The sequence below is a fragment of the Glycine soja genome, chromosome 8 (assembly GCF_004193775.1).
Source record: "Glycine soja cultivar W05 chromosome 8, ASM419377v2, whole genome shotgun sequence".
Taxonomy (NCBI): domain Eukaryota; kingdom Viridiplantae; phylum Streptophyta; class Magnoliopsida; order Fabales; family Fabaceae; genus Glycine; species Glycine soja.
In genome coordinates, this window is record NC_041009.1 from 16,920,532 (window position 1) to 17,031,774 (window position 111,243).

General features: G+C 32.8%; 11 protein-coding genes, 1 long non-coding RNA gene and 2 pseudogenes across 12 annotated transcripts; 7 read left to right on the forward strand and 7 right to left on the reverse strand.

Moving 5' to 3' along the window:
- The first annotated feature begins 5,494 nt into the window (after positions 1-5,494).
- On the forward strand, positions 5,495-9,645 carry LOC114422424 (katanin p60 ATPase-containing subunit A1-like). Its single transcript, XM_028388766.1, has 7 exons — positions 5,495-5,679; positions 5,756-6,263; positions 7,233-7,430; positions 7,875-8,119; positions 8,324-8,482; positions 8,626-8,713; positions 9,061-9,645. Exons 1-7 carry the CDS (start codon positions 5,558-5,560, stop codon positions 9,340-9,342), a joined length of 1,602 nt encoding a protein of 533 aa, XP_028244567.1. The 5' UTR covers positions 5,495-5,557; the 3' UTR covers positions 9,343-9,645.
- Positions 9,646-10,767: 1,122 nt separating this feature from the next.
- Positions 10,768-14,439, forward strand: LOC114421823 (neurogenic locus notch homolog protein 3-like). Its single transcript, XM_028387909.1, has 6 exons — positions 10,768-10,937; positions 11,041-11,196; positions 12,037-12,105; positions 12,197-12,319; positions 13,366-13,464; positions 14,074-14,439. The coding sequence occupies exons 1-6, from the start codon at positions 10,829-10,831 to the stop codon at positions 14,157-14,159; spliced, it is 642 nt and encodes a 213-aa protein (XP_028243710.1). The 5' UTR covers positions 10,768-10,828; the 3' UTR covers positions 14,160-14,439.
- A 12,361-nt stretch (positions 14,440-26,800) lies between these two features.
- On the forward strand, positions 26,801-28,966 carry LOC114424399 (gibberellin 3-beta-dioxygenase 1-like). The gene is made up of 2 exons (XM_028391238.1): positions 26,801-27,477; positions 28,225-28,966. Exons 1-2 carry the CDS (start codon positions 26,987-26,989, stop codon positions 28,859-28,861), a joined length of 1,128 nt encoding a protein of 375 aa, XP_028247039.1. The 5' UTR covers positions 26,801-26,986; the 3' UTR covers positions 28,862-28,966.
- Positions 28,967-34,573: 5,607 nt separating this feature from the next.
- On the reverse strand, positions 34,574-36,055 carry LOC114424513 (annotated as a pseudogene).
- A 3,807-nt stretch (positions 36,056-39,862) lies between these two features.
- On the forward strand, positions 39,863-42,084 carry LOC114424673 (probable 2-oxoglutarate-dependent dioxygenase AOP1). The gene is made up of 3 exons (XM_028391533.1): positions 39,863-40,440; positions 40,673-40,997; positions 41,580-42,084. The coding sequence occupies exons 1-3, from the start codon at positions 40,067-40,069 to the stop codon at positions 41,838-41,840; spliced, it is 960 nt and encodes a 319-aa protein (XP_028247334.1). The 5' UTR covers positions 39,863-40,066; the 3' UTR covers positions 41,841-42,084.
- A 10,706-nt stretch (positions 42,085-52,790) lies between these two features.
- LOC114422210 lies at positions 52,791-53,545 on the forward strand. Its single transcript, XR_003668644.1, has 2 exons — positions 52,791-53,266; positions 53,360-53,545. It is a non-coding gene; the product is annotated as an uncharacterized LOC114422210 (long non-coding RNA).
- A 1,140-nt stretch (positions 53,546-54,685) lies between these two features.
- On the reverse strand, positions 54,686-58,500 carry LOC114422426. The gene is made up of 2 exons (XM_028388767.1): positions 58,242-58,500; positions 54,686-58,108 (listed from the first exon to the last, which is right to left on the reverse strand). The coding sequence occupies exon 2, from the start codon at positions 57,992-57,994 to the stop codon at positions 54,827-54,829; it is 3,168 nt and encodes a 1,055-aa protein (XP_028244568.1). The 5' UTR covers positions 57,995-58,108; positions 58,242-58,500; the 3' UTR covers positions 54,686-54,826.
- A 328-nt stretch (positions 58,501-58,828) lies between these two features.
- On the reverse strand, positions 58,829-60,798 carry LOC114422427 (molybdate transporter 2). Its single transcript, XM_028388768.1, has one exon. The coding sequence runs from the start codon at positions 60,679-60,681 to the stop codon at positions 59,272-59,274; it is 1,410 nt and encodes a 469-aa protein (XP_028244569.1). The 5' UTR covers positions 60,682-60,798; the 3' UTR covers positions 58,829-59,271.
- Positions 60,799-61,768: 970 nt separating this feature from the next.
- Positions 61,769-62,790, reverse strand: LOC114421154 (protein ALP1-like). Its single transcript, XM_028386965.1, has 2 exons — positions 62,640-62,790; positions 61,769-62,549 (listed from the first exon to the last, which is right to left on the reverse strand). Exons 1-2 carry the CDS (start codon positions 62,706-62,708, stop codon positions 61,851-61,853), a joined length of 768 nt encoding a protein of 255 aa, XP_028242766.1. The 5' UTR covers positions 62,709-62,790; the 3' UTR covers positions 61,769-61,850.
- Positions 62,791-67,251: 4,461 nt separating this feature from the next.
- On the reverse strand, positions 67,252-70,604 carry LOC114423959 (annotated as a pseudogene).
- A 1,466-nt stretch (positions 70,605-72,070) lies between these two features.
- Positions 72,071-74,714, reverse strand: LOC114423086 (coleoptile phototropism protein 1). The gene is made up of 3 exons (XM_028389702.1): positions 74,321-74,714; positions 73,628-74,151; positions 72,071-72,876 (listed from the first exon to the last, which is right to left on the reverse strand). Exons 1-3 carry the CDS (start codon positions 74,604-74,606, stop codon positions 72,349-72,351), a joined length of 1,338 nt encoding a protein of 445 aa, XP_028245503.1. The 5' UTR covers positions 74,607-74,714; the 3' UTR covers positions 72,071-72,348.
- Positions 74,715-76,748: 2,034 nt separating this feature from the next.
- Positions 76,749-80,789, reverse strand: LOC114422429 (ADP,ATP carrier protein 1, chloroplastic-like). The gene is made up of 5 exons (XM_028388770.1): positions 79,831-80,789; positions 78,535-78,789; positions 78,121-78,264; positions 77,677-78,024; positions 76,749-77,493 (listed from the first exon to the last, which is right to left on the reverse strand). The coding sequence occupies exons 1-5, from the start codon at positions 80,590-80,592 to the stop codon at positions 77,128-77,130; spliced, it is 1,875 nt and encodes a 624-aa protein (XP_028244571.1). The 5' UTR covers positions 80,593-80,789; the 3' UTR covers positions 76,749-77,127.
- A 16,567-nt stretch (positions 80,790-97,356) lies between these two features.
- LOC114422430 lies at positions 97,357-102,461 on the forward strand. Its single transcript, XM_028388771.1, has 7 exons — positions 97,357-98,061; positions 98,401-98,708; positions 99,266-99,991; positions 100,447-100,575; positions 100,873-101,076; positions 101,516-101,716; positions 101,969-102,461. Exons 1-7 carry the CDS (start codon positions 97,794-97,796, stop codon positions 102,089-102,091), a joined length of 1,959 nt encoding a protein of 652 aa, XP_028244572.1. The 5' UTR covers positions 97,357-97,793; the 3' UTR covers positions 102,092-102,461.
- A 5,817-nt stretch (positions 102,462-108,278) lies between these two features.
- On the forward strand, positions 108,279-108,905 carry LOC114423128. The gene has a single exon (XM_028389754.1). It carries the CDS (start codon positions 108,368-108,370, stop codon positions 108,728-108,730), a length of 363 nt encoding a protein of 120 aa, XP_028245555.1. The 5' UTR covers positions 108,279-108,367; the 3' UTR covers positions 108,731-108,905.
- The last annotated feature ends 2,338 nt before the right edge of the window (positions 108,906-111,243 follow it).

Sequence of the window (111,243 nt, forward strand, 5' to 3'; positions counted from 1 at the left end):
TGTGTTTAGATCAAGTTATGGAAAAAAAATGTTAAGATCGAAACAGAAGGGTTTTATTCTATTTCTATGTTTACTCTTGATCAAGTCATCGTAAAATAATCTTATATTATTATTTTATCATGTATCGTGGCATTTCAACAAGTCATTGTAAAATAATATTGGTTCATTTGTACTTTTCAAGTTTTATTTATAACTTTATATTTATAAAACAGTCCTCAACAATTTTTTCACTTTAATTTTGAGATGAACAGTGTTAGATAGTACGAAAATTTTCGCATAATGTTTTATTGGATAAAATATTATGTTGCATTACGGGAAAAAAAATTGAGGTGTGTGCCGGAAATCATGGATTCATGGTACGCTTTTTTTTTTTTACATAATTAATTTATAATTTCGTGTGAGAGATTGGTAATGAACAGCACTTTCGTTTTGAGATATTATCCATCCAAGGTAGGTAGTTAGTGAATTAGGAGATGGAATTAGGTATATGCAATGTTATGTGTTGTTTAACTTGCGATTCGAACAGATCGCAGACCTTAATTTAAATATGTGACTTATTTCAATGTGGACTTTTTAAATCTAGTCAACGTACTTAACATGCAATTTTAATGCAGTAAAAATAAAAACAATGCAGTTTTAATGAGTTTGGTTTGTAGGCTAATAGGTTGGCATGCGGTATTTTTTTTTATAATAATTATTTTATATTCTACTTAGTATTTTGTTGTATTATAAAATTTAATTAATTATTAATAAATAACAACACAAAAAGGAAATTAAAAAAACATAGCTATTTTTATCTTTTTATTTTAACTTTCATCCTTAGTTTAGTCTGTAGGTTAGCCCATTTAACTGTGGGCGGTTTGAAACAAACACAAATAAAGAAAATAAAGACTATTTACAACTTAGTTAAACATTTATTGAACAAATGTTTTTTAGGCCTAAGAAAATTTAACTCTTAATTTTAATGATGACAAATAATATTGCATTGAAGACTGATATTTTTTATGTATCATGGAACACATATGTTTTGTTTGTCCATAATTGTTTGATTATAGTCTTTCATGTATTGACATTTTCATCATTCAGTTTGATTTAGTATAATTATCATTTCTTAAAAAAAATATTATGAAACGTCTGACTACTTCTTTTGAGTAGAAGACCCTTAGAATGTGTTTAGATAGAGTAATTTAACTAGGTAATGTATTTTTTTATAGGGAATTAAATTCTTTTTTATTAAAAGTATCTGTTTGGATATTTTAGTGAAAGAAATTCAAAATTTTAGAATTTTAAAAGAGATTTTAGTTAGTTGAAAGAATAGAATTTCAAATTTCATCTTCAAGGGAGTGAATTTGGAAATTTCTCTCTCCATCGTTTCGCAATGGGATCTCTAGCATGGCGGCTGCATTGTCCTCCGAATCATCGATGATCCTGCAGCACCGTCGCCAATGTTTGACTCAGACTTTCTCCTGTCGCTGCCGAACTGCAGCCAACACGGGACATGCAGACGTCGAAGGTGATTCCAAATCCATACGATTCGTTAGGTAAGCGGCCGATGACTCAAGATATTTCATCCGCGTCAAATAAAAAGGTTGAGGAGAAATTGGAAGAGTCACGCTCAAAGATTGTGACATTGAGCTTGAAGGCGCATAAATATTGGACTCATCGTTTTCCTATGGAAGCGAACTTGGACGAGACCGTTCTGAAGCTGAAGAAGTACATTCTTGCAGATCTGAGAATTCTTGCAGGCTTTGAGATGGACAATGTGCCAGTAGAGAGCATGGTGCTGCACTCGCATTCAACGGGTGTGGAACTGCTTGACCATCAGCTTCTTCGAGATTGTGCAGTTTCAGATAATCATGAGATCGACCTCTCCGTCAAGGAACCCTAGATGGATTCGTTTCTGCTTAATAAAAAAAACTAGCTTTTGATTCATTTCTTTTTCTTTTTCTTTTTGTGATTGTTGAAGAGAAAGGTTGTATCCAAACACAAAATTTTAAAAATAAAGGAATTTAAATTAAAGAATTTGAAATTCTCAGAATTTGAAATTCTTTAGAATTTTAAATTGCCTCATCCAACCAGACTCTTAATGTGTTTCATCCAGTTTTGTCTATCTTATAACTTCAAGCATCGCTTTTTACATGTTTCATTGGATAAGAAGACCATTAAAACTTTAAGGCATTTTAAGCACGAAGAGCTACTTAGTGAAACTAACAAGCTTGCAAGTCATCATCTTATCCACAAAAAAAGGTAGAGTTTATCAATTTTCATATCTTAAAGAACGTGACTAACACAAGATAAGTTGACAATATGGTGTTGCAATGAAAGTCATAGGATACATGTAAGTATGAAAACTTTCATCTATTAAAATATTACTCAAACAAAGTGCCAAAAGGAATATAAAGACTTTATTAAGAGTGATCGATGCCTATAATGATTCTCATACAATTGTCTCTGAAACTTATTATTTATACTTCAAATTTATATATTAGTAGCTTCTTACAACATGACAACATGATAAATTGTTATTTGATTGTATTTTCATCTCATTTTATCTTTTTTTTTTTACTTTATTTTGTTGGTAGAATTCATGAGTATGTATTAACTATGAATAGTTGAACAAGAAAGCAAATAAAGAGACAAGATCACCAAAGGAGATAAGAAAAAAAGAATTATGAATATTTTTTCACTGAGCACCACCCATGTTGATCTAGCATGACCCATATTGAACCTGTAGGTCATGTTGAATCAACGCCCCCAAATTCTTGTAGAAGACCATGCTGATCTGGCCCGTGATGGATTTCACGTTGCAACTTATTTTAAACTTTATAAATAGAAGTGTAGGAGGTCTTTTAGGTTATACTTTATTTTATATTACGAACAACAAGTGCTTTAGAGAGGAGAATTGTACCCAGAATAATTGAGATCTAAATTTGTAAGAGTTTTCGATCTCTTTTATTTTTAATGCAATATTGTATGTTGTTCGACTATTCTATAACCATGTTTGGCTAAATCCCTTAGAATTTAGATTGTGATGTAGTTGTACCCATGTATTCTAATTTCTCTTTTTAATAAAGTTCTTCTAGGTTATTCAATTGATTGCATCTTTCTACTGCTTTCACTTCTATATTGAAATTAATAACTTTGATTATTAGTTAATTATGTATTAGTGACCATTTTCTTGTAATTAGCCGACCTATAGAATGATAGAGTTCATAAAGCTTATATGATCAAATTGGTTACATGAATTTCCTTTTTACAAATCTCTTTGTCATTCATCCTTAATCCTAAATTAAATTCCAAATGACCAATGCAAGATTGATTTAGGGGAAAGAATATTCTTAGACCTACAATTGGTTTACGTACTAATGGGGATCTTTATACTGGAGTTCTTTTTCTATTATTTCTTTCTACTATATCTTTAATAGCGGGTTGGTTACACTTGCAACCAAAATGGAAACCAAGCGTTTTGTGGTTTAAAAATGCCGAATCCCGCCTTAATCATCATTTTTCAGGATTATTCGGAGTCAATTCCTTGACTTGGACAGGACATTTAGTCCATGTCGCTATTCCGGGATGACCGTAGGCTGATAATTAAAATAAGAGGTATTAGGCGATTAATTGGTAATTGAGAATCCTTAATTAAAATAAGAATTAAGGAAAAGAAGTATATACGAAATCATAATCGGAATCACTTCTATTCATACACATATCTTCTTGAAAGTATTGTTTGTCTTTAGTTTTATTTTCTTAAACACAAACACAAGCAATCTTTAATTCAAAATAAAAATAACCCAAAATTATTTAGTTTATACAATTTAAATTATTTGGGAACACAACTAATCCCTAAGATATGATATCTAAACTTTTAAATCCATTTATAAGATACACTTTTCATTTACAAGTACATATTTTACACATCAGAACACTCTGACCCTATACTTGATTTGTAATAGTTATATATTTGGCCTGTGTTCGTCACTTTTGGTTTCCACTCATTTTTGCTTAAGGGGTAAATATGTTTGATATGAAGATGAATTAATTAGACAACATTGTTGCATTCTTCACTTTTCCCGGCACTTCCTCATTTATAGACCATGTATGTATTTGAGGATCTCTTGCCTATGTACATGTTTGCAGCGCAGGTATCTTATGTGTGGTGGGCTGAAACACTCGTGTGTGGAAGAAAATCACATTGTTAACATTTTCTGTTTCTCAAAAGCATATGGAATGATGAGATTACTCGTGCTTATACATATAAAGTAGAAAGAAGACTAAATCATTAGCAAAAACCTAAAAAGACAAAAGGATGAAATTCATGTGTAACAAAATTAAGAAGTTGCAAGTCCAAGTTTTTTCAATTTGGCCATCAAGATCCACCATCACGTGGGTACCAAGAATTGAATGCCTGAAGCAGATGTAATGGTCCTCGAACATGATAAAGCACAGTAACCTTGTTTAGTTGAGAATGAGAGGAAATAAAAGTGAATAAAGAGAAATTTTTAAAATTTGAATTAAATTAAATAAAAAACGAAAGAAAATTTTGGAAATTTGCTTTTAAAAGATACTTTTTGTCTCCTTTTTCCGTTATTTTTTCTTCAGCCAAACTAAATAAAATGTATTATTATTGTACTTTCTCATCTTTCTATTTTATTTTCTTTTATCCAAAATAAATCATAAATGAGTAATTCAACTTTTACGATTTATTATTATTGTTTTGGATGTTTTTAACCTTTCACTAATTTTTCATTTTTGAGATAACCAATCAACTTTGTTCACCAAATAAACCCTTAATTAACTAAGAGGTCATTGTTCCTCGTTGCACTAATTATTTTTAAGCACATGCAGCGCTAGGCTAGCTCAATTCTTGAAAATATCTATGATGAAATCAATTAACATGATTAACCGAAGGTCCACCCATAGAATTCAAATCAAAAGGAAGACCAAACGAATCAAAGGATGATAAAGAGTTGGGTTTTCAAATCAAAAGGTAAAACAAAAACATTAACATTGGCTAGATAATTTTTTTGCTTGAAATTGAAGTGACATCTAGATGTATCAATTTACCCAAAATGAACTGAGTTGGTGGAAGGAGGATAAGTTAGATTGTCAAATAAAAAACTTAGATACCTTCCAGTTATACAAAAAAAAATTTATACACCAAGTGAGTTAGGCAAAATGACAACACACTCAAAATTCCTGGGAGAAGACTTGTGTCTGATTTTCACATAATACATTATTAACTAAATTATTGAGCAAAGAGTAAATTGACCAATGTGATTGTCGATTGAAAAGATGAAAGTTTATAGGTGTATTTTGGAATTCTAACGAAAACATGAGATTGAAAAGAAAAAGCAAAAGCAAAAAAACGGATAGTTAGTTAGGAGGAAACGGGCCAGTTCATAATTTAGGAAAGGAAAAGTGGTTGTGGGCTGGTGGGCCCCCATCCATCGGACTGAAATTGAAAACAGGAAAGCCCATGTAATGAAAAAGTGAGTGAAGTAATTTGATTTTTGATTTCAATCGTTTGTGTTTGGTGGGTGTGGAGAAGAGAAGAAGAATGGTTGGAGGTTCGTTAGCAGGGTTGCAAGAGCACCTCAAGTTAGCCCGTGACTACGCTCTCGAAGGGCTCTATGACACCTCCATCATCTTCTTCGACGGCGCACTCGCCCAGATCAACAAGTACCCTCTTCTCTCTCTATTCTCAATTTGCTCTAAATTCTGTCATTTTCACTCATTCCTTAATTTGCTCAATTAGGCACCTAAGCACTGTAGAGGACCCTTTAATCCGCGCGAAATGGATGAACGTAAAGAAAGCACTTTCGGAAGAAACAGAAGTTGTAAAACAGCTAGATGCAGAGAGAAGGGCTTTCAAAGACAACCCCATTGGAAGACGCCCTTCTTCGCCTCCCATTTCGGTCAAGTCATCATCGTCTTTCGTTTTCCAGCCGTTGGATGAGTACCCTACTTCATCCAGCGGTCCTGGTCCCGTTGATGATCCCGATGTGTGGCGGCCGCCCAGCAGGGACACCACGAGCCGCAGACCGGCGCGTCCCGGCCAAGTCGGTGCTCGGAAATCGGCTCAAGACGGGGCTTGGGCGCGTGGCGCTACAGCCAGAACTGGTGCCGCTGGGCGTGGTGCTAAGGCTGGCGCTACCGGTAGGGTTAACTCCGGGACGCGAGCGTCGACGACTACCGGGAAGAAGGGTGGTGCTGCTTCTTCTGGAAAGGCTAGCAAGACAGATACTGCTGCTGCAGCTGTAACTGTAAGTTTCAGCTTTGATGAGACAGTCTGGTTGTTTCTAAGGATGGTTTATTGATTTAGTTCGTGGAATCAACCGAATTTTATCAACTTGTTTGCTTAGTCTTATAATTCCTTAATTGTATAGGTTGGTCTTAGCATACTTAGAGTGTCTTTGGTTGAGCATTTGCAAAATTGTTTTTCAAGTGACAGTTTATGTTTTGATGCTTTTATTCTAAAAGCAAGTCAGTTGTAAAACTCCATATAAAACTTTTGGTTCAATACCTGAAGTTGCTTTAACTCAAACCCAGAATTAGTGGAACTAAACTTGTGAACATTTACCTAAAATCCGTTAACTAGTACTTCAATGCGATTCAAATCACTCTAGGTGAATCGAAACGCACACTTAGAATGTGCGTGTTTGGCTATGCATTTGTAGAATTGATTTTGAATTGACGAGATTTTGTAGAATCGATTCGAAATGAAAGTGAGTTTATAGTAAAGTGATTTTTGTTTGGATAACAGATATTGGGTTATTGATTTTGACTCACAATGTTGTTTGGAAACTTGCAATCAAAGTTGATTTTGGGTATGTAGTTACCAAATTGACTTGAGTCTAACTAAGAGTATAAATGGAACAAATAACATGACTCAAGTTAGTGTTGATGCAAAATCTACTTCTAATAACTTCAATGAGACTTAGTGTAAAACTTTGAATCATGTTTTCAACACAATGCCAAACATCATGTTTGACTCATCCTAGACTCAAGTTAAGGCATGTCAATCTTGGATCCAAGCCCACCCCCAGCCAATTGCATCCAGGTGTTGGTTTTGTATTAGATCCATGGTCAAGTGTTTCTTCTTCATGTTGTGTAGTATCTCTGATTATCAATTTTCCCTTTGCTTATTGCATCCCTTATTCTAGATTGTTTGAGAAACATTTAACTTCATAGATATGTGGTTGTGTCCTTACAATTGCTCATGGAATGGACAGAATGGTGATGCTGAAGATGGTAAGTCAAAGAAGCTTCAATATGAAGGTCCTGATCCTGAATTGGCTGCAATGCTTGAAAGGGACGTGTTAGAAACCTCTCCTGGAGTCAGATGGGATGATGTTGCAGGGCTTACTGAAGCAAAAAGGCTTCTAGAAGAAGCTGTTGTTCTTCCCTTGTGGATGCCTGAATATTTCCAGGTTATCTTGAACTTATTTTTCTCTGAATTCTCTTAAAACTAGCTTACCTAATGTTTTCAATCCAGTTATATATCTTTAATAATAATCATGGTTTATTTTATAACTAATAATTTGGAATTGTGATTTGTATATGATACTCTCTAATTGTTATCGTGGTAGTTGATTTTAGACCCTTGTTTGACACTATGACGAACTACTTTTTCATACAGTTCTATTTAATTTGCAACTAAGCCTTGTTTATGAAATTATTGTTGCAAAATAAGTCATGCTTCTCCTTTTTCATCAAAGCTCATATGACTTTTTGAATTTTTTATTAGAAAATTGCTTGTTTGATTAGCCTATTCTTTTAATAAAGCTCGTATCATATACACACATTTGAATCTCAGTGAATTAGATGTCTTGGTGAATATTGAAATTTGGAGCTCATTATTTCTGTTCTTGCAGGGAATCAGGAGACCGTGGAAAGGTGTCCTCATGTTTGGACCTCCAGGAACTGGGAAGACACTTCTTGCTAAAGCAGTTGCTACTGAATGTGGGACCACTTTCTTTAATGTATCTTCTGCTACTTTAGCTTCTAAATGGCGTGGGGAGAGTGAGCGCATGGTGAGGTGTTTGTTTGATCTTGCAAGAGCATATGCACCAAGCACAATATTCATTGATGAAATTGATTCTCTATGCAATTCTAGGGGGTAAGCCTTTGTTGTTCTTTCAGTCGTCCATTGTATGTAGTAGATTTTGAAACATGCTTATATTTACCCAAAATAATCTTCTTCATTTAATTCTTTGTTTATATTGCTTGTACATGTTCCTTGATTCTGTTGGGTTCACTTTTAATTTGTATTATCTCTTGTAGTTATGTTGAGATCTGATTGAATTCACTTTTACTTAATCAGGGCTTCTGGTGAGCATGAATCGTCCAGAAGGGTGAAGTCTGAACTTCTAGTTCAGGTTGATGGTGTAAGCAATAGTGCCACAAATGAGGATGGTAGCCGTAAAATAGTAATGGTTTTGGCCGCTACTAACTTCCCTTGGGATATAGATGAGGCACTAAGGTTTGTATTTGTTTTTCTGCAATCTTTTATCTACAGTTTAAGTTGTAAGTGATAAAAATGTATGATTAGCTATCTGTGTTTTAGATCTCTTTTAATGTACTAGATTACATATTCTGATTTGATTTGATGTTAATGCAACACAGGAGAAGGCTGGAAAAGCGTATATATATCCCTCTTCCAAATTTTGAGAGTCGTAAAGAACTGATCCGGATCAATTTGAAGACTGTTGAGGCAAGTTGTGTTGTTAATTTGGCCATATAGGATTTTGACCCTTACAAATTTTGTTATGTGAAAGCTGTAATTAATTTATAATGTGAAATTGTGAATAACATTAATTATGTTGACTTGAGCTTTATTTATTACTATTTAGTATTTAAGGATTTATATTACCAATAAAAAAAGAAAAATGAATTTGAGCATTTGTCAAGACAGATAATATTATTTTGTGATGTGAATGTCATTTATACTGGAGTGTTTATCAGTCACTAAACTTACTGTGAGAACAGTTTATGGAAAGGGCAGCAGAATCATGATGCTAAAACTTATTATTATTGCTGATTGTACTTGTCTTTCACCAGGTGGCACCTGATGTCAATATAGACGAAGTGGCTCGCCGGACAGAGGGATATAGTGGAGATGATTTGACAAATGTCTGTCGCGATGCTTCCTTGAATGGTATGAGGCGCAAGATAGCAGGAAAGACTCGTGATGAAATCAAGAACATGTCCAAGGATGATATTTCAAAGGATCCTGTTGCCAAGTGTGATTTTGAAGAAGCTTTGAGAAAGGTCCAACGAAGTGTTTCTCAGGCTGACATTGAACGCCATGAGAAGTGGTTTACCGAATTTGGATCAGCATAAAGACTGGGACACATCAACAACGGTAGTTCTGTTTTTGTGTTTGTGCTACTACTTTATTTCTTTTCTCCAATGGGTGGGTGGTTTGTATCTGTTGTTTGTTGATATTTCATTCGTTTGCTGATGCGATTCATTGTAGTTTTATGATGTTGGAGGGATCTTCAATTGTTAATTTGTATCTGCAACCATTGAATATTGATGTAATTTAGTCTGACATGATTTCAAAGCTGTTATCATCTCTTAATATACTTTGTCATATTTGTAGCCAATGCCAGTGAACACTTGAATGTGCAATTGTGCTTGCAACTTCTGCTGTTGTTATATAAACCCAGTCTCCAAGCATAGAAAACATTGAATACTTGCAATATTTAAACTAATGCGGGTTATATTTTGCCAAAAGCATGCATTATGAAAATAGTATCAGAATGTACCTCCGTTTTGCTTCTAATGACTTGCATTGACAAATACTAGTAATGTTTTTTTGCATAGTCTAGTGCTCTAAACTTGTGATATTTGTATCAAACATTCCGTAAAAAATCGTGATATTTGGATCAAACCTGGTGTATCTCAAGTACTACAAGACTACAAGCCAGAAGAATTTTATTAGATGAGCTGAGGAGAGTAATAATATGCCTTGAATCGTGTTTTGTCTTTTCTTTCAAGTCTACCAATGATGCTTGATTGTGTCCGGCATGTAACGGAAATCTCAACACGTCTTCAATGGGAAAATCGAAGTGACAGGGTTATATGATTGTCTTATTTTCTTGGCAAAAAGCCGAAAGCCGAAAGCCGAAATTCATGCTCTTTTGATAGAATGGAATTAGAACAGAGACACAACTAATAGGAATTCAAAAAAATATCTACATAAAAAAAAGGAATTCAAAAAAATAAAATAAAAAGAGACAAACTAATAGGAAGGTAAATTTTAAGTCACAATCTTTATACTTTTAATTGTATTTGCATTGCATTTTTTTTATTATGTCTGTTACAATGGTAAGATTTTTTTTTTTCGTATCACATGATGATAACGAAATTTTCGACTTGGAATCTTATGTAAATTACCTGAACCGTACATTACTTCCCCAATCTCTTGCTTTTGATATGTTATTGAGATAAATTTTTTAGTTTGAATTATATATCACATTTTTTTCATTGTTACTGTATATATTTTTGCGAAACAAAATAATTGAATATAAATGGTCAATGTGTTGAAATTAAGGTTGAATTGTTTGGATACTATCCAAATTCGATATTTGACAGAAATAATTATTGAATCGATTTTACTCACCTTCCTGTTGAACTCAAAGTTAATCAAAATCCCTTTCCTCTAATGACTAGGAAGGTTAAGACAAAAAAAAAATATTTTTGTCAATTTTCATTGAGGCAAGTTAGGCTATATGTATACCTTTTAATTCAAGAAGTTTTTCATAGGTTATACTGGTTATAAATTATTTCACCCAGACTAGTTTCTCTCTTTAGTTTCTTCCCAATGGAAATGTTGACATGGACAATTTTTGCCCTTGTTTCTTTGTATCCCCTCTTCACTTGTGATGTCTCTGCTACTATTTCCACACAGTTAATGTCCAACCAAACACAAGGTATAGTTAATCCTTTATCTATTTATTTAATTGGAAATTGGATTGGTTTTCATTTAGTAATATTTTGTAGCTGATAGGTTATATCGTGATGTGTTTTGTGCAGATGATTTATCAAATATATGTGGTTTAGTATATTGTGGGAAAGGAACATGCCGACCTTCTTCCTCTGAATTGCTCGGTTTTACATGCGATTGTGAATCTGGTTGGAAGAAGCCTAAAATTGGTTCTGTCGAATTACCGCCATGCATTTTTCCTAACTGTGAGTAAAGTAATCGATCATCTTATTCTTACCCTTTATATTTATATATACGATATAAATTAAAAAGAAAAGTGCCTTCATTATATACTATATCCATTCTCTACCTTGAAGAATGAAAGAATGGATGTAGATTAAAGGAGAAAGTTAGGACATAAGTTATACTTTATATAAAAATTTCTTCTCTTACAAATCAATCAAACTCAAGTAAATAGTTAGAATTTACCACAAACTTGGGTAAATAGTAGAAGAATAATCTATTTAATGAAATAGTTTATTCGATTTTTTATATATGTAAATTTTTCTAAACCAACAACAATCGTGTACTGCTAACGAGATTTACTGAATGAGTTAAAAAACATTCTTCATCTTTGACTAAAAAAAATAGTTAGAATTTACATTTGAGTTTTGAAAAGAGGTTTTTGAAACTTTATTTATTTAAACAGGATAAATTTGAAATTTGAGTTTAATTTGATCAATCAATATATAAAACATGATTTTTTTTGTGTGTTTGGTTTCATAAAACGATTGTTTCTTGTTTCTTGTTGGTTGAACTGGCCTCTGAATAACTTTTTTTATTAATTTAGTATCTAAAATACACTTATATGCTAGAAGTGGAGTAACATAATATTAAAACACAATTTTATATTCATAATAAAAATGATTTAAGATACACGGGTGATTTTCTTTAAATGAAGGATTTGAATTCAAAGTGTTGTGTATGAAAGCCTTGTTGAAACTTGAAAGACTAGTTAACTTCTACCAATGTAATTTATGTAACGAAATTAAAAAGTTTCCATTGATTCAAACAAAAAGATGGTGAACTTTGGATGAAAGGTGCAGGTACTGTTAATTTAAATTGTGGTAATGGATCTCCGGCAACCCCTTCTCCACCTACAGAAGTGAATGACCGTAAGCTCACAATTCATTATTAATTGCCTTTTAATTTGTTCACTAGCTGCCAATTGTTTAACGCTTTAATTTCCTATTTTTGTATACACAGCTTGCTTGTTGAATTTCTGCGGGGATGGAACCTGTGTGAGTCATGGCTTTGATTTTAAGTGTCAATGCAATGAAGGCTCAGACAATCTACTTAATGATCCAAAGTTGTTTTGCTTTCAGAAATGTAAACTGCTTTTTTCTCATCCTCTTTTAATTTGCCTGATACGAGTATTGGATACGATAATACGCCATTTTAAAAAAAATATAAGATACTATACATATTAAAAAAATCAAAATCAATAACATATTCATTAAACATTAATAAAAATAAGATAGAAATTGCAAATAACTATGATCCAAAAATCCAAAATACTGGAATGACATTACTAAAAATAAAAAATTATAAATAACTTCTTATTGCCTAGCTACGAATAGGAATAGTATCAATTAATTTCCTCCCAATTAAAGAAAGAAGATGGAGCAGCTTTAGAATTTAAATAAATCTGAACTTCTGAATTTTTTTCTTTCTTTCTAATCTCCTATTCTCTGCTGGTTTGATACTTTGATTTATATAAATAAATTACACTTGATGAGGTTTGTTATCCCAATCTTTACATTTTTTAAGGAAGGATTTTTTGAAATAGACTTTTCTTAATGAAAGATTATACCTTAATCTTATCAAATATATAAACAATATGGTTTTATATATCTTTATTTTGGTGTTATCCGTTTTAAGAAGATTTGATTTATTTTAAATTTGAGTATTATGCTGGAACGATTTTTTCCTTTTTTGAATTGATCTGAGACTGGATACGTGCAGGATACGTATCCAGGGCGTATCCGATACTGGTATGTTGGCCAAAGCAGCATATCCGTGCTTCAGATTCATCCAATGCCTTTGAATTTTACTAGTATATTTCTTGGTAGAGCTAAATGCATGTTTGATATATGAATGCTTACTAGTTAATTTTTATTGACAAATGCTATAAATCCTTTTTTTTTATCAAGTTCAATATTAATAGGATTAATAAATATTTATTTGTTTCGATGCAACAATAAATTTCTATTTTTGATAAATAATTTTATTGGTTGGATAATAGGTCAAACTAGTTCGATTAAATCTAACGTACTCATTCAATCAAATAAGTATATTATATTAGAATTTAGAAATTCTATAGTTTGTTAGTTTACTAGTTAATTATGTTGAGCTTTAGGGGAATATTATTGCAGGCACTTTGGGAGGAGATTGCAATGGGCTTGATCTTGGGTTCGGCTCCGAAACTCCGCCACCGCCAGCAACACATGGGTCTGCCTCTCCTGGAACTGCAGGTTCAAAAATTTCCCATAATTCATAATCATCATGTTCAGTTTTATTCAGGAAGTTTACCTCAATTAGTTAGATATTTGATATAAAATCAAATTATAATATATTTTCTTTCTGAGAAGAGAAAACTTATGTCATTTCATTCAAAATAAGATATACGCCCAAGCTAGGGAATGGAAGACAAAATTTATTTTTCTCTAACTGAGTTTTGAAAAAAAGAAAGTATTAAAAATAACATGTAAATTAGAGAACCCGAAAGTTGAATGATTGAGACCATCGACCACAGTCTTACAGTCGATCTCGAATTCTATGTTGCTGGGATATTATTATTATTATTATTAAATCTTGAAGAATGTGAGTGTAATTTCGGGTAATATTAAGTGTAGTTTATTAAACATATATTTTGAATTTGAAACTTCTAAAATATAGTGCCTGCATGTAAGTCTTTTTTCATCTGTGACCAAATTATCAGAGTTACATGCCATTTCAAATTGTGAATAGATATGTTCTTTTAGATTTATCAACCAATCAGCTAATTTTATTAATCTTAATGGTGATAAACATTTGCACGCATAATTGCATTTATTTTTGTCATTTTGTTTACATGACAACAGGTTCAGGTGAAACGCTGAGTTGCACAAGGGAGCTTCATATGCTAGCTATGACGATATTAGCATTGATATTTCAAATCTGGACTTAAAAGGGAACATGATGAAGTGCGTTAACTTTTCTCATGGAACACAATCAATCAACACATGACATTTCCAAAAAACAGAGCTGGCTGGATTTTTATTGCACTTTTCGCTGACCATATCAGCCTACTTTTTCATTTACATAGCTTGTTCTTGCAGAGCAGAAAAATTATTAGTTGAGAGAGCTCATTCTCTTAAATAAATTTCATTTAATGTTTTCTCTATTGTCACTTATTTATGTTTTTCAACCATCTTTGAATATTAATAAAGCTAGTGAGGTGTTATGTGATAATATTTTTTCATTTTCATGTTGAAATTAATTTTGTTATTTACCTACATTTTTTAAATTTAAGTGAAACATCTAATAATATATTTTTTGCTATTAATTTTTACTGAATGCCTTGATCCGAAGTAATTTTGTTCTAGCCATATTCTATTTAATTAGGCCCAATCTTATTTTGACTCATATTATTTGTTTTCTTAAAATTTGAAGAGGGGTGCAAGACTAAAAAATTGACTAATCAAAATTTAGGATTGTATGGGGGACAAGTATGCTCTTCCATGAAAATTTAGTAAATGTATACCAATATTATAGTCTCTGAAGAAGTTATTAGTGACCTAAATTAATCCCTGAAAACGTTAACTGAAATGAATAAAAGATGAAAATGTTTTAAAATAATAATTGATAATTTTTTCTTTAAAAATTAAATTCGTTTGAGTAATTCTTTTTAACTATGGGATTGGATTTTATATTTTTAAAATGAGAGTTTTTGATAGTCGTGAAGAATGGTTCTGTTTAAAATACTGAATGCATGATGATGGAATATTACAAGAGGACTAAGCAAAATGGCCACCAAAAGCACTAAGATGACCAACTCTGCCATCTTCTTAAGCTTTCCACTGTTATGAATGATCTGTTCCTTTCTTAGCGATTTCCATTGAAATACAGAATCTGTTGTGATTGGTCGAACATGCATATGTGAATTAATGAAGAAGAAATAAAATCATGTGCAGCAAACTATACACAACACGTAGCAAATAAAACCAAGAGGTCTCTTTGTTTACTATCGATTAAAAAAGCAAAAGAGAAAATGTTTTTATTGAAATACGTAAAAGTACGCTTTCTTGTAATTTCTAAGTGTTTTTTTTTTTTTTAGATTTTTAATAAAATCTTTTTTCTTTTTATTTTTTAGTCAATAGTACACTTAGGAGACTCCCTCCTTAGCAACGCCAACACCCGTTGATTAATTATTAAAATTTTCAAAAGTTTAATTATCAATGCTACATTAATTATTTTAAATGAGATTTTGTAATCAACAATAAGGATTGACAGAGTATATGTATGATATATGATGTGCTGTTGCATCCTATGTATGAGAATTATGTTGTAATTTTATATTATCTGATATTTTTATCAAACATCTTTAATTCAATCAATTAGTTTATAACTTTTCAGTTTATAACTTATAACTCACTTTGAATTGTGTTTTTGCTATTATGTTGGTGTTTCCCATCATTTTCTAGTTAAATAAAACAAGAGGAAAACTGTCCTAATCCATGTTTTCTTTTCAAAATTATAATTTGTGGCATTACCTCTAGTACCTAATTATGTTTAATTTGTTGAATTCCATGTGATCACTTTATGGAAGTGGAAATCTAGCAAGCATTAGCGTAGATCGATCTGTTTGTTTCTTTAAAATAAGAGGGCCGACGGGCTTCTATTCAACTTAATTTGTTGGCTTTGCAAATCAGGGAGCCTTGACTTTATCATATTTAGGAATTTTTGGTTTTGTTAGCTACGCACTCATTAATCATGAACAACAATTTTTATTAATCCATTTTAAGTGTGAATGATTGAATAACGCTTTTTATGATTTTTAAAAAACATTTTTTTATCAAAAAAGTTTAAAAAATATTTTTTTCGTCCCAAAATAAGTGTCTCGTTAGAAAACAAAATTATTTCACAATAAGGATTATATTAGTTTTTAATGTGATATTAATTATTATTTTTAATAATACCCCTAATAAATATTATTTTAGTTTTTTAATGTAGTATTTATACTAAAGTTTTTTTTACTGGATAATACTAATACTAAAGTTAATTTTGTAATTTTTTTATCTATTAATTAGCTTTTTTAGTTTTTTTTATGTGTCTAAAATAACTTAGGACTACAAGTCTACAACATCAGTTAATTTTAACATGTAGTAATAAATTTTTAATACAAGTAGCTAATAAATAGTATTTTACACTACAATAATTTTATTTCGACGTGTGAGTCGAATGAGAGAGAAAAGAACAAGGAAAAGTTTTTTAAGTTTGATATTAACATATTAGAAGTTATTATTATTTTTAACAGAAACATATGAGAATAAAACTATAATGTTGTCATGCACTTCTTAAACTAAATTTATGTTACTATTTATTCTATGTGTATGCCCAGCCACAGTATTCTAGCACACTTTGTGGTCAGGTAGTCAGATCATATATTAAAAAAGAAAAAAGGAAAATAGTTTTGTCCACTATTTTTGCACCTCACCGTGGCAAAAGTCTTTCACGGCCATATGTTAATTTGAAAATCACTAAAGTGATAGTTTAGTGACTTTAGTCACCATAAATCTTTATGCGACAAAACTTATAGGCCTATGATTTTGTTTTACAAAAATTATATATAATTTTCAAAAACGTGATCTGACAATGTTATATTATGTATTTTTTATAATAATATCTGACAATATTTTGAATATGATTTGTCTTTCAAAAAATGACACTAACAAAAAAAGAAGATATAATTCTTAAAATAACTAATAAAGAGTCTCTACATGTAATAAAATATTTACTCTTGTGCTGTTAATATAGGAAAATGATAAAGATGCGACACAACAAGGAGACAGGAAGAAAAGCATCTTGCATATTTCGAAATCATTAGCTGCAAATAAGAAAAGTTTAAACAAAGTGGGTTCTCTATAGTCAGACAGTACGACTAAACATTTATTGCGCTTTCTCTGTACAGTACAAACGGAATTGCCTCCCACGTATAAGTTCAAAATCTATTTTTTTCTAAACCTAAAAACGAAATTGGGGTGATCATTACTTAATTTGACCATTTAATTAAATTCGTCACCAAGTATATTACCTCACAATTTCAAATAAAAAACAACCACAAGATAGCTTTATATACATCAATTTGATTTAGAAATATATATATTATGTACCCTTTATTTTTTTATTTTATTATTATAACCAATATGTTGTAAAAAAAAGCACACCCTATGTTTAATGTTATACATAGGAGTGCTTCTGATGTGATTTTGGTATAATTTTGATTTAAAATTAGTTTGAATTAAAAAAAAAATTAAGTGTGGTGTGATTTGATTCAATTTAAAATATTTATAAAATCCGAACCAAACTAAACCAAACTATTATTTTGAGGTTTGGTTTGGTTTAATTTTTGCGATTTGAAAATTCTACTAGTAAATATTAAAAAATATTTTTAAAATTTGTTATTAATCAGATAAAAATTGAATAAGAATTAGTTCAACAATCAATTATATAAAAATGGACAACAATTGAGCTTAAAGTAAAATAATAATTATTTTAAAATTAAATAATACTTAAATAATAATCATTCAACTTAAAAAATAAAAATAAAACATAATATTTGCTTTCAAGTTCAAACGAGTGAACTTAAAAAAACTAAAATAATATTCATAATATTTATTTTCAACCATGAAAACTTAGATAGTATATATTCAACAACATAACACTAATTGCAATAATAGTTTCTAGGAATGTAAAACTACAAATTGAATCAAACGGTGCCATTTGAAGAGTAAAAAACCAAATCAAACCAATGACCATTAGTTTTTATGTGATTTTTATTTTTTGGGTTAGCTTTCGATTTAATACTCGGTTTGATACACACACATTAACGTTTAAACTTCAAATTATATATATTTTGTTAACGTTTAAACTTCAAATCAACTCAGTCTAAATTAATCATTCATATGATCACGACTAAACACAATATTAGATTTATTAAAATATTAGACCAAAAGATATAAGGTTAGTTGAATGAATGGTTATGACTTGAGAGAGAAGAAGAGATGAGTTCAATCATTTTTTGTTAACAAAAATTAATAACAACAATAATAGTTAAGATTTACTGATAAAAAAATATTAAGCTGAAATTAGGCCAAAGTTAAATCCATTCAATTCAACCTAAATCATGAATACAACTTACAATAATAATAAATTATATTATACTAAATAATCTATATAATTTTTTTCCATTGTCAATCAATTTTCATGCAATTGTAGAGCTTCACGTATTTCGTGTAGTGGATCTTAGTTATTGTGTGGAGCTGCATGCTATACCGTGTGTGGATATATGCATGTAGAGGGGAGATTTTGTATTATGGGTTAAGAGTTGTATGCAGTTTTTATAATTCGTGTTTTGTTCAGGTTGTATCTATTTACTATTTTTATTATCCAGCCTGTAACACATGTTGGTCTTGTTTTTATCAATAAAATTCTTTCTGTCTATATATTAAAAAAAATCCTAAACATCACCCTTAAAAAATAATTATTATAAAAACTAACAATTTTAATTTTTATAATAATCTATGATTGAATGAGATTTCATTTTTCATTCCGAGTTTATTTAAATTTTAATCTTAATATAAAGTCTATATTATTTGTGAAGTTTATCTATAATAATGTGGTTACTTTTATATCTAATAATAGTATAAAGAGTTTCAAAATGAAAGCAACTATTAAATATAAAATCAGTTTGAAAAAGTAAATAGTAATTAAAATAGCACTTTTACCAACAAGATGAAATTTTATGAAAATATTGCTCCTAAAATATAAAATGAACAACAATTGTTTTAACCATTGTTTCACCTTGGAATATCGGTTATATAATCGTAAATCCTTGTGTTTTTTTAAAATTATTATTTTTATTTATTCAATTGGAAAAATTTATATCAAAAAATAAGAAAGAAAGAAAAAGGGCAAGTAAAAGAGATGTATATATTTCAATTAAAGTATTACTTTTCAAATATAAAGACAAAAGAAATGATAAGTAAAATGAATTGGAAAATTTAAATGTAATATACTTCATACCTACTTATTTTCCACCAAGAGTTAATTTTTGATATTGAAGACAGGTTTTAATGTAAAAATTTGTCGATAAAATTAAGTTGAACAAATATTTTAAATAAGTTTAACTGTTTATAACCAAATTTATTTAACTTAAAAATAAAGATTGATTTGCTCTGACATTTTGGAGTTTAATTAGGAAAACATTCTTCATCTTGTAGCATTAGCAAACTAGGTAAAAGGCACCATATTTTGTCGCCATGTACATTTGAAATTTCTTCTGTTCAATTATACCCTTGGGCATGCCGACTTTCTTTTTGTTCCCCTTCCAAAATCAAAGTTGATGCACACCAATCATCATCTTAATTCATATGCACGCGCACGATTAAATTAATAAAATAAATAGGATAATTTTTATACATTTTAAGTAATATATATAGAGAGAGGGAGAGGTAGGATAATTTTAATGTATATTCAGGAAAAAGATGTATATAGAATATACAGGGAGAGGATCCATTTCCGAGGAAACAAGATAATAAAGTGGCGGATCACACTTTATTTTGAAAAATTAAATTAAGTGTATATTTTATCTCCCTTAATTTTATATATTTAAATCTTCTATCCTTAATTTTTTCCTCCATGATAATAATATTAATTTTTATTTTTAAAATAAATTATCCCCTAACTCAAGACTCTAAATCTGCGACGAAAAAGTAATTATATATTCACAATAAAAATGCTTCTTACTTAATATTTTTCAGACGCATTTATATTATCGAGTATATATCAACATATTTCTCATCTCTAAAATTAAAAGGTTAATTCTTTCAAATTACAAAAGTCATTCTTCTAACAAAGTGTTTATAGCATATAAACTAATGATATTTAGACAACCTCATATATCAAATATCTTATCAGTATTTATTATTATTTTTATCTTTTTTTTTTATTATCACCTATTATACCAACATTTCTCTCTATCTTTTTCGTGATACCAGATAACATAAGGTATTTTAGAGCATTTTTAGTGGTAGATCCCAAATTAAGATTTTAGACCACTTTTTGATAAACCCTATAATGACACATAAGATTGAAGATCTGATAAGATCTTATTTATTTTTTTTTCTTTTAACGGTATATCTCATCTTGGAATTTTAGGTAATTTTGTGTAAGTTTCACTTTTAAATATTTTATTTAATTATTTGTTAAATTAATATAATTAAGTAATTAATTTTTTTTGTAAATGTCAGATAACACGAGGTGTCTTAGAGCATTTTTAGTGGTAGATCCCAAATTGAGATTTTAGACCACTTTTTGGTGGATCATATAGCGACACATAGGATTGAAGATCTGATCAGATCTGTTTCATTTTTTCTTTTAGCGGTATATCTCATTTTGGGATCTTAGACAATTTTGTGTAAGTTTCACTTTTAAATATTTTATTTAATTATTTGTTAAATTAAATATAATTAATTTTAAAATAATTAAGTAATTAATTTATTCCCCAACATTCCACTTTTTCATCCTCACTTTCTCCTCCCACTTCATCTTTCCCCACTCAGCCTTTTTATTTTCACTTTTTTCCGCTTCCCCTCTTACTTCTCTCCCCTTTTTCTTTCTTGTGCAACATCGCAACCTTCCCTCCCCCCCTCCCCCTTCTTCCTCTCTCCCGCGACGCCTAACGTCCGCTAAAGGAAGGAATTTTTTTCCTTTCTCTTCTGCTCTTGCATTTTTGTTCTTATTTTTTTTCCTTCTTCCATTATTTTTTTTTCTTATTCTTGGGATGGTTGTTGGTTTGTTGGTTTTGTTTGTAATTTTTTTAACATTGTGCAAAGATCTTGAGGGTTCTTCTACAAAAACCTATTCTCCACCCTGGATATCTCTACACTATCTTTATTGTAAGATCTCTACAAAATCATATCTTGAACATAAGATCCTTCCTCAAGATCTGACATTAAAGATGCTCTTATGATTTAATTTCCCCCTATTGTATACGTACACGACTAAAAGTTGACATCTTATTTGCATATTTAAAAGACTTCATATAAATTATTTTCTCATTATATCATTTTTTCCTTTACAAAGTATCTACTAATTTTATTATGATCTATCTTATAATTATTTTTATAATAACATAATAAAAAAGTTAAATCAATTCATGTATATCAAATAAGAAAACTTCTCATTGTGAGAAATGAGAACTATAAATATATCATTAGATCTTATTTAAATAGACAAACTAAAATAAAAATGCACATAATTTTTTTAATGCGGTAGATTTCTAAATAACTTTAATCTTGACCTTATAAAATGGTTGTATGACTCTGATTTAAAGTTATCATATTATTAAAAGGGAAATATTTTTACTTATACTCTCTATCTCTCTCAATATATATACTTTTTCTCAAAGTTTTTAGAAAGAATTTTTTAACAAATATACCTTAAAAATGTTTTAGAAAGAATATACTCTAGCTCTAAGGAGTATAATTTGTTAAAATATATTTCTAAATAAAAAAGTATATAGATAGATAAAGATAGAGATATATTGAGAGAGTTGTACAATGTAGTTGTAAATTACGATTTTGATGTTGAAAGGTCATAGATCCAAGTTGTCAAAATAGTTATCCTGTATTTACAGTAACAATCCCAATATATGGCCCGAATTAACTCCTTCTGCCTACAAAGAGTGAGCAATTTGATATGAATTTCATGTGTGATGTTGCGAACAGACCGAGTTCATGTCTCATGAATTATAGTCATGTACGTACGAGCAATTACAAATTACAAGAGTGCCATCAATGTATTCATTATCAGTATCAAATTAGTAATACATTACATATACGTAACCCGTGGAAACATAAAGTAATCAAGGAGGTTTATGTAATTTAATTTTTTGAAGCAAAGTAATTTAATTTTTAAACTTTATCATTCATTATTACTCTCTTTTTTGATATATATTTTGTCATCATAATATTAATGGGTGAAATATCCATCAATTTTATCATAATTGGACTGATCACTTTTAATAATTTTTTCTTTCTAATTACATTTTTTTAATCTCAAACCAAAACCTTACTTAAAAGATTTAAATTGAGTATTAATCGGATCATCAACATGTTATAGTACTCTCTCTTCGTATACGGTGCCACAAATACTACAGCACAGAGAGGGAAATTAGAGCAACCTAATACCTTGTATAAAGGAATAAAAGGAAGAAAGTAAACGAGTACCGTTACTGTACAGAAGCATTGTGTTTGGTGATATTATATATGGGAACAACCCACAAAATTGTTGTACTGTTATCAAACCATTGCTGATGCCGAATATCAATAGGCCAACTAAAGGGACATGGGACAGGGAAAACAAAAATCCAACCGCAAAATACGAAAATAAATTTCACTGCTTTTCTTGGGAGTGATCATATGTACAATTAATACAAGTGGAAGTTAAAGCATATAGAACAGAAATCTCATCCAGTCCCATTTTGTATTTTTTATTTTCCATAATTTATTTATGACATAAATAAGGGACAATTTGTTACATATTCGATAAAAGTGATTTTTATATAAAATAGTTTAGTGATGATTTTTTCTTATAGATCAAGAAAAACCAGAAATTAACTTATATTTGTTTTTTCAGGTATAATTTATGTTTGTTTGGTATCATAAAGTAACCTATTTTTTTTTAAAAAAAAAACTGGTTTTATAAGAAGCTATATAAAATAATTTTTTTATCAGCTTTTGATTAATCTGAATACCTGAAACAAAAATGGATTTTTTTTATAGTGATTGTTATTTTTTCTAAAAGTGATTTTTTATTAAAAAAAACTGTAACAAATGAGTTCTAATTCGATTTTATTAAAATCAGCTCTTAGAGTGTAAATGAGCAAATGACTTTTACATATATATGTTGCTCAATTATGTGCTATATATTCTTTTCTTCTGTCTAAATATACGGAACTCTTAAAAAATTAGTTCATTTTACTTAAAAATAAGTTGAAGAGTGCTTATGCTGCATTATTTCACTCCAATGCATGGTGTAATAAAAAAAAAAAATTGTGTGTAAAATATTAGGTGCTATTTTTTTTTATAAACTACAAATATTTACTGAAAACAAAAAAAAAAGTTGAGACATAAATTATTAAAATAGATTTTTTTTTTCTTAATTAACAAAGCCTTTCTCATATGTTCACAAAATAATCACTATAAAAAATACTTAACAATAATCACAAAGCAATTTACATGTAAATTTTAAAAAATCGTTGGTAAAATTTTAGTGACAAAAAGTTTGTCAGTAATATTTTAATTTCGTGTAGTGAATAAATAAGTTTCACCACTCAACCAAGTTGATTGGTTGACATATAAATAACAAATTTAATATATATAATTAGTGATGGATGATACTACTATATCGATTTGTGCAGTTTAATTTTTGACTCATCGGTCTGACTAATCACCCAATGATTTTTTTTTTTTTTGGAAGGCAATAACCCAATGATCTTACTATGTTAGTCACCCGTTTGAGTTGTAAGATATTGATAGAGAGGAGGGATAGAGATTCTAACTCCGTCATTTACGTAGGATTATAGAATTGTGACAAAACGATACTAAATGGTCTTGTGTTGGGATTTTTTTATTATAAATAAGGGGTTACAAAAATAGATAAATTGAGTTTTAAAACATAAATTTCATTTTATATATATATATATATATATATATATATATATATATATATATATATATATATATATATATATATATTGTAATCATTTTAAATAAATTGATTTTCAAATTTAAAAAAATAAAAAACTAGACACAAGGAAATTGTGAATTGAATCACGACTTTAGGATAACGAAATTTAAAAAAGAATCATGTTTATTAGTGAGATGACTTTAACAAAAAGTAAAATAAAAAATTAGAATCAAATTAAATTTAATAATATATATATATATAAAAGTTGTGTTTTGAAATTTGACTTTCTCATCACAAAGTCATATTTCATAACAGGATTTATTCGTTTTTATAATTTTTTAAATTTTTTTTAAAAATTACCCAAAATGTAAAAAACCTTGTGGAGAAAAAATGAAATGAGATTAGTTATTACTTTTTTAAAGATAATTATATTTAAATTAAAATGAAATTATACGTGTATACACGTGTATTGATAATATGTTATATATATACACAGGATTACCGAATTGTGATAAAAAAAGGTATAATATATCACATTGATAAACGAGGTTTTGTGTTGAGCACTTGACTTGAGTGTATATTACTGTTGATTGTGTATGTAAGATTACTCTGAAGTCATGATGCTGACTACTCAAATGGCCTATATATATTGTCCTATGGTGATTCGGAAGGATATGAGAACCAAGCTGGAAGAGTTTGATTTAAATATTTCAGATTTTCTATATTTGAAGACAGAGGCACATGTTGGGGAAGGGCCCCTAGCTGCCCTAGCACCTTTTCGCGTAAGGAAAATAATGGATGGATAATTTATGCTAATAGACATATTATAATGTGATAAATAATAATGGGATAAAAGGAAAGAAATTTTAAAAAAATTAAATATATAAACTAAATGTTTATATATATCGTTGGAATGCCAAAAAAAATAGTACTCTATTATTAATGAATTGAGAGGTTGCAATGGCTATCCTTTCAGCTTTTCATACTCCAGCAATATTGTTCGCAAAGGATATGTTGAACCTTTCCTTTGCCTTTTCTTTTGTTCTTTCTCTTGTCCATGTATTTAACTGTTTTTCTTTTCTTCGTTTCCCTTGTCTCTTTTAATTTTGTTATATATTGTTATGAGTCTGAGAGTCTCATGATGGATAAATTATATTAGAGAATGTTGCTAGCTAGCATTAATACTACTCTTTAATAATACTGACATACCATTTTATACCATTAAAGTATATAAATTATGTATTACTTGCTATTTACTATTATTTTCTAGAGTAAATTATACTAATACTGATATTCTCTGAAGTTTCACGAGATTATATAAAATTAGTTAAGTTGGTTAAACAATATTCCTGAGTTTCTTACAACAGATTTGATTGTTCTTGTTTTTTTAACATCAAAATTGATTTTCAAAAAGAAATTAAAAACCAAATCAAATCATAATTTTTTTTTCATAATCAGTTTTCAATTTTTTAAAACTAATTTTTCATTTTATAACCAGTTGATTTAATTTTCAACACTCCTACTTGTTAGAAACTTTTGCTAACATAGAAGGATAAATCTTTGGACACTGATATATCTTATTAGACACCTTTAGTGAAAAAGAGAAAGAAGAAAAAAAATGTAGGTGTGATAAGTAACACAATTTGATAGGAAGAAAAAGATTAAAAAAAAGATAGGATATCAAAATAAGTGTTTATAATATAGAAAAAATATTTAGTAGACATATGATATGTTATTTAATACCTAATACTTAGCGATTAAAAAAAAGAAGAAAAATATATGCAAGGTAGAATTTATAATGTGATAGGAATAAAAAGATAAAGAAAAATAAGAGAGGTTAATGAGATGTTTAAAATTATGAGTGATTAATGTATTATTACTTTATAATATATGAATGTTCATATTTCATTACTCAAATAACCTAAAGAACAATGATATTTAGACACTCATTTTTTTAAACACATATTCAACATATCCATTATTTTTTTTCTCTTTTTATTACATATCACCTATAATTTATATATATATATTATTTCTTTTATCTTTTTTTCACTAGGTGTTTAAGATGAATCACACTAAAAAGAGAGTGATCTAGAGGCTGTACAATTAAAGATGACCTAAAAGAATTAATTGGTACTACCTATACAAACAAAATGTATATACTTTTATGGTAGTCTTTTCTTTAAAAACTCCATAGTTAAGCATGCTTAGATTAAAGCAATTATGAGATGAGTGACATTATAGAAATTTTTTTGAAAAAATATATGAGTGAGGATAAAACACATTGAAAAATTTTATATTAGAGTCATTGATCTTAGAAGCACCTGAAACAGATTGTCGAGGTCTAAGAAATAATTATATATGAAGGGTTCTGAGCAATGGAGGGTTACGATCAACAAAGGGTTACGATCAACAAAAATATTCAATGAAGTGTTATGATGTTAAGTATTATAAAAGACGTTACATTTAATATCATATTCTACAATTAGAAATGTTACATTTAATATCATGTTAGGTATTGAAAGATTATTAATTTTGGTATAATATAAGATTTTTTTTATAGAAGGTAACATATAAGATTCCTCTCACTCCATTTAATCATTTATACCTTAATTGTATTTGAAAGATATGAAGTGGAATGAAAAAGAGAAAGAAAAAAAAATGGGATACAGAGGCGTTATGAGTGGCAAAAACAAGTGTCAAAATCCAAAATAGAATTACTCCCCCACCTCTCTTCTGTCTCCCTCTCATTTGGTTTGGTTGGTTTGGGTTAAGTGTAAGCATTGTCGGCTTCTTCCGCACCATCCTCTATATATACTGACATCCCACAACAATGTTTCTCAATCTCAACTCATCTTTCAGTAACATATTCCGTAGCATCTACCCAGTCAGTACTCACCAATGGCAATAGGCCAATAGCTATAATTGCCCAAACCCAACTCATAATTTCAAATTTTGCTCAATACTTTATCTACAGGTGTAACATTGATTAAACACAAACACAAATCACCTCTTGTTGGTTCTTAATTTCTTTCTTCCACTATGCCTTCTCTCTCGGAAGCCTTTAGAGGTCACCCCGTGTACCTTCATCAGAAACACCACGACTTCAACTCACTTCAAGAACTCCCTGACTCTTACGCTTGGACACAACCTGATGATGATGATCACCGTCTCACAAATTACCCTTCCAACAATAAGACTAAGACCGTTGTCCCCATCATCGATTTGAACGACCCAAATGCTCCAAACCTCATAGGCCATGCATGCAAAACATGGGGTGTGTTCCAAGTGGTGAACCATGGCATCCCCACGAGCCTCTTCAGTGACATTCAGAGGGCTAGTCTTGCTCTATTCTCCCTTCCTCTTCACCAGAAGCTCAAAGCAGCTCGCTCCCCCGACGGCGTCTCCGGCTACGGCCGCGCTCGCATTTCCTCCTTCTTCCCCAAGCTCATGTGGTCTGAGTGCTTCACAATTCTCGATTCCCCTCTTGATCTTTTCCTCAAACTCTGGCCACAAGACTATGCTAAATACTGGTACGTACGTGCTATATATGCTACCAAATAGTTCTTTTTTTTTACACGAGGGACAGACAATTCTCAAATCAATAGTAACAAATACTTAACACCCTCACTCACCACTTTCTCAAATCTTAATAGTAACACTTAAAATAATATGCTGCCTAGCTAGATATTATTCCTTCTGTTCTGCTTTTCTTTATGTTCTTCTTCTAATTCTGGTAAGAAGTGAAGGAAGGGAAGAGAGACACTTTTGCTTCTGATTTTGTGATGAAGGTTCCACTAGGCAAAGTTAGAAGCCGATTTTTTCATCCTAATGCAAATAGCAAAGATCACTATAATGACATTGAAGGACCCACCCTTATGAGAATCTACTAAACTAAATCCACTTGCTTGCCACTGTCATTTTCCAACCCCAATAGTTCAACGTGGTGCTGATTTTATTAAAATAGTAAAACATTCACACGTTAAAAAACAGGTGGTGCCTTTTTTACAACTTTTTTTTTCTTTCAGGAAAACAAAAGGTGAAAAGAGAAGCTGAGTGGTGTAACATATACTTGATTTATGTCTTTTTAAAGCGAAATGTTTTTCTTACATTAACTTTTATGTAATATTTTATAGAAAAAGAGAGAGATTTGGAGAAAAGAGACAAGTATATAATATAATAAATAAGTGATACAGAGAGAAATAGAAAGAAATGTATTATATGAATAATATGATTCTTTTCTAAACATTCCTCTTTGTGGTCTATTCTATAATTTGCAGTGATATTGTCGTGGAATATGAAGCAGCCATGAAAAAGCTAGCAGCGAAGTTAATGTGCCTTATGTTGGCTTCCCTTGGTATTCCCAAGGAAGACATTAAATGGGCTGGGCCGAAAGGAGAATTCAACGGGGCTTGTGCGGCTTTGCATTGGAATTCTTACCCGAGTTGCCCGGATCCGGATCGGGCCATGGGTCTGGCCGCGCACACGGACTCCACTCTCCTCACAATCCTGCACCAAAACAATGTCAATGGGCTTCAGGTTCTCAAGGAAGGGGAAGGGTGGGTGGCGGTGCCTCCGCTTCCCGGAGGGCTCGTGATCAACGTCGGCGATCTGCTCCACATTTTGTCAAACGGGTTGTACCCGAGTGTGCTGCATCGAGTTCGGGTGAACCGAACCCGGCAGAGGTTCTCGGTTGCTTATCTATATGGGCCCCCAACAAACGTCCAAATCAGTCCACAAGTAAAATTGGTAGGCCCAACAAGGCCCGTTCTTTATCGATCAGTGACTTGGAACGAGTACCTTGGCACCAAAGCAAAGCTTTTTAATAAGGCTCTTTCAGCTGTTAGGCTTTCTTCATCTATTAACGGTTTGTTTGATGTAAACGAGGATAAGAGTAACGACTTTCAAGTGGGCTAGAATCTAGATAGCCATAGGCTTGAACTTTTTTTACCCTTCTCGGTCAAATCTTGTACCAGCCATAAAAGGCAAAAATGAAAATAATAAAATAAAATTTCAAAGACACATGATTTGCTTAAATGGAATTAATCTGGTTTTGGGGTGGGGGGGTTCAAACAGCAAGTCGTTGGAGAGGGGTAGAGAAGACAAATATCGTTTGGCACCAAACTATAGAGAGTAAAACCATTCTCAATGTGTTGAAAGGGTTAGATAGAATAGCAGAAATTGAATACTCAATTCTGGTACATGATGCACGACCCATATTTTCTATCAGAGCATATGGTATTTGCTCACAAAATTTACATATTAAACTTTACATAATTTTAATATTAACTTTAAATTCTATACCGGTAGTATAAAAAAGTTACATAGTTAATTAATTAAAAATTATTGTTGATATGATTTTTAAGATTAAGAAACTTGTTTGTGCATAACTTGATAATATAAATTTTTTTATATTGCTAGTGCATATATTATTTATTTTTAATATTTTGTAAAAATTGTATAATTTATACATTCATGAAAAGGCCTATTTACTAAAAAACATGTTTTCTATTTTGTTTCTTTTAATCATAAATCTGATATCTTATTTTCTGCTTTCAAATATTAGTATGCAGTAAAAACAATTCCTTTTGTGTTCTATATCATTTCTCAAAAACAAGAACAAAATAAAAAATAACATAACGATTTTATAATTAAATAATAATAAAAAAAACTTCCTTATAAAATCACGAGGGTGTGAACGCAGAAGGCCGTTCGACCATTTGTGGTTGTCTCATCGATCGATGACATGAACATTTGTAACAGCTTTTTTTGTTTTGTTTTGGATCGGGTGAATAAGAGATTGGCGTTGTTGATGAGAAAGCGAAGAACTTCAAATCAGAGCACATGTTTGGGTTTCTCACTTCAAAATAATGCAAAAGTGAGGAAATTAATAACTAATGTCAATCATATCGGCTTATGAAATAATAATTGTCTGAAGGCGATGATGTTCTTGTCTCTCTGCAAGACTGCAACCACGTGTTGGTTTCTAGCCTTCCTGTCGTGGGAACCATATATGGCAGGTTCCAGTGGAGTGGGGTAGAGACTACTTCTACAGTTCTACCAGTATTATATTTTATTTGTTTCAATCTCATAAAAAAAAGAGTTTTTTTTGCCTTAAAGAAATTTTTTAACCGATAATTAGAAATAAATCATTTAGAGATGAAAAATCACTGGAAAATATAGTTTATACTAGTAGTATGTCTTCTTCATATATGTTCAAATTATTTAAGATAAAATTCTCTCATATTTTCTTTTATCACAAGTGTTATCTTAACTTTTTCCTCTAACGCATACAGTAACCAACCTTTACTTTATATACATTTATATACTACCTCAATTTAAAGAATAAATAATGCATATATATATATATATATATGTGTGGTTAAATGATAAATTTGTTAACTTTTTTATAATAATTATATTAAGAATTATTTTTATTTGATTGATAGTTTAAATTTTTTAATAATAACAAAAAATGTCAATTAAATTCTAATGTAAATTAGGGACTTTAAATAAATGTAATGTAATTTTTTTTCAAACAACATGAATGAAATTTAATTTGTCTAACAAAAACTACATTAAGAAATTATTTTTTTATACTAGAACATAAATACTAGTGTTTAGTGAAAATTAACTCTATGTTCAGCAAAATTATTTGATAAACTAGCTGAAAGTTGAAAATTGAAAAATTAATTTATTAAATTGTGAGTGTTTAATAAAATTAGTTATTAAAATAATTAAATAATATAAAATGAAACAAAAATAATAAATTTATAATTTATTTTGAAAGGATAATAAAAAAATTTAATAAATTTATTAAGGATAAAAAAGAAAGAAATATAGAAATATTGAAGCTAACGTTTCAAAAAATACTTAAAACTATTAAAAAAAATTATTTATCATATAATTAAATAAATTTTTTAACTAATAAAAAGAAAATTAAAAACTAACTTAAATATCTTGCTAGATATGGTCGATCGAAGTTAAATATTAAGCTAATTTCTTACAATGATTCCTAAAATAATCAGAAATTTGTGCCAAGAAGGTGACTTTGCTCAACTATGAGTTTCTATCTTTGCTATTTCAAAGAGCACTTGGTGTTGAATGATCGAACAAGAATTGGATTTGTGCGAAAGTAAAATGAAAAGCAATGAAAGGAAGTAAAGGCAGAAAAATATATTAGTAAAAATATTTATGTTTGATTGATCTGTTGTGTTTGTAAAATTAACGGTACAAGACCTATTTAAATTGCTAAGGATTCAATTACCACATTTTTCTACTTAACAACCGCTAAAAACATGGCATGGACCCTGTTTAGCTATTTTTACCATGATTCAACTTTAATTTGTGGTTACATTTAGCTAATTTATTATACATAATAGGCTATTTATACATAATAAGAAAAATTATCTTAGAGAACTCGTATAATACTTATAAAAAATTAAGGTGCTTGCGCAAATTTAAAGCATGAATCTATATCTAATTTTTCTTATAACTGCCACGGATATAATTTGTGCATTGCGCGACAAGATGTCATTACCAGTATTAATTAGTTATTGGGATGGTGATAAAAGAAAAAGTAGTGAAAGATATATAGATAGGACCGACAAAAAAGAGGCACTAACCAATATGAAAGAGGCATTGCTTGCTTGCACTATCATGCTCCTTAATTATATCCCTTCTATTATAAGGTACAAGCTTGTTAAAGTGGTTGAGAAATTTGAGGTGAATATGGTGATCTAGAAACAAAAGGAAGTGTTTACTAGTACAGATATTCAACAATGTTATAACTCTCGTGTTATGTTATGTATGTCAGTATGTGGGTTACAAAGGGTTGTTGATGAATATGGTGATCTAGAAACAAAATGAAGTTTCAAGTACAGAGACAACGGTAGTTATTATGTTGAGTACTTAGGGTGTGCGAGTTTAGGAAGAGCCCATTTGATTAATCTTTACTTCAGTGTCAGCATATATATGTTCTAAAGCAATTTTGTCAGACAAATTTTTATCCGTATCGAAACTGAGTTTGCAACCTTACCCACATTATGGGATTTTAGTGGTAAATAAGAATCTGAAAGTAGCAGGCAAAACTCAATTATACATTTTGATCAATCATAAAATATTCAATAATAGAGTCTCCCCCTCCCCCTTTTTAGGTATATGTATGGTGGATCTTAGTGGTTGATTTTTGAAATTTTTATTACTTTAAGAATGTGTAGAACCACCTTGTTCATAGTTGTATAAGTATTTCCATAAACTCGTTCTGTATATTTCTTAATAGTGCTAGCTGAGAAACTGTCTTAGCTGTATAAGTATTTTGCTGGAGTGGGATAAATTAATTCATTATAAAACAAATTAGTTCTAAACATGCAATTTTTTTTATTATCATAAAAAAATACATTATTGATAATAAAACGTAAATTACATATTGGAACAGTGATGTGAATTGTTTCGTCAAAATGATCAATAAATCATTCCATCTGATAGTGACAAAAGGGATAAAAGAGCTTAACAAACTAGATTTCCACTACTACTAGTTACGTGATAAAAAAAGAAATGGTCCACAATTAATTGACAATAGAAGGGTATAACGGTTTTCCTAAGTTATATATGTTCGAAATTTTCGAGTAATACAGCAAAATACTAAACATACAAATTTAGAGCGTGAGATGTATAATTACAAAATAACATTATGTGTATGATATCATAAGAAGAGATGCCAAATACTAATGATCATATAGTTTTTAAGAGTGCCGTAAAGAGATGCATGTTGAATTATTATTATCCTTGTGTATCACTCACACATTTCACTCACTTTATATAGACTCCAAAATAATAAGTCTAGAACACCAAACCACCATTCCAAGTTTAATGTGTAAAATGTATGCATAAAGGCATAAAGCATAGGAAGGATATTTTTGCTTCAATTTTTGAGAAAAAAGAGTTTTGTGGTGTGTTAGGATTATGAATCTATGACACAAGATGCTTGATTTAGTTTATACTTTATCCTAAGGTAGTTTAAAGGACTCCATCATGAAAATGACTGAAGTGCCAAAAAGCAAAGGACTGCTAAAACTTCAAACAAATAATTGTTGACTCCTGGAGCAAAGCCAACCTTCTTTTTGTGGCGGTGTTGTTGTGTTTCAAGCACGGGCAAAATGCTTTGAGAGTTTAGAGCTATGCTTGAACTGACATGTTTTGTAACTATGTTTAGTTACACAATGCAATATACTAACTATAACATAGGAGTGATAGGACTATTTTCCTCTTTTCTAATGAACCCAAATTAGGATTTTGTTAAATAAATTTAGTCAAATACGACGTTAAGCTTGTTTGTTGGCCAATATTTCAAAATCAATCTCAATCACATCAACTATAGATTGTATGAGCTAGTTTCGTGTTATGATTTTGTGGAAGAGGTATTTTAACAAGACATGAAGATGTTTCATCAAACTTTTCAACACAGATTTAACATTCAAAGTGACATTGCTAGGAACCAAGAATATCCTAACACAATGTAAGGATGAGAAACATCTCTCTCTCTCTCTATATATATATTATCTTTTGTATATTCTTTTTTCTCTTCTGATCTCACCATACAAGTAGAAAATCTATGACGCGATCACAAGTATTATTCGGTGCCAAAAGAATTAAAAAATCATAAGAACTATAAAATCCTTTTCAAATCATAAATGACTGCTTTATCCTCCGTATGTTAGGCCTGCATTGTTATCCTTAACCTTATCAATATGATCAAGACGAATCTCTCGGTATGAAGACGGCTCAACCTCTGTGGGTCTATTATTTAATTACATTTAGAATAACTCCAAATGCCCAAATCCTATCGCTTTATTAATATTCAGTGATACATTATACCTACCAGATGGATTGGCTCCTAGTTAAGAAAAAGTATCATAGAATCTTTTTAAGAGACAACTGCACTATATAACCTACCTGACGTTATACCATTATAGGATCTTTTTAAGAGATTCCTGCACTTACCTCTTGACGCTAGTAACAGTTACGCTTGCACGTTTTTTAATTGAAAAATTACACTTATCTTTCCTTTCGGAGTTCCCCAAATTTTTCTTTTTGAAAGGATATCAATATAATATATATTGCCTTATAAATGAGAAACTTGTTATTACGACAAAATGCTAATTTTTAATGATAGCCTTTGGATAAAAATTAAAAATAACATACTGCTAAAATAAAAACTTAATTATTTATAAATATTTTTTATGAGAATATTGTTGTTGCCTCTTACCACTATCACTTAAAGAGATCTATTACCACTACCACCATTATTATTATACAGTCAAACGTGGTGATGAGAATAATGATGAAAGAAGTGATAGTGGCAGAGAGATCGTGATCATGATGGTCTCATAATAAGTGTTTATGATTTGTTTTAATCAAAAGACTATCATTCAAAGTTCTACCATTGTAGAAGTCATTGTTCCCTACAGACCAAAATCATCTTTCTTCTAATACTCTGATACCAATTATCTTAGTAATTGCTCCCAATAAGTTTTAGTTTTGTGTCAAAATAAGAACTATGAAAGGTCGATTAAAACCACCGAGTCATGTATTGAAACGCAAAAGCGTTTCAAGTTTCAATTGGAGAAATTCACAGCAAACACATATAGCGAGATTTTATTAAGTCCAAGGTAAATTGTCTAGGGAACATTTGAGCACACCACACTGTTATTGTTATGGTAATGGTACAACACAAACAATGGCTGCTCAAACACCACAGTAAGTGCGCAGTGCAGATTGATCTCTCTGGCCCTGTTCAGTGTAATAAGACTTGAGGAACTCAACATGATCAAAAGGCTTAAAGAGCAGAGGGTGTTCCTCATCCACAAGCTCCTCTGGGGCTTTTATAATGCTCCCTCCTTTGGGGATAGAGAATAGCCCTGCAGAGTATCTTGCCTCATTCCCACTCATTATCACTCGGTGAAAGGGTGAATGCAGCCTTCCGTTTGACCATGCCTGCAAAATTCATAATGTCAATAAATTTTTATTATAGGACTATGCAATGACAATGTAAAAGAAAATTATAGTGTTATCCAATCACAAACCATCATATAAAATTAGTTTTTTGACTTTTACGACAATTTTGGAAGTCATACTGGTGATTATTTTTTATTAGTTGACATTATAAAATTTGTTACACTTACTGTGCACGGCGATTAAACTCTAAATTTTAAGAGTTGGTATAATTTATGTTGTTTCAATGACAAGTGATGAATAGAATATACATGGAGAGAGTCACCAATCATGACAACAAAACTGTCAGGGGAAGGCTTGTAGCTAATCCATTTTCCATCTTTGTTCATCACCTCTAAACCCTCCACTTCATTTTGGTACAATATGGTCACTATGTTCTTGTCAGTGTGTGCTGAGGCCTAGCTTTGTGTCACTGGTTTGAGGGCCTTTGTATTTCATAACCCGGAGAAGATAATTGGTTGAGTTCATGTGCTCTTCCAAGTACTCTTCAACACCCAAGCTCTCCAAAATCATCTTCCTAATGATTTGATCCAACTCTGATAGCTGCTCAGAGAAGGATTGTATAGCTTTGCTGCAAAATTTAGAAGACAAGTCAAGAAAGAGGTAAAAGAAAAAATGGAATAGTTTACATAAACTATGTATTTGACATTTTAATAGGTACATGCCCAAAACTTGGGTTTCCATGAGGCCACATGATGTTGGTCATGTTTTCTACATTCTCCTAGACATTTGCATCATCAATGCCCATGCTTTCAAAAAGTGGGACCATAGGATATTGCCCAACATAACCATGATAAGGCTTCTTAGACACATTGAGTATCTTTGTTTGTAGAGGGAGATCAAAGAGCTCTTGTAGTGCAGCAAATATGGCTTTGCGAAGTTCTAAAGGAACTTTATCAAAAATTGCTTCAAAGCAACCATAATCTACCAGTGCCTTGTGAACTTGGGATTTTACTGCCTCCCAATTAGGATTGTTGGCTTCCAATTTGAGGTTAGTAAAGTCGATGACCGGAAGCTTTAGAGTGGCTTCTGAACCCATATCTAAATTTTTTTCTTCTCTGATTTGTTTACAAGGTTGGAGGATAATGATTAATTTAAGCTGGGTTTGAAGCCATTTATATAACAGGTATGCTCTATTGCTCTATACTGTAATGACATTTATAATATTAAAATTTTTGTTTTTGTTCTATGGTGTGATTGAGAATGCATTGTCACGTAGAGAAAAGATTCTTCCAACTTCACTTGAACAACCAAGCAGATAGTGTTGGGACAGCAAACAAAATTAGTTCGGGTTGGGCTTCAGGCTCTCTTTTGGGTTTATTTTATATTTCCTATAATTTGATGTTTGAGGCATAAAAAAGAATAATAACAAGAGTAACTGTAGTATAATCAATAACTGAAAAAGACTAACAGCTTGTGAATAAAGTCTAAAGCCTTTAGTTAATTAATATAAAAATCGATATAAATTGATTTTTACCTTTCATTTTTTAAGTCAACAAAATAAAATTTGATCTGATGATTTTAACATTAAAGACAATTTTTGTAGTTTTGATTTATTTGAAAAAGAATTATGGCATTGTCAAGTAAAAAAAAACGTGTGCTATGCATAATAGATTGGTATAACATCCCTTTTAATTATACAAGCAATGAGTTTTAAACCACTTGTAAAACCTAAGTTGACTCATGCAATTGGATTGAAATTTTACTAGTTTAATATAAAACTGAAGAAAGTATAACTAAATAATAATTTAGGAAAATAAATTAATTTATTTTTATTATGATATTTATACGAAATTATTTTCGTCGAAAGTACTAATAAATTTTTATTGAAAACCTTGAGTGCACATAAGGTTTGAATATCTAAACTTATTTTTATTATAATATTTATTCATAAGGTTTGTATATCTAAACCCTTAAAAGTATTTTTCTCTCAACATAATTTATTGTATATCTAAAGACCAATTAAAATTTTAATCATCACTTTAAATACAATTAACGTAATTTTTATATAAGAAAAGAATTAAAATTGCTTGTATAATTGGGCCTAGGCCCAAGCCACCTTGCATGAGTAAGCCCAAATTTCTATCGAGAAGTTAATTGAAGACTACAATCAACACTAAAGTTACAGTAGTTACTGTAACATGGGATAACTGCTTATAAGTAGTCTTGAGCCTTGTGACACTGACTTTAGTCCATTTCTGACATCTACATATACCATATTATTACATATACGCACAATTTATTACTACATTATATTTTGAGTGTGATATTTTGCTAACTTTCACACCTCAAAAACATAAGTATTCACCAATTTAGACTAAGCTACTGGAGTACTCCGGATCTCCACCAAGTCACCGACCAATACCACACGCACCTCTGACCAAACAAGATGGTTAACTGGAGGGTAGTGATTCCGAGTTCCAACTTAATTAAGAACTTAAAAATGAGTACTCCTATAATCATGACACTGCGATTAGACTGATAAAAATTGTCTAATTAAGAATGTACCTATTATATACAGATTTGAAAGTGCCTAATTTATTTCATCTGAGATGAGTGTATAAATGACCGGATTCGATTAGAAAAATAAAGTCCTTTTCCTAACAAAATAATGTATGAATTATTGGATTAGATGAACGAATTTAAACTTAAGGCAACTTTGATGTTATTGAATATTTAAATTGTGTATGTAACCTTTGAAAGTTTAGATCATGACAATGAAAGAAAATTGACTGGGGGAGGACCATTTAGTAAAATAAACTAAATTAACTTAGAAAAAGGGAACCATGCTCCTGTCGGATCTTTGACATATCAGGTATTATTATATGTACAAGTTGTGTCTGGACCACACTAGAAATTAATCAACTTCCGTACAATTATTTTCAGTAAATAATTGTCTTAGATGGCACAATTTTAATTTTTATAACAATTACGCAGAGATTAATTGTGGTACCACCATGTGTCATAGTCCTGTCTCGTATCTTTCTGCACAACGTTTGATGTTTCTCTTTATGAATCATGTGTTTTACTAGCTTTTTCTACTGCTCCGCCAAGAATTAGCTGCTAGCTGTCTAAGTGTCTATTGTATGGAACCGAAGAACAGAAGAGCTTAAACAAATTAATATACACGATGATAGAAAATATCAGTATAATTTTTTCGGTCTGTGGAATTAACTAAAATGGACAATGAGATCGAAAAACAAAGAGAGTGAGAATAGAAAAATGATACCAACAACTTTTAAGGAGTAAAACTCTTTCTCTTCATGTAAAAGAGAAAAATCACAAGACTTAATTTAGCAAAATGTATTCATCATTAAAAGTAGGATTACTATTTTTATTTTCTGATGTGTAAAAAAAAGAAACTATGTTTTAGCATCAGATTTTAAATTGAATTTTGTTAGTGTTTCTCATTTGGTATATTTAATACCTAGCTAACGTTATTATAATATTAAATGATGCAGACTTTTCTGTACCTGATAATCTTTTCAAGTTGGAATGAAGGAAACAAATTTCGGAAATATATAGGTAAACAATGTCCTAGAAAAATTTTCCCGTGTAACACGTACGATACTAGTATTAATTAAGTAAATGCACACGAATTTGCGTAAGAAGCGTTAGAAACTACAGGCCCTGGTCTTATGTTTTTATTATCCATAGGCTTTTATTTATTGTTCTTGCCAACCCATTATAGTCCTTGAGCCATTCACAGACCCACTAAATGCTCACATAACATGGTACCCTATTAGCTAGGCCTGCCTGGACGACTTTGGATAGGCTTAGCTGTGATTAAAAATACAAGAAAGAGATCAATCAGCTATATATAAAAATACAAATTAAATGAAATATTTTGTTACGTCTGTATTTATTTAATTTGTCCCTTCTGATTGATTCAATGGTATCATAAAAAAATTCTATATGCTCCGAGAAATATGCTTGTTTTCCAACAAGAACATGATAATATTTCATATCCTTTTGTGGTTTGTTTTAATTGATGTATATTGTACCACGGGAATATAATTCCTCTTCTTTTAACTTCTGGCTCCAATATTCAATTTTCGACTTTTGTCCATATTACATGTAGCAAAGCTTAAGTGAATGCGTAATGCTATGCTTCTTTGACCTATTATTGCTTTTATCACTAATATTCCGATCCCTTTATTTGGTCTATATATAATTTTCCGTCTATAATTTTGAATGCTATCCAATTGGATTGAAAAGGCTACAATTCTTAATTAAACATGAGATTTCAAATTAAAGTTTACAATTATGTGAATTACTGCTTGAGGATTACGTCAGAGAGAGACCGGGGGGAGGGGGAGCCTGGGAGACATGCAAATGGACAAACATTAACCCTTATTTAGTTTGATGGAAATAAGGGAAACATAGGAAAAAAAAAACATTTTAGTTTTTATTATTTATTTAAAAAGAAGAGGTGAGGATAAAGAATTTCTTTTAGGATTATATAAAATAACCTTTCCTACCATAATTGAAGAAAGAGATTTTTCTTTTTTAGTTTTCCTAAAAATTAAATAGTTTTTTTTGCTAAATAAAATTTAATTAAATAATAAAATAATTTCATGTTAGAAAAAATAATATGTAAAAATTTTAATTTTTTTTGCTAAATTTAGGTTTTTTTTATTTGTGTAAAGTACTTTTTATACAATTTATTTCTTTTCACTCACTTTCACTTATTTAATTAAGCAGATAATTTTTTTTTTTCACTTTTTTTCCTTGTTTTTATTTATTCAAACAATACTTCTCTTATATTTATATCTCTTTAACTTTTATCATTTTTTTCTTTATTTTACTTACAATCAGCATAAGAATGTAGTATATCAAAAGTGACTATAGTGTTATTATGTAATCAAAATTAAATTTTCACCTAATAACTTGTGTAAGGATATAAAAAACTTTAACGTAGTACTGCTATACCCTTTTTCTTCATAAAAATTAAGATGGATTTATAAAGTAATCAGAAGAACAAAGACCTAAGCCTCGAGAATGAACTCCACTGCATAGAAACACTTCTATAAATCTGATTAACAGTGTAAACATAGTATTTGCAGTTTGTCGAGGAAAGATTAGAAATTAATATTATTAGGATCGACAATGGGTTCTCAAACAGCCTGCCAGGTTCCTATTGTGGACTTCACTGACGAGGAGTTGAAACCTGGTACAGCAAAGTGGGCTTCAGCATGCCTAGTGATTCGGAGTGCACTTGAGGATCATGGTTGTTTTTATGCTTTGTGTGATAAAGTTCCTATGGACCTTTACAACTCAGTTTTTGCTCTAATGGAAGAACTATTTTATCTTCCATTGGAAACAAAATTGCAAAAGATGAGTGATAAGCCCTACCATGGCTATTATGGACAATTTACTCATCTCCCTCTATATGAATCCCTAGGGATCAATGATCCATTGACCATGGAAGGAGTTCAAAACTTCACCAAACTAATGTGGCCAGCAGGATATGATCATTTCTGGTACTTCTAAACATTAAATTTAGTTGTGTTGTTTGATTTTTCATTTATATTTTTATTTAATTTCCTAGTCATATATATTTCTTTAACTGAGACGAATGATGTCGTACGTGTGATTAATGTAGCCGATTTTATGCAGTGAGATAAGGTTTTTGTTGTTGTAGTTTTTTGGCTAGTCATTCTATGTGTTGCCGTTATTGACTATTGTTTTCAATTTTTCATTTTGTGATAATAGTGAGACTCTCAGTCTCTATGCAAAGCTGTTGGTAGAATTGGACCATATGGCTAAAAGAATGGTTTTTGATGGCTATGGTTTGGACCAAAGGCACTGTGATTCCCTTCTCGAATCAACCAATTACATGCTCCGGAGCTTCAAATATAGACTACCGCAGAAGGATGAAAACAATTTGGGATTGCATGCTCACACTGACACCTCCTTCTTTACCATTCTGCATCAGAATAATGTAAATGGTTTGCAAGTAAAATTGAAAAATGGAGAGTGGGTTGATATTGATCTCTCACCCTTCATGCTTCTGATCCTTGCAGGCGATGCATTTAAGGTAGGTCATTTTTCTGATGTGCATCTAATTAACCAAAGTACAAAACTGCTCAAGAATGAAAATGTTTTGAATTATATATCTATATATAGCATCTAACGTAAGTATTTTAATTTCTAGCTTTAGTCTTGGTCCCTTGACCTGTGTCAGGTTATTTACGGTTTATTTAGACTTATTATGATATAACCACTTGTATAAGTATTTGAGAAAATTTATTAAAATAGTTTATTATGTGTCTATAAGTTGTTTTGAACTTATTTCAACAAATCCTTCATGATATCTTGTGTAAAAAACTTATATAGCTTGTATAAAAACTAACTTTATGTATAGATTATTAAAAACTAACTTCTACACATAAGTGTTTACATAATAAATATTTATTGTATTAGACTTTAATTAAGTTGTTTACTCAAACCCACCCTTGAGGACGAGTCCTGGTGCAGCGGTAAAGTTGTGCCTTGGTGACTTGTTGGTCATGGGTTCGAATCCGGAAACGCGTAAAAATGACAGGAGTTCATTAAACTGACAGCAAGAGAAATTTTGAAATAAATTTACAGAACTGTGCTCTTGTTTTTCATTTCTTAGGTTTGGAGTAACGATAGGATACACTGTTGTGAACACCGAGTGATTATAAAAGGAAAGAAGGACAGGTACTCCATGGGACTATTTTCACTTGGCGGCAAGATGGTTGAAACGCCAGAAGAGCTAGTTGATGAAGACCATCCAAGACGTTATAAGCCATTTGATCATTATGAATACCTACGTTTCTATGCAACAAAAAAGGCCTTAGAATCCGAGTGTCGAATCAAAGCATTCTGCGGCATAGACTATGCTAATGAAAAGTGAAAAATTATAAGAGATTTGTGTTTTGAGTTTCTGTTCCTATATCTACAGGCATCTCAAAGTTGGGTATAAATTGTCACTTGGTTCCTTGTATTGTATGGTGCTTTTACTTTGAGTTCATTAATCCTAATTCTTAACCATTCCTTTTGAATACAAAGGTGCACCTGGTGACAGCGTCATTTTTTTTTCTTTGTCATGGCACTTCATGAATCTAGAATGTTGGTTATTCTCAATGAACATTAATAAAGGCATGAACTTTTTTTTTTTTATACAGAAACCAATCTACTTTATCTCATTCAAGAGAACATAGAGGATACAGTAAGAAATATGATAATAAAGGCATGGACATATTATCTAAGTATTTGTTCCTTTTAATCTTTTAATTGTTGAAATTTTGTAGATTAGCATTGTCTAATTATTTATTGATTAATTTTATATTATTAATATCAACTGTGAAAGTAAGATCTATGATATTTTTTAATATTAATGAATATTAGTTGTCATGAGATTTTTTAATTCTTTTTTAATTTATTTTTACTTCACAATAAATACATATGTAAATTAATTAAAAATTAGATAAAAAAATAAAAGTATAATTAAAAATAGTAATAGTTAATGATATCTTAAATTTTGGAAATGAAAAAAATAGAAATATTTATTTAAAAAAACGATAATTAAAAAAGAATAGAGGGGTATGTGTTATCAACACGATATGATTGTACATAATTTCTCATCAATTGGTATTAATTAGTGTTTGATTTGATGCATATGACTGTTTGTCTGTTGTGTTATAATAAGGATCCTATTAAACGTTATCCATCTTTGTCGTTTTAATTAATGGCCAAAATTAGGAGAAATAATTTAAGGTTTTGATTCCTAAGATGTTCGTACGTATATTTGTACGTACCTTGCATAAAATATTTAAGAAGGCATCCCAAATTTTGAATTCGTTCTATCAAAAGGATGAAATTTGAAATTCAAACCCTTTCTTCTTTTTTTTGGTACAGAAACCCTTTCTTTAGTCCTTATGTCTTCCGAAATTGATTTGGAAGTTTAATTAAGAATCTTAAATTGTCGCAACCATGATAACATTGCACAAAAATTTAGAGCGACCGGAGAGAATTAATTTCCCTTAACCCCGATTAATTTCAAACCCAGTTTTTGTGTCATTCCTTTTTAAAATAAATTAAAATTTTCCCATAAGCTTCAATCTAGGCAAAAGATTTTTTTTTTCTTCTTTTGTACAGGCACGAAAAAGGAATAAGAAACACAGAATCTGATAAAGAAACTAGAGGATATTTAGCATTGTATTAACTAAACATGCATAAAGTTGGAGAAAGATCAAATTTTTAGTACAAGCTGCAAGCAGCAAGAGAAATAAGAAACATATGCAATGCCCTGTGATACAGAAGGTAGAAGTGTAGGCGATGGTGGCGTTGCGCTGCTTGCAAGAGGAGGAAATTGATCGGTGACGAGAGCAGCTAGCATCGATCTAAATGAAAAAAGGTGCTCAAAACACAGAGTGAAATAGAGAGGATCTATTTTGCATCTAAATTATATTTAAATAGACGACATATTAAATGTGTATATGTTGATGAATTCTTGAAGCATAAAAATTTTCTTCAATAATATGAAGATTCCACATGTATATATACTGAGATTAATATCTATTCGTCAACAACTTTGACAGGTGAAACAATTGATTTTCTGAGAGAATGAGAAGAGAAGTAATAGTCGGTTTCTTCAACATGCAGCCTAGGGTTGTATTTATGGCACGAGAAGATAACATATTTGTGATAAGATCGAAACAACTATCTTATCTTTTAAGATATTTTAAAATATTTTTCCTTGTTATTTTCTATTGCTAACCATTTAGCAATTTGAAATTAAAAATAATAGTTAACCAAGTTCGATTTGTATGTATATAATGATTTAAGAAATTCATTTTTTAAGTCAGGGTATAATTTTATTCATAGAGTTCAAACTCATTACCAAGAGTTGATGGATTCCTTCTTAATCAATCATTAGTTTTACAGGTATTTAATCATATTCAATATTCATTCAACAAGTGTTCTAAAGCATAAGGTGTCCGAAATCAAAACATAATAAATAACCAGTTAATTACTATGACAATATTAGGTCAAAGAGAACTATTAAACCTTTTCTTGAAATTGTTTTATTGACCGTTTATGGTAAATTTAACCATTAGAAAATCTCAATTGAGTCTGTTCGATTATGACATTCACATATACATCATCATTTATATATGAAATTTAATAAATGAGATCTATTAATCTTTATTCAATAAAAACCATTACATATATATTGATTTATCTAGATTGTTGATGTTTATTGACTGTTTGACAAGTGTACCAAAATGTCCAAGTAGTAATACTCGAAAGTCCGAGTGTTGATTTCCATAGGAACTTTGTTTTGTACTTGCGTTGGATAATTTCCAATTTATAAGAAAAAAAATGAGATGAGCTAAAAGAAACAGTAACTCAAATAATAGATATTATAAGAGACAAAAGATATAATAGGAAATTCAATAGGATGAGAATGTTAGCACCTATCATGTCTTATTTGCTTAAGATGTATTATTTTAGATTTTTCTCTATCAATTAGGTTAATTTTTCCTACTCACATCTATTAGAATACTTGTCCCTGATGTCTCATGATGACAAGTCTATCTTATCTATCTATTTCCCAGATGTCTTTACAAAGATTCAATAGATAAAATACATGAAGTTCAAATTCTAGATGTTTGCTTGATCCATATGGGTATAATGCAATCACTCTATGTCTATCAATGATTTTATTAAGATACTTCTTTCTTTTAGTTCTATTAGAAATTACCTTTTGTCGAACGACTAATCTCTAAAATTGATGCATATAAGACCTTCCTTGCATTTCTACTAAGGATTACCCTTTGTCAAGCACCTAACCCCTAAAAATGATGCAAGGATGAATGACATATGAAATTAAAATAAGAAATTAAAGGATAATATGGAAGAAAACACCTTTTTGCATTGATAGATATGAAACATACAATACATCTTTTTTGGCTTTTTAGGTCTATTAGGCCCTGACTAAGGGTTTAGCCCCTCATAGCCATAAGGGGCCTTACACTTGAAGGGGGTATAGTGAATTGATGGAGGAGAAAGGATGAAAAAGGGAATAGAAAATAATGGAAGAGAAGAAGGAATTCCCTAAGGGAGAGTTCTCAAGCTTTAGGTGTGTATTAGAGTGTTATGAAACTCCATGTCCTTTCTCCTTGGCTTGACCCTCTTTTTATAGTTATTGAAGTGGACTTGGGCATGCGTACTCGCGCTAAGCCTGCGCTGCTCGCTTAGCACGAGTGCCTGTATTAAACGCGACTCTTCTCGCTTAGTGCCAGTGGATGTTTTCGCGCTGAGCGCGTCTTGGGTTGGGCATTCCTTGCGCTTAGCATGTGCTTCTCGCCGAGAGGACTGCGCACTGAGCGGATAGTTCTCGCTAAGCCTGATGTCAAAATCTTCATTTTTCATATTTTTGCTATTTTCTGCGTCTTTTTGGCTTTTAATCCCTCATTTTCATATCTACAAGCCATGAATAAGAAAAACATCAATTCTTAACAATTAAGCATAAATAACTGCCAAATAAATATTTTAAGGTTATTTTCATTATAAAAAATAACTTATATTTAACAGTTATCACTGTTCTATTCACAATAATCCTATGGTCAAGATTAAAATTATAAAAGACTTGTTTCTCATTATCATAATCTCTGTCATAATAACAAGCCTCTAATTTTAATCAAGAAATTAACAAATTAATAAAACAATAAATATGATAATAAAATAAAGAATAATTCTTTACTAAAATTGATAACATAATGGATTGAATCTTGGGCATACATATTTATGCCCAACGCGACCTTCCGCATATAGGTACTTGGAACAATGGAAGGGGTTATGCTCATCATTCATTGCAGCTTTCTCATCATCATCAACTTCATCTTCTCTTCCATGAGGATTGAGGAGAGTGGTTCTGCTCACTCTGGTTACGAATATGAAAATTCATATTCTCTCTGTTAGGGTTTGGGCATCAAAATGGAGGGAAAAAAAGGGTTTTAGTATTCTGATTTACGCGCGCGTTGTGGTTTCTTTTCACTCTTAAATAAACGCCAAATTAATTTTTATTTTCATATCGAAAAATATGTCATGCTATAACCTGAGTTTGTTATTTACAAATATATTAGTAGTATGTTTTGAAGCAATATAATTTATGATTAAATGCTTTTTATTTTAAAAGCAAGTACATAGTAAAAACTCAAAATATTTGTTTATTCAATACAAAAATGATCTAAAATTCTTTCATTCTTCCATTGATAATTGCTTCAAACAATTCTTCATAGCCGTTTTCTTCTTCTCATCGTCATCATCATCGTGTGATCACTTTTGGAGGGGCTCCGATTGCGCAGCCATCATTGAACACTAAAGATCAAGACAAGAACGAACGATTTTCTCTCAAATGGAATTTATCGTTGAAATGTAATTGATTGACATATATATAATTTAGTTGTGAGTGATTTCTATTACCTATTTATTTTTTTATTCTTTTACTTGGTAAATTGGGGTGATAACTAATAAAAATGTAAATATTTTATCTATTGCGATGAAATGTTGCGCTATCTGATTGATTCCTCCAACTAGAAAAAAATTAATCGTTTATATCCAGATTTCAGAAAAGACAAAACCTATGAAAGTTTAAGCAATCAACACAGTTCGTGACCTATTTTATTTGTTATTTACAACTTACCTTATGGAGTGAAAATATATTATATTGTCTATGATGATATTAGACTCAAGACCGTCAAACAATAACATCGTTGTTTATCTCACTTTCTTGATTTAAAACTTGACAAAGTTATGAACGAAGAAATTATCCTAATAAGATATTCAAGTTGTGTGTAATTAACATATATATATATATATATATATATATATATATATATATATATATATATATATATATATAATTTAGTTGTGAGTGATTTCTATTATTTATTTATTTATTTATTGACCAACAAAAATGTACATATTTAATCGATTGAATACATGAATTTAGTATTATAAAATAGTATATAATCTCATGTACTAAAATGTGTAATTAAAATGTGTAACGCAGCTCTCTCCTCCAAGAGATCTTTCTTCTGGTGGCGAACCTTGTGAAGATCGGCCTCTGCATCTTGAAGCTCCTTCTTGTTCCCCTTGACGCAGCAGCGCCCGAGGTGAAGTCGCTCTCGGGCGAGTATTTCCTGCCTCCGCAATTCTTTGAGGGCCCGAGAGTGGAGATCGGCATTACCAAGAACCCTCTAAAGAAAAGCGACGAACTTGGGGCAACGCCGTCTCCAAAATGTCTGAACACCAAGAGTCTATAATTTTCAAAACAGCGCAGCTCTTGACAACCTTCAAAATCTGGACAAGATAAACGTAGGCCATCTGGCCCTCGGAAGATTCGGAAGGGACGTTCACAAGTACTTTGGGATGGCAAGAAAGGAAATCGATTATCATACCAGTATCTCCCGCAGATATGCCATACTCCAAACAATTGTTGCAGTGTTTTGCAATGATCGCCGCTTTCTCACCAGGTTGCGCAGCCATGAGTAAAGACAATACTGATTGTACGTCAACGTCTCGATAATCCCTTGTGGTAGCTAGAGACTAGACACTTATGTTTTTTTATGACAATCATGATGGTGTATGAGTTATATATATCCCCTGCATGCATTAGATAGACTAACGACTCTCTTTTCTGCATGGATTGATATTCAAATACAAAATTCCCAAATGTTAAGTTTTTTAATTATTTCTAAATTCTAATAAAAACAATTATTGATAGTATTAAAAAATAATCAGTCTGATAGAGCTAGTTTTAACCCACACGTTAAATGGATCATCAAATAAGATAGATTAACATATTACTTAGTCAACTATAGTCCTAACTCACTTAATGCGCAGATTAATTGGATTGTAAACATATCCAAGCCCATATTATTTTCCTTCGGTAATAATATACAAACATTTATTGATTTTAAATATTTCATCAACATTTCACATTTTTTATTATTTCATTCTTTCTATTATATCATAAATCTTATTATACTTATATATTTTTTTCTCTCCCTAATTGTCTCATAGCATAATGGTATCCATAAAATATTTTCCTATACTATACTTACAATGGAAGACTCATATACACCGCATGACTCTCATCTTCCTCCGTTTTTGGATACCCTATAATTTTAAATAATTCATTGACACTTCTCATTTCTTTTTATATGTATCTCTTCCATTACATCATATAACTAATTATATATACTTTTATATCTTTTTATACTCTTTCTCTATATGGTAACTAGTATTTGGAGTGTCCACAAATATTTTTCCATAATATATATAAACGATAGGAATAATTTTGATCAATTTGGGCTCTTTCATAAATTATTTAATTACTACATAAGACTATTTGACATGCTAACATATGGATTCCAATGAACCAGAAAAAGAAAAACTAATTAATGGAGCAATATGGCATATTCATGTAATTCAATCAGACTAATCGTCGCCTTCAAGCTAAGTTCAAATTTATTTGAATAACATAAAGGATCATTCATGTTAGCAAAAAGAGCCTAATCTATCGCCTTTGGAAGTTGAAGGCCTTGATTGAGACAACAAAAATAATAACAAATAGCACTGCAAACCATGACACCATAATTGCTGAAACTCCAACGAAGTCATGTTTGATACTGTTAGGGAAAGGAGGGGTAACTGTCCTTGGAGTTCGAGAACTAAGGCACCTCCAAAATAAGCAAGGTAAGAGAAAACTAATACTTTCTTATTTCATTTCTTTATTACATGCCATATATATAGTTGGTGCAATTGCTAAAAGACAAAAGCAAATAACAGAAAGCAAAGGCCAAATAACAAAAAGCACTAACAGAATTATTCTAACAGATTCTAGTGTCAACATAGCATATCCTATACCAGAATTACTCTTGGGCCTTGTAGTCCTCTACCTAACATTCCATAGCCCATCAAAAAACACCTTATCCTCGAGGTGATAGGTAGCTTTTATCAGGTGACGGATCCAGAAGGACATGGTCCACTTGCGATTTGTCAGCTTCCTCCGCAATCAGCAAGAAAACCTTAGAGGCACACTTGTGACCTCTGTGGTACTTCTCATCACAATTGAAGAAGAGGCCCTTCTTGCGGCGTGTCGCCAACTTCTCGGGAGATAAATGTTTGAAGAGAATTGATGGTGGTTTGGGAGGAGATGGTAACAGAAGTGATGAAGGATGTTGGTTCACGGCGAGTGCATAGTGCGGTGCTGAAAGGGGAAGAGAGGTGGGCTTGTCACGAGGAGAACGACGGAAGTCACAAAACTTCTCCTCCTGTAGTCTAGTTAGACCCGTTACCTGAACTAGTGTCAAAGGCTGTAACGCCTGAATCTCTCAACGAATCTTCGACACCAAACCAGAGATGAAGCAGCTTAAGAGAAAGGGTGACATTAAACCAATGATGCGGTTTGCAAGCATTTAAAACTCTAAGAGATAATCACTGTCTAAGCTATGCTGTGTTAGTTTGAACAAAGCCCTCGTGGGATCATCATATTGTGATGGTGCAAAACGTGCCTCCAAAGCCTAAAGAAGACTAGGCCAAGAAGCAAGTTGGCTATTGTTTGTCATCCACTGAAACCATGTCAAGGCAAGTCCTTCCATGAGGAAGGAAGCAATGGTCAATCGTTCATGTTTTGGAGTAGAATGGTATTCAAAGAATTGAGTGATCTTAAAGATCCAGCCCAATGGATTAGACCCGTCGAAACAAGACACCTCTAGTTTCATACGATGAGGGTTAGGAGATGGGGAGACTATATGTTGGTTCACAGTTGATGAAGTTGGAGAATGTTGACTGGTTTCTAACTGTGCCATCTTCAGAAGCAAGTTGTCTAGCTTGGTGGCCATGGAGTTCTGGGTAGCCATGAGATGAAATTGTGTGGAGGTGAGTTTGGCAATGACTTCTTTAATGCGGTTTATATTGGACTTGGAATGCATGATTTCAGCCATGTGCTCAATGAAAGCACCAAAATTGTTAAGGAAAGAGAGGGGTAACTATCCTTAGAGTTCTAGGACTAAGGCACCTCCAGAATATGCAAGGTAAGAGAAGGCTAATACTTTCTTATTTCATTTCTTCATTATAGGCCATATATATAGTTGGTGCAATTGCTAAAGGACAAAAGCAAATATCAGAAAGCAAAGGCCAAATAACAAAAAACACTAACAGAATTATTCCAACAGATTCTAGTGTTAGCACAACAAATCCCCTATAACAAAATTCCTTCAAATGTAATCCTCCAAATGCTTGGATGGATTGATTTTCCTCTTGGGCCTTGTAGACCTTTGCCTATCAGATACCCAAATAACTTCTTATGAACTCTTGCACTATATTTTCTGATTTCATCACATTGGTTATATCCCCAAACTGTGAGGCAACCGACCCGTATATAGTACCCAGGCCACGGGACATGCCCAATAGTACCACCTCCACCACACAGGAATGTTCTGTTTTAAAAAGGCAACATAATCGAAAATAAAAAAGGGAGGATCATCATAAAGACATCCATTGAATTGAATCCCTTCATAGATACAACACATTCAAAGGTTGGAAACACTTACTGGTCGTGCAATGACAAACCTTGAAAAGAGGTTCCAAATTCCCTAAAATGCAGAAGCCACAACTGAAGCGACAAGGTGATTTGGTGTAACCGCCACAGTCATCATGCCGTAGAAGGTGAAGTAGCGCAATGTGAAGTACATGAAAAACACGTACCAAAAGAACTTGTGCAAAGTCCATTCAAATCCCATCATGGCATAAACAATGACAGAATATGATTTAGCTTGCACAAAAACATAAGGTAGCTCTATTATAACCTATGAACATCAAGGAGTGAGTTGTGTTAAAATAGGCATGTAAATTATATTGCAATTATTTTTCTTTAATAAAAAAGTGATCTCATTACTTGTGCAAGTGCATAAGGCAAGGCAGAATACATTCCGGCGGCTCTTTCTCTATAAAAGGCAGTTCTTTCAATGGCTACCACTGGTTGTACTGAGGCAGAATTTTGGACCCCAACGAAGAGAACAGCGTTATAAATTGAACCCATGGCATTAAATAGGTCCTGTCTGCTAGAGCTGGAAGCCATAAAAGGAATCAAAATTCATATAGAAAACCAAAATTGGCTCAATTTAATCTATTATTTCTAATTTTGACTTACTATTTGCCTCCAAGGTCCCAGAACATTGTTCCAAACCACACGGATATGACAGTAGTTGATAGAAAGCTCACAGGCTCAGAGCAGTGTCTGGCGGATTGCGCCAATATGACCAATTTTGTTTCCATAAGCAAGCTAGGCATTGAACCAAAAGTGCTGAGGATATTGAGTAGGAAAATGAAGAAATTTTGAACCAAGAGCGGGGTTCCCTAGTTCTACGCGTGTGAGTTCACGTGGGATCTTCAGTCTGCCTTTTGCTTGAGGCCTGGCTTTGGCTTCCATGACGATGGGGAGCCTGTGGTCAAGTCTTATGTTTGTGAGAATGGACCGATGTAGTGTGATTTTGTTTGCAGAGCTTATATTTATGGTTTCATCATTGCATAAGTTTCTTCCATTTGCTCCTTTCTCTGTTAGGAAGATTGCATGGAGAGATCATTTTTAAAGTTTTTCTGTATGATATTCAGACCCAATGGCTTTTAGCATTTTTTGTTGTTAAAGATACATTTATTTTAGATAAATTTTTTGGTGTGTCTTTCTACAAAATGATAATGAGAGACTTTCTGAGTACTTCTCTCTCTTTTGAACACATTTTTTAATAATTTGACTTAAAATCATAATTTTTTTTTAGATCTATAAAATGTATTAAGAAAATTTTGTTAAAGAGCGTGTTGCTTACTCTTCTATAAGAGTTTAAATTTTAATTCAATAATTTACCCAATGAAGATTTATTTTAAAGGTAATTTTTCTCTTACACTTTCAACCACTTAAAAATTATTTTTACTAGGTAATTATTATATAAATTAACAAACTTATTACCGGATGTATGTTATTAGTAGTACACTATTTACTAATTATCAATGAATAATTATGTTAGTTTCATTGTAAAAATTTACTCTATTATACTGTTTCTCCAAACTGTAGAGCTGCTGGCACGTAAGCTATTTTTGCTCTGTATATATCACTCCCCTCCATCATGCCCTCCAGCCAAGGCAAACTAAAACACAACAACTTACAAACTGCTATATATATCTATGATGAGGTGAACATCAAAGAACATTGAAATTTCTAGCTAATAGAAATGTACAACTACTAATTAGAGAAAGTGCTACTGAAGAAGATGAAAGTAAAAACATTAGTTCTTTTATATGTATATTGAACTTTCCTAACAATGAAAGTGGGGTGGGGAAAACATGTCTTTGTATATTACCTTAGATTGTTGATGCACAAACTGGCGTGAACTGATAACTGTTCACTCTAATGAGCATTTTTTTGTTTTTAACTTTGAATTCTTTTTTCTTATTGTGTTCATACATGTAACTACAGAAAGTAAAAAGTAGTTTGATAAACATGGCACGTGGAAGGCTATAAGAGGCACCTCGAGTCATGCCGTTGCATTAATGCATGCTATTTTGGTTACTGACAATGTAAGGAGAGTTTGGTTTTTTTATTTTTTGTTTTTAGTTTTAATAAAAATAGAAAATATATTTAAAAATGTGTTTGTTTTAAATTTTAAAAATATTTTTAATAAAAATATTCTTAAAAAAAGGCTAAAAATAAAGATATATCGTTTTTAATGTTTTCTCTAAAAAGAAAAAATGTGATGGCATGAGTGTCGTAATTATTATTAAGGTGTCCGATGCCCACCCTTTGCATGGCAGTGAGCTTTCTGGCACGTGATGTATCGGACCTCTGCCTTGGGAAGCCGCCGCTGAGGTCGCTCTCCGCCTCCGCCACCGTCGCCGACGCCTTGGCTGCGCTCAAGAGCTCCGACCACGAGACCCACGTCACCTTGTGGAGCTTCTGCGAGAACAAGAACGAGGTTCGTTGCGTTGGAAACTGTGCATGGTTGATGTTATTTGCTACCTTTGCAGAGAGGACAATCTCTCGTCTCCAATACTCTGGACCCACCCTTCCCCTACCTTCTTCTCCTCGGCGATACGGAGGCGGTGGCGGTGTCGCCGGAAAATGACGGCCCCACCATAGAACTGCCGTCGGGCGCCGTCTACGCCGTGTACGACACGAACGGCGACGTTCAGTTCATCGGTTTGTCGCGGATCATTGCCGCGAGTGTTGCGGCGCACTGGAAATCGGTGCCGGAGCTGTGCGGTTCCGTTAAGGTTAGGGTTTTTCTGGTTTCTGAACTGTGAAATGTGTGAGCAAGAACTTTCAATTGTTTATTCTCGTTGTTTCATTTGTTCCCTTCTGGGTAGGTTTTGCAGCGTCCTCAAATGCTTGTTGGTGGTGAGGTGGAACGCCAACGAACAAGAGTGGTTCGATGGCACACTGGAGTGTGGTGATGGCACAGTCTTATGTGCTAGATTGAAAAAGTTTTTGTTATTGATAAGGTGTTTGTTGGAATGACTAAATCAATTTTTTAAATACATTCTTATTGAATATACGAAATACTTAAATTAAATATATTTTTAGAATTTTAATCTTTTCAAAATAAAATAGTTTTCAGAAAATAAAAATAAAAACAAAAAATAAAAATACAAATCAAACACATCCTAGCTATTTTTCCAACAATGTTTTAATGAGCCGGTTCTACAACAAACATGCTACCAAATTTTAGTTATGACCATGAAACTTGGAGATTGGATGTTGTTTCGGGTTGAAAGTTGAGTGTTCATTAAACGTTAATCTCATTTAAGATAATAGTTTTTAGACAAATTGTCCGGTTTTGTTTTTCAATTACTATGATAATTGAAGCTTCGTAAAAGTAGATTGGTCGTTAAAATTTGTCTAATATGAAATCCTATATATTAATTATAGTTTTAAATTTATTTGTAATTTCTTAAATTTATTTAAGAAATTATGAGTTAAAGACTCACATGTTATTTTTATGAAAAAAATTAAATTATTGTCATTATGGCTTTAATTTAAAGTAAACATTTAAATAATAATTGATTCAGTAATGTTATAAATTATCAAATTAATTTCTTTTAAATGTTCATAATATCTGAATTGATCCTAAATAACTATGTTTTTAAAGTATGTTAAATTGAGTAATTGATCCTGTGTGAAAAATGTTTGTTATACACTTTGATAAGTTTATTTTTGTAAAAAAATAAAAGTGATAATAATAAGGAGAACATGCAACTGATTAATGCGTTAAATTAAAGTTGAATCGTTTAGTATTATTTAAACTTGATCCTTAACGAAAATAATTATTAATTAAACTTTATTTATTTCTCGTCGAATCACAAATTAATCAGAATCTTTTTTACTTAATGAATAGAAAGGTTGAAGAAAAAAAAAAAGTAATAACTGAAAAGTTTACTTTTTGATAATTTTTGTGAGTAAACTTCTATTTCTAACGTTTTTGTTATACACTTTTTCTGTTTCAAGTAAACTTTCATTGCTAAGTTTTCTTGTATCAAATTCGTTCCCAAATAATAATAATAATAATAATATATAAATAAACACAGTCAGTCCTTTGATCACAATCTTGCAACGCACATCAAGGTAGGAGTTGCTAGAACATTAGAGGATACCTAAGCAGCAATAATTGGAGAATAAAGAATCAGAAGTTGAAGAGTAATAAAACCACAACAAAATTCACTTGATTATTGAATATGTGAGCAACCTCATACATAATAGTACATCCACCCAAACTCTTGCCTACTTTTCATATTATGGGTGTACAAAAGCTGTTGTCAGTAATTCTAAAGTGTACATCATTCTACATCAACTTGCTCATTCTCTTTTGCAGCAGCAGCACCATTGATACCAGGAACTAGTTCAGATTCACCAGCCCTAGAAGACAACCTTTGGTATCTGAAAGTTGGAAGAATCTTATACCGCCCAAATGTCAGAAACTGACTCAACTTCTCATAGCCCCACCTTTGTTGAATATAGACCACAATTGCAAGAACGATAGCAGTCACAGGAATGGCAATATCCCCAAATTTTGAGTAAAAATCCAAATTAGGATTGACAAATTCAGATTCCTCATAAAAGTAAGGATTTGAAACTGGAGCTCGAATGTAGTCATATATGTGAGGAAGAAGTCTGACCAGAGTGATTCCAATAAAATATAGTTTTCTGAGTGGTTTGCAATTGATATGCCAGATTAAGTTCCCAATAATTTGAGGAAGCAAGAAAAAGTCTTCAACAAGACCTACATATTCTTCCAATTCTGTTTCCCAACCCGGCAAGGAATGAGAATTTCCTCCATCAACCAAGTATGTCTTTGCTATAAGAGCCTTCTGGCTGGTCTTCGTGCCATGAATTATTAGAACAATTACATACCCTATCACATGTATGGTGAAGGTACAAAGAAATACTAATTTATCACTGGGGACACCATGTGGCTCAAGAGAGGTAAGCTTTTGCAATCTGATGCGAGACTTCCATACCTTTTGAAAAAGTCGCAGAGTTACTAGCAATGATACAATCAGTAGCAGTTTCACAGTGTAATCAATGACATGGAGCCACTCACTGCTCTCCAATTCACTAGACGACACATCATAAGATTCAGAAACCATTTTCTTAAAAAGAGCTTCTGCACCTGTGACCAGAGGAATGCTATACCCAAGAGCTTGAACACCTAGCACCACAAGAGATATATATGGAAGTGAATCCACATTTTTTTGTATATAAAACAGTTGGCTTAAAATGCACCCAATGGCAAATGAAAGCGTCAAGATTCGGAGAATCCCTTCAACACCTCTACGTGAGAGAACATCCTCACGTTGCTTCCTGTATATGATTGGAAATGTTTTGAGCTTTATTGGATCAAATCGAAGGGGGTCGTCATCCGTCCTTTGACTTTCTATCGAAATTGAAGCTCTGGGATCGACTAGCCACCGAGTTGTGGTAGGAGGATAAGCCACGACCACCTGAATCAAACAGTCCATTCCAGCTTCAAGGTCATAGCTCTGATATAAGACCTTCCATGATGCTCGCACATCTCTGCAGCCAATTAGATACAACTTTCCAACATGTGGATCATAAAGACCCTCCAGAAAAAGCACAGAAAAACTATAACCTTTTCCAGTAAGACTGAGCTGCGCAGATACATTTATAAGAAGCTGTTTTTCTGTATATTCAGCAGCCTTGGCAAGATCTGGTGTTTCCTGTTCAGATTCCGAAGTATTTTTAGCATTCCAATAGTGCCCAAACAAGGAACCAATGGAGAGAATTTCCATTTGAATGTCAATTCTTGGGGCCAGGACATTAGGCACAGGGTCAGGAAAACCAGAGACATGAAAAGTGAGATCTTCAGAAAGAACAGACAGGCTATCTCGGTATGCCTCATTATCTTCAAGTTTGGGAAATGTCAGCAATGATTTCTTAATGACAGTTGTAAAACTAAAGGGCTCATTTTTTTCTAGGACAGTGCCGGCCAAATTAATTTTAGAGTAACTGTAATTTGGGTTAGTGAGCTTGAAATAATTCCAGAGTTCTGAAGGTAGCACAAGTTGCTCAAATGATAGGGGAAAGAAGGCACTACTGTTATTAATGGGAGACAAAGTTCCCAAAATAATACTATGCTGCTTCAAGGAAAAAGTGGTAGGAATATACATACAGATCCGAGTATTACAGCTACTCCCTTCAGCATCAACGAATCCAAGGCAACCAACCATGCAAAGCTGCCCACTAGAAGGCTTCCAAATCCCTTCGGCGGCAAGAGATGTGTTGCTGGGCCCAGACCTTTTTGCTGCAGTATACTGATTCTCTGATGGAGAAACTGCTCTAAAAACCGTTGATACCCTAGCAGAACCAGTATCACTCTTACTAGTTGCTCGCTCACAGACAACATCCTGCATATAAAGTTTAACATCTTGAAAGCCTCCATCTGTCGATTTGATTCCCTTATCTGTCAAAAAAGGACCTAATTTACTGCAGAAATCATCTGTGCCATTGCATCTCCAGTTTGGCACAATGGATAAAGGTCTATCTCTAGTAATTTCTTCAAGGATTTCACAAAACCTCACCCCTTTGTAGACACTAATGCCATCATCCATCAGGTTATCCTTAAATGGGTATGGATTGCATGCTTTGGATACAATTTGTTGTGAGCCAAATGTGAACTTTGCTGACTTGCTCAACTGCGAAGATATGTGAACCACATCAAAGTATTTAGAATTGGATTCACGGTTCAAACTTCTTAACTCTCCACTGATCACCCTGTTAGTTAGAGTGAATGTCATGGGATAGTGAAGAACTAGCATAATTTGATCATCTTCTGACAACGGTATATCACCAGGATTCTTCATCCCTTCCCAAGGATTGACAGGGTCAGCCTCTCGAGTGGGAAGCATAGTGTTCCCTAACAAACACAACACCCTTTCCCCACCATTTTTCTTTGATTCAGTGTAAATCCCTTGGAAGGGAATTGAGAGCTGAGAATGGCTGGGCCATAGCTGAAATTCAGCATTCCCATCATATGAACTGTCCACAAAATTACCGTCTCGAGTAATTCCCATCACCATGAAACCATTGATAGGAATCAACTTCTTCAACCGGTGGTCATGATCAACATCGGATACCCAAAAAGAAACCAAGTTCAACGGAGCACGGTCTTCAGACAAGGTCCCAGGACCAGGAGATTTGTTAGCATCAAATGGCATTATGGGAAACTTACCCCCATCCTGCTTCCAATCCCCATTGACAAAAGAAAGCTCTCCTTTCATACCAGTAACACTATATTGATATCTCAATTCAGATGAAGCAGATAACACAGAGGCACACTGTTTCTGAACTTCACTCATTCGATCATACTTATAGGTTACATGAGTGTTCCTATCAAAACTATACATTCCCCCAGGGTAGCGTGAATTTGCCAGAACAAGGTCACAAACAAACCAGAGAGCAACAATGGCTGAAAACGGAAACTTCATGATTCCGGGTAACACAAGTTAATCACTTTTATTGAGAAATCCAGTAAACTAGGCGACCCAAATGGTTTTCTAGTCAAGATTCCATTAAAAAATTGAGCTTCATTACATCCACGACTACCAATAGGGATGAAAATGCAGGCAGCACACAAAATCAACCGCAGATCAGAGTCTCAAAGAAGATCTAAAGAGAAGAAATAAAAGCATAACAAGTGAAGGCTCAAGGTCCGAAACAAGTGAGAGGACAAACCTGAATCAGACACGGATCAAAGTATTCACTGTTTGCTGTGACTGGTGTTTGAAGCGAGATTGCGTTGCGGGATTTTCAAGTGAGACAAATAGACAATGATGATTTCGAAGACAGAAGAAGAAGCAACAATGACAATGGACTTTAACGTAAGATGAAAGACTTGAAGTAGAAGAAGAAGCTAGAAGTAGCTGTCGTCTGTTTGGTTTGGTCTGTGCTTGGTCTTCCAGATCCAAACTATTTTGCTTCCTTTTTTTTTTACTAAAAAAAATCGAAACACAATATTCTTTTTAATTTTATATTTTTAATATCTTAGTTTGGTGGAGTGTATTTATCATTCATTTAATCTCATATTTTTAACAAATCGAAAAGTCATTTTATTCTTCTTTTTTTAAAATTTTGATTTCTAATTAAGTTTGGTGGTGTGTTTTTATTTTATTATTTGAGTGTAGTTTGTATGTAATATTAGTGTATTTAACTTGGATTCTTATTATTTTAACCTTTGGATGAATATAAAAAAGTTAGAATATGTATAAAAGGCAATACTCTTCTCCTTTTTAATTTTTAACTTTTTACTTTGGTAGCCTATATTTGTAATTGAATCTCAAATTTTTTAATTAAGTAATGAGCAAACAACAATCCCTTTGAGCTAGAGAGTTCAGAGAGAGCATCCTTAAAGCGAGTACATCCAAAATCCAAAACACTGAATTACATATAGACTATGAAGTCCTAAAAGTATCTTCAACCACCTTCGGATGTTTCCAACAATCCATTACCTTGTAGTTCGGCAAAAGTCCTTTATTCAAATGGATGAAGAACTCTATCCAATATCTATAACTAGTTAACTACACATATATTGTTCACTCTATTTTTGAAGCATTACACTAATACATATCACACAAGATTTCCCACATGATCACAACATTGGTGATCATTTTCTGGACCAAAGCCAATTTGCAAATAATTGCACATATATAGTAGTAGTACATTAAGCAAGCTACTTCAATTTGCAAAATGTGAATCAAATTGTTGTCTAGGCAATCAAGCTAGCTTGTTCGTCCTCAAGAGAAGACTTGGTGTGGTTTGATCCACAAAAGCCAAACCCTCTACATTCAACCTCCCTCAATTTCAAGAGCAAGTAAAGCACAATGCCAACAAAGAACCCCAAGGCAGCACTTGATCCAGTGAGAGAAACAGCCGCACAAACAAGCATAACAAACGACTCTTGTTTAGTGTTCATATCCTTAGCAGCCATAGCCAACTCAATTCCCGCAAACAACAAAAGCACTCCCAGAATCCCAATAGGAAACTGACCCAAAATTCTGCCAAGAGAGTTTCCAAACACCAAAGCAAGCACCAACTTTGCAATCCCAAGGAACACCACCGAAGCACCACTCCTACCCCCGAACCTGTACTGTCCCGCCAAACCACCAGCCCCGTGGCAACAAGGCATGGCTCCGAACCAACACCCTACAAAATTCATAAGCCCCACACTCACCGAAACATGCATCGCCGAAGCCTCACGTTCGGGAAACAAATCCCCGGACAGCTTACATACCGCGATAACGGAATTCAAAACGGATAACGGTATTTGCGGAATTGCGGCGCTGACAAACCCAATCTTCAAATCCTCCCATGTAATCTTAATCAAAGAAATCCTCGAAGGCCCAAACCTAAGATCTCCGAAAATCGAAGGGTCACGAATAAAACACAACACTAAGCCGAACAAAAACACTATTAGCGCCGCCGGAATCGTAGACAAAACCCTCAACCTCCGCCGAACTTTTTCACGGCGATCGTCGATTTCTTCTTCTTGTTGTTGTGGTGGTGGTGGAGGTGGCTCGTCGCCGGCGCCGGTGGTGAGGACGAGGAAGAGGACGGCGGCGAGGGCGACGGCGACGCCGTCGACTGCTAGCCAGGGGCGGGGGGGACCGGATTTTGATTTGGCGAGGTCTTGGTCGTAGCGAATGTATTTGACGGCGGAGAAGGCGAAGGAGAGGCCTTGGGAGAGTTGGACGCCGCGGACGACGGGGAGGGGGAGGTAGCGGTAGAGGACGGACATGAGGCCGGTGGCACCGAGGAGGAGGAGCACGGCGGCGACGGAGAGGCCAGCGGCCGAGATTTGGGGGATGGTGAGGGGGGGCGCTGCGGAGATGGCGACGGCGGCGATGGACTTCATGGGCTGGACCGGCATGGGGAGGCCGAAGAGGAGACCGGTGGCGATGTTGTAGAGAGCAGTGAAGACCAGTGTGGTGGTGAGGTCCAAGTTGTTCACTAAGGATAAGGCTAGAACTATGGGGATGTAGGTGCCTAGGTCACCCACCGCGCCGGAGAGTTCTGAGAAAAGGGTTGTTTTCAGTTTGATGCTGGAGGGGAGCCACCGGTTGCGGCGGAGGAGAGAGGTGGTGGTGCTTGGCATTTCGTCGGAGATTGAGGGTGCCATATTCGGGCGTGTTACTCAGTGCTAATAAATGTCAATTGCTACTATAAGCTATGCTACAAAAAATAACTTAAATAAGGGAAGTGATTGGTTTTGTTCTTTTTTCTATACTCACAACTAGACTGTTTGGAAAATTAATCACTGATTCCTTAATAGTGAAATTTATCTAAAGAATTTTTTTTTTCTTACTCAGGTGTTTTATCTCGTTTCAGGGGGGAGGGTTAGTAATATTTTTTTTGTTACACTTCCTTTTAACATATTCTGTTATTAATTAATATTATTGAAGATTACAAAATTAGTTGAAAAGTTATGTTTCACAATTTGTAAAGTATTACTATTTATTAGTTAAAAAATTTATTTAAGTGCTTAATAAATAAGTTGTTTAAATAGTTTATAATATTTTTTTAAAAGTTACTTCAAGTATCATTTTTAGAAGATTAACTTTTAATTTTTTATATTTTTTATTTTTTTATCTTTAATATATTTATTAAATTTCCTTATTATTTTTTTAAAAAAATAAATCATAATTTTATTATTTTTATAGTATTTTATATTTTTTAATTACTTTAACAACTAGTTTTACTGAGCATTTATATTAATAAATTAATTTTTAAGTTTTTAACTACTAGTTAACTTTTAGCTTTTAACTAATTTTTTAGTTAATTTTGTTAATATAATAAAAATATATGTTAAATTAGTAGCAAAATTCACAAATATATGTAATTTCTAATAATTTTTACTCAACAACAAAGAATGTTCTCAGGAGTAATTTAAGGTGGGTGTATTAGATTGGGATTTTGAGAGAATATTTTGACAAAAACAATCTTGAAGATTTTAAAAGATTATGTGGGATTGTATTGATTTTGTGGGATTTTAAAAGATTTTTTTTAAAAGACTTTTTACAATCAGGATTCTTAACCCAAGATTTTAATGGATTTCTAACACAGATTTTTAAGATTTCAAAGTACTTTATGGATTTTTAAGATTTTGAAAGATTAATACATTTTAAACAAAAAAATAACGGAAGTTACAAAAGTGAATGAAAAAGATGATAAATAAATTATAATGTTTGAATAAAAAAAATAAAAACGATAGAAATTTTAAACCTTTTAATAACAAAGTCATTATTGCCTAAAAAAATAATAACAAAGTGATTCTCACTTCATGTTCGCCTAATTATTAGCATTTCTCCACATATCTGAACCTATATTAGTCCTCCATATATTAGCATCTTCTCGTTCCTGCTCTTGTGTTTGAACAATGGGTTCATGATCATTGTCTTCGTAATTTGGTAACACTGAAGATGAAGATGAAGACTCGTCAGTAGGTTCCACTGGAAATTCATCAGAACGACATTCTTTGCGAAGAAAATTATGAAGTGCTGCACATGCCAACACAAGCTCTGCTTGTGTTTTAAATAGAAATGGAGGTGCTGACTTAAAAATTGTGAACCGCGATTTAAAAATACCAAATATCCTCTCAATCACATTCCTTAAGGATGCATGCCGAAGATTAAATAATTCCTTTTCATTTTCAGGGTCATTACCGTGACCTGCAAAATCTTGTAGATGATATCGTACACCTCGATATGGGGCTAAAAATTTGCGTCGATTAGGAAATCCACAATCCACCAGATAATACTTACCTTGGGGCACTTTAAGTCCATTCTTCCTTGCCAAAGCATCACTTAACACCTTGGAATCATGTGCTGAACCCTCCCACCCGCTAAGAACGTACATGAATTCCAAATCAAAGTTACAAGCAGCTAATACATTTTGTGATATATTTCCATGACGATCACGATAACTGCTTACATCTCGTCCTTTTACTGATGCGGGAATATGTGTACCATCAATAGCTCCAATGCAATCCTAAAGTGTGTGTATCAATAATCATAAATATTATTATAATAATCACAATTATAATTATAATTTTGTTATAATTAGATAATGATCACATACCTTAAAATAAGGATAAAACCTTGTGCTTTCCCTTATTTTTGCAGGCACAGTTGAGCCTGGTCTAACCATTAAATCAGGTGCTAATGAGTTCAGAGCTTTCAAAATCTTGTGAAAATTTTCACTTGTAGCAAATTGTGATCAGCCAAATGTATTGCGGATTACACAATCTCGAGTGTTCTGGCCGACAATCTGTAGGAATGATGCAAGCATTTCTTCAACACAAATAAATCTTGTATCCTCCAAAGGTGTTTTTTCTCTTATAATCGTGCACAACTTTCGAAATACATTAGGATACATCCTATATACTTGTCGAAAGATTGCAGAATCATCGTTTAATGCTTTGTGTATATAGTCATATCCCCGACTAGTAATTTGTCGTCGAGTTAATGGACGTTCAATATGTTCACCACGCATCATATTCAAAAACTGATTTAATATATCTATTAAAGCATAAATTGTCATCACATATGTGTATGTGGCTTCATAAAATTCTTCATTTGTTTCCTCGTCATCTATATCTTCATCATTTGTATCTTCATTATATATATCTCCATCCATTTCTTCGTTCTTTATGTCATGGTCATGGTTATAAGTCAATATCAAAGTTAATATCAAAGTTAATACAAATTCATATATAAAATAAATATAACTAAAGTTTAACCACAACAATTTCACAAAATATATAACCTAAATACTTCAACCATAATAGTTCGACCAAAAAACAAACCAAATATTTCAACCAAAATACAACCATAATAGTTCGACCAAAAAACAAACCAAATACTTCAACCAAAATAGAGACCCAAAAGATATAGTTCAACAAACTCACGATGTTTAAAATAATATGTTAATAATAGATGATCAAAATATTAATTATTCCCTAACTTAAAGTTTATCCAAGATGAGCGTTCTTCCGGTGACATCTTCAAGAAAAAATCCTTTTTTGCTTTAGTATTTAACAATTCAACTGTCTTGAAACGCGTTATGTCATCCAAATTTGGAATTTCTTTTATAACATCCCAAATAATACCCTCGAGCTCTCTATCTCTATCTCTATCTTTTTCTCTTTTCTCCATCATGTTGGATATTTTTTCAAAATTCACAGCAATAGTCCCAATGCCAACAGAAAGATTTTCCAGAATGTTGCCTTGATTGTTGATCCCAACAGCGCTTGAACTCCCTCCATACTCGGATCTCCTTCGCTTGTGACAGTTTTGTTTTTCTATGGGAACCTCTGAATCTAAAGGGGGGTGGGATGGTGGACTTGGTTGGTTTGGTGATGGAGGCTGATATGCTGGTTCATAGTTATTTGGTGTTATGAATGTATCACTATTAGGATCATATGAAAATTCTTCTATCCCAACAGTTCTATTTTCTGGCTCAAAAGTTGTTGCATCAGTATCATCTGGATCGACTGATATAGAATTATTCCCGCTAGAAACTCTACCCCCAACAACGATCTTCAAATACTCATAATCAACCATACTTTTTCCTCGAAGTTTGCTGTGACTTGGGTGGGACTAAAAAAAAAATCATTGTTAATATACTACAAATATTATAATTTACTACAAATCATTTTAAAAAAAAACTATTAACAAAATAACAATAATAATAACACAATAACAATTAAAAAATTATTAACACAATAATAATAATAATAACACGCTGTCAAAAAAATAATAATAACACATTAATAATTAACATTTTAATAATAACACAAGAAAATAATAATAATAATAATAATGGACGTTGTAAAAAAACAAGTTGAAGAAACAGAAAAAAAAAGAGTTTTTTATTTTGATTTGCATATACAGTACTAAAAAAAAAGGAATATGAAATCTTGATGCATATCAATTGTCATTCTTTTGATGCATATTCATTGCCTGGACGTTGAAAACAATATGAATACGAAATCTTGAAGCATATACAGCACCCTTTTCTTTTGATTTGCGTAATATACATATAGTATGAACAATATTGACTATCGATTGCCATTAAAAAAATAGGTAAAATTGATTGAAAAGTTGTAAGAGAATGAACCTGGTAGTGATTTGTGTCTTGTTCGGCATGAGAAGAAAAAGTCTTTGGAAGATTATGAAAAGTCTCAAGGGTTTGGGTGAGATTGTTAGAGGAGTATTTTATGTGTATTTCTAACTAAAAAGTCTCTCAAAATCTATTCCACAAAAGAATCCATCAAAATCTATTTACTTTTGAATACCAAAAGACATTTTAAAAGTGGTAAGAAATCTCAATTGAATACCAACAGATTTTGTTGCCCTGAAAAAAAAATCTTTATTGTCTTAATTGAATACCACAAGATTTGTTTATATTTTATAAAAGTCTTGATTGAATACCACAAGACTTTTTAATCATAAAAAAGTCTTTTAAAATCCTTTGAAATCTTAATCCAATACACCCCTAAATAGTGTGTTCTTAGTATTTTTTTTATCTTAATAATATATGTTTCTATACATATAAATTCCAAAATCAAAATATAACTATATACTTAAGTCCTAAAAGAAACTATGCACTTAAAAGATAAAATTATGTACGAATTATAGCTGTATTTGATTTGGTGTTAACGTACTTTGGAAAGTTAAATTTAGCTAGACCAAAACACACACTATATATCATTATATTTTACGAAGTGATTGGTGTTGTGTACTATCATCAGCAGCACTTAGATATTGAGATCTAACTGTGCTTACGTTACGTTCGGGGATAAAATGGAATCTGGAATTTTTAGATTTTTTTTCGTGTAAGGCTTGCGTTTCTTATTGGGTACCTTTCAACTTCAATGCCTGTTGCGCTGCGTGTTATTTACGGGCCAACTTTTTTATAAAAGAAAATCAGATCTTGCTTACGTGCCATTATGGTGTTCTTTCACGAAATGGGGCTGAAGAAGACATTTTTTGGTTTTCATTGAAAGGGATACATTATAATAATTGGAGGATCTGGTCATGATTTGGCTGGATCGCTGATGTTCCCATGAATCAAGCATTTTGTTGTATAAACAAATGTGTTCCTTGAAGTAATTGGCTGAAGATGACTCAGCCAAAAGATTAAAAAAAAAAAAAAGGAGGGTTAAAAAGGAAAGGTGAAAAAACAGTGTGCGTAGCCAATGTTTAGTAGATCATTTAATAATTTACTTGATTTTTTATTAAGTTACGGGTCATAGTCTATTGGGAATAAATCAACAATTTCTTCCGTGGGGAAATGTGTTTCTACATATTTAAATATATCTACTATCTTTATCGTGTAGAACATCTACTTTAATTATTAAAAACTAGAATATTTAATTTAGAGAGTGAAGTTTTTACTATTTCATTCTCACTTAGAGATTCCTAACATTTTTCAAGTGTATTTCACACATTATCACTATAACTAATTAAAAATCTCAATCATCTTAAATTATTATTCTTTTATCTTTACTTATAACTTGATTTCCTAAATCATCTCAACAAGATTTCCACTTCCCAATTGTGTTTAAACATTCTCCAATAAGTTGCTCCTTTAAAGCTTAGTGGTCTAGACGCAATTCAAGCTTACGAATACCCAAGGACCAAGCCAACTATAATCCATCCAAGGCACCCCAGAATTTTGCCACATATACTGAAGTAAAAACCCTTAAACATTCTCCATCATTAAGCCACTACAACCTGCCACATGCTTATGAGTCTTTTTGGCAGCATTAGTATTGATACAGATCCAAAGATGAGAATTGAGGAGGGGGAATCTGGCTAGACTTAAAGCACAGAAGGCAATTTGTATGATGCGGAGAAAGAGCTTCACAGGAAGTATAAACAAAGAGATGAACTACAAAAATAAATAAGATCTGAATGGGAACAAAGAAGAAATAGATGTGATGATTCCACGTATGAGGACCGAGACAGCAAACCTATGTTCTGTATTTTCCTGGAGTCAGGCCAAGAACACCTTTGCACAAGGAGCAGATAGTGCTTTTAGAGGAGGAACAAAGGGCATCTGAAGCTAACCTATTTGCAAACAAAGAACAAAAGCAAGAAGAAAAAGAAAAGGAGCTGAAAATAACACCACAGAAGAAAAACTTGAGGAGAATAACAGATCACTTGATGTCTTGGAAGAAGAAAAGTCAATTGAGCACAAACATGAAAAACTAGAAATCAGTCAATGTAAGTAGCATTGTGGTATTTTTTTTTTCCCAATTGTTCAAGAAACAAAAACTGAGTAAGATGAAGACAGCAGGAAACAATGAGGCAAAGGGAATGTGGAGAAGTGGAATTGATAATGGTAGTGGGGATCTTGAAGCAGCAAAATGCTTCTTTTGGTCATCTATCAAGCCAATCAACTTTAAGAAAGCAGTGAAAGTATGAATGGATATTTGATGCTTTTTTCAACAATTTCATTATTGACTGATGCTAGATGATTGAGAGAAAATTTTCTTTTGAAGTAAATAAAATCGAGAGAATAAGTGTGTAGAATACATGCTTTCTATTGTTAGATTTGCATATTTAACTGTCAAATAATGTGATAACAGCTTGTTGTTTTTACTGCAAGAAGCTGGTTTCTCTTTTACTTTCCAGCTTTGCCTTGTGCTAGATATTTGAAAATTCTCACAAAATAGGCACTGGGTATTCCTCTTTCATACATAATCATGCCCAAGGTTTCAACTTTCAAGTTCTTTAATCATGTTCTTGTAAAATAAAGAACATTCATTTCATTGAATTAAGTGTCATAAAAACATTTTGGTACGTGATGGGAATGAATTCTCTCATACATGAGAAGTCATGTTTAAATATTACATCTATTTCTCTCCTAATTTCCTACATCCAGGACTATTTTATCCTACTAGTACGTCTATGTAAAGACACCCTATAGAACTATAGAACTTACTATAAAACTATAGCACCGTGGAATTCATTGTGTACATTTCCACTCCATCAAAATTCTATTTGTATCACTCTAGGCTACAATGAGATCTTGGATCACAGGAGCATACATATCTCTTTTTTTCATTTTTTTAGGGGGTCGGGGGGAATAAAAATATTGAAAAAAATAATTATGTACGTAAAAAATTGTATACTTACCTATGTGCAACATACATAACATTATTTTTCCCCGCTCTCTGTATAGAATGTTATATATGGGGTTGATTGATGATTCAAAGGCCCATTGATCATTGTTGAGCAGGACCTTGATGTTGCAATATTTTCCAACTCCGACTAATCAATGAGATGCTAAATATCTCACAGTTTTCCTGCTAATCAGGCTAGCTCCTATAACCTTCATCCTTGCAAGAGAAGATGCCTCCCTTGAAATGGTGAAATTGTTCAGCATCCCTTACAGAAATCTCTCTGCGAACCTCCCTAGAGATAAATTTGACAATGTTGTGGCAACTTTGGCACATGTACAAATTCTTTGTCACCCAAATAGGCATCCCGGGGCCAGAATTAATAAGTCCAAAGACAATGGCCAGTCTCTCACTGTGCCCACAAAATATATCAGCCTTAGAAGCTTCCATTATGTCCATATGACTGCTTTCTGGCCCTTCAACGCTAGCTTCCTTCATCTTCTTACAAAACCGCTCCAGAAGAGCATTGATTTCCTTTATTTGAGGGTGAAAGTTATCACCGCTGAGAAAAGCATGCACCTTCCTTCATCTTCTTATAAAACAGCTCCAGAAGAGCATTGATTACCTTTATTTGAGGGTGAAAGTTATCACCGCTGAGAAAAGCATGCACCGTACCCTTGACTTCCACCCAGCTGCATCCAGGATCTACAATGAGCCCATTCTGTCTCATCATTTTTCTTACTTCTGCAACCTCGTCCCATTTACCATTGTCAGCATAAAGATTAGAGAGAAGAATGTAGTATCCAACACTTGTTGTATCATCTTGAAAGATATTCTCTGCAGCAAGCTCTCCAAGTTTAACATTATGGTGAATCCTACATGCATTTAATAAAGCTCCCCAAACTGCCAGATCTGGTTTCATTGGCATTTTCTGTATGAATTCATAAGCTTCCTCCAATTTCCCAGAACGGCAAAGTAAATCAACCACACATGCATAATGTTTCAGATTAGGCATAATAGAGTACTTATACTTCATGCTGTTAAAATATTCTAAGCCTTCTGCCACCATACCTGATCTGCTGCAAGCACATAATATGGAGATAAATGTAATTTCATTAGGACTAACGTTTGACTCTACCATTCTCTGAAAAAGCTCGGTAGCATGTGCTCCTTTCCCACGTTCTGCATATCCTGTTAGCAAAATGTTCCATGCTGTAACATCATGATTAACTGAGAAAAATTGTTTCAAGCATATTCCATTCTTCCACACCTTACATACATGTCTAAAATTGCATTGGGCACAAAACCATCAAAACTTACTCCAGTTCTCAATGCATGGGCATGGATCTGTTTTCCACATGTCAAAGCTCCTATTCTACCACATGCAGATAGGACACAAACTAAAGTAACAGAGTTTGGCTTCAGTCTACAAAACACCAGTTGTTGATCCAAAGACCAAGGATTATAGATGTCCAAGATACAATATTGTTGTCAAGAGTAGAGTGGAAAACCTCCAAGGCCTTGTCAATGCATTTACACTTGGCATACATGTCAATGAGTGAGTTTGCAACTATAGCATAAGAGATGAGCCCTGTCTGCTTGGCCACCTCATGAAGGTTCATCCCCATGTCTAAATTGCATAAACAAGAACAAGCAGAGAGTACAATGGCTATGGTGATTTCATCTGGCATGATACTTTGTGCATTCATCATTTTAAATGTCTCAATAGCTTTCTGAGGCATCAAACAATTCTCATAACCTGATATCATTGCAGTCCACAATACCACATCTCTACATTCCATTCGAGAGAAAACTGTTTCAGCTTCCTCAATAAGTTCAACAAATAAGTACATTAGAATTAATGAATTATGAATTGAAAGGTCTTTCCCAAACTCCGTTCTGAGAATGTAACCATGAATTTGCCTTCCCAATCTCTCATCACCCGGAAGTTCACATGCAGTAATCACACTGGTCATGATCATCAAATCTGGATCAACCAGATATTCAATCATCATACCGAACAATCTCAGTCCCTCCAAACACTCCCCATTTTCAAAATACCCAGAAATCATAGCATTCCACGAAATCCAGTCTCTATTAGGCATTTTGTCAAACACCAACCTAGCAGTGTTGACATCCCCACATTTCACATACATAGTTATCAAAGCATTAACCACATCGACATCTGACTCAAACCCATACCTTATGACATGAACATGAATCTCTCTACCCCTCACCAAGTTAGGCATGCCACCACAAGTCCTCAAAACACAAGGGAAAGTGTAAACATCAGGTTTCACACCAACCCACAACATTCTATGATAGAGGTCCAAAGCTTCATCAAAGAAGCCAGCTTTAGCATACCCACCAACCAAAACATTCCAAGAGAACAAGTTCCTCTTCTCCATTCTCCCAAAAACATACCAAGCATCCACCAAGTTCCCAAACCTCACAAACATGCTCAAAAAGGAATTCCCCAGTTGAAGACTCAAATGGGACATGGAAATGGAAACGTATGAGTAAACACGAGACCCTTCTTTCCTTGCCCTCTTCCACTCACAGAAGCGTATCAAGGCAACGTAAGAATCGTCTTCAACGGGAATTCGAAGCTCGTGCATGGAGTCTAAGTAGCTCATGGCACGGTCCAAGTTCCCAAGAAGGCATAGTTGGCAAATATGAGAGTTTGGGTTGTGGTGGTTGCTGAGGGAGGAGGTGGTGATAGTGGCAGGATTTGAAACACAAATATGTTTAGCTTTTCTAAAAGGGGGGTGAAGGGTGTCAAAGTTGAGGGAGAAAGTGAAAGTTTTGAGCTTCAAGTTGGTGGAAGCTGAAGTAGAAGGACGAAGGGGATGATGGTCCCTTTGAGCATGAAGTTGGGAATGGGAGGGTTTAGCAAACGCAGCCGTTTTTTGGAGTTACATCAAAGGAGGGTTTATCGGTTAAAAAGCAATCTCAAAGGAACACGACAATGTCAAATTGTGTATGAAGAATGAAGGTAGAGACAGCATAGCAGAGTAAATAGTTATGTGTGTGTGTGTATTACCATCTGCCAACGATAACCACCATCTTATCCATAACTTGTTTTCTTAATTATAAAACATCTTCTGTTTTTTCAGACAGAATCTAGTCTATGTAACCACGTGTGTAATAATTCATCACATTTTTGTTTCTGACGCATATAATAATCCAATTACTATCATAAAAAATATAAGAAAAACAAATATTAACTCAGAATATTGGTTAAAAAATTATAAAAATACATAAAATTATATTATTCATATTTTTTTTTGTTTTTTCTATAAGTTTAACAATAAATATTTACTCTTTATTAGTTTACTAACCAAAGTAATAAGAACATTGGGATAATAAGACTTATAATCTAATTAACTTACCGTTTAAGAAAACTAAAAGTGAAAACTATAAAATCATAAAGAATAAATACAGATAGTTTAGTTTTAATAAACTAAAAGGTTAATATTTTTTTCATAACTATTATATTAAAAATAATTATAAACTAAAACCACCTTATATATTGATTATTACTAGAACACTTAGTATTTTTATTTTATATTTCCCTTCAAAAAATAAAATTAACATTTTTTTATAAAAAAAAATAAATAAAATAAATCTCGGAGGCTCATTAGAATCATAAAACGAATACATAAAAAAATACTTACAAATTACTTACCAACAAAATCCTCACATCAGTAGGGGAAATTAAACTTACATTTTTATAAATTAATTTTTCATCAACTAGATTAACCTTTCTGACAAAACATGTATATTTGTTACTTTTATTTAAATATTTTATCTTACACTCGTTTAGTGAATTGACTAATGAATGAAGTTATATGTGGATTAAATTAAGCATAGATCGATGTTACTTCTTAATTTTTTTTGCCTTAAGCTTATCAACTATTATCTATTCAGTATCAGCGGAAAACTACAACAGCCACAAAAAAGATTAAAAAAAAATCTGGTTAAACAGTGTTTCTTTTTTGGGAGGTCATGGCTCAACCTGTGTTGTTTTCTTTACATGTCTTAAATTAGCCTTAAAATGTAGAGCTTCATGGGCCTGCTATGAAATGGATTGGGCCAACTTTAGTCTGCGACAAAATGTAGGGATTCTTTAAAAAAATCATGTTGGTACACGTTTATGCTTTGAGTAGTGATAAACATCCATTTTGGTGGATTGAGGTATAAAATGAGAAAAATGGGAAGAAAAGATAAAAGTATAGAAAGAAAATTATAAATGTAATAAATAGTGGGATGAAAAAAAAGAGAGAGACAAAAAGAAAATTAGACTGAAATGAAATAGAAGAGAAAATGGAAGGATACTTATAATTTTCCTTATAGTTCGTAAAACAGACAAGCATACTTCTAATATTAGACAATATCCAATTTATTCAGGTAAACTTTCAAAAACAATTTGAATAATATTCTACTTTACAATGCCTAAACAAAATCAACTTAAAAACCTGCTACTCTGCAGTAACATTTCAACATCAGCCATTAGGTGAGTAGTATGGCATACTATTACTCACATCCTTATTGAGTTTATTCCAAATACAAAAGCTGATCTTACATTATTGCATGCACCAATAAACGAACATACACACTATATTGATTTGCAGGACATAAGAAACTAAGCTGTGGTTTTCATGACATGGATTTCCTCCACTTGTGAGTATTCTTACTACTACCTTTGGCATTGACCAATCTAGTTTTCAGGTCCGCAGGAGTGTACATTCCATTTCCTTCAAGCTCTTGTTCCATTTTGTCATGCTCACTTTTACCAAATGCAAACTTCTTCCACTTGAAGAAGCCTTTCTTCTTCTCAACCATTCTCTCCATCTGTGCATGCATGGCACTGCACTGGCTTTGCAGCCTGTACACGTCTTCCTTCAGCCTCTTTATCTCGAGTTGTTGAGCATTCGCCTCGCGCTTCGACAGACACCGTGTTGGTAAGTCCAACCCTCCAGGGCTTCTTGTTCCACTCACCAGCGAGCCGCTCCAATCCACATGGCGGTTCAGCTTGCTCTGCTCGGAGAGTAGCACCTGAATCACTGCTCTCACCGGGAACCGTTCGTTTTGTGCTGCGTGAAGTGATGCCTCTGGTGTTAGTTTTCTGCTGTCTATTAGCCTGCACAGACCCTTCCTTTCTTGCTTTGACACTCCTGAATGTGCCTATAATCACATAGTGCATGCCAGCCAGAGTTAGAATTCATGAAGAGAAAAGGGAAAGAAGGAGAAGTTCGGCCTATTAACAAAAACTAACAATGCTAACAACTAACATTTGCCGATAAAAAAAACATGTCCGGCTAACGATTTTATCTCATTCTCATCACAATGATCATTTTTTCTAAAGTGACTTGATAATCAAGTGCATATACACAAGGATTTAGCTCTACTACTAAAGTGAGAGTGTTACACTTCAAAACATAAAATGCAAATCAAGCTTAAAACAATTTATCATTTACCATTTAAGTAGTATTGAATATTACTATAACATTGAAATACCAGCTTTGACGTGTACATTGGAGAGGTTTCCTATACTCAAGTAATTATTAAATTTCACTAACATAATGTAGCACGAAGATAAAAGGTTGGTTGGATGGTTAAAAAAGAAAAAAAATCACGAGTTTGATGCCTTTGCTAACAAAAACTGACAATTAGCATTTGTTCAATAAAAAAAAACTAAAATAGTGTAACACAATTAGCAAAATAATCTTCTCCCTTGCATGTGGTCAAGTATTTGTTCCCAAGTCTCTCTAGATGTTGAATAGCATTTGGCATGTCCAAAAATCATATGTACTCTTGTTTGTTTCTCTTATTATCTTCTCTTTTTTCCTTCAATTGAATTAGATTACTCAAAACCTGGAATTCCAAACTAGTAACCAATCAATTTGACAAAAATAATAATAAAGAAGACATATACTTTTAGATAAGTATCAATGGCTCTGTACAAGCCATCATCCGTTGCTCTGGCATGGCTAGGAAGAGCTGCAGCAAGGGTAAAGAAGTCGTTCAAGCTCAAATTGGCATCCACAGCAGCCTCAGCGAGGTAGGAATCAACCAACTTAGCCACCTTAACCAGAGAAGCACCACTCTTAGCTCCCTCACTGTCCAAACTCACAAACCTCTTAACCAGCCTAATGACCAACTCAACATCCAATAGAGTCCCGCAAGTGTGGCTGAAAGAGGGAATCACCAACTCCTTCAAGGAAGCCTGGTCCAACTGCCACGAAATCCGCTTCTCAAGCTCTTGCCTGTAGGTACCCTCAACACCAACCATGTTGGCTGTTCTCAGAAGCCGAAGGAGAAAGTTGCATGGAATTGCATCCTTCTCAGGAGGCAGAACACCCACCAAGGTTTCCACGAAGAATCTCTTCTTCATCCATGAAGCTGTCACGCTTTCGGGCGATTCCTCGAATTGGGTTAGACCCCTTTCGGCCATGTCACCTGTAGAGGAGAAATTATTAAGTAGTCCAGAACAATCGTAGTTTCTGCTAATCTTTTAATGACCCATAAATGCATAATCAAGTGTTATTAGTGAATGTGTTATGTAAACAATATTGATTGAGTGCATGGACGGAGGTGTAGTGGTCCAAGACTAGCTAATAATTTCTACCTGCCGAGAGGTCAGGGAGCCATTTGGAGGCGTAGTGTGTGATGATGGAGCCGATAAGGTCTGCACGAACACCTTTGGCCTTGATGCCAGAAAGGGTCTTGACGAAGTAATCCATGTCCAGGATGCATGCATCGTCGAACCAGCATTCGGAGGAGAATTGGGAGGGAGATTTTGCTTGGAAGGTGAGTGATTCTGGATAGGATTGCTTCTTCATTTCGGTGAGAAGCTCAAACAGACTAGTAGAGGAGGAACCAGTTGGTGTAGTACTAGGCATTGTGTTGTGCATGTTGCATTATGTGTCAAGAGAATAATCAGATTTTTATTCTTTTGACCTTTGTTGTGGAAATGAGATTTTCTTAGCAGATGAAGCTAGGAATGAAGAGGATGGATAAGGGGGTGTTGAGATAGGGATAGGACCACATATACAACTGTTTATTCTCTTGTGATGCCAGACAACATGCATTTTGCTCACTCACATCCTACTGTAGCATGCAGAAAATAAAATTAATTATAGCACCTTCAAAGTTGAAAGGCACTTGAAGCAGACCCCTTTGTTCTCTTCTCTCTCTATCTCATGTGTACGTAAGGAGTTTGGACTTTGTCCCCTTTACATTAGCAGAATACCGCTACCAGGAATCCAATATGGATATAGGCAAACAACAACAGCGGAATTTGTTTGCTTGCTTTATATGGTAATGTTGATACTACATACCTATTGAGTTTTTGTAATCATGGATTTACGTTTGTTGATTTGAAGTAAATTAACACTTGTAACACCTACATTGCATAGAAAGATACGGAAGAAGACATTGAGTGGAAGGTTCAAAATAATTAAATATATCAGTACCATTGATCAAAGTTTTTTTTTTGGAAAAAAGGTACTCCCATAGCAAAAAATTATGAGACTAATCCCTGAGGTTGCGTTCAGGAAATCAAACTCCTATTAACATTCTTATAGAACTCAATACTGTGTTGGACCTGGTTGATATCCTTCATAAAAAATTCCACAACACTCAGAATTGCAACTTAACTTTCTGTGAAAATAAAAAACAATCTAGTAGGGCAGCAAGGAAGATGCTCCGTATATAAAATTGTGTCCGCTGTCTGAACATAACATCACTGTCCATAAGGTCATGATTATATTATACTGTGTAGATTCAATTATTCAACACCACCCATCACACTTTCTCAACATAAAGTGTAAATTGTAAAAGAGAAGATTTGGTTCATTTTTAATGTCAAACCACTAACCCCAATGAGAAACAAGAATTTATAAGCTGCATTTATAACCGCTACAGAATAGTACACATTATTTCCTAAAGGCACCTTTCTCTTTAAAAAAAATAAACCTTTTTTTTAGGTAAAGAAAATAAACCTAAATATAGCCTAACTATGGACCAAAGAAAGAAATATAGCCTAACAATAGAAAAATCTTTTACATTTAAATCTTACTCATTTAGGTATCATTTGTAAAACTGAATTAAGTGAACTGTCCCTATATTGCCCACACGAGAAATTATACATCAACTAGTTCACGTGAGTTTCATCAAACTTTTATCTTTTACTTTTCAATTGATTAAGTATTAAACTAATTATGTGCAGGCACATTAGGCTAACGAATTCAGGCAGTAATCTTTCATGCTATTTTGTGATTCTCTTGCCCGCAAATAAGTAAATAAAAAATACCAATGTTCTGTTAAAAGTGAAATAGAAGAGGAAGAAAACAAAAAGAATTCCATAGTTCTTGTATGGCACCATGTAACACCCTAGCTCGTGATCATTCTTGTCAGTTTTGAAGCAGACACGTGAAAGTCTGAGTAACACTAAATTGGTCCCATGCTATTTAATATTTTGTTTGATCTAGCCGAGTGAAACTCTGAGTAATACTAAAACTGGTCCCCTACTAAAATTGATCTTTTGGGTAACGGTCAAACCGAAAGTGCTTTTTGAAACAAAACCCACCCCCTAAAATTATAGTAATTTTTTAGCAAGTGATCATGAGCCTAATAAACCCAAAATATATGAAATTGTAAACGTAATATTTTCAATGCAATTGAAATAATTGAATTTTATCAATAAATACATCATTATATTATGCAAAATATTTTTTATAATTCAAAAAATTATAAAGTTTATATTTTTTGGAAGAACAATAGACTTTAGATTGAGTTGAAACATTATAGCAAAAAAAAAATTGAGTTGAAACAATCTAAAATATAATGCAAATTCGTCTTCAAAATGTCTTGCTCTAACTTCTAAACTTATTCTTTAAAAAAAAAGGCCTTCTAAACTTGAACTCGTCAAAATTATCTGAAATGAAATGGGCCAAACCTGATGTTGAACACTCGTAATTTTTGGAACATGCAGGGGTTAATTTTTCCTTTTCCAAGACAAATTGTGGTAACTTAGCAATAGCAAAAGGGCATGATTTGAACACTTGTGGGCTACAAAACAACTCATGAAGCCCAAAATAAAGGCTAAGCCCACGCTAAGTCCTTATCACCCAATCAAAGGGCACAATTGATAGAAACAGGGAAAAATACAGATTACGGAACAGTTAAATGACTTCTATCTTTCATAGGAAAACAAATTGCGGTTCACTAAAAACAGTAAACCATGATAACAAGTAAAGAAAATCACCTGATCTATGGGGACAAAAAAATTATCTGACTTGAGAAAGTAGCTAGCAAGCTTATTCTATAAGAGCTTATATATAAACCTACAACAAATAGTTTCATCTAACACTTCTCTCAAAAGTGCTCTATTTTTTCATTCTGAGGCAATTTTTCACAGAAAGAAGAGCACATTTAATTGTGAGGAGTCGATGCTTCAGATGGACTACTTGAGGAGTCACCTGAGGATGGATTCAATGGTGAACCAGCTGTTAGAGAACCATTTCCACCCTCACTCTCAGCCACCACTGGTATCTTGACAGTGGCTGCTCTTTCCATCTCTTTCTCGAGTTCTTCCTCTTTACGCAATGCAGTAAACTGGGTATCCAAGGATTTCGCCGCAGCTAGCCAGGCAGAAACAATCAGCAGAAGTATTCCTCCCAAGTATGGGGTTGAATTAGCTAGTGACCCAAAAGTCAAGATCATAAATTGCTGGATAAGGGCACCTCCAGACTTCCCCAATGGATTGCACACAACATCAATGGCTGCCTTCCCTTTAACCTGTGGCGACAAGTGCAAAGCAAATTTCAATAGAAGTAGATACAGCAACAAGAATTGTAATAACAGTTTAAAAGAACTTTAGCACAGTTTCAGGTATTTGAAAGTTTTATATAATTGCAACAGATAGAATTGAAAGTTTCAAGTCAATTTAGTGTAAATATGACAGCAGATAAAAATCCAAACCTTGGTATCCTCGTCCAATGGAATGTAGGCCATTTCTTTGCAGGGATCAAATAAGCTGTACTTGGCACTCTTGCTAAATATGTTCTGCAAAGCACCCACATATACAGCAGCTAGAAGTGGAGTCATTCCAAGACTTGCAAGACCAGGTGCAAGCGGGCCCCCAAACAATATAAGAGAAAAGAAACCAACTCCTGTCAAAAGCAGGACCGTAGGGGTGATTGTGGCAGCAACTCCCCATCCATACTTGTCAAATATAAATTGGCTGACAAGCATCATTGTGAATGTGGCAATTCCAGTTGCAGTAGAGAAGTCACCCATAAAAGAAGAGTACTCATTGGGACTAGGAAACTGCAGTTTATACAAGTTTGTAAGCAAAAAAAGGTGTACTGTGAAATAGCCAGTTATAAAACCCAAAATAACACAAACAATTTATGTTTACGTTACCTGAGCTTTGAGCTTAGACTTCCATGTAACCTCAACAAGATTGATGCTGATTCCATAAGCAACCACTAAAGTGGCAAGATCTCTGATGTACTTTGAAGACACCAAGAACTTCAAGCTCTCCATTGTTCCCATCTTGGGCTTCTCCTGTAAAAATGCATAGCAAGATAAAAATTTCAGTTCAAATACCAAAAAAAACCTTGAATTATCAGAAACCATAATGTCCATGTGTGACATCAAAATTCAAAGAACAAAAATGAGTAAGACCACATAGCTATGACAAATTTACTGAAAGTCAGAAATGATACCTCATTCAAATATTATATTAAAAATCAAGTTTTTTCAAATAAGAAACAACTATAAGAAAATATAGACAGTTAAAAAGAAGACTGGCATAGCTTCCTTCCGAGAACTTACCTTCTTCTTCTTGCTGCGTGTAGGAAGAGGAACATAATTGTTCACCCACCAGTACAGGAAACAAATTGCAAACCCCATACCCACAACTATGCTCATCATTGCTTTCAGAGAGATGGCCCAACCATCAACTCCAGGACCTAAATTCTGCCTCAGATTAGAAAAGTATTTCACTGTCCGGCCAGAGAAAATAAGGGCTACATTGGCCCCAAGTCCAAACAGTGGGTAGAATCGTTTTGCTTCTTCTATAGTAGTTATCTGCAGAAAAACAGCTCTCTATTAGATTTGCCAAGAAGAAATGCATAAAATGAAATAAATCTTCCGCTTTAAATTCATTACAATGTTCTATAGTAGATTCACTTCATCATGTTGGTCGAATAAAGCAAACTCAAAATTGGAGAACATAGAAACAGATTCACCATTTTACCCTGCCATCACATGATAGCATGCTAATTGACGCACAGTATCGAAAATGAAGCAAGAAACTAGAGTCACATGGACTTCACAATCATTCCATCAAATTCTGAATGAATCAAAGATGACTGTAGAATTCCATTCTCTAAAAAGAGAAAAAAAAATGACCAAATTATGCTAAATTTCAAATTGTAAATAAAATACACAACAAAAAACATCTTGCTTACCAACTCATCTGACAAACAAATGCATTCCATTCAGCAAAAGAAGCCAATAGATATAGCATGATAAAAAGAGAAAAACTCAGACTTCCAAAGATGTTATTGAGTTTAATTCCATTATTTTATTCATTGACATACTAATTATATAAATTAATCAACCATATCTATAGTCCTAAACACTAACCTTCTTAATGGAGGGAAAATGCACGTGGCAAAAAGTTAAATAATGAGTCATCCTAAAAATAGTATTACTATCATATTATCATGTTAAAACAAACCATATTTTCATTCATTTCTTTAAGTCTCAAGTCTCAACAATGAATAGATATGCAGTGTTGTGTCAGTACACCAGACATACAAGTCCGAAGAAAACAAATAAAAGCCAGCGTACAGATTACCATAAGGAATAAAAAAAACAAACGAAAAGTAAAACAAATGAATACCTACCATGCTGATAGATGAATAAAATAACCATATCAAAATTCCATTTACCCAGGTTCAAGCAGTATATGGAATATCCTCTCAAGTACAACAAACAACAGGAAATCCAACTAAGGCAATCAAGATGACATGCTTATGACACCAGAATTAGAGATCATAACCCGATACCATCACACATCATCGAAGAATCAAACCAAAAAAGAAACGAACAAAACCGAATTACCTGATTGGCAAACCCCCAAAAGAGCACGGAAATAACCACACTCCCCCACAACTCAGCCATGACATAGAACAAACAGAAGCTCCAAATCCTCATGATCGCAAGGGGACCAAGGAACCTAGGTCCGAGGATGTTGAGAAGCTTGTCCGCAAACGCCTCAGGGTGAATATAGTTGCTGAGAGGGTACAACACAAACCCGAAAGCCCCAAAGAAAGCAATGAATGGAAGAATCACGGAGTAGAAAAGAGCTTGCTTTGACAAAACATTCGCTAGCTTTGTGTACAGCAACATGAACCCAACGGCCATGGGAAGGTTCACCCACGTTTTGAGAAAGGGTATAATCTCCGCACTGCTCCCTTTGGCAGTAACAACCAGAACATCCTTTGTGTCTCTCAGAATCGTGTAATTGAAGAGGATGCAGAAGAACATCAAACCGAGAGGGATGATTTTCTTCAGGGTGGTGATCTCGATTCCCAAAAGCTTGGGTTTTTCGGCGACCTCGGGTTCCCCGAAGGCGGGCTGGGCTGGCCCATATGCGGCCGCGGCGGCCTCGGCCCGGCAGATGAATAAATTTTGGGGCTTTGGGCCAAAGGGATGAAATTTAACGGCGGCGGCGGCGGAGAGAGAAGGGGTGGATAGGGGTTTGGGTTTTAGAGAGAGAAAACGGTGTTTAAGGCCGTGAGATAGATGGAGGTGATGCGAAACCCTGGTTTTGGGGTTGGTGGGGAGAGAAAGAAGGCCTCTGGTTTGAACGATGGCGTCCATGTATGTGTGCTAGTGTGAGTCTCTCTCTCTCTCGTGAAGAACGATTAAGAGAGAGAGAGGCGATGATAAAGAGAAAGAGAGAGATAAGGTAGGTGGAATGGGGGTGGGTGCAGATTGGAGAGAATATGTCTGTATTGTATTGTATTCTCAACAAAAGGGAGAAGAAGCAAATGTAAATATCTCCTACCTTTATAGTACCTCACAGTAGCAATCAAAACCCTGCAAGGTTGAAGACGACAAAAAATTAAAAAATAAAAATACTACATTAGGTTAGAATATCACTGGAGTTTACATACTATTAAAATTTAAAATTTAAAAAGTAAAACTGTAAAATTCCAGTCATATTCAAATAATGTAATCTTTCATGATAAATTAAGATTCAAATATATCTTGAATGACATTGTATTAAAAAAAAGTAGGAAAAAACCATTTATATATTTTTAAGATATTTTTTAATAAAATAATCTAGCTCAATTCAAATAAAGTTATCTCTTATAAAAATCACTTGTGATCTATCTAATAAAAATGATTATATTTTTGGATAAAAGATTAAGTTGGGTATTATAGGATAAAAAGAAGAGTGTAAATTTGATAAAAGTAATGCTATTCTTTTGGTATAAAAAGTTGAGAGGATTAAGATTTAATAAAAATAAATATTTTAGTAAAAATAATAATTTTAATCAAATTTCCTTATTGTATTTGATTAGTTAACCATTATTTTTTAAATATTCATTCACAAGATCTTAAAATAATACTGATTTAAAAATAACGGTTAAATATTTCAAATTGAAACTTTTTTTGTTAAAAGACAATATTTAAGTAAACTCTTACTAAAATAATTGGTAAAGAATTAGCAAGAAAAAATATTAAAAAATATATTAAAATACATTGATAATAATGATAAGAATACATTAATAATTAATAATAGAGAAAAAAGATTATTTATTAACCGTCTAACAAGTTTTATATTATTATCAAATCACAATACCATAAGATTGTTGACTTTAATAATAATTACTTTTAAATTCGTTTCAATAATAATTTATGATTGGATAAGAGTGTAAAATTATTTTACATCGTTATCAACATTAAACTTTTAATAATAATATGTAATTTTTTAAAAATTCTTTAGATTGTATCCTAAAAAGTTGAGTAACATTTGCCTATTTAATATCACTTATATATAATTTTATTGCTATTTTATATTTATTATTTCTTTATATCTTTAAGGTAGATGGGTAATACCAAATCACTTAAATTATACTATGCTTTAGTATTATATATATAAAAACATGTGGGGTTTAAATTTGGTGAGAACTAGGTTTATTTCAGTCCATTAGCAACATTGAAACAATGAATCCCACTGATGAATCCTACAAGTGGAAATGAGGCTGTGAGTGAAATGGTCAAGCAAGTGGAAAAGAGCATACTTATGAATTAATTAGGATTTAGGATCTACAATTTTGAAGCTGATTTGCCGAAATCTCCCTTTTTCCCAAATGGCCAAACTACCCTCGAGATATTTTTCATATTCACACTTCACAATGTCAATATACTAGTAGTAGTAGTGTGTATAGATTTTGAAAGTTACATGTGCGATTCAAAACCTTGGAACGTGAACTTCTGCCATTCACGGTTCATCAAAAACTATGAGTGGCCCAACAAAAAGGTGCCCTGCTTTTTGCACCGGCACTATATGCAAATTGCTCTGCAAGTTGTCGCAAAATTAACGATTTTAGCACTATGCAAAGCCCCATGTTTCATTAAACCTATAATTGCTTTAAAAAATTTCATTATCGACCCATAAATCAATCATTTAACTAAATGAACAGTGGAGCTTTGGACCGTCAATGTATTATGTATATGCACAATTATTCATAACCTTTTTTTCATTATGTTTGTGTTGGACCTTGTGACCTCAATAATCTTAAAAGGGATAGGCTTAGAATGCAGAAGAAGCAACAACAATCAATTTAATAATGTTCTATAAACATGCAAGGCAAAATTGATTGCAATAACATAAATGAGATAAGGGAAGAGAGAATGCAAACACAATTTTATACTGGTTCGGCCACAACCCGTGTCTACATCCAGTACTCAAGCAACCCACTTGAGATTTCCACTATCTTTGTAAAATCCATTACAAAGTCTGAACCACACAGGGACAACCCATCCCTTGTGTTCAGGAATCCTTTACAACAAGAGACTCACAGTCTCTTAACCAATCTCATTGAATAAGAAAAATGGAAGAAGAATTCTTTCTTCAAGAGAAGAATATTACAATAAAGATCATGTAAGAATCCTTATAGATTTTGCAAGGCTAAGGATTTCTTTTGAGAGAGCATTTGACAATGAAGTTCTTTTGGAATTTCTCTCATTGTCTCTTGAGAGGATAAGACATTTTGGACCAGCAAAACTCTCTCATAAAATTCGTGCCCAAGTCACCTATTTATAGGCCATTAATGGCCATTCACAAATCTAATGAAAAAATGTGACTGTTGGCAGATTTTCTGAAAACTTTCCACTGGTAATCGATTACAATGTTTGTGTAATCGATTACACAGTTATAATTTGAAGAGTTATGACTTTTGAATTTGAATTTCCAAAGTTTCGTTGTTGGTAATCAATTACAGACATATGGTAATCGATTACATGTTGAAAATTCAAATTCAAAACATTTTTCAACAGCTATTTCTCAATCCTGTCTTCTGGTAATCGATTACATCTCCTGGTAATCGATTACCAGAGCCTTGGATGTCTTGAAAGCACTTTGTTTTAAAGCAAGACTTGGTCTTTAGTGAATCTTGAAACAAAGCTTTGTTTATTTAAACAATCTTGAATTATTCTTGAAGCAAATGCTTATCATTTAAAACAGCCTTGTTAGATTCTTCTTTGACATCATCAAAATCATGTATACATACATTTACATTCTCCTCCTTTTTTATGATGACAAACATGTGATTTCTTCTCGACACCATCAAAGCTTGCATGATTTACATCTCTCCCTTTCTCAAACAAATTCTTCTTGATATCATCAAAATCTTCATGATTTACAGTTTGAAAATTACAATACAACTACAACTACAATTTGGTGTTTTTTTTTCGTGTGTTCACAACGTTTGTTGATACACGTAACTCTTGTATGAAGCTTCGGGCTGGCTTATTTTTGGTCTTCAGTCTTCCGCGACGGTAGGAGTAGGATCAAATCATGTTCACAAACAAACATGTGCAATGTTAATACACAGGGCGAATTTAAGATTAACAAAAAATGTGCTAGTTTTTTTAGTCCTTTACTACAAAGTTGCAACAAACTACATTAAGAATAACTGAAAGTAATACTGCATCTTGTCGGAGAATTATTTTCTTTGTTTTCTTTTTTGGTGAAGTTACGATTTAATTCCCATCTCGTGCTGAAAAAACGTACATATATTGTATTGGTTAATTTATAATAGAATGTAAGAATGGGAACTAAAACCTCAAGAGCCAATTGTTAAGTTGAGTTTCCAAACCTAGTATTCCGAAGGATGAGCATCAAATTTGAGACATCTCAAGTCTGTCTGGACTTTAATTTTTTTAAAAATATAATTTAATGTTTTCATTTCTCCTGGTAATCTATCCGTAATTAAGAATTTTCACTCAAACTAACACATAGATAGTCCAACATGATTAGCAAATAATTTTACTTTTTAAGTATATTGTAAGAGTTACTAGGTGAATTTAGCTCTGAGTTCATTAAGATATATGAGTATTATAAACAATTAATATTTATATTTAATCTTTATGGATAAAAAACTATATGGAGAGTTTTAATTTAAAAAATATGTGAAAATCTATTATGTTTAACTCATTAATAATTGCTCCAAAGAAAGTTCGAATTATCATTTCGTCTATCTTGAATAAATGTAAATTTGTTTTTTTCTCTCTCAAACTCTAGAGTAAATTTTGTAAAGAGATAAATCAATTTTGTAACCCATAATCTAGTAAGGGCTTTAAGATTCTAGGTTAATTCTAACAACTTTAATCATATTTGTTCTTGTATAGTTTTACTGTTAATTAATAAAATAATATAACTATCCTTCATTAAAAAAAGAGTTCAACTCATTAACATCAATATTTAGAAATATTAATGATTAATTAATGACTTTCAATAAATAAGATAATATTTTTTTATTAAAAAATATCTACATATATGTGTACATGGAACAACTACCATGTGTACATAATTTTTTAAGTAATCATATTGCCATTCACTACTTTTAGATCTTGATAAGAAATTTTTTCATTTAATATTCACTCTGTATATAAGACATATCTATTGATAAACTATTCATATATAGAAATAAGAAGAATATAGTACGACACATCATATGAATAAAAGGTTGTAAAACAAAATCATCCCCGTTCTAATAGATTTAAAGAATCAAATATATTTTTTATTTGAAAATGACTATTTTATATTTTAATTTTCATGACAAGTTTATAATTTAATCTTTTATTTATCAACGTACATGCTGTAAATTTATATCACTAATTTTATCTTATTAAGTATTGATATGGCATAATTAATAAATTAAGTAAAGTTATGGACAACGATTTATTTATTATGTTATGATTTAACCGAACATATTTCATATAGGGAATAAAATACATATTTGAGTTAAATTGAAAATTAAATGATAAAAATTAAAAATAAAATAAAAATTATTAAATTTTAAAATAAATCCATTTAATATATATATATATATATATATATATATATATTATAGTTATTTATTAAGTAAATATATCGTATTAGTGCTATCATTTTTCCTAGTTTTTGGTTAAAAAAATTTAATATAAAAACTGTTGTTTATTTTATATATTTAATAAATAGTGCATTTAATATTATTATGTTGTCAATGTGTTTGCTGATCTAAAAAAATGTAGTCGATTTTATTTACACAGATGTTTTTGTAAATAACTATTTTAATTGTTTGCTTTTACAAAATTGAGAAAAATATCTTTCAAAACAGTGGCTGGTCAAACACTGACACATATATTGATTCCGTGCAGCTTTTAAGTTTTAATTGCTTCTTTCTAGCTATTTTAATTCCGTCCAGCGTCCAAATTATGCTGCAGTTTTAACTTAACGCGGCGAAAATCCTCAAATCCTGACAAAAATGAACGATTAACTTGTACGTTTGGTCCTGCATCACAAGAAATCCGAACCCATTGCCTACGGAATATGTTCATCTTTCAAAATAAAATGCCAAAACTTTGACTTGATTTAATCGTGAAAATATTTTGTGATAGTTACAGAAATTTGGGTGCAGATGTTCTTTTCAAACAATCGATAAAAGTGTGTTTTGTTTTGAGTTTACAAATATCGTACCATGGTTTGAGGTTTTCTTAACTACAAACCAAAGACGTGCATAAGATGAATTGTTTTTTATCTGTGATTTTTCTCTAATGTTAAACAGAAAAGAACAAAAAAATAAAAATAATAAAATATTACATAAATAATGATGAATTTTATTACAACCAATCACTATGTGTCTATTATCTCATTCAGGGTGTATTCATGTGCAGAAAAAAGATAATAAAAAATAAAAGAAATAAAAAGTAAAATAAGATTTTCATCTCAGTTATTTTTTAAATTTTTTTTCAGTCTACAAAAGGAATTCTATAATCAAGAAGGTGTTAAGAAAGGTTGGAAAGTTGGACTTTTGAAGTCACAATAATTTGTGGGACTGACCCACTACTCAAAAGAGGGCTTGGGAGTCTATATTCTCTTCCACTGAACATCAGCGCATAAGGTAGATGCTTACACATATTCCCTGGCCCAGGCCCAAATTGGTGAAAAATGGCCCCCCATTATAAATGGTGGGTATCAATCAGTCCATGATTTCACAAGTAGAAACTACCAAAAACAAGTTTTAAAGTTTTAATTTTTAACCGAAATATCTTGGACATTTCTGAAATATTTCTGAATTTTGTCATTAATCTCCGAAATTTTGTTTAGTTAGATATCTTTAGAGTACGTTTGGATATAGAATTTTAACTGAGGAAAGTAATTTATCAGAGAATTTGAATTCCTATAATTTAGAATTCATTGTTTGGATGCTTTTTATGAATAATTTAAAATTTTGGAATTTTAAAACAGAATTTTAAACAACTAAAAATTTGAAATTTTAATTTCCTTCTAAAATGTGAGAAATTGAAATTCTCTTCTTATAATCTTCTCCAAGAAATATCATATGAGACGCTGGAACATCGATCGGGGTCTGAGTATAGAAGAACACGTATAACTAGCATAACAATCATATCTTTTTTTTTTCTTTCATTTTTTTTCACCCTCATAATTTTAACTTTTTTTATCCAAACACAAAATTTTGAAAATAAAAGAATTTCAATTGAAGTATTTGAAATTCTTAGAATTTAAAATTTTTTACTTGTTGGTGTGCTAGTTATTGGTATTCCTCTATGTTCTTAAGACCGATCGATGTTCCACAATCTCAGAAAGTATTTATTGAAGAAGACGGTAAAAAGAGAATTTTAATTTCTCACCTTTTAGAAGGGAATTGAAATTTCAGATTTTTAATTATTTAAAATTCTATTTTAAAATTTCAAAATTTTAAATTCTTCAAAAAAAACATCTAAACAATGAATTCTAGATTACAGAATTTCAAATTTTCTCATAAATTACTTTTCTCGGTTAAAATTCTATATCTAAATATATTCTTAATTTTCATTCAAATGTGATGATGTGTCTCTTAATTGGTCATGTATACACGTGTGAGCATGAGCTTGGGCTTCAATGAATTTCTTTTCCAAAAAAAGCCCTTATCGTCGGATCAGAATTCTCAAACTTTGACGCGCGAACGTTACAATGACGTTCAAATGATTTAGGTTATTAGATTAGCACACGCGACAATCAACTTCATTGTTGATGAAACGGTCCTTGTATTTCACCTGGAGTTGTGTGCCGCCTCTGACACAGCGGTGGAGCTGTTGGTAGATTCGAAAGCAACCGTCGCTGCCAACCCCAACATGATGTCGTCGCTGCCAAATTCAAAAGCCCGATCCGAACTGAGGCATTTCATCCAACACCACAAGAAAGCTTTAGCGCTCCATCAGGCACAATGTTAAGTGCCGTAGTGTTGGGCCATAATGTTCTGCCATGACTGGGTTTGTGACCTTGCGGGGGTGACGCTGACGAATCAGAAGAGCAGTGGTCCACGACTTTCACGCACCGTCATTATTCGTGTGGCGCAGTGGAACTCAGGTCTTTATTCTGAGCCATTGTTGTTGTGGTTTGACGTGTGTGAGGAGGCGGAACTTCGACAGAGGCGCGGAGGAACTCAGATCTTGATGTTGCTCTCATTGTTTCTCAGATCTGGATTTGTCTGGTTCTTAAATCTGAGTCATGGTTGGCCACGTTTCCGATGGTGGAGAGGACTAGTTTTTTATTGGTCTTGACGATGGTGAAACAAAGGACTCATGACTTTATATGTATATCGCTTATGTATTTAACCAACTGATATATCATCACGTTTTAGACGAAGATTATCGATAAGAATTTTTTATAAAATTTTTGAAGTTTCAGAAATTTTATGAGAAATAATTTTTTTTTTTAAATCTACTGTCAAATATATTTCAAGAATCTCTAAAGTATTTAAATCTTTTTAATAACATGCTCATAGAGGAGAGGGAAAAAATGGGTAACTAAACGAGATATAGAGAGCATCATTACCTGCCAAACTTGGGTAGCTAAACCTCTTTGGAAGAAGCAATGTTGAGGTACCAAAAAAGGCTTCACACGTGAGGGTAACGTCCAAATAAGCAACCACCACCTCATTCTGATATTGTCATCATAACCATGAAAGAAAGTTAAACTCATATTTGGAGCAAACAAGGAAAAAAAAAAATATCGATAACCCTTGAATTGGACTCCACTCATGTGATTTGCTATTTCTCTTGTCTTCAAATCCTAATGTCCAAGAGTTGTTAAAAAGGATATTTATATCCTGCACCCCCCATTCCACATCCTACATCTCTCAAAAACTCCAATGGACAAAAATACTCTTTTACTAAACACCCTTATTATGAAACTATTTCGGAATAGAATACTTTTCCTAGCTATTAAGAGTTAAGAGTGTAATGGGCCTTCCTTCGGCCCGGCTTGCTCCTCTGTAGTTTCTTTGGGCTTTTGCCCTCCACAATACAAAAAAGAGAGAGTAGTTAGTTGATATAAGAAAAACGAAAAAAAGGAGAAGTGATTTTTCTTAAGGAAAGAGAGTAGTGAATTAAAAACATAATTAATTTCATTTGATAACTTAATAAAATATCATAGAATAACAATATAAATAAATTTCACACTGAATTAAAAAAAACCATGCCAGATTAAACAAGTATATTAAATAAAGTAGATTAAACCAGATTAAATAAAGTATATAAATTATATAAATTAATATACTTTTCAAACTAGAAATTTAGAAGGATGCTAGCTATTATTTCTTTTCTTCCTGCTCATCTTCATTATTAAAGGGGGAAAGAAATCATGCCAGATTAAACCAGTCTATTGGCACATAAATTGTCATATCATCAGACATCGGCCCAATGTTGTTGTGCCTAAATTCTGTCATCTCCGGGAACAAAAAAAAACAATCATCATCTTCTGGAATATCCATTTTTCAACCACGATGACTTAAGATGACACTATAGCCTTTAGATTTTCTTGTAACACTAAGGGGGATACTAAGAAATTTTTGGTAATCATCTTTATTTTTTATGGATAAATGTTAGTTATTGGTTTGTTAATTTTTTTTAATGAAAAAATTCGAATCCATGATTTTTCTCTCCCTCCCTTTCTCCTTAGGTCAACCTTATATCTCCTAGGCATCTTTATTTTATTTTATGTACCATTGACTTGTGCTCCATGTCTTGTAATTATAAGCCTAAACAATCTAAGTTTTATGACAAAGACAATCCAGAACGCTAATTAGTTGTATCAGTCATTATTGTTCCATTCTATGCACAAGAGAAAGTTGGACCTTGTTTTTGGAATTACTTTAATTTATTGCATGTGTATTAGGAAGAATATTTCAACAATATACTGAGTCCAAAACGCAACAGTCCAAACAAGTATAGAAGTGCCTTGGAGAACTACTCTGGTGGGGATGTATCATATATATATAGCAGTTGATGATGGTTGTAAATAAAAGCCTAACCAAATTATTAAGGGACCACACGCACCAGACACAGGTATTCCAGGTACAACAACTTGCATTGCCTGCATTCTAGGCTTCCCGCATGTTTGAGAAGGAAAGAGCAAAGAGGTCACAGATATTAGGTGATGAAATGCAAAACTTTTAAGGTTATCATTGTTTCTATATTAAGTAACGGACAAAATGCTCTCTTGTGTTTTTAGCACTTTGCAACAATGGACAAATCTTAGGTACCCAAATTTCAAATTTGAATAAACATGAGTGTGTTGTTGTGTATATATATCAAGGGAGTCCATGAGATGCTACTATATATGGTACAATATTGATAATGATGTATTTATTGTTGATTTTATTATAAACGTTAGGAGGTAATTAAATATATCAAATAGTGTCAAATAAATATTAAAACGGCTTACGTTTACATTTAAAGCAGAATAATAATCACTATATATTAGAGTTCTCCAATATATTAGATTATATGTATACACAACTCACAATAGTTTGTATATGTTCAAACTTTGAAAATCTGAGCATTGGAGGTGGAAAAGAAATACGCCAGTTGACATTTGACAATGCGTCAATGCCATTTTATGCTGCCAAATGATTCAATATTTTTGAAGCAATAACTGCACTTTTTCAATAAAAAGCATCACCTTTTTTTTCAGCTACATTTAATTAAAAATAAATAAACATTCCACCCAACCACAGAATTTAGTCTACATACTCTTGCATTAAACTTTACTTGTTGGTTGATTGAAAACCATGAATTCATGATAATATTAATTGTCAAATATCAAATACATTATTTAAAAGTGTCCTTATCTAGAAGATTAATGTTGCATTGTTTAAGTTAAATTGAAACTTCCTAATTTGCATTGATGACCATATAAACCATATGAAGATATCTGGAATCAACTTTTTAAAAAGTGACCACTGATTACACTTTAGATATGTGGTTGGTAGGGGGAGGAGGGATGGATTTTAGTGTCCAATTTAGCTATCACCATATATTGACCATCCAATTTTTATCTTGACAGTGAAACGGTCCAATATGGTCAACAGAAAACACTCAATGACTGAAGAGAATCTAAGTACGTATCATTAATCTCCAATAATAGAAGAAGAAAACATAATATGCGACAAATCAATACAATAATAATTAACAAAAAAAAAGGTAACACCATTCAGAATAGGGCCCTTCTTATCTGCAAGCTGCAATTTGTTTGAGATATAGTTAACTCCACGATAGCTGAAGTGACTCCACTTAATAACACTACATAATTTAATTAATTAACTTATAATGAAAATTTAATTTGAACAATCATTCGAGTTGGAATCATATTTGTCACGGATTTTGTTTCCATTGTGGTAATTTAGCCAAAGTTACCATTCTGTTATTGGCCCTAGTACATGGCAGAAAAAGGGTGACTCGAGATTCCCAACTTGCAACTATTGTGTGAAGTGTGAACGCAGAGGATAAAGGAGAAAAGAGATTCTTCAGTTGTTGCTTGTTCCAACCGAAAAACTGTATATATCATTACTCATTAGATCATCTGGTATATTTATGTGTATGAAAACAACAAAGGATGTTGTCATAAAACAGGGTAAAGAGAGAGACAGACAGGGGGACCAGTCATACATCAGCAGGAACATGGTTGGATTGACTAAAAGGTGTCTCAAAAATCTAAAATATACTATTACTAGTGCGTGTTTGGGTTAATTGCTGTAAAGTTAATGTCATTTATGTTTAAATATTTTTATTCTAAAAGTGAATTAGTAGAATTATTTTTATCCAACTTAAAAGCTACTTAGCCTGTGTTTTATTTACGTGGTGGGTTCTGAAAAATCCCATAAAATACGACAATAGTTGGCCGCATCCCGCAGGACATTGTTGATTCAACCTTAATAGGGAAATTTAATCGATCTGAATAGTGTTTGGACACACGTCCAATACGCACGTAACCAATAAAAATCATGTCAAATATGCTAATCTTATGCCGAAGCAAGAGTGTGTAGCTTCTAAAGGATGCACGCTGTTTGTTTTGACACATCACACAATTAATCACAAGTTTAAAGTTACTTCAACTTTTAACATGAAACTAATGTGAATCATCTAATGTGAATCCAAATTTCAAGAAATATATATAATTAGAGTGTATCCCGTTCTAACAACATAAATTTTTTTAAAAATGGATGTGAAGTTATTTTAAGAAAAGGAAATGAAAAAAAATTGTTTTTATTTTTATTTTTCAGCACCCAGAAACCAGAAATCGAGACGTGGGAAGCTGCTGGACAAATTTTATAAATATATAAATTATTACATTCTCTTATCGGAAATCATGGAAGAATCTCTCATATAATGTTGTATATCATTCCAACTTTTGAGTTGCCCCTGTGTCTCATTTTCACATTTTAAAGAGTTAGAGCATCCGTTCTGTCTCTAACAGTGTTTGTAGAAAAAGGGGTCAGTTCTTTGGACTTGAAGTGTTCAAACATTACAATGCACATGGGGGAGATATATTCATATTCTTACTTACTAGTGTAAGAAGAAGAATCAATCATCCGTGACGTTTCTTTGGGCAACCAAAATGGCAAACCAAGTTTTCTTCCATTTCCGTGTATGGAACTAAAATTCATTATGGCCGAAGGAAAAAAATTTAGTTGAATGTCCCCATTGCCAGACAAAGCTGCACTGGTTACCTTGGTACTTGCTGCACCCTATGTGATGTGCCTTTGTCAATGCCCAAAGTAATGCTACTATTAGATGATTAGGGAACAGTCTCTTAGCTTGCATCAATATCATAAGTAGCAAAAAATTAAAGTGAACACACGTAAAATTTAAAAGTGAAATTATTTAACTTTAAGTTGTAAAATATTATGAATATATATGATATATATATATATATAGAGAGAGAGAGAGAGAGAGAGAAAATGATTCTTTTAAAAAATACTATTGATTTTAACCAAATAAAGCAAAGAGATACAAAACTTTAAAACAAATTAATAAACAAAATTCTTTCGCTCACCAACGAGGATTGGATTTAGTGAAATGAATTAGTTTTCCGCAACATAGCGAATCATCAATATTTGAATCTTTGCTTAAAAATGTGTCATTTTTAATATTGAACAATATTTGGAACAAGATTGTCTTTCAAATATAATGCTTCAAAAAAATAAGACAAAATTCTTTTACTTCAATGATATTAATAAAGTTCAGAAATATATTTCCAAATTTTTATGCCATGCTTAATTAGAGCTGTGGAAAGAAAATTAGGGAGGAGAATTTTTCAAATTTGAAATAAAGAAAAATAGAAAGAAAAAAATTGAATATTTTATTAAAAGTCAATTATTTTTTCCCATTTTTTTAAAATAACTATGTTGTTTTTCATATATTTAATTTCTCTATTTCTTTTTTTTTTAATTAACAAGTCATTGGTTCAAGTGGTATTAAATTTCGTCTTGTTAATTCTTAATTAAGGTTTTGGATTCAAATCCCGTGGATGAAAAAATATATGATTGAAAGGAAAGAACTCCATTAATGATGATAAGTCAAGTTCTTTGACTAAAATTATTTATCGACAAAGTTGGTTGATACACATACTAATAACATGGTAATAAAAAAAAATATAAAACAAACATGATTTTTGCGGATTAACTCGTGTGCAATCTTACTTTTTATCAGATTCGATGCAAATTTGATAGACTCATGAGTTTAGTATCAAATTAGTGAGTTGACAATATAAAAAAATAAACCAAAACATAAGTTATTTTAAATTATTTTCTATATATTTAAAATTCAAGATACATTGATTGTGTCTTTCCTTAATGGAATAACCTTTACCTCTAACATGTTAAACTCTCGTGAAAACCACACCAAACCCTCAATTTGATCCAGCCTTGAAGTTGTCATTTTCTTCAGCCCCCAATCACGAATCACAATATTATTTCTCAATTGGAGATCACGCTTTGCTTTAGCCTCTAAGTCACAATTTGCTCTTCTCCCAGGTCCAGTGAAAGCATGATTTGATGGAACTCTGTTTCTGGTGAAGGCCCCATTTCTAATGAAGGATTTATTTTGTAAGTTGTTGTTCATCCTTTTTTGTTTAGTAAGGTGTGATTTGCTCTTGAGATTGTTCATTGCACTATTATACATGAAGATGATGATATCAACTTTGCAAAATATGATTATTCATGGTGAGTTTATATAGACTCTCAAGTTTGATAACTTTAATTATAAATGATAAAATGAAATAAAATAAAGTTAATCTTTACAAAATATGATTATTCATGGTGAGTTTATATAGACTCTCAAGTTTGATAACTTTAATTATAAATGATAAAATGAAATAAAATAAAGTTAAAGAGAATGAAAGTAATTTTAGAATAATAAAAAAGTGTTACATTATCTTTGGTTGAAATGAAAATATGACCATTAAAAATAAATGGAGTGGAAAGATGAAAAATGTGTTTTGTTGAGATGAAAGTGGTGTAAACTTTTTTTAAAAAAAAGATAAATTCCACACATAAGACTTTTCTTGAAAAAAAAAAGTGAAGAAAGAAGATGAAATCTATAATATAAAGGGAACAATAAGATATTGACTTATCATTTTTAGAAAATCACTCTTGTGATGCTCACATATGTAATTTGAGTTACACACAATTTATTCTCTTATAATATATGATGTGTTTGATTTAACATTAAATTAAACAGACACATTTTTATGTAAGTTTTGTAAAAAAAAAAATGTTTTTGATTTAATAATTTTTTGAGATTTTTTTGACAGTAAACCAAACAAACACATGTTTAAAATGTAAGAGATTATGATAACATCATTGATTAATCTTGTGCATATTTATATTTTTTATGTTAAAAAGAAATTGGAAAAATGAATATGAGAGGTGGCAGTCACCAAACAAAGGAACAGGCTGTGGCCGAGTGGGACCTTGGTGGAGATAGTGACCGGACCTAACTGGAGGCAAGGAGCGTGGGGTCGTAGCTGCCCTCATCTTTGAATTTTTGGTCCCGACCATACCAGAACTCCTTACTCTGTTTCTGTGCATGTGTGTGTGAACCAAATCATTCTGCACCCTAACCGTTAGGCCCTGTTAAATGTTAATGTTATATATTCTCGCCGCCCCTATTCAATTCAATGCCCCTTTGTTTGGTTGTCCCCTTTCATTTCTTAGTTCTTACATCTACATAAATATTATATATGCATAATCAATGTTCCAAAAGGCTCATCATCGTCATGGGAAAATCGTTCCTGGTTTATAATTCTCTTCATGAGTAAATGTCAAGGCAGAATTTCACATCAAATTTATTTCACGTGATCATGCCACGCAAGGCAATACTAGCTAGTTTTTTTTTTTTTTTTTTATGTCTTCTTATCATACAATCTTAAAACTTTTTTTATGTTATCTATGTAATCTTTAAAAAAGGAAAAAAGATGACAAAATTGTATTTTTGTTTCCCAATTTGTCTCTATTTTGGTTTCCCTTTAAGATTATAGATGAATTTTATTCTCCTATTTTATCTAATCACACAATCTTAGTTCCTAAATTTAGAATTGGACGTTTGATTGTTATAAAGAAATATTGACTGCCACGTATCACGTTCTTATTGGATGGTTGACTGTTACAAAGGAATATTGACACTCACGTATCATATTTTTATTGAATGTTTAACTGTTATAAAGGAGTATTGATCGTCACTTATCACGTTCTTATTGGATGATGAATGTCATGTGTCATGTTTTGATTGGATAATGACAACAATAATGCATTTTATTTTTCATGAATTTGATATTCAATCATAACATAACACGTGACACTCATCTAATAAGAACGTGACACGTGAAAGTCAACATTGAACATTCAATTCTGGATTAAGGAAACAAGATTGTGTGATTGGATAAAATTTGTCAATAATTTTAAAGGAACCAAAGTCAAAATTAAAAACAAATTGGGAGACAAAAATGCAATTTTACCCAAAAAGAACAAAAACTAATGCGTGCCAATAACTATTGTTATTTATTGTTAAAGAAAGCCAACTACGATTACGGAAAACAAACATGCATGCCAACAACTATTACGACCAAAAACGAAAGAGTATGCCAACTAGTACTCCTATTCCTATTACTTAAGAAAAATGCCAAGTACTTATGAGTTATTGAAGAGTATAATACACTTGTTTATTTTCTTGTCACTTTTTAAACTATTTTGTTCTATATAATAATAGAAAATATCACAAAATATGCGTACACTACTACAACTGTGAAGAAGGCTTGGTTTAATTTATGACGTTCAGGTAAAACGATAAAAATAACTAGTTTTTTTTTCTCAAAAAATAAAATTAAAATATATACTACTTTCTCAATCATGATTAAGACCATTACCTCTTGGCTGGCCGAGAAGATCGAGTCCTTAGTGGTGCTTCTCTGCTTCATTTATAAAATTTGTTTGGCTTTCTAGCCGTTTTAACACTGTTGGTTAATTAATTTTCTAAACTTGCATTTTTTTTTAATTTATCGCTAGATTCCCTTGAAAAATTATGAATTTTGAGTTAAAAATCAGTACATGGTGACGGGAACACAGTTTTGAAAATCATTCTGACAATAAATTAGTAGTTTAAAATGTCATTAAAATTTTGGATTCAATTTTTGTTTTTTTACGCAATAACAGCACTGAAATTTGAATTTAAAATCTCATGTAAAGTAAACTACTTAAACTATTACTATTAGGTCAATCTTAGTAAGTTGGGTTCAAAATTTTAATCACCAATTTAATAACAAATATTAGAAAAAATTGGGTTATTATTCAATCTAAATTATATATCTTATAACATTTTTTTGCACAAATGAGACAATACTTAGATTTTTAGATTCTCTTATTGTGTTTATTATCTTTAAAATTTGAAAATCTGCAAGACGTGAACAGCAGGTTCTTGGGTTTTTTTTTTTTTTTTTTTTTTTTTTTTGTAACGTACCTCTTGCATTGACACCTCCATTGAATTGTTAATTATGCAAATCAGTGTATAGTGTTGCAAAATTAGGGTTAATTTGGTGAATTCAGCAAAAAGGTTGTAAAGCCAGGTATGCTCCAGGCTGAAGCAAACAAGAAAGAGAGTATCCTATAAATTATTCCAATTAATTAACGAAGAATTTCCAATCTGCCAGCACTGCCAGTATCCAGTGTCTCTTTGTCAGCCACCAAACGTAAACAATCCTCACAAAACAAAAAAAAACAATAAATACTTTACATTATTTAATTTCACCATATACATAATTACATAGCATATACTACTAGTATTACATTTAAATAACCAACAAAGGTGAATCTAATTAGTAAAAAATTGTTTCATATTCTAAAAAAAAAGAGTTTAATTTTGAATGACGCCAACAACTTATTGATTTTACACTTTTATTTTTAAGCATTTATTAAGCTTTGAAGTTTATTATAACTTTGATGAGTGGATGCAACTCAGGTAAGTTTTGTTCCAAAAAAATATTACATTTAAATAATAATAACGAAAAAACAATGAAAAGCCAAAACATAAATTAAAAAAAATAAAAACAGAGTGACAGAGAGAGAGAGAGGTTGGAAGAAAAAACGAAGAGAAAACGAGAGAGAAGATAGATAGATAGTAGGAGGAGAAGAGAAAGCATTCAAAAACGTTCGGAAAAAAACGGAGAGAGGGCATTGTTCCCATCGGAAACCCTAGCCAACCGCCTCCGTCTTTCATGGCGTTTTCCTCCTCCGCCTCCGTTGCCACGCGATCTCTCCGGCGACGTTGAACTTCCTCTCCTCGATTTTCCCGCCGCCGGAAATGTCTCCGGCGCCGGCGAAGAACCCAATGTTTTTGGTGTCAGATAGGGAGCCTCACGCGCTAGATCTCTCCGTTTTTTACTTTCTAACAAACTAAATAACTAACTAATTAATTAACTGACGAATCTATTGCGACGATCGTAACTAACCGCGGCGGCGGCGGCGGCGGCGATGGGGAAGGGAGGGCATTGCTTCTTCGAGAAGCTTCGGAGGTGCGTTCGGACGGTTTTTTTCGTGGTGGCATTGGTGGCGTCGCTCTCGGTGACGTCGCTGCCGGTGGTCGTCGCGGTGGTGGACGTGTTGGTGCCGTGCGTTTTGATCCCGAACTTCACTTGCGTCATGTGTTACAGCATCAAGGATCATTTTCACCGTTACGCTTTCAAGAGTTCCTTCACGGATATTCCTCTCATTTCCGTCATAAGATCCCTTATCATTCTCTGTATGCTTCGTTCTAAGTAACAAATTTACTTTATCACAACAATTTTTGTTCTTCAAATCATTATTTTGTTCTAATACATGCAGTTTATACTGTTCTAATTCAAATTTTATTGGTTTAGATAACCAGTAGTATCATATTCAGTTGCTCTACCTCAAACCATAGAGTTTAAGTTTAAGTTTATCGGAAATTGCGGGGTTACCTTTTTTGTCACTCTTATGGATAAAATAAATATCGTCATTATTGTGTAGAATGAAGTGCCTGTGTATAATGGGGTTATAATCTTTTCATGTTGGGTAGTGTAATTCTCATGTTTTGTTTGTTTTTCTCTTGTGATTGTAGGTGTTTATTCCGTTTGTGATGGTCCTGCTCTCTCACATGGTCCTTACCTTGGAACTGTGACTCTGTGCTCCTTTCTGTCAATTGTTCTCCTTTCGGTCAAAGCTTGTGTTTTCACCGTAAATTCCCATATTGAAGCGGAGGCTTCGGTTTCCCTCAGGAAGCATAGACTCCATTTGAAGAAGCCATGGGGAATGCCTGTCTTGTTTCTTTCATCAGTTGTGTTTGCCCTTGGTCATACTGTGGTTGCTTATAGAACCAGCTGCAGAGCACGCAGAAAGCTCTTGTTTCATCGAGTTGACCCTGAAGCTGTTAGTTTAAAATTGCTTTCTAGTCTCTCTTTAATTTCTCGGGCTAGTGCTTTTTACTTCTTTGGTTTAACTTCTTTTTGAATTAAACAAAAAGTTTAATGCTTATGCAGTGACAGTGTAAAACAGTTTTACACTATCATTCAATCACAAATCACTATTTGAATTATTTTTAGATAATTATTTTAAAAATCAACAAACTCATCATACTTGGTGGGTTGTGATTGGATGACTGTGTATAACTTTTTACACTGTCAAATGTAATACTACGGACCTGCTTAAAAGAAAAGGAGAACTTATTTATAGTGTACCGTAGGTACTTTCAGTGTTGTTTTTTTATCAAAATTGTCACCCTGTAATGCTGACCTTTACTGAGCCTGAAGTAAAAATCCAATATTGATCGAAAAATAGCACCAAAAGAACCTCTGGTACTGTATAAGGTTTGTCTCAAAAAGAATTTCTGAAATCAATAAGACTTGTATTGGTGACTTTTAAATTTTATTTTACTTTGGCAATGCACATGCAAAAGACTACACTAAATTCTTTGAGTAATCAAACAGGTCCTATTGTGCAAAAATGTTTTCTCTGGCTATCCAAAGGTCCCACGCTCTCCAACTCCTTCTGCTGGGAGAACCCCCAAAAGTGACTGTGAGATGAGGCGAAGACCTTTTGGGACAGCTCGTGATGAAGAACTGCTTGTTAGATTGCTTGCAAACTCAGACAGCTTATTCATTACATGCCAAGGACTTACACTCCATCACAAGCTCAGCTTGCCTGGTTCGCCCCCGCATACATTGTCGTCAATGTCCTGCGTTGACCCCAATTCTAGTTGCAGCACTTCATCAATGGCTGCAGGTTTAGCAAAATCTAATAAACATTTGCCAAGTACCTCTCCAAATATCCAGCCACAGCTATACAGAAGCTATAGCAATCAATTCCATGGCTCATCTCTACATGTTCCTCTATTGGATGGTCCTATGAATTCTATTATTTCTGAAAATATCCCTGTTTTTCACCTAGATGGTGTTTGTGAAGATGAAACTAGTAAATTGAATTTTCAATCTCTGCAGCAAGATTTAGAGAGTATTGATCAATTAGGTATTGTTTTAGTACATGGGTTTGGTGGAGGAGTCTTCTCTTGGAGGCATGTGATGGGATCTCTAGCTCGGCAGAGTAATTGTACAGTTGCTGCATTTGATAGGCCTGGTTGGGGATTAAGCTCAAGGCCTCGCCGGGAGGACTGGGAGGAAAAAGAGTTGCCTAATCCTTATAAGCTTGAAAGTCAGGTGAGAATATGTATCATCTGTGCAAGTTGTTTTAGAAGACGTTTTGTTATTTCTTCTTCCTTGTCTTGATTAAATAACTAAACAAGTATTAAAGACATGTTGTTTATCTGGGGTTGTATCAAAATGCTACCCATTCCAATATGAAGTCAAATTCTTGTTTCCAAGGCTAAGAGCTAATCAAATGTTGCATATCTGATATTGCTGTTAATTGTGCTTTAGTGGTCGGAAGATTAAGAAAGGAAATCTTATGTGGGTTAGGCATCATGGATTAAACCTTCTAAAGTAGGAAAAAAAGAATAGAGAGGAGACAGGCAGCACAAACATATAGTAGGGTAGCCCTTTTTCTTTGGAATTTATATTCATCACCCAAACTTTTTTGTAACTATCCGTTATTTGTCATTTTTTTAATCCATGTTTCATCTGAAATTGAATATCTGAAAGATGTTTCTTTCCAGGTTGACCTGCTTTTATCATTCTGTTCTGAGATTGGATTTTCTTCAGTGGTGCTAATTGGTCATGATGATGGAGGGTTGCTTGCCCTGATGGCTGCACAAAGAATTCAAACATCAATGAATTATTTCAATGTGAGTATTTCTTCTTGCTTGATTTTGGGTAAGAAGATGACTTAGTGATTATGATTGGCCTAATTATGATGCTTTTATTCGAATGTAATTCACAATATGATTTTGGAAATTCGGCAACAACATAAGGTGTTTTTGTAGCTGTATTCTTTGTATTTTTCTCGTGGTATGTGTGATCACATACCTATTGAATCTTCATCAATGCATGTTTTAATTAAACATTGTTGATTTGAAATAATTGATGTGCAGAATGCACAATTGATTTTATTTCAAGGTTTGATCTGTTTTGTGTCCATTCAGGTTAATTTGAAGGGGATTGTATTGCTAAATGTTAGCTTGTCGAGGGAAGTGGTTCCATCCTTTGCAAGAATCCTTCTGCATACCTCACTTGGAAAGAAGCATTTGGTTCGCCCTCTATTAAGAACAGAAATCACCCAAGTGGTGAATCGGCGGGCTTGGTACGATTCTACCAAAATGACACCAGAAGTTTTGACTCTCTACAAGGTATGCCTTTACCTTAAGCTTTATTTGCATGATATAAATAAGAATTGCCATGTCTTTTATAAGTTCCAATTTATGAACTGAAAGAAGAAATTATATGGAAGGAATGCTGTACAATGAGCTATAACAAATTTAGTGCCTAAGAACACCCAATATTTGGTTTCTGTTATATTTACATAGTTAGGCACAATGGATAAATATACAATTTTCTTTAGTTTTTATGCTTTATATTGAATACCTACATTTTTCCTGAGGGAGCGTGACTGAAAGTTTTGAAATCAATTTTTATTGAGCATCAATCACATGATAGTGCAATTTAGGCTGCAACTTGTTCACGAGATCCTTCTTTTCATTACGCTCCTTTATAACTTCTATTGAGCGTTGTTTCTGGATTAAAAAATTTATTAACTAGTGCTATATGTGGCCATTGTTATGTGTATAGGCTCCACTATCTGTTGAAGGATGGGATGAGGCGCTTCACGAGATCGGTAAATTGTCATCTGAAACCATCCTTTCGGCTAAAAATGCTGAATCATTGTTACAAGCTGTAGGAGACATTCCAGTGTTAGTCATTGCAGGTGCTGAAGATTCCCTTGTCACTTTGAAATCCTGTCAAGCTATGGCCTCAAAACTTGTCAATTCTGTAAGTATGCTTTCACCATCTTGTCATGAATTGTCTGCAAAACTTATAAATACTGTTAGTGTGTATTATAGGATGAAAATCAGAAGAAGAAAATTAATAGGGAGAAAATGAAGGCTGTTAGATGTGGCTATACTTGTATTTCATTCCATTCCTGAAAATCAGAAGAAGAAAATTAATATCCCAAGCATTTATCATGGCATATGATTCTGCCTCATCAAGTTTCTAATGCTTTTCTTACCATTTTACTTGCAGAGATTGGTTGCCATATCTGGATGTGGCCATTTACCCCATGAAGAGTGTCCAAAGGCATTGCTTGCAGCTATATCACCCTTCATCAATAGACTCCTGTCTGCATCTGACTCGCAAAGACAATAAGTTCATTTCTTTTAAAGCTGATTATACATAGGGTTGTTATCTATTGTAAGGGGCTACGATCTTTCTTTCCTTTTTCCATCTTTGTTTTGTTTTTTTTTCCTCCTCCCATTTCTTTCTAAGCAATATTACTTCAAGAGAAAGAGACGAAAGGTCATCTCTTCTCTGGGGTGTTTTTGACGTGCTAGTTTTAGGGGTTTTAAGTTGTCTGTATCTTCTCCATCATTTCTCTCTTTTTAAGCTGTCAATATTGTGTTCCGTTTCATCTGCTTGTCATTTTTCCCACTTAAAGAGGGTGGAGACAAATATACATTTGTAAATTCATCACCAGATTGAGAATGGATATAGTTTAGCATGGTTTTGTTTCTGGTCACTGAACGCAATTAATTCACACATCCTGCTTCTTAAAACGGTAATAACTCCGTAACTTCTATTCATAATTCGATGGGTAAGCTGGAAAACTAACAAGTTGAGTTTTAATTTAAAACCTTTGATTTACTTGGAAGTTTATCAAAAGCAAATTTTAACAATAGGAATGCCTAAGTAATGTATATAGATTTGTTAAGGTACATTCAATTGTTTTTTTAAAATGAGCATTTCAGCAAGTAATAATTTCAATTTATTTAAAATATATCCAAGGTGCAATTTATTATAAAATATTCTTAAATAAGTGGGTTTGTAACAAATCTGATATATAATCCGAACAAAATGAGTTCTTTCTCTGAAGTGTTGACGGGCAGAAGAGTGAGGTCCTGGCTATAAGATACAGAATTGTTGAAAAGTTTAGTTGCAGACTATGGAGGTGCCTTTCATGATGGTAGTGTGTGTGGACGTTCTGGAGTTCAATCTCCTCTTGTTTTTGAAATTTTGGAAAATAAAACACTGACTAAACAATGTGCTATTGGACAGGGGGAAAGTCTCTCCAGCATATATTTTTGCTGCTTTTATTCCTGCTTTGATTGTGGCGCAGGGCTTTACTTCTTTGACCATAGTGTTGCTTCGGAGATGTGCAATAGAAGGAATTCAATCTCAAGAAACCTTCTGCATATCGTTATGGCATACTTTTACTAGGATTTATGGTATATCTTTACACATAATACAATTTATTATTATTATTATTATGGATCCTTTATGGTTACAAACATGGAGAAAAGTTTGTGAACATGTTGGCACATGGTTGGTGATTACTGTTTCTATGTCTGGTGTGATTGTTGTTTGTGAGTTTGCCCATTAGAAGAAAAGGAAAAAAGTATCAATCAAGGTTATGTTATGCGCTATATGGTTTGGTGCGTCTTGTGAAATTTAGATGCACAAGTAGCCAAGTGACGGTGAAAAGTCTGCGCTATTCCTCAGACGATGCTTGCAGATACATTCAATGATGTATTGCAGGACAAAAAGAAGGAACAATTCCACCTTGATAAAAGCAATTCAAGATAATCTTCCATCTGCCGTGGAAGCAAATACTGTGATGCTTACTGTTTTTATAATTTCTTTCATATTTTGTTTATGTCCTTTATCCATATAAACAAGAAATAATGCTCAACCAGAACAAATCTAATAAGAATTAAAAGATGGAGCTTTATGTATCAAATGCTGCCACTTCAATACCTAACCTAGGACCAATTTGATACTCCTCCGACTATATCACTATAATATTCAAGGAGGAAATAGGGAGAATACTGAGTTAATTAAATGAGAGAAAAGGCTTGTGAAGAACTCAAATATTGAGAAGCTCATCATATTTACAACTAATAATATTATTCTGAACCGATTGGCCAATTCTAGCATGAGTAAAGAATATTCTTTAATATTCAGTGTTTTTTCGTTATTAAAAAAAAAACTGCTTTTCCTAAGCCTAAAGACTCACATTCATACCAGAAAATTCATATTCTTTAATAAACTAGTGATTACAAAAAGCAAAAGAAATAATAATTTGATTTTGTTAGTAAATATTCAGTGTAGCATTTCAGCCTGCTAAAAATAGGCAGAGAAAGTCCTGCTTCTGGTGTACTGCACAGCTTCGCTACTTCATATTCATGCCAATACATGAAGTAAAAGAGTAATTTTATGTTGATAAAATATGGCTTCATCAAAGCAATGGTAACTTATGAGTTAACCGAGACACAAATATAAAATAAACACCTTTAATTTGGCATGGAAGCCAATATTGTCAACATTTTCTCATCTATTTTAGACTAAATTAGACATCATCGTTAATGGTAACATTGTATCTAAGCTCATATCAATAGTGTCGTTAACTAAAAACTCATTGCTCCCATTTAAAATTTGGCTACATATTGTTATGACTACGCTGGGTTTAGGAGGACCAGCACCTCCAGAAAGCTAGGAAGGAGAAGAAAGAAAACAGGGGAAGGCAACTCATAAACTTTTTCATTCCTTCTTGCTCTTTATTTACAAGTATTTATAAACTTCCTAGTAACATAATGATCCTAAAAATATTACAATCACCAAATTTGTTAGTGCTGCCTTGGAGAGCCGACAGCATCAAGCAAGAATATTTGCAACGAAGATTTTCAAAGATTTTGGGATGATTCAACATTCTCCCTTTGTCGCTATCCTCAAACGAAGTCGTTTAGGTACGCATGCTTCTTAATCCTTCGCTTGGGCTTGTCTTCTATTGGCACCCCCTCTTTTGCGTATTCCACTCCAGCTGTTGCTCTGTTTTTGTTGTTTACTTCTGCTTGTTGTTCTATGTTCGTAACACCTTTCGGCCCTTGTATGATCACCTTGTCCTCAAGGTGATAGTCTTCCTGTAATTGTGTCCAGTTCTCCCATGAAGTCTCATCGGGTGACAGAACTTGCCACTGCACCAACACTTCCCATGGAGCTCCGGTGTAGGGACGACGATGGTCGAGGATTGCCAGGGGGTACACTAGAGGTTGATCATTGAGAAATGTGGGAGGAAGAGTGAGTTCAGTTTGTCTTTCCGGAGATCCTCGAAATGATTTGAGTTTCTAGCAATGAAACACAGGATGTATCTTGGCTTCTGCTGGTAGCTTAAGTTTGTAAGCCATTGGGCCAATTCGTTCAATGATCTGGAAGGGGCCATAAAAGCGCTTTGCAAGCTTGCCTGAAACCGCTGGGGAACCTCACATGGATGTCTGTCGGTAGGGACGAAGCCGAAGAAGGACCCAATCACCCATTTGATATTGCACCTCACGTCTCTTACTATCAGCTTGTCTTTTCATCACTTTATGTGCCTTCAGAAGATTTTTGCGAATTGTTTGAAAAGTCGCGTCTCTGTCAACCAACAAATTTTCTACCGCCTCGATGTTGGATGTCCCAGTGATGTATTCCGGGAAATTGAACGGCTTCCGTCCAAATGTTACTTCGTAAGGAGTAGTACCTGTTCCCGCATTCCACGAAGTATTATGTGACAATTCAATCCATGGTAAGAGCTTCCCCCACCTGTGAGGTCGCCGGTGAGTGAAGGCACTCAAATATTGTTCAACAACCCTGTTCAGAGCCTCCGTTTGACCATCACTTTGAGGATGGTAAGCAGAGCTCATGCGAAGGTGCGTGTCTTTGGCCCTGAAGAGTTCCTGCCAGAACCTGCTAATGAAGAGTGGATCTCTATCTGATACAAGGCTTCGAGGGATTTCATGAAGTTTGACCACCATTTCAATGAATAATGATGCCACCATGTGCGCTGTGTGGGCTGTCGACAACATGCCTAAGTGAATACCTTTGGAAAATCGATCTACTACGACAAGAATAGTAGTGTTGCCGTGATAGGAAGACAGACCGAGGATAAAATCCAAGGAAAGATCCTCCCAGGGGCGATGAGGAACCGGAAGGGGGCATAGGAGCCCGGCCGTCTTCTGCGTTTCATACTTAGTTACTTGGCACTCCTGGCAGTTGGTGACAAACTGCTTAACATCTTCCCGTAAACCTGGCCAGTTGAGGTTTTCTGAAATCCGTGCCAAAGTTTCTGTAATTTTGGCATGGCCGCCTGTGGGTATCCTGTGGTACTATGTAAGCAAGGTGGAGAGAATTGGTATACCTCGAGGTAACCAAATACGGCCCACAGTCAACACGAGGTTATGTGTCATGAAAAAACCAGGGTGTTGAGTTGGATTTTCGATGATCTCTTGTTGGCGGCGACAGTAGTCAGAGTTGTTGTCCACTTGACGACGAAGCTCATCCAAAAAAGTTAAGGAGGGAACTGATAAAATCATGAACACAGAGGAGGGTTCCTGTTGCCGGGATAACGCATCAGCGGCCTGATTGTGAATGCTAGCGCGATACTGAATGCTATAATCGTATCCCATCAAGGGGGCCAGGTACTTATGCTGTTTCGGTGTCTGAATGACTTGGGTAAGTAATTCCTTGAGACTTCGATGATCAGTGATAATGGTGAAGTGCCGGCCGAGGAGGTATTGGCGCCATTTCTTAACGGTCGTGGTGATAGCAAACAGTTCACGAACATAAGTCGAAGCACGAAGGAGCTTAGGGGTGAATGGTTTGCTAAAGAACGCCAAAGGGTGGCCATTCTGAGAGAGGATCGCCCCCATGCCGACGCCGAACGCATCTGTTTCTATAGTGAAGGGAAGCTAGAAATTGGGTAATGCTAAGACTGGAGCCGTGGACAGAGCTATCTTGAGTTGTTCAAATGCTACTTGGGCTTGAGGCGTCCAAATGAATGGATCTTTGGTAGTGAGTTGCACCTCTGGTACATCAAGTTTGTTTTAAGCAATAGTAGTTTCGTTATTCTCTCATTTTAATTTTTTTATTCTAAATTTGCATTAAAAAGATTATTGATCAGGTGAAAATAGTTATGACTGTATTATCATTTCTATCTAGTAAGACTGATTAGATGTTTGAAATGTGTAACCAAAAAAATGTTTAGATTAAAGTTTGTAAATTTTTATTTAAATATTTTGTTTAATAAACTAAATTTGTAAAAAAAAACTTTATTAAACTCATTTGTCAATAAAAAATAACTTTCTTATTTATTAGGGATATATAATTAATCCAATAATTAAAAAAGAAAAAAGAAAAAATGAGAAAAGTCGAAGATTTAAACCCCAACTAACATTTACTCATAAAAAAACTTTAGTATTAATTTATTTTTGAAATCGAGTTTGAAGATAAAATTAAAACAAAATTTAACCCAAATATTTGGTTAGTTTTACTTTTTGAATTGATGGTTTGTGAAATTTAAACATAACCAATAAGCATAAATGACTTTTTAACACAAGCTTCATTTTTTTCTATTAAAATTTCTTACTTTCATCTTTACCAAGTATAGCCTAATAATGAATAAGGCAAAAGAAAATGATGATATTGCCTATATTTAAGGTTCCTTACAACGTGATCAATTAAACCACTATGGTAGTCATTAGCTTTATTGTCATTTTTGCTTCAAATTTCTGGATATGAAAAGTATGAGCAAATGCATTAGACCAATAGTCATTACCTTAATTGTCATTTTTGCAGTGCCTCTCAACATCTTCAGAGAGAAAAAGTGCACCAAAATAAAAGTAAAAACCAAAAAAGTGCACAAAATATCTCACAAAAAAGTGCACCGAATATCTTACAAAAAAACACTAAAGGGAAACGAGAAAAGAGACAGGTGAGTTGAATACAACAGCTAACACGATGTTCGAGACCCGCCACATGTACTGCCTTATCCACAATTATTATCCTCTGTTACGCTCCCCACGAATCCAATTCTACATTCAGACAAATATATCCTTTCTTTTTCATTAGAGTTGTTTTTAATTTTGATTTTAGTCTTCCGTTAGACTTATTCACGAATTTAATCTCTCAATTATGTCAAATTATGTGAATGTAATCCCAAGTCTAAATTTAAACATTATTGTTACAAATAAAATGTTAATTGTCATATGTTATGTTCTGATGAACGATAAATAAAAAAATGTTAGAATTAGTTTTTAGGTGCGTCTTTTTGTGTTCAATCAAAATATGACACATGATATTGAATGTTTTTTTGGACAATTGACATTCAAGTGAGCTTGAAAATCACATTTAAAGGATTTAATATAACTGAAAAATTAAATTCATAAATAAATTTAAAGAAAATTAAAATCAAAATTAAAAAAACTAAGAAGATAAAAATATAATTTTGCCTTAATTATTTACCCATCAAATAATACTTCAATCTCAAGCATAATGCGGTGTACGCTCTCATGGACCTTCGCCACACCCAATAATTTCCCCATCCTCAACTCACTATGAGTTTCTGTGAAGCAAAAGCAAAACCTATCGCAGCACGCTCTATCATCTCTCTCAGTAATGGCAACCACATTCACGTTTTTCCGACCAACCATGATCCGGGCCTCCGCTGGTTCTCCGGGCAGGCCCGACCCGAGCAACAGGAAGCCCGTTTCCTCCAATTGGTGGGCTCCGCTGTTCGGATGGCCCGCGGATCCGGACTACATCGGCCCATCGCAGAAGACGAGTTATCAATCGGATCCGGAGCGGGAAGTGGGCCCGGGCCGGCCCAGATCCAAATTCGCAGCGGGGTGCTTCACGGAGAAGAAGGCAAAAGAGCTGCGGAAGAAGACCGTGGAAACGTCGACGTTTCACGACATCATGTACCACTCCGCTATTGCGTCCAGGCTCGCGTCCGATGTTTCTAAAGGGTACGAGAAATAAATGTTTGTTTTCTAATTAATGTTTTCTACCCTCAGACTCACTCATCGTTGAATTTCGTTTTAATTTCTTTCAACTATGAACTAATGGCCTATTCATGATTTGGGACACACTGTAATTAACCTATGTGCGTGATTTGTCTCCTTATGTTCTATTAGTGTGGTTCTCTCTTCCTTTTTTTTTTTCTCTTTAATTTCTAATTTTGGTTTTACCTTCTTTAATCTTACACCAAGGTGAAGTGGAAGACGGATTTTATAATACAAAAAATTAATTGTGCAGTCAAATGTATTTTCTTTGTATGGTAAGGCTTTCAATGGTTTCTCCTTTTATAGCATGCACTTCAAATTCAGATCAATGAGATATGCTAAAAATGCAACATCTTGACAAGATGCTGCAATTTGGAATAGTAGTTTTTATATTTCAGTTTTATTTTGGACAGCCTTTTAATTTTCCAAGTAACTTTATGTCTCGATTAATTAATTCATATCAAATAGAATAGATCTATGTAGGAAAAGGAAGCTCACTCTAACCTGCTTTTATCAGGGGTTGGTTAATTTACTCTAAGTAAAAACAGGGTTAAGTCTATGATGCATCGTAGATTATTGATAGAATACTCCATGATTTATAGGAAAGTAGTAGTCTCCAATAATATTTTTTACTTCCGTAAGTCATTTAGTCCTAATTGTCTCTTTTGCATCACATATCTGGCCACATGCAAAAAGAAAGCTCAGTTGAAGAATAGTAAACTCATGAGGCACCAAAATTAATTAGCATAAAGTCTGCACAATATTCATATTGCAAGTTTTTTTTTTTTTATTTTTTATGTAAGAGTTGCCTTTCATTCAGAAACAGAGGCCAAAGGCCTAATATCTGCAAATACAATATTTTGTTTGATAAATAACTAAATTTGTCGCTATAGTGTGAGGTATTGATCCCAGATGAAAATTTTAAATTTAATATTTAAATGTGAAAAAAAAAATAACAAATTAATCCTACATATAATACATGTAATCTATATCAAAATAATTTGCAACGACCAAAAGGTTCATACAATAAAAATTGAAACTGCAAGCTTATCACTTACTAGTTTCTAAGAAAAAAAAGCCAGTGTGCGTTTTTTTAACCATTTATTTATATGGAATTGTAAATTATAAGTCATTCGTTTTTCAATGAATTTATATAATTTCACGTATTTGGATCTCTTTAAAGTATATATATCACTTTAGAGGAATAAGTTATGTATTTGAGATATCAGACTCAACCCCTGCCTATTTTTTATTTTTATTTTTAAAAGGAAGGGGCTAAAACCCCTAGATAAAATAACAACTAAGAACATTGAGGAAACACGATAGCCCGCTTGGTAATGATAAATTAATTATTACATAAGTACCGTTAGTTTTAAGCTTTTATAGTATAAAAAATAATTTATCTTTGGTCAAAATGAAATATGTATAAAAAGAAAATTTTAACCTTTTTAATGTTTGGAGTCGTTCTATGATGTAGCCTGCTTTTTCTAAACAAGTAACGCTATATAGTCTCAATATTTTTTAGTGATTCTTTGAATACTTCATAAAAAAGTATTACATAAAAATAAATATATTTAATGCCTTAATTTTTTAGAGGCTTATTTAATGTCTTAATAATAAGTAAAAAAATTATTTGCTAGATAGAAGAATTTGCAGGAAGATATTATAGAATGATTTATAATTATTGATTCCAAATTCATCGTTGAAACACATAGTACTGCAGATCTTCAATTGTTTCATGCTGAACCTGCATTCATGCGACCAAATGAACTAAAAATTTAGAAACACAAGTAACTATGCTAACTGTTGCCTAATATTTGTACATACATACAATTATTCTAAAGCCTGCCCCTAACTAAGTATCAATTGCTTAATACACAATTTACTCATTTTGTATAATTTATAGAATTATTTCCGACCAAATAGCTCAGAAACAAAAAACAAAATTGTCCTAAAAACTACTACTTATGTTGGGTAGGTTGAAGGTACACTGAAATCAAAGTCCCTTATACCATGTCACATGGGCTGCCTCCTGCCAAGGATAATATCTGCAGATGATGGATTTTTTCTTTTTCCCCGTTCCCAGCTCCATTATTGCACATTTAGTGCAGATATCAGATTCTTGTCAATCCCCATGAAGGCATCCTTTGAGTTGAAAGGGTGATATTTTATTATTGATAAATGTTAGATGTTAGTTGATTAGTTTTTGTTAGTAAAAAAAATAATTCGAATTCCCGACTTTTTTTTTTGTCGACCACCAAATCAATTATATATTTTTGGGTGATGTCCTCATTGTGATCAATAATTCATGAAGGAAATATGTTCGTGTTACATTCTTTCATCATGTAGTAGGGGCCACACTTTCTCTATTTTATAAAAATACTACCGCTTTCATAATTTAGAAATGCAAAGTCTGGTGTCAATCTGTCTCAATTTACTCACCTAATAAAACAAACAACGAATGAGACAATGAGCCGTATTAAAAGATTA

Coding starts and splice junctions, on each gene's coding strand:
- LOC114421154 (XM_028386965.1), bottom strand. CDS start 62,708: ATGGTTAGACCAGGCTCAACTGTGCCTGCAAAAATAAGGGAAAGCACA. Junction 62,550..62,639: donor GGTTTTATCCTTATTTTAAG/GTATGTGATCAT, acceptor CACACACTTTAG/GATTGCATTGGAGCTATTGA.
- LOC114424673 (XM_028391533.1), top strand. CDS start 40,067: ATGGGTTCTCAAACAGCCTGCCAGGTTCCTATTGTGGACTTCACTGAC. Junction 40,441..40,672: donor GCAGGATATGATCATTTCTG/GTACTTCTAAAC, acceptor TTGTGATAATAG/TGAGACTCTCAGTCTCTATG. Junction 40,998..41,579: donor TTGCAGGCGATGCATTTAAG/GTAGGTCATTTT, acceptor TTCATTTCTTAG/GTTTGGAGTAACGATAGGAT.
- LOC114422429 (XM_028388770.1), bottom strand. CDS start 80,592: ATGGACGCCATCGTTCAAACCAGAGGCCTTCTTTCTCTCCCCACCAAC. Junction 78,790..79,830: donor TTTGGGGGTTTGCCAATCAG/GTAATTCGGTTT, acceptor GTTTTTCTGCAG/ATAACTACTATAGAAGAAGC. Junction 78,025..78,120: donor AGTCTAAGCTCAAAGCTCAG/GTAACGTAAACA, acceptor TATAAACTGCAG/TTTCCTAGTCCCAATGAGTA.
- LOC114423086 (XM_028389702.1), bottom strand. CDS start 74,606: ATGCACAACACAATGCCTAGTACTACACCAACTGGTTCCTCCTCTACT. Junction 74,152..74,320: donor GCTCCCTGACCTCTCGGCAG/GTAGAAATTATT, acceptor TCTCCTCTACAG/GTGACATGGCCGAAAGGGGT. Junction 72,877..73,627: donor CCATTGATACTTATCTAAAA/GTATATGTCTTC, acceptor ATGTGATTATAG/GCACATTCAGGAGTGTCAAA.
- LOC114421823 (XM_028387909.1), top strand. CDS start 10,829: ATGGAAATGTTGACATGGACAATTTTTGCCCTTGTTTCTTTGTATCCC. Junction 12,106..12,196: donor ACCTACAGAAGTGAATGACC/GTAAGCTCACAA, acceptor TTGTATACACAG/CTTGCTTGTTGAATTTCTGC. Junction 13,465..14,073: donor TGCCTCTCCTGGAACTGCAG/GTTCAAAAATTT, acceptor ACATGACAACAG/GTTCAGGTGAAACGCTGAGT.
- LOC114422427 (XM_028388768.1), bottom strand. CDS start 60,681: ATGGCACCCTCAATCTCCGACGAAATGCCAAGCACCACCACCTCTCTC.
- LOC114422430 (XM_028388771.1), top strand. CDS start 97,794: ATGGGGAAGGGAGGGCATTGCTTCTTCGAGAAGCTTCGGAGGTGCGTT. Junction 99,992..100,446: donor CTTATAAGCTTGAAAGTCAG/GTGAGAATATGT, acceptor GTTTCTTTCCAG/GTTGACCTGCTTTTATCATT. Junction 101,717..101,968: donor CCTCAAAACTTGTCAATTCT/GTAAGTATGCTT, acceptor TTTTACTTGCAG/AGATTGGTTGCCATATCTGG.
- LOC114422424 (XM_028388766.1), top strand. CDS start 5,558: ATGGTTGGAGGTTCGTTAGCAGGGTTGCAAGAGCACCTCAAGTTAGCC. Junction 5,680..5,755: donor GCACTCGCCCAGATCAACAA/GTACCCTCTTCT, acceptor TTGCTCAATTAG/GCACCTAAGCACTGTAGAGG. Junction 8,483..8,625: donor GATATAGATGAGGCACTAAG/GTTTGTATTTGT, acceptor AATGCAACACAG/GAGAAGGCTGGAAAAGCGTA.
- LOC114422426 (XM_028388767.1), bottom strand. CDS start 57,994: ATGAAGTTTCCGTTTTCAGCCATTGTTGCTCTCTGGTTTGTTTGTGAC.
- LOC114423128 (XM_028389754.1), top strand. CDS start 108,368: ATGGCAACCACATTCACGTTTTTCCGACCAACCATGATCCGGGCCTCC.
- LOC114424399 (XM_028391238.1), top strand. CDS start 26,987: ATGCCTTCTCTCTCGGAAGCCTTTAGAGGTCACCCCGTGTACCTTCAT. Junction 27,478..28,224: donor CAAGACTATGCTAAATACTG/GTACGTACGTGC, acceptor TATAATTTGCAG/TGATATTGTCGTGGAATATG.